The 144,179-nt window shown below is 47.1% G+C and overlaps 2 protein-coding genes across 2 annotated transcripts; both read left to right on the forward strand.

Annotated features, from left to right (window-relative positions):
* Window positions 1-40,714: 40,714 nt before the first annotated feature.
* Window positions 40,715-67,809, forward strand: LOC139391185 (FH2 domain containing 2). The gene is made up of 12 exons (XM_071138771.1): window positions 40,715-40,900; window positions 43,704-44,968; window positions 45,615-45,676; window positions 51,437-51,539; window positions 52,610-52,695; window positions 52,938-53,038; window positions 55,015-55,085; window positions 56,291-56,398; window positions 58,783-58,853; window positions 61,526-61,643; window positions 61,884-62,048; window positions 64,388-67,809. Exons 2-12 carry the CDS (start codon window positions 44,498-44,500, stop codon window positions 66,506-66,508), a joined length of 3,477 nt encoding a protein of 1,158 aa, XP_070994872.1. The 5' UTR covers window positions 40,715-40,900; window positions 43,704-44,497; the 3' UTR covers window positions 66,509-67,809.
* A 3,862-nt stretch (window positions 67,810-71,671) lies between these two features.
* On the forward strand, window positions 71,672-81,803 carry LOC139390678 (rho-related GTP-binding protein RhoG-like). The gene is made up of 4 exons (XM_071137966.1): window positions 71,672-71,745; window positions 78,118-78,279; window positions 78,443-81,613; window positions 81,687-81,803. The coding sequence occupies exons 2-3, from the start codon at window positions 78,151-78,153 to the stop codon at window positions 78,887-78,889; spliced, it is 576 nt and encodes a 191-aa protein (XP_070994067.1). The 5' UTR covers window positions 71,672-71,745; window positions 78,118-78,150; the 3' UTR covers window positions 78,890-81,613; window positions 81,687-81,803.
* The last annotated feature ends 62,376 nt before the right edge of the window (window positions 81,804-144,179 follow it).

Genomic DNA, 144,179 nt, shown 5'->3' on the forward strand with positions numbered 1-144,179 from the left:
TAATGTATAGCCTATAACAACACCATAGTACCCTCCAAGCTCGTCATCAAGCTCGAGACCCTGGGTCTCGACCCCGTCCTGTGCAACTGGGTACTGGACTTCCTGACGGGCCGCCCCCAGGTGGTGAGGGTAGGCAACAACATCTCCTCCCCGCTGATCCTCAACACTGGGGCCCCACAAGGGTGCGTTCTGAGCCCTCTCCTGTACTCCCTGTTCACCCACGACTGCGTGGCCACGCACGCCTCCAACTCAATCATCAAGTTTGCGGACGACACAACAGTGGTAGGCTTGATTACCAACAACGACGAGACGGCCTACAGGGAGGAGGTGAGGGCCCTCGGAGTGTGGTGTCAGGAAAATAACCTCACACTCAACGTCAACAAAACTAAGGAGATGATTGTGGACTTCAGGAAACAGCAGAGGGAACACCCCCCTATCCACATTGATGGAACAGTAGTGGAGAGGGTAGCAAGTTTTAAGTTCCTCGGCATACACATCACAGACAAACTGAATTGGTCCACTCACACAGACAGCATTGTGAAGAAGGCGCAGCAGCGCCTCTTCAACCTCAGGAGGCTGAAGAAATTTGGCTTGTCACCAAAAGCACTCACAAACTTCTACAGATGCACAATCGAGAGCATCCTGGCGGGCTGTATCACCGCCTGGTACGGCAACTGCTCCGCCCTCAACCGTAAGGCTCTCCAGAGGGTAGTGAGGTCTGCACAACGCATCACCGGGGGCACACTACCTGCCCTCCAGGACACCTACACCACCCGATGTCACAGGAAGGCCATAAAGATCATCAAGGACATCAACCACCCGAGCCACTGCCTGTTCACCCCGCTATCATCCAGAAGGCGAGGTCAGTACAGGTGCATCAAAGCTGGGACCGAGAGACTGAAAAACAGCTTCTATCTCAAGGCCATCAGACTGTTAAACAGCCACCACTGAGTGGCTGCTGCCAACACACTGACACTGACTCAACTCCAGCCACTTTAATAATGGGAATTGATGGGAAATGATGTAAATATATCACTAGCCACTTTAAACAATGCTACCTTATATAATGTTACTTACCCTACATTATTCATCTCATATGCATACGTATATACTGTACTCTATATCATCGACTGTATCCTTATGTAATACATGTATCACTAGCCACTTTAACTATGCCACTTTGTTTACATACTCATCTCATATGTATATACTGTACTCGATACCATCTATTGTATCTTGCCTATGCTGCTCTGTACCATCACTCATTCATATATCATTATGTACATATTCTTTATCCCCTTACACTGTGTACAAGACAGTAGTTTTGGAATTGTTAGTTAGATTACTTGTTGGTTATTACTGCATTGTCGGAACTAGAAGCACAAGCATTTCGCTACACTCGCATTAACATCTGCTAACCATGTGTATGTGACAAATAAAATTTGATTTGATTTGATTTTTTAACCCTCAAACTCAACTGTGGACCTGGAAGCTAGTTCCACTGCATGTTATAATTGTTCCCCTCAGTGACTGATTTAGACCTGGGACACCAGGTGTGTGCAATTAATTATCAGGAAGAACAGAAAAACAGCAGGCTCCGGACTTCTCTCGAGTCAGAGTTGAGTACTCCTCGGCACAATAATGCACATTCCTTGCTGTGTAACCTATGGGATCACTCTTGCAATTACCACCTTCCTCTCTCAACCAATGGGTGTACATCTTGGGATGTACAGTATTTAAATGTCAACTTACCCTCGTCTCGCTTGTTTGACAACCATCCACCTCCCCACCACCACCACCTGGGGGGGGGGGTTCGATGCCAGCAGCCCCGCAGAGGGCTACCTGCCATCACACCATCTGGCTCAGAGGATCTTCCCTCAGAGGATATTCCCTCGGAGACGTGGCCATTCCCCAAAATATTTAATATCATGTCATATTTCATTCAGTCAGTGTTGTTCATTCAGTTAAGCCTGTACTCGATTTACTTGGAATTACAGTGTGTTTCCTAAATTTACTGGAATTGAAATGGAATTAATCTCAACCCTGTATATGTTTGTGTTTCTAGCTCCAACAGTGCAGTAATACCTAACAACTGTAATGTAACACGCCGCGAGTCAGGAAGCCTGTTTTGCCTGTTTTGCCTGTTTTGCCTGTTTTGCCTGTTTTGCATGTTATTTTGGCATTAATACGTGTCACATATCAGTTTGCAAACAATGTAAAAAACAAACAAAAAATTACATTTGAGTTAATAAAGCTGCATACAAACATGGTCTCTTTAAGCTTTCTTGAGAAATCCAAAACACAGGTGTTTCAGCTCAGTGCCTTCTGTGGTGTAGGGGCAGCCAGCGGACAATACAGGTGTTTTAGCCTAGCTCAGTGCCTTCTGTGGTGTAGGGGCAGCCAGCGGACAATACAGGTGTTTCAGCCTAGCTCAGTGTCTTCTGTGGTGGTGGGGCAGCCAGCAGACAATACAGGTGTTTCAGCCTAGCTCAGTGCCTTCTGTGGTGTAGGGGCAGCCAGCGGACAATACAGGCGTTTCAGCCTAGCTCAGTGCCTTCTGTGGTGTAGGGGCAGCCAGCGGACAATACAGGTGTTTCAGCCTAGCTCAGTGCCTTCTGTGGTGGTGGGGCAGCCAGCGGACAAAACAGTACAGATCAGGCAGGCAGGCTCGGGGTCAAGGGCAGACAGAATGATCAGGCAGGCAGGCTCGGGGTCAAGGGCAGACAGAATGATCAGGCAGGCAGGCTCGGGGTCAAGGGCAGACAGAATGATCAGGCAGGCAGGCTCGGGGTCAGGACAGGCAAGGGTCAAAACCAGGGGGATGCAAAAAAATATATAAACTGGGAAACAGGAGCTAGAAGAAAACCGCTGGTTGACTTGACAAACAAGACGAACTGATACAGACAGTTGGAAAATACAGGTATAAATACAAGGGATAATGGGGAAGATGGGCGACACCTGGAGGGGGTGGAGACAAGCACAAGGACAGGATCACGGTGTGACAAATGGGGACATTATGTCACCGCCACATCTAAGGGTAGAGCTCTAAAATTCAAGCCCCCTTGGGTGCTGGTATAGAGTTACATTGGAAGTGCCCATCCAAGGTCATTGGCCACAGATAAAATTACGTCAACTCACGTTATATCATACTTTAAAGTTATTATCTAGCAAGCTAGCAGTCATCATCATAAACCAAGATGAAACTCTACTGGCAAATCCTTTTTACTCATTGTCATATGAAGAGAAATGATAAGGTATCAGTGCTCATCGGCCATTGGACATCAACATTACACAACAAGTCGGAAATCGCAAATTCAACAATGAGTGGTTTGAAAGGAATCAATGGCTAACTGCAAGCATTGCAAAGCAATCACTAGCCTGCTAATCAGTGGAGTGTGTGTGTGGTCCCAAGTCTGGGTTTAAGGGTTTCTTTTCCAAGCTTAAAAGGAGAAATATTCAACATTGGCCATGCTGTCAATCCATTATGACTTCTGCTACTCTCAAAACAACTGGAAACTCAGAACTGGGAAATTTGATTTCAGTGGGAATTAGGAAAATACGTTTTGAACAGTCATCCAACTCGGAACTGCAAGTCGTGAACTCAGGCCTCTTTCTAGATCTCCAACTTGAAGATCACTGATGTCATCATGATTCAAACTTTAAATTTTTTAAATATTTTTTTAATAGAGTTCCCAGTTGTCTTGAAAGCACCATAAATCCAGAGAATGCCAGACTTTGATGACAAAGTTTGATGACTTCCTGTTCAAGTGAGCACAGCAAAACAAGGTGAGCCCAAAATGTCTTGTATGCTGCTGCCTAAATTATGTAATATGCCAGGGAGATGTGTATACTGTAGCTGGGGGCTCCCGAGTGGCGCAGCGGTCTAAGGCACTGCGTCTCAGTGCTATAGGCATCACTACAGACTCTACAGGTTTGATTCTGGGCTGTATCACAACTGGCCGTGGTTGGGAGTCCCATAGGGCAGCGCACATTTGGCATAGCGTCATTAGGGTTTGGCCACGGTAGGCCGTCGTTGTAAATAATAATTTGTTCTTAACTGACTTGCCTAGATAAATAATATAAAAAATTAAGTAATGAGTGTATGTTGTGCAGTAAGATGTTAGCAGGCCGTATGCCGCACCCTAATAATTTGGTCCAGTTTCCACTCTTAATTTTGCCTACTTTTCTGACTTGGTGGTGCATGAGTAGCCTATAAGCCTATTCTAGAGAAATGTAATCATCAAATATTGTAAGAGTTTTCATTGCCTGCTTATACGCCCCCTTTATTTATACTACGATTCTGACTTGGTGGACAGGGAGAATACTGTACATTTTAAAACTACTGAAAAAAAGAGTTATATTGACTATGTCCGTCCTAGCTCGCTCATTGATGTCTTGATCGAAATTCCGGTTCGCCTCTTATCTGCTTGTCATCCCCTTATGCCATAGTTTGTACATCTCAGTCAGTAGAAACCACATTAGTTTATGTCAGCCATATCAGCTATGTTTTTTTTTTTTAAAGAGAGTAAACGAGGCTGAATGAACTGTTTCGCTGCCATACAAGGCACCACTGATGCCAGGTGTAGGGACTCTGCTGTAGGGAAAGCCTTTATGTATAACCTAACAGTTTGTGGGGACCATTTGTCACCATTATAGTGCAATACATGAATTGTTTAGTGTTCTGTTGTGCAGTGGGTTTGCTAGCCTCCATCAAAAAAAATGTTGTGGGGCTTTGACCCACCAAGATTAACATGCAAAAATCAGCACTGCTAATGTAAACTGAGGGCTAAATAAAGGGGGAGGAATCATGGAGAAAATGATGACCAGGTGTGCATAATGATGGGGAACAGGTGTGCGTAATCATAGTTGTCAGGGCTGGTGGTTAGTAGACAAGTGACATTGAGTGCCAGAGGGAGGGAGCAGGTGTGAAAGTACCCCCTCCTGGATGATGTTGGGGTCCAGGATGTCCACCACCGGGACCCTAGAGCACTCCTCAAGACTGTAGCTCTCCCAGTCCTCCAGGTACTGGAGCCAACCCCCACAATGTCGGGAGTCCAGGAGGGACCTAACAGCATAGGCGGAGGTACCCTTGATTTCCAGGGGAGTTGGACGGGTGTCGCCTGAGGAGGGTGGAGAGTTTTAGACGATAGGTTACCTCATTGACCCTTCAGAGTCCTGACAGTGACTCCTTAGGAACCTCCCCAGCTCCTGGTTGGTCCTTTCCACCTGCCCGTTGGACTGAGGCTGGTACTCGGATGTCAGGCTGACCGTGACCCCCTGATTCTCCATAAAGACTTTCTAGACCCGCTATGTGAACTAGAATCTATAAGGCCATACTGTCAGAAGACCTGCTGGAATAGTACTTCAGCGACCTGGAGAGTGGTTTTGAAGTTATGTTCAGGGAGGCGGCGAGGGCTTGGTCGATGAAGTTCCCAACGGCACCAGAGTCCACTAGAGCTGTAGGGACAACACCTGAGGGACAGCCTGCCAGTGAAATGGGAACAATAAAGGGTTTGGTGGAAAACGATTATGTAATACTCACGACTACCCTGGGAGACGGATGATCACGGGGCCGCCCCTCTGCTCTAGTGGACCCCGGGTTGGGACTCACTGGACACCTCTGAAATGGTGCCCCTACTGGCCGCAATAGGGACAAAGCCCCAGCTGTCTCTTGTGACGCTGCTCTGCCACGGAAAGGCCCCCACCTCCATGGGTTCAGGCTCTGCCTCAGGACAGCCAAAGGAGGCCGGCGAGTGGCGATGTGGGCACCGGCACTCCTGAAGAAGGTGATCAGACTATGAGTGTGTCCAATGATAGGTTGTAATCCCGACACGTCAACTACATCTGGACCTCTTCTTGCAGTCCTCTCCGGAATAGAGTTCAGAGTGCGGTCTGGGCACCCTGCTGGAGTTGGAAAAGTCACTCACATCCCTCTGTCCTCTAGAGGATGGTCGAAGACCACCCTGAACAGAACCATAAACCTCTCATAAGAACTCAGCTCCTCCTCTCCTCTCTCCCAGACAGTTGTAGCCCACTCCAACACCTACCCGGTCAGCACAGAAATTACTGTGGCAACCTTGGACATCTCGGTGGTGGGGGCTCCCGTCTGATAGATGAAATAAAGGGAGCACTGGAGTAGGAACCCACAGCATTTCGATGGAGTACCGTCATAATTCTTCAGAAGGGACAGTCAGACGTCGCTGACCTGGGCGTACGGCAGTGGCTCACTGTGACGACCCGTGGTAGGAGGCCCTCTGTTAGGTGTATGGAGAGCCTCGCGGATGGTGTTGAGGCGGTGGAGAACGAGGAGGACCTCCTCCATGGCCGTACCCAGTTGCGCCAGCTGGTCGTGGTGTTGGTGGAGTAGATGACCCTCCTCTGTGACCTGGAAGATGGTGGTATCCTCTGCTGCTTCCATTTTTCTGAGGTAGTAGTCTGTAACATAATACGCTGGGAGTCAGGAAGTAGGTCAGTTTAATAATTAAACAATACAGATGAACAAACATCGTACAGCACGCGAGAGAAAATAATACTACCTAATGACTGATGTCAACTGAGGGCTAAATAAAGGTGGAGGAATCACAAAGAAAATGATGACCAGGTGTGCATAATGATGGGGAACAGGTGTGCGTAATCATAGTTGCCAGGGCCTGTGGTAAGTAGACCGGTGACGTCGAGCACCAGACGGAGGGAGCAGGAGTAGGTGTGACAACATTGCAAAACAATACACACAAATCCCCAAATAAAGCCAGGACATTATGAACTGTGTCAGTGGTGTTTCAGGGCTGAGAGAGAAGCCAGGACATTATGAACTGTGTCAGTGGTGTTTCAGGGCTGAGAGAGAAGCCAGGACATTATGAACTGTGTCAGTGATGTTTCAGGGCTGAGAGAGAAGCCAGGACATTATGAACTGTGTCAGTGGTGTTTCAGGGCTGAGAGAGAAGCCAGGACATTATGAACTGTGTCAGTGGTGTTTCAGGGCTGAGAGAGAAGCCAGGACATTATGAACTGTGTCAGTGGTGTTTCAGGGTTGGGAAGCCAGGCCAGTGGATATAACAGTCAATTTACTGTGAGGAGGAGACAGCATGGAGAGGTCAACATTGACCCTAGAGTAAGTCTAGTCTTGCTGCTCCTAGAGAGCCAGGTGATATGAACAGGGCCCTGAGTTTCACCTAACCATGTGATCTGACCAGTTCCTGATTTTTCCTGAGATATACACCACCGGTCAAAAGTTTTGGAACACCTACTCATTCAAGGGCTTTTCTTTATTTGTACTATTTTCTAAATTGTAGAATAAAAGTGAAGACATGAAAACTATGAAATAACACACATGGAGTCATGTAGTAACCAAGAAAAGTGTTAAATACTTTGCCTTGATGACAGCTATGCATACTCTTGGCATTCTCTCAACCAGCTTCACCTGGAATGCTTTTCCAACAGTCTTGAAGGAATTCCCACATATGCTGAGCACTTGTTGGCTGCTTTTCCTTCAATCTGCAGTCCGACTCATCCCAAACCATCTCAATTTGGTTGAGGTTGGGGGATTTGGAGGCCAGGTCATCTGATGCAGCACTCCATTACTCTCCTTCTGGTCATATAGCCCTTACACAGCCTGGAGGTGTGTTTGGTCATTGTCCTGTTGAAAAACAAATGATAGCAACACTAAGCCCAAACAAGATTGGATGGCGTATCGCTGTAGAATGCTGTGGTAGCCATGCTGGTTAAGTGTGCCTTGAATTCTAAATAAATCACAGACAGTGTCACCAGCAAAGCACCCCCACACCATCACACCTCCTCCATGCTCCATTCCACGGTGGGAAATAGACATGCAGAGATCATCCGTTCACCCACACCGTGTCTCACAAAGGCACGGCAGTTGGAAACGAAACAAAAATATCAAATTTGGACTCCAGACCAAAGGTCAAATTTCCACAGGTCTAATGTCCATTGCTCGTGTTTCTTGACTCACGCAAGTCTCTTCTTCTTATTGATGTCCTTTAGTAGTGGTTTCTTTGCAGCAATTTGACCATGAAGGCCTGATTCACACAGTCTCCTCTGAACAGTTGATGTTGAGATGTGTCTGTTACTTGACCTCTGTGAAGCATCTATTTGGGCTGCAATTTCTGAGGCTGGTAACTCTAATGAACTTATCCTCTGCAGCAGAGGTAACTCTGGGACTTCCTTTCCTATGGCGGTCCAGAGTGCCAGTTTAATCATAGCACTTGATGGTTTTTGCGGCTGCACTTGAAGAAATGTACAAAGTTCTTGAAATTTTCCGGATTGACTGACCTTCATGTCTTAAAGTAATGATGGACTGTCATTTCTCTTTGCTTATTTGAGCTGTTCTTGCCATAATATGGACTTGGTATTTTGACAAACAGGGATATCTTCTGTATCCCACCCCTACCTTGTCACAAAACAACTGATTGGCTCAAACGTATTAAGAAGGAAAGAAGTTCCACAAATGTAATTTTAACAAGACACACCTGTTCATTGAAAAGCATTCCAGGAGACCTCCTCGTGAAGCTGGTTGAGAGAATGCCAAGAGTGTGTAACGCTGTCATCAAGGCAAAGGGTGACTACTTTGAAGAATCTAAAATCTCAAATATATTTTGATTTGTTTAACACTTTTTTGGTTACTACATGATTCCACATGTGTTATTTCATAATTGTGATGTCTTCACTATTATTCTACAATGTAGAAAATAGTAAAAATAGTGTATCCTATAGCTACTGTAAGGCCCAGAGTTGCCTATAGGACCCTGAGTTTTCCTGAGATATACAATGAGCTCCAATGGTATTTGGACAATGACACATTTTTGTTGTTGTTTTGGCTTTGTACTCCAGCACTTTGAATTTGAGATGATACAACAACAACAAACGTGTCACTCTCCCAATACTTTTGGAGCTCACTGTAGCCTGTGTCACCTATTGGGCCCGGAATATTCCTGAGATATAGCTTATAGCCACGGTAGGGCCCAGAGTTGCCTATTGGGACTCGAGTGTTCCTTTCTATTTTACTTAGTAATTTATTTTATTCAACCTTTATTTAGCTTGGCAAGTCAGCTAAGAACAAATTCTTATTTACAATGACTGCCTGCCCCGACCAAACCCAGACGACACTGGGCCAATTGTGTGCCACCCTATGGGACTCCCAATCACGGCCGGTTGTGATACAGCCTGGAATCAAACCAAGGTCTGTAGTGATGCCTCTAGCACTACGAAGTAGTGCCTTAGACCGCTGCACCACTCGGGAGCCACGAGTTATGGCCTTGGGCCTATGCAGGTTTTTTTTATGGTCAGGTGACATGGTCAGGTGACATGGTCAGGTGAGACTCAAGGCCCTAACTATGAGTAATGGTTTAGACTGCTCAGAGAGTGGGATGTTGTTGCAGTTTGTATCCAGAAGGATTATGACAGCTCTGTGGCACTATGCTGCATGACCACTCTGAGCTGGTGTCAAGTTCTGACTGTTACTGGGTTATCTCTCAAAAAACAATCACAGAAATCCTAGGGACTTTCATCTCTCTCTCTGTCTCTCTCTGTCTCTCTCACTCTCTCTCTCTCTCTCTCTCTCTCTCTCTCTCTCTCTGTCTCTGTCTCTCTATCTCTCTCTCTCTCTGTCTCTCTGTCTCTCTCTGTCTCTATGTGTGTCAGTGAGAAAGTGAAAAGAATGTTGCGTCATGCGTTGACAGAGCCAAGGTCAGGTTGATAAGGGTGGTCCTGCTATGGCCTTGATCCTGTACACTACTGGGGTTCCTTACAGAACTATGTAACTGCTGATTAAACCGTACTTACAGCTGACTCATGCTGTACGACATCCTAGAACACAAGACTTTTAGGGGAACAACATGACTGGACTAGATTGTAGTTAAACCGGTGAGTGAGGTTACACCTTTAGGGTAATTCTTATGGAAAGTTTGGTATATTCCAAGTGGTTGGTTGTACTCACTCACGAGGTAACTCGTTACCAAACAGCGGGGATCCAGAGGCAAACTGTAGTAAAATTGTGCTTCGTAACGTTTGTCCTCTTTCTCAAGTCAATGGGAAAAAAAACTATTCTTCACAAGAAAAGGAAAAACTCTCCCTTTGTGGTTGATTCCCTGTGTCTTTAGGATCTCTGCTCTCCTCTGTTTAGACAGCACGAGCCTGTAGAGACGTGTTCAGTGTTCATAATGTGTTGTTCACTGGACTGAGGAGGGACAGAGGATATGGCTTAAGATGTGAAGAGTTGAATTAGGTCTTTGGCTCTTCCTTCCAAGTGCCTGCATTAGTTGTAAGTGGACGTTTGAGTTCAGGTCATTTCGTTGTTTGAGGCCCAAATCGCACCCTGTTGCTTATATAGTGTAAAAAAGTAGTGCACTAAATAGGGAATAGAGTGCCATTTAGTTCTCAAGTCGTGGTCTTTTCATGCCCTCTTGTTAGTCTTGGCCTGATGGGCAGCTGGGAGAGGCTTTGAAGTTGCAGGGCTGATGGAAAGCTTAGAGAGCCTCAACAGCCAAGGGAAGGGGTGTGTGTGTGTGTATATACGTGTGTGTGTGTATATACATGTGTGTGTGTGTGTGTATATACTTGTGTGTGTGTATACACGTGTGTGTGTGTATATACTGGTGTGTGTCTATATGCGTGTGTGTGTGTATATACTGGTGTGTGTCTATATGCGTGTGTGTGCCCAGCTAAGGCGCAGAGTTGACTTCAACCTCTCTGAGAATGTTTTGTCCTGCCTGATCAGAGAGTATACTTAATGTATACATGGCACTGGAAATAAAACATGTCGCTAATCAACATTTGACAGGGATGTGTAACGATCGTCTGTGGTGGAAGATGGTGAGGACCAAAGCACAGGGTGGTAAGTGTTCATGTTTTTAATAAAATGACTGAACAAAACGACAAACGAATAGTCCCGTAAGGTGAATGAATAAACACTAAACAGGAAATAAACACCCACAACTCAAAAGTGAAACCAGGCTACCTAAGTATGAGTCTCAATCAGGGACAACGATTGACAGCTGCCTCTGATTGAGAACCAGGCTGAACACAGAAAATCCCAAATTATAGAAAAAAGAACATAGACAACCCACCCAACTCACGCCCTGACCATACTGAAACAAAGACATAATAAAATAACTAAGGTCAGAACGTGACTGAGAAACACAACGACAACAGCAGAGGGAAAATGATAGAATAACAGATTACACAACGGTGAGCTAAATGTGCGTGATTACTTTGAAGCTTGGAGTCTCTGAGTGATTAATTGATCATAACAGGAATACACGCAGTTAGTTAGTGGACAAAGCAGGAAGGAGGTGTGAGCAGTAGCCCAGGGGTCACGTTTTGGGTTGTGTTGTGTTTGGCTCAGCTGAAGGGAGGTTTGTGGAGTTCTACAGGGCTGGGATCTAATGCTCTGTTTGGCTTTAGGTGTGTTGGTAACATTGTAAAACTCTGCTGTGGATTTCTCATAGAGAGAGAGAGAGAGAGAGAGAGAAAGAGAGAGAGAGAGAGAGAGATAGAGAGAGAGAGAAGAATCCATAGACTCTAACCACTTCTGGGAAATTTGGAAAACACTAAACAAACAAAAACACAAAGAATTATCTATCCAAATTGGAGATGTATGGGTAAACCACTTCTCCAATCTTGTTGGCTCTATAACAAAGAATAAAGAGCAAAAACATGTACATGATCAAATACAAATCTTAGAATCAACTATTAAAGACTACCAGAACCCACTGGATTCTCCAATTACTTTGAATGAGTTACAGGACAAAATAAAAACCCTCCAACCCAAAAAGGCCTGTGGTGTTGATGGTATCCTTAATGAAATGATCAAATATACAGACAACAAATTCCAATTGGCTATACTAAAACTCTTTAACATCATCCTTAGCTCTGGCATCTTCCCCAATATTTAGAACCAAGGACTGATCACCCCAATCCACAAAAGTGGAGACAAATTTGCCCCAATAACTACTGTCGAATATGCGTCAACAGTAACCTTTGGAAAATCCTCTGCATTATCATTAACAGCAGACTCGTACATTTCCTCAATGAAAACAATGTTCTGAGCAAAAGTCAAATTGGCTTTATACCAAATTACAGTACAACAGACCATGTATTCACCCTGCACACCCTAATTGACAACCAAACAAACCAAAACAAAGGCAAAGTCTTCTCATGCTTTGTTGATTTCAAAAAAGCCTTTGACTCGATTTGGCATGAGGGTCTGCTATACAAACTGATGGAAAGTGGTGTTGGGGGGTAAAACATACGACATTATAAAATCCATGTACACAAACAACAAGTGTGTGGTTAAATTTGGCAAAAAACACACACATTTCTTCACTCAGGGTCGTGGGGTGAGACAGGGATGCAACTTAAGCCCCACCCTCTTCAACTTATATATCAACGAATTGGGACGGGCACTAGAAAAGTCTGCAGCACCCGGCCTCACCCTACTAGAATCCGAAGTCAAATGTCTACTGTTGATCTACTGATGATCTGGTGCTTCTGTCACCAACCAAGGAGGGCCTACAGCAGCACATAGATCTTCTGCACAGATTCTGTCAGACCTGGGCCCTGACAGTAAATCTTAGTAAGACCAAAATAATGGTGTTCCAAAAAAGGCCAAGTCGCCAGGACCACAAATACAAATTCCTTCTAGACACTGTTGCCCTTGAACACACAAAAAACTATACATACCTTGGCCTAAACATCAGCGCCACAGGTAACTTCCACAAAGATGTTAACAATCAGAGAGGGCCTTCTATGCCATCAAAAGGAACATAAAATTCAACATACCAATTAGGATCTGGCTAAAAATACTTGAATCAGTTATAAAACCCATTGCCCTTTACGGTTGTGAGGTCTGGGGTCCGCTCACCAATCAAGACTTCACAAAATGGGACAAACACCAAATTGAGACTCTGCATGCAGAATTCTGCAAAAATATCCTCTGTGTACAATGTAGAACACCAAATAATGCTTGCAGAGCAGAATTAGGCCAATACCCGCTAATGATCAAAATCCAGAAAAGAGCCGTTAAATTCTACAACCACCTAAAAGGAAGCGATTCCCAAACCTTCCATAACAAAGCCATCACCTACAGAGAGATGAACCTGGAGAAGAGTCCCCTAAGCAAGCTGGTCCTGGGGCTCTGTTCACAAACACAAACACACTCCACAGAGCCCAAGGACAGCAGCACAATTAAACCCAACCAAATCATGAGAAAACAAAAAGATAACTACTTGACACATTGGAAAGAATTAACAAAAAAACAGAGCAAACTAGAATGCTATTTGGCCCTAAACAGAGAGTACACAGTGGCAGAATACCTGACCACTGTGACTGACCCAAACTTAAGGAAAGCTTTGACTATGTACAGACTCCGTGAGCATAGCCTTGCTATTGAGAAAGGCCGCCGTAGGCAGACATGGCTCTCAAGAGAAGACAGGCTATGTGCTCACTGCCCACAAAATGAGGTGGAAACTGAGATGCACTTCCTAACCTCTTGCCCAATGTATGACCATATTAGAGAGACATTTTTCCCTCAGATAACACAGATCCACAAAGAATTCGAAAACAAATCCAATTTTGATAAACTCCCATATCTACTGGGTGAAATACCACAGTGTGACATCACAGCAGCAAGATTTGTGACCTGTTGCCACAAGAAAAGGTCAACCAGTGAAGAACAAACACCATTGTAAATACAACCCATATTTATGTTTATTTATTTTCCCTTGTGTACTTTAACCATTCGTACATTGTTACAACACTGTATATGTATATATATATATATATATAATATGACATTTGTAATGTCTTTATTGTTTTGAAACTTCTGCATGTGTAATGTTTACTGTAAATTTGTATTGTTTATTTCACTTTTGTATATTATCTACCTCACTTGCTTTGGCAATGTTAACATATGTTTCCCATGCCAATAAAGCCCCTTGAATTGAATTGAATTGAGAGAGAGAGAGACAGAGAGAGACAGAGAGAGAGAGAGAGAGAGAGAGAGAGGGAGAGAGAGAGAGAGAGAGGGAGAGAGAGAGAGAGACAGAGAGAGAGAGAGAGAGAGAGAGAGAGAGAGAGAGAGAGAGAGAGAGAGAGGGAGAGAGAGAGAGAGGGAGAGAGAGAGAGGAAAACCCCAGTCATAAAAAGAGAGGCAGAGGTCAGAGCGATCAGGGAGAGAGAGAGAGAGAGAGAGACAGAGAGAGAGAGAGAGAGAGAGAGAGAGGAAAACCCCAGTCATAAAAAGAGAGGCAGAGGTCAGAGCGATCAGGGAGAGAGAGAGAGCGAGAGAGACAGAGAGACAGAGAGAGAGAGAGAGAGAGAGAGAGAGGAAAACCCCAGTCATAAAAATAGAGGCAGAGGTCAGAGTGATCAGGGAGAGAGAGAGAGAAAGAGGACAAAAACTGCAGTACAAAGCTGGTTTGCTTGCAAGTCCTGGTTAGAGGAGGGGTTAACCAAGCCAAGTACAATAGGAACACTGTGTTTTTGACGCAGTCAGCCAGGCAGGCAGGCAGTGGGTCGTGGGCATGGGGCAGTGGGCATGGGGCAGTGGGTATGGGGCAGTGGGTATGGGGCAGTGGGCATGGGGCAGTGGGTATGGGGCAGTGGGTATGGGGCAGTGGGTATGGGGCAGTGGGCATGGGGCAGTGGGCACGGGGCAGTGGGCACGGGGCAGTGGGCACGGGGCAGTGGGCATGGGGCAGTGGGTATGGGGCAGGGGGCATGGGGCAGTGGGCATGGGGCAGTGGGTATGGGGCAGTGGGCATGGGGCAGTGGGCATGGGGCAGTGGGCATGGGGCAGTGGGCATGGGGCAGTGGGTATGGGGCAGGGGGCATGGGGCAGTGGGTATTGATCACTGGGCCGAGCTGTGCTACTTAAGGGCCTTGGAAAAGTTGCCATGCTGAAATGTGTGTGTGTGTGTGTGTGTGTGTGTGTGTGTGTGTGTGTGTGTGCGTGCGTGCGTGCGCGTGCGTGCGTGCGTGTGTGTGTGTGTGTAAGTGATGCATTCTGGGTGCCACGCCATGACGAACCAAGCCGCTGGGCTGGCAGATCATTAGCCATGCCTGGCAATGACGTAACCACTCCTGGAGTGTTGCTAATCCGTTGTGAGGGAGACATGACAAGATACATCGCTAAACAGCTGGTCACAGAAACATTTTTCACAAGACCACCCTCTTATTAAGGAAAGAGGAGGGAGGATGAGGAAGTAGGGAGAGAGGGAAGGAGAGAGGTTGGGGAGAGAAGAGAAGAGGGGGAGAAGGGAGAGGAGATGGGAGGGAAGAGGAAAGGGGGAGAGGGAGGGAAGTAGAGAGGAGAGGGAGAGAGGCAAGAGGAGAGGGAGGGAGGGAGCGAGGGAGGGAGGGAGGGAATAGGAGAGGAGAGGGAGAGAAGCGAAGAGATGTTGACGAGGGAAGAGAAGAGGGGGAGAGGGGAGGGAAGAGGAGAGAGAGAGACAGGGGGAGGGAAGAGGAGAGAGAGACAGGGGGACGGAAGAGGAGAGGAGAGGGAGAGAGGGAGGGAAGAGGAGAGAGAGAGACAGGGGGAGGGAAGAGGAGAGAGAGAGACAGGGGGAGGGAAGAGGAGAGGAGAGGGAGACAGGGATGCAAGAGGAGAGGAGAGGGGAGAGAAGAGAAGAGGAGAGGGAGAGAGGCAGGGAAGAGGAGAGGAGAGCGAGATGTATGTATAAAACAATATTGGAATATACAGTATAGTATCACAATAAAACAATGGAGGTCGGAAGATCAGAGAGCAGAGACTAGTTCATACCTGTACCACTGTACTAAAGGGTTTGTCGCTGCTGGCTGGCAGCTATAATCACAACCCTGCACATCTCTACTGCTGCTATTTTTATGTGTGAGCACTGTGTTATTGCTTGTTATTACTTCCTGTGTTATTACTACATGTTATTACTACCCGTGTTATTACTTCATGTGTTAATACTTCCTGTGTTATTACTTCCGGTGTTATTACTTCCTGTGTTATTACTACATGTTATTACTACCCGTGTTATTACTTCCTGTGTTATTACTTCCTGTGTTATTACTTCCTGTGTTATTACTTCCTGTGTTATTACTACATGTTATTACTACCCGTGTTATTACTTCCTGTGTTAATACTTCCTGTGTTATTACTTCCTGTGTTATTACTTCCAATGTTATTACTTCCTGTGTTATTACTTCCTGTGTTATTACTACATGTTATTACTTCCTGTGTTATTACTGACTTTATTATCCATTCCTGTGTTATTACTTCCTGTGTTATTGCTACCTGTGTTTTCACTTCCTGTATTATTACTTCCTGTGTTATTACTTCCTGTGTTATTACTATTTGTGTTTTCACTTCTTGTATTAATTCTTCCTTTGTTTTTACTTCCTGTGTTAGTACTACCTGTGTTGTTACTTCCTGTGTTATCACTTCCTGTGTTATTACTACCTGTGTTATCACTTCATGTGGAGCAGCAGGGTGGCTCTGGGCACACACACACACACACACACACACACACACACACACACACACACACACACACACACACACACACACACACACACACATGGCTCGGACCTCTCTTGTGTTTTGTTGTCCCTATCAGGCACTTGGTGGGGAGATCGATTTAACTATGGGTCCAATGTGTCATTATTTTCTCTTCCACATATCTCCCCCAATTTCTAGTGTACTCCCCCCACCACACTAACACCCCCTTCTCTCTACCCCCCCCCCCCCATTCTCTAACCTCTCCCTCTCCCTTAACCAGTAGAGATCACCTCTATAGAGTCTTAACCAGTAGAGATCACCTCTACAGAGTCTTAACTAGTAGAGATCACCTCTATAAAGTCTTAACCAGTAGAGATCACCACTACTGAGTCTTAACTAGTAGAGATCACCTCTATAGAGTCTTAACCAGTAGAGATCACCTCTACAGAGTCTTAACCAGTAGAGATCACCTCTATAGAGTCTTAACTAGTAGAGATCACCTTTATAGAGTCTTAACTAGTAGAGATCACCTCTATAGAGTCTTAACCAGTAGAGATCACCTCTACAGAGTCTTAACTAGTAGAGATCACCTCTACAGAGTCTAAACCAGTAGATATCACCTCTATAGAGTCTTAACTAGTAGAGATCACCTCTATAGAGTCTAAACCAGTAGAGATCACCACTACTGAGTCTTAACTAGTAGAGATCACCTCTACAGAGTCTTAACTAGTAGATATCACCTCTATAGAGTCTTAACCAGTAGAGATCACCTTTATAGAGTCTTAACCAGTAGAGATCACCTCTACAGAGTCTTAACTAGTAGATATAACCTCTATAGAGTCTTAACCAGTAGAGATCACCTTTATAGAGTCTTAACCAGTAGAGATCACCTCTACAGAGTCTTAACTAGTAGAGATCACCTCTATAGAGTCTTAACTAGTAGAGATCACCTCTACAGAGTCATAACTAGTTGATATCACCTCTATAGAGTCTTAACCAGTAGAGATCACCTTTATAGAGTCTTAACCAGTAGAGATCACCTCTACAGAGTCTTAACTAGTAGAGATCACCTCTATAGAGTCTTAACTAGTAGAGATCACCTCTACAGAGTCTTAACTAGTTGATATCACCTCTATAGAGTCTTAACCAGTAGAGATCACCTTTATAGAGTCTTAACCAGTAGAGATCACCTCTACAGAGTCTTAACTAGTAGAGATCACCTCTATAGAGTCTTAACTAGTAGAGATCACCTCTACAGAGTCTTAACCAGTAGAGATCACCTTTATAGAGTCTTAACCAGTAGAGATCACCTCTACATAGTCTTAACTAGTAGAGATCACCTCTATAGAGTCTTAACTAGTAGAGATCACCTCTACAGAGTCTTAACTAGTAGATATCACCTCTATAGAGTCTTAACCAGTAGAGATCACCTTTATAGAGTCTTAACCAGTAGAGATCACCTCTACAGAGTCTTAACCAGTAGAGATCACCTCTACAGAGTCTTAACTAGTAGAGATCACCTCTATAGAGTCTTAACTAGTAGAGATCCCCTCTACAGAGTCTTAACTAGTAGAGATCACCTCTATAGAGTCTTAACCAGTAGAGATCACCTTTATAGAGTCTTAACCAGTAGAGATCACCTCTACAGAGTCTTAACTAGTAGAGATCACCTCTATAGAGTCTTAACTAGTAGAGATCACCTCTATAGAGTCTTAACTAGTAGAGATCACCTCTACAGAGTCTTAACTAGTAGAGATCACCTCTATAGAGTCTTAACCAGTAGAGATCACCTTTATAGAGTCTTAACCAGTAGAGATCACCTTTATAGAGTCACACCACCTTCAATAAACAAATCACCTCCCTTAACCCGTTCAGTTACACTTGGACCCATGGACAACAGGCAGGTGTTTGTGAGTGTGTGTGCTTGCGTTAATGCGTGTGTGCATACGTGTGTGTGTGTGTGTGTGTGTGTGTGTCTGAAACAACATTCAGGTGTGGGATCATCAACAACAGGATGACGGAGATCAACACCTCGACTCCCCGCTGACTTCCTCTCCTCTACCACACCCAGAGCTGGGGGGCAGTGTGTGTGTGTGTGTGTGTGGGTATGTGTGTGTGTTTATATGTGTGTGTGTGGGTATGTGTGTGTGTGTATATGTGTGTGTGTGTATATGTGTATGTGTGTATGTGTGTGACAGGAGGCATGCACCTGATGTTTGCTCTTTACTGGTTAATTAATCTGTCTGACTGCTGAAAGTATCCCACAGTCTCTATCCATACCCACAGCCCCTATCCATACCCACAGCCTCTATCCATACCTACAGCCCCTATCCATACCCACAGCCCCTATCCATATCCACAGCCCCTATCCATACCCACAGCCCCTATCCATATCCACAGCCCCTATCCATACCCACAGTCCCGATCCATAACCACAGCCCCTATCCATAACCACAGCCCCTATCCATACCCACAGTCTCTATCCATACCCACAGCCCCTATCCATACCTACAGCCCCTATCCATACCCACAGCCCCTATCCATACCTACAGTCCCTATCCATACCCACAGCCCCTATCCATACCCACAGCCCCTATCCATACCCACAGTCTCTATCCATACCCACAGCCCATATCCATACCTACAGCCCCTATCCATACCCACAGTCTCCATCCATACCCACAGTCTCTATCCATACCCACAGTCTCTATCCATACCTACAGCCCCTATCCATACCCACAGCCTCTATCCATACCTACAGCCCCTATCCATACCCACAGCCTCTATCCATACCTACAGCCCCTATCCATACCCACAGCCTCTATCCATACCTACAGCCCCTATCCATACCCACAGCCCCTATCCATATCCACAGCCCCTTTCCATACCCACAGCCCCTATCCATATCCACAGCCCTATCCATACCTACAGCCCCTATCCATAACCAGAGTCTCTATCCATACCCACAGCCTCTATCCATACCCACAGCCCCTATCCATAACCACAGTCTCTATCAATACCCACAGTCTCTATCCATACCCACAGCCCATATCCATACCTACAGCCCCTATCCATAACCACAGTCTCTATCCATACCCACAGCCCCTATCCATACCTACAGCCCCTATCCATAACCACATTCTCTATCCATACCCACAGTCTCTATCCATACCCACAGCCCCTATCCATACCTACAGCCCCTATCCATACCCACAGCCCCTATCCATATCCACAGCCCCTATCCATACCCACAGCCCCTATCCATACCCACAGCCCCTATCCATATCCACAGCCCCTATCCATACCCACAGCCCCTATCCATAACCACATTCTCTATCCATACCCACAGTCTCTATCCATACCCACAGTCTCTATCCATACCCACAGCCCCTATCCATACCCACAGTCTCTATCCATACCCACAGCCCCTATCCATACCCACAGCCCCTATCCATACCCACAGCCTCTATCCATACCCACAGCCTCTATCCATACCCACAGCCCCTATCCATACCCACAGTCTCTATCCATAACCACAGTCTCTATCCATACCTACAGTCCCTATCCATACCCACAGTCTCTATCCATACCCACAGCCCCTATCCATACCCACAGCCCCTATCCATACCCACAGCCCCTATCCATACCCACAGCCCTTATCCATACCCACAGTCTCTATCCATACCCACAGTCTCTATCCATACCCACAGCCCCTATCCATACCCACAGTCTCTATCCATACCCACAGCCCCTATCCATACCCACAGCCCCTATCCATACCCACAGCCCCTATCCATACCCACAGTCCCTATCCATACCCACAGCCCCTATCCATACCCACAGTCTCTATCCATACCCACAGCCCCTATCCATACCCACAGCCCCTATCCATACCCACAGCCCCTATCCATACCCACAGCCCCTATCCATACCCACAGTCCCTATCCATACCCACAGCCCCTATCCATACCCACAGTCTCTATCCATACCCACAGCCCCTATCCATACCCACAGCCCCTATCCATACCCACAGTCCCTATCCATACCCACAGCCCCTATCCATACCCACAGCCCCTATCCATACCCACAGTCTCTATCCATACCCACAGCCCCTATCCATACCCACAGCCTCTATCCATACCCACAGCCCCTATCCTTACCCACAGCCCCTATCCATACCCACAGCCCCTATCCATACCCTCAGCCCCTATCCATATCCACAGCCCCTATCCATACCCACAGCCCCTATCCATACCCACAGCCCCTATCCATACCCACAGCCCCTATCCATACCCACAGTCCCTATCCATACCCACAGCCCCTATCCATACCCACAGTCTCTATCCATACCCACAGCCCCTATCCATACCCACAGCCCCTATCCATACCCACAGTCCCTATCCATACCCACAGCCCCTATCCATACCCACAGCCCCTATCCATACCCACAGTCTCTATCCATACCCACAGCCCCTATCCATACCCACAGCCTCTATCCATACCCACAGCCCCTATCCGTACCCACAGCCCCTATCCATACCCACAGGCCCTATCCATACCCACAGCCCCTATCCATATCCACAGCCCCTATCCATACCCACAGCCCCTATCCATACCCACAGCCCCTATCCATACCCACAGCCCCTATCCATACCCACAGCCCCTATCCATACCCACAGCCCCTATCCATACCCACAGTCTCTATCCATACCCACAGCCCCTATCCATACCCACAGCCCCTATCCATACCCACAGCCCCTATCCATACCCACAGCCCCTATCCATACCCACAGCCCCTATCCATACCCACAGCCCCTATCCATACCCACAGCCCCTATCCATACCCACAGTCTCTATCCATACCCACAGTCTCTATCCATACCCACAGCCCCTCTCCATATCCACAGCCCCTATCCATACCCACAGCCCCTATCCATACCCACAGCCCCTATCCATACCCACAGCCCCTATCCATACCTACAGCCCCTATCCATACCCACAGCCCCTATCCATACCCACAGCCCCTATCCATACCCACAGTCTCTATCCATACCCACAGCCCCTTTCCATACCCACAGCCCCTATCCATACCCACAGCCCCTATCCATATCCACAGTCTCTATCCATACCCACAGTCTCTATCCATACCCACAGCCCCTATCCACATCCACAGTCTCTATCCATACCCACAGTCTCTATCCATACCCACAGCCCCTATCCATACCCACAGCCCCTATCCATACCCACAGCCCCTATCCATATCCACAGCCCCTATCCATACCCACAGTCTCTATCCATACCCACAGCCCCTATCCATACCCACAGTCCCTATCCATACCCACAGCCCCTATCCATACCCACAGTCTCTATCCATACCCACAGCCCCTATCCATACCCACAGCCCCTATCCATATCCACAGCCCCTATCCATACCCACAGCCCCTATCCATACCCACAGCCCCTATCCATATCCACAGCCCCTATCCATACCTACAGCCCCTATCCATAACCACAGTCTCTATCCATACCCACAGCCCCTATCCATACCCACAGCTCCTATCCATACCCACAGCCCCTATCCATACCCACAGCCCCTATCCATACCCACAGCCCCTATCCATACCCACAGTCTCTATCCATACCCACAGCCCCTATCCATACCCACAGTCTCTATCCATACCCACAGTCTCTATCCATACCCACAGCCCCTATCCATAACCACAGCCCCTATCCATACCCACAGTCTCTATCCATACCCAAAGTCTCTATCCATACCCACAGCCCCTATCCATACCCACAGCCCCTATCCATACCCACAGTCTCTATCCATACCCACAGCCCCTATCCATACCCACAGCCCCTATCCATACCCACAGCCCCTATCCATACCCACAGTCTCTATCCATACCCACAGTCTCTATCCATACCCACAGTCTCTATCCATACCCACAGTCTCTATCCATACCCACAGCCCCTATCCATACCCACAGCCTCTATCCATACCCACAGTCTCTTTCCATACCCACAGCCCCTATCCATACCCACAGTCTCTATCCATACCCACAGCCCCTATCCATACCCACAGCCCCTATCCATACCCACAGTCTCTATCCATACCCACAGCCCCTATCCATACCCACCGTCTCTATCCATACCCACAGCCCCTATCCATACCCACAGCCTCTATCCATACCTACAGTCTCTATCCATACCCACAGCCCCTATCCATACCCACAGCCTCTATCCATACCCACAGCCTCTATCCATACCCACAGTCTCTATCCATACCCACAGCCCCTATCCATACCCACAGCCTCTATCCATACCCACAGCTCCTATCCATACCCACAGTCTCTATCCATACCCACAGCCCCTATCCATACCCACAGCCCCTATCCATACCCACAGTCTCTATCCATACCCACAGCCCCTATCCATACCCACAGTCTCTATCCATACCCACAGCCCCTATCCATACCCACAGTCCCTATCCATAACCACAGCCCCTATCCGTACCCACAGCCCCTATCCATACCCACATTTCCTATCCATACCCACAGTCCCTATCCATACCCACAGCCCCTATCCATACCCACACCTCCATACTACGAATCAGGTTTGAGGAGTTAGCAAGGTAAATTTAGTAAACTATGAGTTGAAATCGATATAACTGGTCGAAATTTTTAGCTTTTAGCCAGGTACACTTTTAGCCAGGTACATTTCTATGGCAACGAATCCTTCAGAACTAACCTGCTCTAGGTCAGACTGACTCAGGGCTAACTCCACTTACCCTGAATGAAATGACTGAGCCGCGAGTTGAGGACCAATGAAATGACTGAGCCGCGAGTTGAGGACCAATGAAATGACTGAGCCGCGAGTTGAGGACCAATGAAATGACTGAGCCGCGAGTTGAGGACCAATGAAATGACTGAGCCGCGAGTTGAGGACCAATGAAACGACTGAGCCGCGAGTTGAGGACCAATGAAATGACTGAGCTGCGAGTTGAGGACCAATGAAATGACTGAGCCGCGAGTTGAGGACCAATGAAATGACTGAGCCGCGAGTTGAGGACCAATGAAATGACTGAGCCGCGAGTTGAGGACCAATGAAATCAGATTCCTTCCCTGTGGCAAAGATTGCATCATCACCACCTTCCTTTGAGGAAGACAACTGAATGCTTTATTAATCAAATGTTGTTAAAAAAAAACATATTAAAATACCTATCACTTTACACATTTAGTAATGACAGGATGCATTTGAAAGTTAATGCGTATTAAAACTGTCTTAATACAGTTATTTATTGATAGGAGTGGGGGGGGGGATGTGTTTGTGCATCGATCAGCACACCAAAGAACATCCTGTTGCTTACAACTGCACTGGAATCACACAGGCTCCCTGTCTAGATCAAGACACCACGGTGTACTCTGAATTGTCATCACAACTGCTGTTTTCATCCTCATGCTACCTAGCAGTAGCCACGAGCAGCCACTTTGGAATGGCGTATCACATTGAACAACAAAGGAGCTGATTGGTTGACACTGCCATTCCAAAATGGCTGCTGTAGCTTCTGCTACCTAGCATGAGGACCAAAAGGGCAGGCGTTCAAATCTTTTTGGTGTAACAGATAATGGGACGATTCGGAGAACAATGCATTTCTCATCCCTGGTTTTTCAAGCCATATCTTGCACCGGTGCCATGGTGTCTTCATTTAAACAGAAAGCCTGTCCGATCCCAGTTCAGTTGTAATCAAGATTAGGGTTGTATCTATTCTGGGTAAATTTGCAAGATAATTTTTCTTTCATGTTGATTTCGCAAAAAATGAAAATGTGCCACTGACTTGCCCATGGATTGATGGTTCAGTGTTGTCTCAATTAATAATTGTAGTGTTCGACTAGCTCTGTGCAAAATGCACACGCAGTTACAAGCCTGCTTGAGTTAGCGGTAGCGGCATGATCAAATATCCACTGTAGTATGGACGAAGCCTGACCTGGAATGTGAAGCTAACTGAAGCTGGCTAAAAGCCTGAGTAGATGTAGCTTCCATTTTAGTATACCCCTTAGGTTAAACCCTTTAACCCTAAACAGAGATAACCCTTGACCTCTAACCTCAACCTCGGGGCTCTTTAAATGGGAATTTGGCCTCCTGGGAATCTCACCTCATATCTCATAGAGGATCTCTCTCTCTCTCTTTCTCTCTCTATTATCCTCTCCCTGGCTCACTCTCTCTCTCCCCCCCTCTCATCTCTCTCTCTGCTATCACTTCTTAATCCTTTAACTCTGTGTCTCTGCTTTCCTTCGAGCCCATCTTGAGTTTTCACAGAGAGCCGAGGGGGCTGCTAGTATATACACGCGATGGCTAAACTGAGACACATGGATGTGTTTACCAGCCTGGTCTGAGCCAGGTGATACTTGTGTGTTTGTTGACTTTATTACTTTGTTTCTTTTTTTGGTCTCAAGCAGAAGAGTAAAAAGGATACTGTTTTGCTTTGACCAAACTATGTTTCCTATGCCTTAATTCTGTCCTATTCCGGGCTCCTTGTGTCTTGTAAATATATGATTTATATTTCATTGAAATATAACAGATTAAACTACACTACACTACAAACACACCACACTACACTACACTACACTACACTACACTACAAATACAGTACACTACACTACACTACACTACAAATACAGTACACTACACTACACTACACTACAAGTACACTACACTACACTACACTACAAATACACTACACTACACTACACACCACACTACACCACACTACACTACAAATACAAATACACTACACTACACTACACTACACTACAAATAATCTACAAATACACTACAAATACAAATACACTACTAATACACTACAAATACACTACAAATACACTACACTACACTACACTACAAATACAAACACACCACACTACACTACACTACAAATACACTACACTACAAATACAAATACACTACACTAAACTACAAATACCCTACACTACAAATACACTACACTACAAATACACTACACTACACTACACTACACTACACTACAAATACACTACACTATACCACAGTCAAACACACTATACTACAAACACACTACAAACACACTACACTATACTACACTAAAACACATGACACTCCAAATACACTACACTACACTCCAAATACACTACGCTACACTACAAACACACTACACTACACTACAAACACACTACACACTACACTACATCACACAACAAAAACACTACACTACACTACACTACAAACACACTACACTACAAACACACTACACTACACCACACTACAAACATACTACACTACACTACAAACAGACTACACCACACTACGCTACACTACAAACACACTACACTAAACTATACTTCACCACAAACACTCTACACTACGAAGACACTACACTACACTACAAACACACTACACCACACTAAAATCACACTACACAACGCTACACTACACACACACTACACTACACTACACCACACTACACACCACACTACACTAGATTACACCATACTACACTACACACTAAACTACACTCCACTACAATACACTACAAACACACTACACTACAAACACACTACACTTCAAACACACTACACGACAAACACACTACACTACAAACACACTACAAATACACTACACTACAAACACACTACAAATACACTACACTACACTACAAACACACTACAAATACACTACACTACACACACAGTAGAGGAGGAACCCCCCTTACTGTGAGGTAGGGTAGAGATGGTGGACTGGATACCCCCTTACTATGAGGTAGGGTAGAGATGGTGGACTGGAGACTCCCTTACTGTGAGGTAGGGTAGAGATGGTGGACTGGAGACCCCCTTACTGTGAGGTAGGGTAGAGATGGTGGACTGGAGACCACCTTACTGTGAGGTAGGGTAGAGATGGTGAACTGGAGACCCCCTTACTGTGAGGTAGGGTAGAGATGGTGGACTGGAGACCCCCTTACTGTGAGGTAGGGTAGAGATGGTGAACTGGAGACCCCCTTACTGTGAGGTAGGGTAGAGATGGTGGACTGGAGACCCCCTTACTGTGAGGTAGGGTAGAGATGGTGGACTGGAGACCCCCTTACTGTGAGGTAGGGTAGAGATGGTGGACTGGAGACCCCCTTACTGTGAGGTAGGGTAGAGATGGTGGACTGGAGACTCCCTTACTGTGAGGTAGGGTAGAGATGGTGGACTGGAGACCCCCTTACTGTGAGGTAGGGTAGAGATGGTGGACTGGAGATCCCCTTACTGTGAGGTAGGGTAGAGATGGTGGACTGGAGACCCCCTTACTGTGAAGTAGGGTAGAGATGGTGGACTGGAGACCTCCTTACTGTGAGGTAGGGTAGAGATGGTGGACTGGAGACCCCCTTACTGTGAGGTAGGGTAGAGATGGTGGACTGGAGATCCCCTTACTGTGAGGTAGGGTAGAGATGGTGGACTGGAGACCCCCTTACTGTGAGGTAGGGTAGAGATGGTGGACTGGAGACCCCCTTACTGTGAGGTAGGGTAGAGATGGTGGACTGGAGACCGCCTTACTGTGAGGTAGGGTAGAGATGGTGGACTGGAGACTCCCTTACTGTGAGGTAGGGTAGAGATGGTGGACTGGAGACTCCCTTACTGTGAAGTAGGGTAGAGATGGTGGACTGGAGACCCCCTTACTGTGAGGTAGGGTAGAGATGGTGGACTGGAGACCCCCTTACTGTGAGGTAGGGTAGAGATATATAAATAACCATCAGAGATGTATACATAACAACCAGCAGAGATATACTGTATACATAACAACAGGCAGAGATATACTGTATACATAACAACCAGCAGAGATATACTGTATACATAACAACAGGCAGAGATATACTGTATACATAACAACAGGCAGAGATATACTGTATACATAACAACAGGCAGAGATATACTGTATACATAACAACTGGCAGAGATATACTGTATACATAACAACAGGCAGAGATATATTAATAACAACCAGCAGAGATATACTGTATACATAACAACCAGCAGAGATATACTGTATACATAACAACAGGCAGAGATATACTGTATACATAACAACAGGCAGAGATATATTAATAACAACCAGCAGAGATATACTGTATACATAACAACAGGCAGAGATATACTGTATACATAACAACAGGCAGAGATATACTGTATACATAACAACAGGCAGAGATATATTAATAACAACCAGCAGAGATATACTGTATACATAACAACAGGCAGAGATATATTAATAACAACCAGCAGAGATATACTGTATACATAACAACAGGCAGAGATATACTGTATACATAACAACAGGCAGAGATATATTAATAACAACCAGCAGAGATATACTGTATACATAACAACCAGCAGAGATATACTGTATACATAACAACCAGCAGAGATATACTGTATACATAACAACAGGCAGAGATATACTGTATACATAACAACAGGCAGAAATATACTGTATACATAACAACAGGCAGAGATATACTGTATACATAACAACAGGCAGAGATATACTGTATACATAACAACAGGCAGAGATATACTGTATACATAACAACAGGCAGAGATATACTGTATACATAACAACAGGCAGAGATATATTAATAACAACCAGCAGAGATATACTGTATACATAACAACCAGCAGAGATATACTGTATACATAACAACCAGCAGAGATATACTGTATACATAACAACCAGCAGAGATATACTGTATACATAACAACAGGCAGAGATATACTGTATACATAACAACAGGCAGAGATATACTGTATACATAACAACAGGCAGAGATATACTGTATACATAACAACCAGCAGAGATATACTGTATACATAACAACAGGCAGAGATATACTGTATACATAACAACAGGCAGAGATATACTGTATACATAACAACCAGCAGAGATATACTGTATACATAACAACAGGCAGAGATATACTGTATACATAACAACAGGCAGAGATATATTAATAACAACCAGCAGAGATATACTGTATACATAACAACCAGCAGAGATATACTGTATACATAACAACAGGCAGAGATATATTAATAACAACCAGCAGAGATATACTGTATACATAACAACAGGCAGAGATATACTGTATACATAACAACCAGCAGAGATATACTGTATACATAACAACCAGCAGAGATATACTGTATACATAACAACAGGCAGAGATATACTGTATACATAACAACAGGCAGAGATATACTGTATACATAACAACAGGCAGAGATATACTGTATACATAACAACAGGCAGAGATATATTAATAACAACCAGCAGAGATATACTGTATACATAACAACCAGCAGAGATATACTGTATACATAACAACAGGCAGAGATATATTAATAACAACCAGCAGAGATATACTGTATACATAACAACCAGCAGAGATATACTGTATACATAACAACAGGCAGAGATATACTGTATACATAACAACAGGCAGAGATATACTGTATACATAACAACAGGCAGAGATATACTGTATACATAACAACCAGCAGAGATATACTGTATACATAACAACAGGCAGAGATATACTGTATACATAACAACCAGCAGAGATATACTGTATACATAACAACAGGCAGAGATATATTGTATACATAACAACAGGCAGAGATATACTGTATACATAACAACCAGCAGAGATATACTGTATACATAACAACCAGCAGAGATATACTGTATACATAACAACAGGCAGAGATATACTGTATACATAACAACAGGCAGAGATGCTTCACGGTGGGAACCACACATGCGGAGATCATCCGTTTACCTACTCTGCGTTTCACAAAGACATGGCGGTTGGAACCAGAAGTCTCAAATTTGGACTCGTCGGATCAAAGGACAGATTTCTACTGGTCTCATGTGCTTTACTCGTGTTTCTTGGCCCAAGCAAGTCTCTTCTTCTTATTGATGTCCTTAAGTAGTGTTTTCTTTGCAGCAATTCGACCATGAAGGCCTGATTCACGCAGTCTCCTCTGAACAGTTGATGTTGAGATGTCTGCTAATTGAACTCTGTGAAGCATTAATTTGCGCTGCAATTTCTGAGGCTGGTAACTCTAATGAACTTATCCTCTGCAGTAGAGGTAACTCTAATGAACTTATCCTCTGCAGCAGAGGTAACTCTGGGTCTTCCTTTCCTGTGGTGGTCCTCATGAGAGACAGTTTCATCATAGTGCTTGATGATTTTTGCGACTGCACTTGAGGAAACTTTCAAAGTGGTTGAAATTTTCCACATTGACTGACCTTCATGCCTTAAAGTTAGACATGCTTATTTGAGCTGTTCTTGCCAGAGTAGGACTTGGTCTTTAACCAAATAGGGCTATCTTCTGTGTACCACCCCTACCTTGTCACAACACAACTGATTGGCTCAAATGCATTAATAAATAAATAAATTCCTCAAATGAACTTTTAACAAGACAGACCTGTTAATTGAAATGTATTCCAGGTGACTGACTACCTCATGAAGCTGGTTGAGAGAATGCCAAGAGTGTGCAAAGCTGTCATCAAGACAAAGGGTGGCTACTTTTGAAGAATCTAAAATATATTATACATTTTGATTTGTTTAAGACTTTTGTGGTTACTTCATGATTCCATATGTGCTATCTCATAGTGTTGATGTCTTCACTATTATTCTACAATGTAGAACATTTAAAAAAATTAAGAAAAACCCTTGAATGAGTACGTCGGTCCAAACTTTTGACTGGTACTGTATATAAATATCACTTACCTAAATACCATCATAGGCATATAAATACCATGTATTAACTTAGCAAATATGATACATTAGCCTCCAAGAGCTCTGATCTTTATGGCAAAGTAGATCTCTAGTGTACTTGACCTACAATCACAGGGTTGGGTTTGTGTGTTGTGTGTTGTGTGTGTGTGTGTGACAAGCCTAGCAACAGGCCTAGCAACAGGCCTAGCAACAGGCCTTCATACCCCTTCCATTTCCACAGGGGTTCTCCAAATAACTCAGCTGGCCATCGTGACCCTTCAGTGGCCACTCTTCCTTTTAATCCTCTCTTCTATCTTAGCCATGCATGCCAGCTCTCTCTCTGTGTCAGAAGAGAAAAAGGGAGGGAGTGTTTTCACTCAAAGAAAACAACCACACAAACTCATATCCTGTGCTTTTGTAGACTTTAATTGACTCAATCTACATTATGTCATCTCCTCTGTTACTTTCACTTTGTAAATATTTCAGAATATTGTTGTTGTCATCGACATCACTAAGACAAGTGATAGGGAATCCATCACAGGCCTCATACATTGACTGTCTTTGACCCATTGATAGCCTTCCTCTTTAAAACTTCTTATGGCTTGGGGGCAGTATTTTGACCTCTGGATGAGAAGCGTGCCCAAGGTAAACTGCCTGTTACTCAGGCCCAGAAGCTAGGATATGCATATAATTGGTAGATTTGTATAGACAACACTCTAAAGTTTCCAAAACTGTTAAATAAATATAAATAAATAATATATGTGAGTATAACAGAACTGATATGGCAGGCAAAAACCTGAGGAAAATCCATCCTGGAAGTGGGATTTTTTTGATGTGGGTATTTTCAATTGAATGCCTATAGAGTATCTAATTGGTTAGCACCCAGATTGCAGTTCATATGGCTTCCACTAGATGTCAACAGTCTTTACACATTGTTTCAGGCTTGTTTTCTGAAAAATGAAGAAGAATGAGACCTTTCTGTCAGTGGACTGAGGAAGAATGCAGAGCTGGTTTGCGCGTGTGACCGAGAGTGTGCCCGTCGTTGTTTTTCCTTTTTCCTCGATTATTTAGACAATTGACAACCTGAGGATGAATTATAAACATCGTTTGACTTGTTTCGACGAACTTTACCGGTACTATTAGGATGTATTCATCTGCATGTTTTGACCGCCTTTAAGTCAGTGGATTACTGGACAAAACGCACCAACAAACTGAGTTTTTGGGACATAAAGAGGGACTTTATCGAACAAAACAAACATTTACTGTGTAGCTGGGAGTCTTGTGAGTGCAACCATATGAAGATCATCAAAGGTAAGTGATTCCATTTATCGTTATTTCTGACTTTTGTAATTCTTTTACTTTGTTGTAAAATGTTTGTATGCTTTTGTATGCGAGGCGCTGTCCTCAGATAATCGCATAGTCTGCTTTCACTGTAAAGCCTTTTTGAAATCTGACAAAGCGGCTGGATTAACAAGAGGTGAATATTTAAGGATTTCCTGTCTCATCACCCAATTGCCCTGCAGCCTCTACAGAAACTGGATTATGGCTCATATAATCACAGAAAATCACAGGGGCCCGAGGGTAGAAACTGGACCGTGGCTGAGTCAGAGAATCCCAGCCCAAGGGCCGGAGGGTAGAAACTGGACCGTGGCTGAGTCAGAGAATCCCAGTCCAAGGGCCCGAGGGTATAAACCGGACTGTGACTGAGTCAGAGAATCCCAACCAAAGGGCCCGAGGGTAGAAACCGGACTGTGACTGAGTCAGAGAATCCTAACCCAAGGGCCCGAGGGTATAAACCGGACTGTGACTGAGTCAGAGAATCCCAACCCAAGGGCCCGAGGGTATAAACCGGACTGTGACTGAGTCAGAGAATCCCAGCCCAAGGGCCCGAGGGTAGAAACCGGACTGTGACTGAGTCAGAGAATCCCAGCTCAAGGGCCCGAGGGTATAAACCGGACTGTGACTGAGTCGGAGAGTGTCTTGTTTAACTAACATCTCAGATGCCTCAGCAAAAGGAAGGCTATGTTGTTATGTAACAGTTTAGGTCGTAATAAATGGACCTCAGCACAGGCCTGCTGAATGGAAGTGAATGGGAGTGGAAGCAGAGGGGACACCGGCCCGAGGTTAATCCCCTAGGAGAAGGTCCCGGTCCCCCAGGGCCCTTCAGGGCCCAGTCCCTCACATCTCCTTGCGTGTTCTCCTTTCAGTATTAACCGAGCTGGCTTTGTCAGAGCTGGAGAAGGGAGAGTTGGGAGAAAAAGTGGGATGTTGGTTGGGATGTGAGCTGGATTGGGACGAGAGAGACAGGAGAGAGAGGGGGAGTTTGGTTTTGCTGCTCCAGCACTCAGCTGAAACTCTAATCCATTTGGCCCCTACGAAACGGCCAGCCAGAATCTCTCGCCCCTCCCCTCCCCTCCCCTCCCCTCCCCTCCCCTCCCATCTCCCCATCTCCTTCCCTCCTTTCCCCCTCTCTTCCTCTCCTCCCCCTCTCCTCCTCCTTCTCCTCCCCTCCTCCTATCCCCTTCTTTTCCCCATCTCCTCCTCCTCTCCTCTCCCCCTCTTCTCTTCTCCTCCTCCTCTCCTCCTCCACCTCTCCTCTCCTCCTCTCCTCCTGCCAGTTTCCCATCGCTGGGCAGTGTGCCAACCCAACTGCCCCGCTGTCTGTCTATGGGTGACATCACTGCTTGGCACAGAGGGGAAGGGGGCGGGGAAGGGGGAATAATTAGGTTTAGCTGGTTGAAGTAACTGTGTGGATGCGTGCGTGCATGCGTGCGTGTGTGTGTGTGTGTGTGTGTGTGTGTGTGTGTGTGTGTGGCGCTGACGATGGAAGGAGAATCCAGTTAAGAAGTGGCTATAAACACTTTGTCAATAAGACACACTACTGATAGCATTTAACTCACATTTAATTCACTTAGAAATATATCTCAATAACTCACTACTGATACCATTTAACTCACGTTTCATAACTCAAATCAATTGAGCTTGAATTCGTCACAATATTACTTGAATTCTTCAAAATAATCAAACAATCAAAAATGTAAGAAAAAAAAGAAGTCCCTTTCTTCCACACTCCACCTGATGCAGGGTATAGTAAAATGTCATAGAATGTGTTAGAACACAGAAAACGGAACTGAAAGACAATCTGACCAAGGTTCTAGAATGTGTTAGAACACAGAAAATGGAACTGAAAGACAATCTGACCTAGGTTCTAGAATGTGTTAGAACACAGAAAATGAAACTGAAAGACAATCTGATCAAGGTTCTAGAATGTGTTAGAACACAGAAAATGGAACTGAAAGACAATCTGACCAAGGTTCTAGAATGTGTTAGAACACAGAAAATGGAACTGAAAGACAATCTGACCAAGGTTCTAGAATGTGAGCTGTGGGGTAAGTGTGTTTGCAGTGATGGGGGAGAGGGGAGGTTTAGTGTGAGACCTTACTTTAATGACCCACTATAGACTCTATACATGACCACCCTAGCACCACCCCCTCCCTCAGGCCTCTACCCTTCCACCCCTCTGTACACAGCCCCAGTACTCTTTCACCCCACCCTGCACCCCTCTGCGCTGCCTCACTATACACAGCCCCAGCCCCCCTGCACCCCTCTGCTCTGCCTCACTATACACAGCCCCAGTCCTCCACCTCCACCCCAACACCCCCTATACACACAGCCTATTTAAAGGCCAGGTCTTTGTGTATGCAACTCGCTTTGTCAGCCTCTATTTATGGCTTCCTTTACAAGGCCCCGGGTCCTTTGAATATGAACTATGTGAGCGGTCCTGCCACACAGACAGCCTCCTCCAGATACATGGACTACTGAATCCCAAATTGCACCCTATTACCTACATAGTGCACTACTTTTGACCAGGGGTGCACTATATAGGGAATAGGGTGCCATTTGGGATGCTACCCTTCCAGAGAGACCCCCTGTAAACTCAGCACTCAGATTGGGGTCTTTGTGCTCCAAACTACTGCCTCCGTGGATGTCTCATTACCGTTCATTAATCCAACAAGCACTTGAGTTTAGTCAACAGCCAACTGGTAGGGAGAAGAGATTTCATTTGATTCAATTTCCAGTACTTACATTACTTGTACGGTCTGGAAGCACACATTGCACCAGACATTAGATATGACTGAGGAGTCTGTTTCAGTTTCAACCATTACAGGCCCTGAGAAGGAAACAGCCAAGTAAAGACAAGAGGGAGTATGGAGAAACACAGGAATAGGAGAAGATAGGAGATGTGTCACCGTGTGTCACTGTGTGTCATCGTGTGTCATCGTGTGTCATCGTATGTCATCGTGTGTCATCGTGTGTCACTGTGTGTCATCGTGTGTCATCGCGTGTCACTGTGTGTCACCGTGTGTCACTGTGTGTCACCGTGTGTCATCGTGTGTCACTGTGTGTCATTGTGTGTCACCGTGTGTCATCGTGTGTCACTGTGTGTCACTGTGTGTCATTGTGTGTCACTGTGTGTCATTGTGTGTCATTGTGTGTCATTGTGTGTCATCGTGTGTCATCTTGTGTCATCATGTGTCACCAAGTGTCTTTGTGTGTTACCGTGTGTCAAATCAAATCAAATCAAATGTATTTGTCACATACACATGGTTAGCAGATGTTAATGCGAGTGTAGCGAAATGCTTGTGTTTCTATATAGTGTAGCATATATTTATATATATATATATATACGAGCAGTAGTCAGTCTGGGCTAGTGGTTTCTCTCAGCCAATAAGCCCTTTTAATGAGTCTCAGGAAATCCTAATTGGAGTCGGAAGTGGCTCCGACAGCCAGATGTACAAAGACAAACAGACAGAATAGAGAGGGAGGGAGGGGGAGGACAGGGAGGGAGGGGGTAGAATAGTGAGGAGGGAGGGAGAGGGGAGGGGAGGGAGGAATGGAGTAGGGACGGAGGGAGGAGGAAGGACAAGAGTGTACAAATCTGTCAAAGGAAAAGGGTCGCTACTTTGAAGAGTCTCAAATATAAAATGTATTTTGATTTGTTTAACACTTTTCTGGCTACTACATGATTCCATAGTTTTGATGTCTTTACTACTTTCTACAATGTAGAAAATAATAAAAAATAAAGAAAAACCCTGGAATGAGTAGGTTTGTCCAAACTACTGCAGGGCCCAGAGTTGCCTATAGGGCCCTGAGTTTTCCTGAGATATACATTTTTTTTACACATATTCAACAATTTTTTTGGGGTAGGAACAAAACTACCTCCATTCTTTCATTCATTTGTATGTGTTACCTTCAGACGAGTCCCGTGACACTTGTGGGGGTTGTAGAGCGAAACGGAGACCATCATTCATGTTTTTCATCTTCCCATAGCGTGGTTAGTTAGTAGGACAAACCGTTTGGACGCTACAGCCGTCTTCGTGAGAACAGTGGTTATTGGGGATATGTCATGGTCCGCTGTAGTTCGGCCACCTCCCACTGCAGATGAGGAAGGTCGCCATAGGAGGATGTGGTAGACTGAGGCGTATCCCTTGCAATAAAAAAATAAACAGATATCTTAACGGACTGTTATGGGGAATTTTTTTATTATTATGTAACTTGGATTGACGCAACGGTAGGTCAATAGACTCTAGGGGATATTAAGCTGACTAATAAAAGAACTGTGAGGGGAATGTGTATGTAATTCTCCACTCAGGACACATAGGCCCTGAAGGAAATACGCACCAGACCAGACAGCCCAGCAGAGGATTTTTCAAGCCTGGATCACTGGTAGGTGCTGTGGCCAAATGAACTGTAAAAAGCTCTGTGAAATTAGTGTCATTTGAAGACCAGGAGGTCCTCCTAACAATAACGTTACATTGAGATGTTGACTCGCCTGTTTATTGGTGTACTCTACTGCACTGACTAGCATGTCTGTTATGTTTAGGAGATTTCAACTAATGGGACATCATTGTACAGTTTCCCTTTCTGCGGGCATTATTTTGTGTGTGTGTGTGTGTGTGTGTGTGTGTGTGTGTGTGTGCGTGTGTGCGTGTGTGCGTGTGTGTGTGTGTATGTGTGTGTGTGTGTGTGTGTGTGTGTGTGTGTGTGTGTGTGTGTGTGTGTGTGTGTGTGTGTGTGTGTGTGTGTGACTCATGGGAGGTGCTCACCTTTACTGTATGTAACCCTGAAGGACATCAAAGAGAGATTAGAGGTTTCAAAGGGGAGAGGCTAAACTCTCACTGTACGGCTGTCACAGCCCCATCAACCTTTAATCTGAGTTTCTGGAGGGGGTCGGAGAGAGGGGTTGACAGTCCATCTGTAAGCATTAGGGGGTGGGGGGGGGGGGGGCAGTTCTCACGCTTATTGTCCCCCACTTACCAAACATTCACACAAATCACCCTCCTCAGTACTCCTTGATTTTAGCTTGATCAAACTGAGATCATTTTCTCACGCACCAAAACACATCCATAATATGTATGTATATATATATATATATATATATATATGTATATGTATGTATATATAGATGTATGTGTACATTTCAACGTGGAAATGTAGGTAATATTTGGTTGAGACATTGATCAATGAGATGTGAATCTTTATCCACCCACTCAAAAAGACAACCAGAAGTGTGTTGAATTCCCAACTTGTTATCACTTCGCTTTCATCTGAAATCTGTAAAAGCTCAACCAAAGTCCAATACAAAAACAGTATCAGGTCGTTGGCTTTAGTCGTCATCTAAATGTGCTATCACTTCGCTTTCATCCTTTTTAAAAAAAGCTCAACATCGTTCAAATGGCAATACGCCGTCAAATAAGTTGTATTTACACAACCGATTCATGTGAAACCACTGTGCTTCATCTTACATCACAACCAAATGACCTGGATTGTAGCTGAGATTACATCAACAGTACATGGTTCAGGTGATCAATGACGTTTAAGATTCTACTCAGATTATTACAGGCATTGTGAAGATGTCCACAGTCCTGCGATGACCTTTGCATTCTATCTTGAACAGGGAGGCTTTCTATGATTACATTAGAAAACGTTATAGTTACAGTAACCTCAATGTGGCCATGGATGTTTTACTCATTTGAAGTTTGAATAAATACTGTTACATTAGTTTGTAAGATAGCTTTTAACTCTAGGCTATTTAATGTATTGCGAAAGTGATGTTGAATTGTGTTTGTGTGTCAAACTAAATGTATATTTTGTGCCGCAGACTTAGTCTGTCTTTAATTCCAGTTTGTCTACAAATTAATAATTGATATGTTGGATTCATTGTCTCCATCTCAACCAACAATCAAAGTTAAAGAATAGGACTAAATTAAATCAAATCAAATGTTAAATGCTATTTAAATGAAGCCTGAACTGACTGGACATAAATAGACATTTCCTGAGAGTTAGTTTATTCTGGCACAGTCTCGCCGTAATCCTAACGCACCCCGATGGACGGACGGAGTCAGAGAGAACAATGAGAGGTCATAACCTCCTCATGAACTACTACTGCCTCTGATGTGTTGAGTTGTTTCTGTCACCGTGCTGTGTAAAGGAGGCTACCTACCTGAGAACACACAGGTGACATGGGTCCATGAGCACCCCGGACACCCAAGCACGTCCAATGAAAGGCCAGTGTTGTGGCTTCACACCCACGGGTCAACAGCCTGTCTAGACTTCTAGCTTCTTGGCTTTCAGGCTTCATCCCTTCATACACTCTCTTTCTCAAAATGTTCTCTCTATATAATTGTTTCTGTTCCCACTCTGCAGGCTCTTTCTCCCTCCTGCTCCATCTCTCCCTCCCTAGTCTCATCTGGATCAGAACATAATCTCCATGTCTGTCTAATCCATGTGGTTTCTCAGGGTCTTGTTCCTCTACTCTCTCCCCTGATCAAGGCTCTCTCCAGGCGGAGATCACAGAACCCACCCCCCCTGTGATGATAACCCTGGAACAAGGACTTATCACACCAAGATACTGTAACAAGAAATTATTCTTGTTGTCATCAATGATCTTGCTGCACCTTTTTACTGGCAATTTGGCCAAAATTTCAGCAGAAAACTGATCTAATTGTTCAATGTTTGAGGGGTGCCTTCCAGCAACTGCTGTTTTCAGATTTCGCCATAGGTTTTGGATGTGATTCAGATACAGCATCTCTGAACCATTGCAGAGACACAGTCCAAAAACTGTATCTGTTGAAGGTTGTGGGTCTTCCAGCAGGACAACAACCCCAAGCACACATCAAAAGCACACTGGAATGGTTCAAGAAGAAACATTGGACTGTTCTGGAGTGGAAGAGTCCAGATCTGAACCACACCCATAAACTATGGCGAGAGCTGAAAACAGCAGTTGGTGGAGGGCTTTGAAGAACTAGAGCAGTAGGCTGCTGAAGAATGGGCCAAATTGCCAGTAGAAATGTGCAACAAGCTCATTTGATGGCTACAATAAGAATTTGACAGCGTTACCTTGGGAAAGGCTGTGCAACCAAGTTCTAGCTCCAATAATTGTCTTAATGCCATTTTTATTTTATTTATTTAATTTTTTATTTCACCTTTATTTAACCAGGTAGGCTAGTTGAGAACAAGTTCTCATTTACAACTGCGACCTGGCCAAGATAAAGCATAGCAGTGTGAACAGACAACAACACAGACATCCACATGGAGTAAACAATAAACAATAAACAAGTCAATAACATAGTAGAAAAAAAAGAAAGTCTATAAACATTGTGTGCAAAAGGCATGAGGAGGTAGGCAATAAATAGGCCATAGGAGTGAATAATTACAATTTAGCAGATTAACACTGGAGTGATAAATGATCAGATGAACATGTGCAGGTAGAGAAATTTGTCTTTATTTTCTAATTAAATTGTAAACTTAAGTTTACAAAAATAAAATTGTTTTTCGGCAATGTTGAAAATACAAAAACCAGGTGTGAAGACCAAACATTTTTTTCAATTTCAATTTATTTTAGAAGAAATAGGGAATTATTTAACAAAAGTGCAAGGGTGCCAATATCAAATCAAATCAAATTGTATTTGTCACATACACATGGTTAGCAGATGTTAATGCGAGTGTAGCGAAATGCTTGTGCTTCTAGTTCCGACAATGCAGTAATAACCAACAAGTAATCTAGCTAACAATTCCAAAACTACTACTTTATAGACACAAGTGTAAGGGGATAAAGAATATGTACATAAAGATATATGAATGAGTGATGGTACAGAGTGGCATAGGCAAGATACAGTAGATGGTATTGAGTACAGTATATACATATGAGATGAGTATGTAAACAAAGTGGCATAGTTAAAGTGGCTAGTGATACATGTATTACATAAATATGCAGTAGATGATATAGAGTACAGTATATACATATACATATGAGATGAATAATGTAGGGTATGTAAACATTATATTAGGTAGCATTGTTTAAAGTGGCTAGTGATATATTTTACATCATTTCCCATCAATTCCCATATTTGGCCACAACTGTATCTATACAGTATATCCTAATAATGGCACTTTCTATATCATTTCATAAGTTACTCTTTTTATTTACCTTTATGTGTTGGGGAGGCAGGTAGCCTAGTGGTTAGAGGCAGGTAGCCTAGTGGTTAGAGGCAGGTAGCCTAATGGGTAGAGACAGGTAGCCTAGTGGTTAGAGGCAGGTAGCCTAGTGGTTAGAGGCAGGTAGCCTAATGGGTAGAGACAGGTAGCCTAGTGGTTAGAGGCAGGTAGCCTAGTGGTTAGAGGCAGGTAGCCTAATGGGTAGAGACAGGTAGCCTAGTGGTTAGAGGCAGGTAGCCTAGTGGTTAGAGGCAGGTAGCCTAATGGGTAGAGACAGGTAGCCTAGTGGTTAGAGGCAGGTAGCCTAGTGGTTAGAGGCAGGTAGCCTAATGGGTAGAGACAGGTAGCCTAGTGGTTAGAGGCAGGTAGCCTAATGGGTAGAGGCAGGTAGCCTAGTGGGTAGAGGCAGGTAGCCTAGTGGGTAGAGCATTTAGATAGTAACTGAAAGGTTGCTAGATCTGAATCCCTGAGCTGACAAGGTAAAAATCTGTTGTTATTATGCCCCTGAACAAGGCAGTTAACCCACTGTTCCTAGGCCGTCATTGTAAATAAGAATTTGTTCTTAACTGACTTGACTAGTTAAATAAAAGTGTGTGTTAGCGTGTAAGCCTGTTATAAATGTGTCCAGGCATTATAAATGTGCTCAGGTATGCAGGGGAAACCACTGGAGTGATTAGTGAAGTACCTGTTTGACCATCACATGGGAAAGTTGGGATGAAATAATGCAAGGTCAGGGCCACGTTCAGTTGCCAAACGTATCGAACGTTGCAGATATAAATGCATGAATAGAGCCGCCGTGATTCCGTATTCTACATGTCAGAGAGTGGCATGTTTGGTCTACATAACATATTTATATCTGAACGTTCCAAAACGTTGAGTCCGGAGAATCTAAACGTCGCGGCGGCGCGCCTGCGCGTTCCTTCAGCGCTAGGAAAGTTTTCAAGGCAAATTGAGCGGAGCAGAGTGGAACTCTTCAAACTGCTGAGCAGCACAATGCATTGGCTTGAGTACGGAGGCGTCAAGCAACAGAACGGATTAAAACAATACGGGTTTCATTGAAGTTTACAACAAGAAAGAAGGAATTGTAAAATAACTTTGGGAAGTTGGATATCGCATCATAACGCGCTGTAAGTAGCATGTATTTTTAGTGATTTTTTTTTGTTGTTGCAGGAAAAACTGGAAATAACCACGATAAACCGACTACGATAAACCAGGGGATTGCTTTGTAAATTTAAGGCATTATTGAAAATTCGCTCTAGCCAAAACAATTGTCTTTATAACGTAATTTAGCCTACATTTAATTGAGAAAAAACATGCAGAGATGATCAAATTATGAATATTCACGGTAGGTCCATGCTACCCAGGTGACAATGTTTTTTTAATTAAAGAAAGTCTATTTTAGGAACTGACACCGTTTTAGACTAAATCTGTCAATTGAATGTGTTTGTTTTGGGGTTGTCCACACAATCTCTTCGTTCCTCCTTGAATTAAAACCATCAGGCTATCTTCGCCTACTTCTCCCAAATTATGTATTTATTTAACATTTTATGTTTACTTTTGAAGAATGACTGTCTTGGCTGTATAGTAGGACAAAATAGCCTAATCAGAGCTGTAAGGTCTTTGGCTGTGTTTAGACAGGCAGCACAATTTCTGATATTTTTTCAAACTTATTGTTCTTTTGACCAATCCGATCAGCTCTAGAAAAAAATCTTATGTTGAAGATCTGATATGATTGGTCGAAAAAAGATCAGAATTGTGCAGCCTGTCTAAAAGCAGCCTCTGTAGCGGCTCATGCCGTGCAAATTGAAACAACTGACTTGGCATTGATTACTGGCCTCAGAGCGCCATTGTGCCCGAGTGTTGTCGTTTATGCAAAGAATATCACACGAGGAGTCCCCACATGTTGCCATTATGATTGAATAATTTATATTTTCAATCAGATTAATTAGAACATGCACTTGAAACCTTAGACGTATTTTTTTTAAATATAACTGCAGGAAAGGCCTATCCAAAACTCACCAGTGGGTGCATGATGTTTTCGTGACCTGACATGTCCTATCTGAATAGAATCTAGTCATATTAGACACAGACAATGTAGGGGCGTTTTCTGTAACACCTTTCTCTGTGTGAGAGAGAGTAGATCTCCTACTTCTCTACACCTCTCTCCCATTTGCAATAATTAGAAGGTAGAGCAGCAGGCAGGGCGTGTGTGTGGATGTGTGTGTGGATGTGTGTGTGGAGGTGTGGAGGTGTGTGTGTGGAGGTGTGTGTGTGGAGGTGTGTGTGTGTGTGTGTGTGGAGGTGTGTGTGTGTGTGTGTGTGTGTGTGTGTGTGTGTGTGTGTGTGTGTGTGTGTGTGTGTGTGTGTGTGTGTGTGTGTGTGTGTGTGTGTGTGTGTGTGTGTGAGGTGTGTGTGTGTGTGTGTGGAGGTGTGTGTGTGTGTGTGTGGAGGTGTGTGTGTGTGTGGAGGTGTGTGTGTGTGTGGAGGTGTGTGTGTGGAGGTGTGTGTGTGGAGGTGTGTGTGTGTGTGGAGGTGTGTGTGTGTGTGTGTGTGTGTGTGGAAGTGTGTGTGTGTGTGTGGAAGTGTGTGTGTGTGGAGGTGTGTGTGTGTGTGTGGAGGTGTGTGTGTGTGTGTGGAGGTGCGTGTGTGTGGAGGTGCGTGTCTGTGTGTGGAGGTGCGTGTGTGTGTGTGTGGAGGTGCGTGTGTGGAGGTGCGTGTGTGGAGGTGCGTGCGTGGAGGTGCGTGCGTGGAGGTGCGTGTGTGGAGGTGCGTGCGTGTGTGTGTGGAGGTGCGTGCGTGTGTGTGTGGAGGTGCGTGCGTGTGTGTGTGTGTGTGTGGAGGTGCGTGTGGAGGTGCGTGTGTGTGTGTGTGTGTGTGTGTATGTGTGTGTGGAGGTGCGTGCGTGCGTCTGTGTGTGTGTGTGTGGAGGTGCGTATCTGTGTTTTTGTGGAGGTGTGCGTGTGTGTGGAGGTGTGCGTGTGTGTGGAGGTGTGCGTGTGTGTGGAGGTGTGCGTGTGTGTGGAGGTGTGCGTGTGTGTGGAGGTGTGCGTGTGTGTGGAGGTGTGTGTGTGTGTGGAGGTGTGTGTGTGTGGAGGTGTGTGTGTGTATGGAGGTGTGTGTGTGTGTGTGTGTGGAGGTTTGTGTGTGTGTGGACTTGAGGCAGGCATCAGGGTGAAACAGTGTAGGATTACACATGCTGTCCTCTTGCTCCCTCTGCTCTCTCTGTGAGGGTGTAACCTGACTGAAGGTAACATGTTTCAGGCTGTGTAACAAACAGCCAGTTAGATCCGCTGTAGAGTGATGAACAGAGATATAACAGGCATAACCATGCTGCTAATTAAAGGACTAGCCAGGTGTCGGTGAGTTAGTAGCTCGCGGGCCAGCACACTGGAATACTCCAAATGCTTCTTGAAAAACCTTAAATACCGATGGTTAGTCTGGTACAGCGTTTTACTCAAAGAATACAGACGGATAAGAAATATTTGATTATTTGAAAATGTGGTTTGTCAATCACAATCAACAACATAAGTTACACTGATTCCAAATGACACAGGTTGATGTAGGCTACGGTTCAACCTTCCTACATCAGATTATCAGAATGAGTGACAATGGAACACTTGGCTTCTGAATCTCAGGGCATCTGATGTCATCTCAAATAATGTGTAGTAACTGAAATATATGAAGATGTTCATGTCAAGCCCAGGGCCAGACTGGACACGGCCTGTATTTATAATGTATATCTGTCTTTAAATAAGTAATGTGATCGTGGAGACTGGATGAAATGCTTCATTATATTGTCTGATACCCTGCTGATACTGCTGAATAGCCTATACTGCTATTAGCATAATAAAGATGGCATGAGCAGTATTCTGAGGTCTGTCTGTCCATTGAACCTTCCTGAGAGTTGATTTCATTGTGTTGTTTTCCTAGATTGGAGGGACTGACTGAGACTTGCACCACTGTGAGAAGAGAACAGAGAGTGGACACCTTGGTTGAGTAGAGACTGTACTCGCTCGTTGGGAAGCACCCTAACAAGCTTTAAAGCTACACCCTAACTAGCCCCTATATCCTACATTTCAATATCAAGCCTCCATGCTCTTCAACCAGTCCTAAACCCTAGTTGAGCCCGATCCTAACTCCCAACTAGCCTCCATGCTCTTCAACCAGTCCTAAACCCTAGTTGAGCCCTATCCTAACTCTCAACTAGCCTCCATGCTCCTTAACCAGTCCTAAACCCTAGTTGAGCCCTATCCTAACTCCCAACTAGCCTCCATGCTCCTCAACCAGTCCTAAACCCTAGTTGAGCCCTATCCTAACTCCCAACTAGCCTAAATGCTCCTCAACCAGTCCTAAACCCTAGTTGAGCCCTATCCTAACTCCCAACTAGCCTCCATGCTCCTCAACCAGTCCTAAACCCTAGTTGAGCCCTATCCTAACTCCCAACTAGCCTCCATGCTCCTCAACCAGTCCTAAACCCTAGTTGAGCCCTATCCTAACTCCCAATTAGCCTACATGCTCCTCAACCAGACTCCCAACTAGCCTCCATGCTCCTCAACCAGTCCTAAACCCTAGTTGAGCCCTATCCTAACTCCCAACTAGCCTCCATGCTCCTCAACCAGTCCTAAACCCTAGTTGAGCCCTATCCTAACTCCCAATTAGCCTCCATGCTCCTCAACCAGTCCTAAACCCTAGTTGAGCCCTATCCTAACTCCCAATTAGCCTCTATGCTTATTAACCTCACCGTGTCCGTCAAGGAGTCCCGTGCCTTTCATGGAACGCCACCCACCAGCCCCCGCGGTGTTGCGCCTCTCGTCTTGGAGGGTATTCATGGCTGTCACTTCCCTCTCCTTCCTGGTGCTAAACCTGTTCCCCTACCCCTCATCCCTGCTCCTCCTCCTCCTCCCCCGCCACCTCCTCCCCCGCCTCCCTCCTCTCCTCTGACCCGTATGGACTCGGCCCGTCGCAACCGGCTGAGGAAGCTGAACTGGGAGCAGATCCCTAAGGAGAAGGTGGAGGGGAGGAAGAGTGTCTGGAGTGGAGCGGCTACGGAGGAGGAAGAGTTCCTTATAGATCTCCCCTCTCTGGATGAGCTGTTTGGACAGAAGGACAGTAAACCTCAGGACAGAGCCGGGAGTTTGAGACGCAGGTCTGTGCTGATGCGATGCAGTTCACCCCAGGACAACACCACGGATAAGGTGAGATAGCTGGGAGAGGAGAGGGCTGGAGATGGGTGGGAGAGACTGGGAGAGACAACACCACAGATAAGGTGAGATAGCTGGGAAAGGAGATGGCTGGAGATGGGTGGGAGAGGCTGTGCCAAGAAAACAGCATGCTGGCTAGAGGCGGACACCGACTAGGTGTATTTTAGACTGGCACTGACTGGCACTGAGGCAAGGTGTAGTTTAGACTGGCACTGACTGGCACTGAGGCAAGGTGTAGTTTAGACTGGCACTGAGGCAAGGTGTAGTTTAGACTGGCACCGAAGCGAGGTGTAGTTTAGACTGGCACCGAAGCGAGGTGTAGTTTAGACTGGCACCGAAGCGAGGTGTAGTTTAGACTGGCACCGACGCGAGGTGTAGTTTAGACTGGCACCGAAGCGAGGTGTAGTTTAGGCTGCCAGGTAGCCTATATTGATTACATGTGTTGTCTGTAAAGACACAGGAGGTTGGTGGCACCTTAATTGGGGAATAAAGGATCGTGGTGATGACTGGAGCGGAATCAGTGGAATGATATCAAACACGCTGTTTCCATGGTTTCCATTCTCTCCGTTCCAGCCATTATGATGTCCTTCCCTCAGCAGCCTCATAGTGTCTGACGTGTTCTCCGTGTCTGTGTTTGCAGGTCTCACTACTGGACTCCAAACGCAGTATGAATGTGGGAATATTTCTACGGCAGTTTAAGACGTAAGGATCAACTTCCATTTCCTCAGGACAATCACACACTTTCATTTGTCTTAAGTATTTATCTGTAAGGTCCTAGAGAGCATGTGCTGCTCTGGTATCAGAGGTCAAGCACCATGAATGGGAGAAGCTCTTAGTCTACAGGAGGAAGTACAAGGGGCTGGGATAGTACCCAGGGGATCAACCCTTCACACTATCGAGGAGTGGGAAGTGAGTGGGTGTGTGTGTGGGGGGGGTCTTCTAAGTGTGATGGGACAGGGGGTGTCAAGAAGGTAACAGGTGCAGATGAAATGGCATCCTGCCTGAGCAACTGGACTGTCGGGGGGCACAAAGTGGTAGGGGGTAAGATGGTGACCCGAGGGGTCAAAGTTGACACCTGCTCAGACCGTTAAGGAGAGCTGCCCTTCAGTAAAGACGGTAGAACACAGGTTGTGTCCCAAATGGCACCCTATTCCCTTTACAGTGCACTACTTTTAACCAGGGCCCTGTAGCGAATAGGGCACCATTTGGGACCCACTAATAGACAGCTAGTCGTGCTCCTCTACGCTGCAGCGTTTGAGTCTGGAGAAACAAGGTGAAAAGTCTTCTTTTGTAAAACAAAGGGTTGCACTTTTCTATAGCTTGATGTTTTCACTTTTATTTTATGTAGAGTTTAGATTGTAGGTTTAAAATCGGTGTACTGTTTTGGAATGTCTTTGTTGATGCTGTCTCTGTGTGTTGGTCTCTGTGTGTTGGTCTCTGTGTGTTGGTCTCTGTGTGTTGGTCTCTGTGGGTCAGATATGGTTGGTGTCTGTGGGTCAGACATGGTTGGTGTCTGTGTGGGTCAGACATGGTTGGTGTCTGTGTGGGTCAGACATGGTTGGTGTCTGTGTGGGTCAGACATGGTTGGTGTCTGTGTGGGTCAGACATGGTTGGTGTCTGTGTGGGTCAGACATGGTTGGTGTCTGTGTGTATTAGTATTGCACGGTATACCGGAGCTTTGGTACTTCTTCCGATACCAGAACATGAAAAACGGTTCAGTAGTGAAATGTGTTACTTTTGGTACTTCTGTCAAATGTGTCTCACGTCGTCTACTGATTTTGAGAGGATCAAGTCTATCAGCGCAGCCGATTATTACCCTTATAGAGCGAGAGCATCATGCCTGCTCCACAGCCTCCACTTACTCATTGCTAGCTCCTGCCTATCCTGAAGAACCAATTAACTCACTGGGCTGCATCATGTTAGCTCCCCTCTTATACTGGCTCTAGTCTGTCCTGAGGAACTGGGAGTCTGGACAGTATAATGTTAGCTGCCCACTCATGCTACACAGAAGTTATGTAGAAATGTTTAAGCTGCTAATTACTGTTTCCAAAACAATGTCCAGTACAAGCTAGAACACCACAGAAGTTAGCCTACAAGCTGGAAGCTACCGCAAACTTTCTTTGCTACCGGGCTCTGTGGGTCCTTGCTAGTGGGCTAACTTTCCTTGCGGCTAGCGGGCTAGCGTTCCTGGCTAGCGTTCCTGGCTAGTGGGCTAGCGTTCCTTGCTAGCGGGCTAGCGTTCCTTGCTAGCTTACAGCTGAAGAACACATCAATTCACTATCCTAGTGTTTGTGGTATTTTTTAAAACTTTACAATGACTGCCTACCCCGGCCAAACCCTAACCCGGACGATGCTGGGCCAATTGTGCGCTCCCCTATGGGACTCCCAATCAAGTCCGGTTGTGATACAGCCCGGAATCGAACCAGGGTCTGTAGTGACGCCTCTAGCACTGAGCTGCAGTGCCTTAGACCGCTGCGCCACTTGGGAGCCCCCCCCAAAATATGCAAACCATAACGCTAAATTTAGCTGATTGTCACCAAAAACGTTATTAATTCACTTTGTTTCCCCCGTCTCACGTCTCTCAGTCAAGATCATCTTTGCTCGAGCCTTGAACGGACTCTGTGTGTGAATGATGTCATGGGTCTTAGAGACCGCTCACACATTTGTTGAAGAAGAGATGGCTTCTTCTATGCAATAAAATAAGCCCCACATGGAAGGATAAACAGAGTTTTTCATCTGTATCTTCTTGAAATCAGCCAAAACAAGCTCAAACTCCTATTGAATATGCCAGTTTTACCCAGTTTATCAATAGAAATTTACCATTCAAATAAATGATTACCATAATGTGGTTAGATTGATTGTATAATTGATTCATTAATGCATACATTCAAACATTTCAACAGTAATGATATTGAACTTTACAGATCTGTCTGGATCAAGTGTTTCTTTGGCTAAAATGACTTGTTGTTTTTGCTGTGGTATCGAGTATCAAAGTCAAAATTCTGGTTTTGTGAGAACACTAGTGGGTATGACTGTAGTTACCAGGCGATGCCCTCTTGCAGAGTAGGTATGTTGTCATGCCCACGCGTGTACTGCACACTGAGTTCACAGAGATTCAATTGTGCGCATCCTAGTTGAAGAGCGCTCTTCTCTCTCTAAACAGCATATGTCAGAACATGTAGTTGAAAGCCTTTATGAAGGGAGAAGAGCCTCTCCTGTGGACAAAAACGTGTCCGCTTACATGGAGCTTGTTTGTCTTGTGTGAGTCACAAAGTACTTTTTAGATTTGCGACATGGGTGGAAGTCGTTTGAACAGATTGGTCCCTTCGTGAGACAATATGGTATTAATATGTGTGCTACTTCCCTCTACCTTTTCATGATGCTCTATTTCAGCTGTGGCGACAATTATTGTATCCAGCATTCAGTGGTGTATAGAAATAATAGGCCGCAGGCTACAAAGGCAAAGCCCTTTTATTGAACTCTTTTGAATCACTATAATCCCAGTTGAGCCACGTGTATTTTCACTCCTCAACAGAGGTTACTGTTATCTCTGATTCAGACGGGCAGATCCATGGTATTAGGGAACACAGGGCAGACGGGCAGATCTGTGGTATTAGTGAACACAGGGCCGACGGGCAGATCCGTGGTATTAGTGAACACATATCCATGGTATTAGTGAACACAGGGCAGACGGTCAGAGCCGTGGTATTAGGGAACACAGGGCAGACGGGCAGATCTGTGGTATTAGTGAACACAGGGCCGACGGGCAGATCTGTGGTATTAGTGAACACAGGGCCGACGGGCAGATCCGTGGTATTAGTGAACACAGAGCCGTGGTATTAGTGAACACAGAGCCGTGGTATTAGTGAACACAGAGCCGTGGTATTAGTGAACACAGAGCCGTGGTATTAGTGAACACAGATCCGTGGTAGAGAGTGGAAAAGCCCGGGGGAGAGAGTGGAAAAGCCCGGGGGAGAGAGTGGAAAAGCCCGGGGGAGAGAGTGGAAAAGCCCGGGGGAGAGAGTGGAAAAGCCAGGGGAGAGAGAAGGAGAGAGTGGAAAAGCCCGGGGGAGAGAGTGGAAAAGCCCGGGGGAGAGAGTGGGGGAGAAGCAGGGGGAGAGAGTGGGGGAGAAGCAGGGAAAGAGAGAGGGGGAGAAGCAGGGAAAGAGAGAGGGGGAGAGGCAGGGAAAGAGAGAGGGGGAAAGGCAGGGAAAGAGAGAGGGGGAGAGGCAGGGAAAGAGAGAGGGGGAGAGGCAGGGAAAGAGAGAGGGGGAGAGGCAGGGAAAGAGAGAGGGGGAGAGGCAGGGAAAGAGAGAGGGGGAGAGGCAGGGAAAGAGAGAGGGGGAGAGGCAGGGAAAGAGAGAGGGGGAGAGGCAGGGAAAGAGAGAGGGGGAGAAGCAGGGAAAGAGAGAGGGGGAGAAGCAGGGAAAGAGAGAGGGGGAGAAGCAGGGATAGAGAGAGGGGGAGAGGCAGGGAAAGAGAGAGGGGGAGAGGCAGGGAAAGAGAGAGGGGGAGAGGCAGGGAAAGAGAGAGGGGGAGAGGCAGGGAAAGAGAGAGGGGGAGAGGCAGGGAAAGAGAGAGGGGGAGAGGCAGGGAAAGAGAGAGGGGGAGAGGCAGGGAAAGAGAGAGGGGGAGAGGCAGGGAAAGAGTGGAGAGAGTGGAAAAGCCAGGGAAAGAGAAGGAATGGTGAAAGCCGTTTGATGTAGGGAGTGATGAAAGGAGAGATGTATCTCTAATAGACTCCTGGCTCCTGGAGGGGTTGAGCTGCAGACTTGTGTCATTTGGAGGAAGTTTGAGTCGAGGAGAGGTCATACAGTCAGCGAATGGCCAGTTTCTGCTCTCTCTCTCTGTCTGGTGATACCTCAACCTCTAAGGACCGCTGTGTATGGGTGTCTACATATGTGTTTGCTGAAGTGTCTGTGTTGAGCGCCTGTGTGTGTGTTTTATCTGTGTATGTATTTGCTCAGGGCACATGTCATGCAGTGTGTCGCCAATGTGGCGGCAAAGACCTTTTCCCTCAACAGTCAGTCTGATAAGAGGAGATAAGCTTGACCATGTGTGTGTCTGATACCCCCTCCACCGTTCCACACTCCTGCATGATACCCCCTCCACCGTTCCACACTCCTGCATGATACCCCCTCCACCGTTCCACACTCCTGCATGATACCCCCTCCACCGTTCCACACCCCTGCATGATACCCCCTCCACCGTTCCACACTCCTGTCTGATACCCCCTCCACCGTTCCACACTCCTGCATGATACTCCCTCCACCGTTCCACACCCCTGCATGATACCCCCTCCACCGTTCCACACCCCTGCATGATACCCCCTCCACCGTTCCACACTCCTGTCTGATACCCCCTCCACCGTTCCACACTCCTGTCTGATACCCCCTCCACCGTTCCACACTCCTGTCTGATACCCCCTCCACCGTTCCACACCCATGTCTGAGACCCCCTCCACCGTTCCACACTCCTGTCTGATACCCCCTCCACCGTTCCACACCCATGTCTGATACCCCCTCCACCGTTCCACACTCCTGTCTGATACCCCCTCTACCGTTCCACACCCCTGCATGATACCCCCTCCACCCCTGCATGATACCCCCTCCACCGTTCCACACTCCTGTCTGATACCCCCTCCACCGTTCCACACTCCTGTCTGATACCCCCTCCACCGTTCCACACTCCTGTCTGATACCCCCTCCACCGTTCCACACTCCTGTCTGATACCCCCTCCACCGTTCCACACTCCTGTCTGATACTCCCTCCACCGTTCCACACCCATGTATGATACCCCCTCCACCCCTGCATGATACCCCCTCCACCCCTGCATGATACCCCCTCCACCCCTGCATGATACCCCCTCCACCGTTCCACACCCCTGCATGATACCCCCTCCACCCCTGCATGATACCCCCTCCACCCCTGCATGATACCCCCTCCACCCCTGCATGATACTCCCTCCACCGTTCCACACCCCTGCATGATACCCCCTCCACCCCTGCATGATACTCCCTCCACCGTTCCACACCCCTGCATGATACTCACTCCACCCCTGCATGATACCCTCTCCACGTTTCCACACCCCTGCATGATACCTCCTCCACCCCTGCATGATACCCTCTCCACCGTTCCACACCCCTGCATGATACCCCCTCCACCCCTGCATGATACCCCCTCCACCGTTCCACACTCCTGCATGATACCCCCTCCACCCCTGAATGATACCCCCTCCACTGTTCCACACCCCTGCATGATTTCTTAAATAATTAGTGTTCTCTTGAATCACCTCAGTATATCAGTAACTTCTGTCCTCTGTGGCTGAAACTCCATTTCCCTAAACCCTTGTGTGTGTGTGTGTGTGTGTGTGTGTGTGTGTGTGTGTGTGTGTGTGTGTGTGTGTGTGTGTGTGTGTGTACGTACACCATGGAGCTGATGTGTGTTGTCATGTTTCTCCAGGGCTGTCCAGGAGATAGTGGAGGATATCCGGCAGGGGGTCGGGACCCGCTACGGGGCCGAGAAACTGTCTGAGCTCTGCAAACTGCTGCCTGACGCAGACGAGGTAAAGTCTCTGCGCTGTGTCCTCTCCGACACACCGTAGCTCCTACTGCAACAACACTGACTAGCCTGTAGCCCCCCCCCCCCCCCTACCCCTCTATTCATCTAGATCTCATTATCCAGATCAACAGTTTGCCATTTCACCATCGTCTCAGACTTGTGAAAGGCTTACTGACAATGTGGTAAAATGTGTTCCCAATGGCTCCACGTGTTGTTGTATATGGACACGGTTATAAGAATGTAAAAGTAATAAGAATGAGTCACCCTGGGTGATGGGGGTTCTACCACTGGACTCACCCTGGGTGATGGGGGTTCTACCACTGGACTCACCCTGGGTGATGGGGGTTCTACCACTGGACTCACCCTGGGTGATGGGGGGTTCTACCACTGGACTCACCCTGGGTGATGGGGGTTCTACCACTGGACTCGCCCTGGGTGATGGGGGTTCTACCACTGGACTCGCCCTGGGTGATGGGGGTTCTACCACTGGACTCGCCCTGGGTGATGGGGGTTCTACCACTGGACTCGCCCTGGGTGAAGTGGGTTCTACCTCTGCACTCGCCCTGGTGTCATGGGGGTTCTACCACTGCACTCACCCTGGGTGATGGGGGTTCTACCACTGGACTCACCCTGGGTGATGGGGGTTCTACCACTGGACTCACCCTGGGTGATGGGGGTTCTACCACTGGACTCGCCCTGGGTGATGTGGGTTCTACCTCTGCACTCGCCCTGGTGTCATGGGGGTTCTACCACTGCACTCACCCTGGGTTATGGGGGTTCTGCCACCGGACTCGACCTGGGTGATGGGGGTTCTACCACTGGACTCGCCCTGGTGTCATGGGGGTTCTACCACTGCACTCACCCTGGGTGATGGGGGTTCTGCCACCGGACTCGACCTGGGTGATGGGGGTTCTACCACTGGAAAGCAAAGCTTTGAATTATAAATCTTATTTTGGGAGATTCTAGTAAATGAAGCCCAGGTGGAATTCCCAGTAAAAGGAATGAGGTTTGTAGACTGTAACAGGAAAGCTGACTGATAATATCTCTAAGCTGTCTGTCTGGGTGTTTATACAGGAGGCTCGCCTGAAGAGGTTCAAGGCAGAACGCAGTGGGCTTGGGGAGTCTGACCTCTTCATGATTCTGCTAGTGGACGTCCCCAGGTATACCACACACCCCCTATCACTTCACTGTTTTACAACGATTACAAACCCTAACCTTGAAGTTCAAACGATGTTGTAAAATATGCCAATTTCTCTGCTGTTGTCGTTTTTGCAGTGACTCCCACCCTCAACACACTATAATGGCTGATTCACTGACTTTCCAGTCTGTGCTGATGTGTGTCTGATGATCGATAAGGCTCTGACCTCTTCCATCCTCTCCTCCCCCTTTTCTTCCCCATTAGCTTTCGTCTGCGTCTGGACACCATGATCCTGCAGGAGGAGTTTGACCCTGCCGTGACCTCTCTCTGTGTGGCAGCCAGATGTCTGAGGGAGGCGGCCAGAGGTAAACCATCAACGGGGGATTTTAGTAAATTGATATGTCCCAAATGGTACCCTATCCCCTTTGTAGTGTACTACTTTTGACCAGGTCCCATAGGGATTAGGGTGCCATTTGGGATGAACCCTAGGTGTACTCTACTCCCTATCACCGCCCCTTCAAACTCTTTTGTGGTCGTTCCCTTCCGCACCGTTCCCTTCCGCACCGTTCCTTTCCGCACCGTTCCCTTCCGCACCGTTCCCTTCCGCACCGTTCCTTTCCGCACCGTTCCTTTCCGCACCGTTCCTTTCCGCACCGTTCCCTTCCGCACCGTTCCCTTCCGCACCGTTCCCTTCCGCACCGTTCCCTTCCGCACCGTTCCCTTCCGCACCGTTCCCTTCCGCACCGTTCCCTTCCGCACCGTTCCCTTCCGCACCGTTCCCTTCCGCACCGTTCCCTTCCGCACCGTTCCCTTCCGCACCGTTCCTTTCCGCACCGTTCCCTTCCGCACCGTTCCCTTCCGCACCGTTCCCTTCCGCACCGTTCCCTTCCGCACCGTTCCCTTCCGCACCGTTCCCTTCCGCACCGTTCCCTTCCGCACCGTTCCCTTCCGCACCGTTCCCTTCCCCTTTTAGTGCTCTTGTCTTGTTGGAGTTCAGTATGAAATGGTGAAAGTTATTTAGTTTTCCTCTACACTACTACTCACCCTATTCCCTACAGTTTCTCTACACTACTACTCACCCTATTCCCTACAGTTTCTCTACACTACTACTCACCCTATTCCCTACAGTTTCTCTACACTACTACTCACCCTATTCCCTACAGTTTCTCTACACTACTACTCACCCTATTCCCTACAGTTTCTCTACACTACTACTCACCCTATTCCCTACAGTTTCTCTACACTACTACTCACCCTATTCCCTACAGTTTCTCTACACTACTACTCACCCTATTCCCTACAGTTTCTCTACACTACTACTCACCCTATTCCCTACAGTTTTCCTCTACACTACTACTCACCCTATTCCCTACAGTTTCTCTACACTACTACTCACCCTATTCCCTACAGTTTTCCTCTACACTACTACTCACCCTATTCCCTACAGTTTCTCTACACTACTACTCACCCTATTCCCTACAGTTTCTCTACACTACTACTCACCCTATTCCCTACAGTTTCTCTACACTACTACTCACCCTATTCCCTACAGTTTTCCTCTACACTACTACTCACCCTATTCCCTACAGTTTCTCTACACTACTACTCACCCTATTCCCTACAGTTCCTCTACACTACTACTCACCCTATTCCCTACAGTTTCTCTACACTACTACTCACCCTATTCCCTACAGTTTCTCTACACTACTACTCACCCTATTCCCTACAGTTTCTCTACACTACTACTCACCCTATTCCCTACAGTTTCTCTACACTACTACTCACCCTATTCCCTACAGTTTCTCTACACTACTACTCACCCTATTCCCTACATAGGGCACTACTTTTGTCCAGATCCATATAGGACCTGGTAAAAAGTAGTGCATTATAAAACGTATAGGGAGCCATTTGGGACACAAACATGACCTACTGCTCTTCATCAGCGCCCCCACCCCTTTAATCAGTGTCCCCTTTAATCAGCGGGGGGGGGGGGGGGGGGGGGGGGGGGGGGTTGGTTTAGTTTCCCCTTTAATCACCTGTCTGTGTCTCTCTGTGTTTGTCTCTCTGTCTCTGTCTCTCTGTCTGTCTCTCTGTCTCTGTCTCTCTGTGTGTCTGTCTGCCTGTGTGTCTGTCTCTCTCTGTGTCTGTCTCTCTCTGTGTCTGTCTCTCTCTGTGTCTGTCTCTCTCTGTGTCTGTCTCTCTCTGTGTCTGTCTCTCTCTGTGTCTGTCTCTCTCTGTGTCTGTCTCTCTCTGTGTCTGTCTCTCTCTGTGTCTGTCTCTCTCTGTGTCTGTCTCTCTCTGTGTCTGTCTCTCTCTGTGTCTGTCTCTCTCTGTGTCTCAGAGCTGTTGAGCTGTCCTGAGCTGCACTCCATCCTCCGTCTGGTTCTGAAGGCAGGAAACTACATGAATGCTGTGAGTATTATTCTTTTTCTTCTCCTTTCTTTTTACCTTTCAGTTGAAAGAGAGAGACGTCCTTTATCTGCCTGCACAAAGCTCCCGGTGTCAGACTGGGGTCTGTTCCAGAGTGTCACTCTGGTTTATCTGCCTGCACAAAGCTCCCGGTGTCAGACTGGGGTCTGTTCCAGAGCGTCAGTCTGGTTTATCTGCCTGCACAAAGCTCCCGGTGTCAGACTGGGGTCTGTTCCAGAGCGTCAGTCTGGTTTATCTGCCTGCACAAAGCTCCCGGTGTCAGACTGGGGTCTGTTCCAGAGCGTCAGTCTGGTTTATCTGCCTGCACAAAGCTCCCGGTGTCGGACTGGGGTCTGTTCCAGAGCGTCAGTCTGGTTTATCTGCCTGCACAAAGCTCCCGGTGTCAGACTGGGGTCTGTTCCAGAGCGTCACTCTGGTTTATCTGCCTGCACAAAGCTCCCGGTGTCAGACTGGGGTCTGTTCCAGAGTGTCACTCTGGTTTATCTGCCTGCACAAAGCTCCCGGTGTCAGACTGGGGTCTGTTCCAGAGTGTCACTCTGGTTTATCTGCCTGCACAAAGCTCCCGGTGTCTGACTGGGGTCTGTTCCAGAGCGTCACTCTGGTTTATCTGCCTGCACAAAGCTCCCGGTGTCAGACTGGGGTCTGTTCCAGAGCGTCAGTCTGGTTTATCTGCCTGCACAAAGCTCCCGGTGTCAGACTGGGGTCTGTTCCAGAGCGTCAGTCTGGTTTATCTACCTGCACAAAGCTCCCGGTGTCAGACTGGGGTCTGTTCCAGAGTGTCACTCTGGTTTATCTGTCTGCACAAAGCTCCCGGTGTCAGACTGGGGTCTGTTCCAGAGCGTCACTCTGGTTTATCTGTCTGCACAAAGCTCCCGGTGTCTGACTGGGGTCTGTTCCAGAGTGTCACTCTGGTTTATCTGCCTGCACAAAGCTCCCGGTGTCTGACTGGGGTCTGTTCCAGAGCGTCACTCTGGTTTATCTGCTTGCACAAAGCTCCCGGTGTCTGACTGGGGTCTGTTCCAGAGTGTCACTCTGGTTTATCTGCCTGCACAAAGCTCCCGGTGTCAGACTGGGGTCTGCTCCAGAGCGTCACTCTGGCTGCACCTGGGTTTTGTAATGTTGTGTTTGTTTAAGATGTCAGGTGTGTGTGTGACCTATTTTCACTGACCTACTGTATTTGACCTCAGGGTGGGTACGCAGGAAACGCAGCAGGGTTCCGAATCCCTTCCCTGCTCAAACTGGCCGACACTAAAGCCAACAAGCCAGGCATGAACCTCCTGCACTTCGTGGCCATGGTAAGACCTGATCTAGGATCAGGTACTTTTTGTGCATAATAGCTGTATTCCTTGTCATCTAAAATGCAAAACTGATCTTACTGTAGTTCAGCACTCCTACCCGGATGTAGTCCAATATACACCTTCTTAATATTGAGTTGTACCCGCTCTTGCCCTCAGAACAGCGTCAATTCATCAGGGCATAGACTCTATATAAGGTGTCTAAAGTGTTCCACAGGGATGCTGACCCATGTTGACTCCAATGCTTCCCACAGTTGTGTCAAGTGGCTGGATGTCCTTTGGGTGGTGGACTCTTCTTGATACACACAGGAAACTGTTGAGTGGAAAAAAACAACAAAAAAAACAGCAACGTTGTAGTTTGACACACTTAAAGCGGTGCACCAGCACCTACTACCATACCCTGTTCTACCATACCCTGTTCTACCATACCCTGTTCTACCATACCCTGTTCTACCATACCCTGTTCTACCATACCCTGTTCTACCATACCCTGTACTACCATACCCTGTTCTACCATACCCTGTTCTACCATACCCTGTTCTACCATACCCTGTTCTACCATACCCTGTACCACCATACCCTGTACTACCATACCCTGTTCTACCATACCCTGTTCTACCATACCCTGTACCACCATACCCTGTTCTACCATACCCTGTTCTACCATACCCTGTTCTACCATACCCTGTTCTACCATACCCTGTACCACCATACCCTGTTCTACCATACCCTGTTCTACCATACCCTGTACTACCATACCCTGTTCTACCATACCCTGTTCTACCATACCCTGTTCCACCATACCCTGTTCCACCATACCCTGTTCTACCATACCCTGTTCTACCATACCCTGTTCTACCATACCCTGTTCTACCATACCCTGTACTACCATACCCTGTTCTACCATACCCTGTACTACCATACCCTGTACTACCATACCCTGTTCTACCATACCCTGTACTACCATACCCTGTACTACCATACCCTGTTCTACCATACCCTGTTCTACCATACCCTGTTCAACCATACCCTGTTCAACCATACCCTGTTCAACCATACCCTGTTCTACCATACCCTGTTCAACCATACCCTGTTCTACCATACCCTGTTCTACCATACCCTGTTCTACCATACCCTGTTCTACCATACCCTGTTCTACCATACCCTGTACTACCATACCCTGTTCTACCATACCCTGTACTACCATACCCTGTACTACCATACCCTGTACTACCATACCCTGTTCTACCATACCCTGTTCTACCATACCCTGTTCAACCATACCCTGTTCAACCATACCCTGTTCTACCATACCCTGTAGTACCATACCCTGTAGTACCATACCCTGTTCTTCCATACCCTGTTCTTCCATACCCTGTTCTTCCATACCCTGTTCTTCCATACCCTGTTCTACCATACCCTGTTCTACCATACCCTGTTCTACAATACCCTGTTCTACCATACCCTGTTCTACCATATACCCTGTTCTACCATATACCCTGTTCCACCATACCCTGTTCCACCATACCCTGTTCCACCATACCCTGTTCCACCATACCCTGTTCCACCATACCCTGTTCTACCATACCCTGTTCTACCATACCCTGTACTACCATACCCTGTACCCTGTTCTACCATACCCCGTACCCTGTACAACCATACCCTGTACAACCATACCCTGTACAACCATACCCTGTTTCTACCATACCCTGTTTCTACCATACCCTGTTCTACCATACCCTGTTCAAAAGCACTTCTATCTTTTGTCTTGTCCATTCACCCTCTGAATGGCTCACATACACAATCTGTCTCAATTGTCTCAAGGCTTAAAAATTATTCTTTAACCCGTCTCCTCCCCTTCATCTACACTGATTTGAAGTGGATTTAACTGGTGACATCAATAGGGGGTCATATCTTTTACCTGGTCAGTCTGTCATAATGTTTTGTACACTCCGTGTAAGTCACCCTGCAGTGAAGAGGAGACCCTTGAAGTGCTTGACTTGAATTTATCTTTCAGTGAAGACTTAAGCTCAAGCATTAATATGTCACATCTTAAGAACCTCTCTAGATGCAGTTCAAAGACGATAGAATGAATCCCAGACCACTATTTACTGAAGACTAACAGCCGTTTGGCAGACTGCACATTTTAGTTTCCTTTTAAAAACTTGACACTTGTTATATTGCAGAAGTGTTCAATTGGCACAGATGAAAAGGGTCTTCAGAATCTCTTTCAAACTGTGTTGGGTATTTGTTGTATTCGACCAACCATTCACAATAACCACATCAACACACTGAATCGTGACACAATGCAATGATTCATCCAGAATTATGACGGCTCACTGTGTGAAACAATAGCTGGATCAGCTCTGTCTCCGTCTCCACAGGAAGCAGTGAAAAAGGACCAGAGTTTACTGTCGTTTCCTGGCCAACTAGGACACGTCGGCCCCGCCTCCAGGTTAGTAAGAGCCAATAATACAGACCCCCCCCCAAGTTTAGAAATTACCCTCCTCCCTCAAAAAGACTAAGCCACGTTCAGTTGCCAAACCATTGTTGTTGCAGATAGAATTTCTGTGAATAGAGCCAACATGATTCCTTGGTCTACACGTCAGAGAGGCATATTTTTTTCTATGTTACCTATTTCTATCCGAACGTTCCAAAACGTTGTCCTGCTGAACGCGTCCTTGTTCTAATAGTTAGTGTACCTTGGGACAAACACAGATCTTTACGTGATCTGCTTGTAAAGCAAGGTTTCCATTTCCTTACTTTTAACCAGTCCAGCAGATCTGTAATTAATTAAAGAGAGGAAAGAAAGAAGGAAGGAAGGAAGGAATCTGAAGTGTATGAACGTGGCCCGTGGTGTTTTGGATGCTTCTGGGGAGCATATGAGCTCCGTCCTATAACATCAATACGCCCCAGCAGGCTGCTATCTCACACAGACACACACACACACACACACACACACACTACGCCCAAAAAGACCCGTTTCAACAGGACTGTATTGTGTTACTGTACTGGAGCTCTGTCCAGCTGTTAGTGATATAGCTATATCCCCTTGTTTTAATATGGCTCTTCACAACATTTCTGTTTCAATCCAGTATTACGGCTCTGTTGGGGTTTTGGGTTTGGTTAGCTATGTAGGACACTTAGATTGAGTCCCAAATGGCACCCAGGACCTTTTTGTCAAGGCACTATATTGGGAATAGGGTGCAATTTGGGATGCACACTTACTGTCAGTTACTCTGTGGGTATCGGTGTTACTGTAAGTCAGTCAGCACCTAGCAATGAGCGACGGCCTACTCCTGCTGGGGCGGAGCCAAAGGGGACATTTTGGATGTATTAAGATGTCTGTCAGAGGAAAATAACAGCTTTATGTAGGTCACAGCTTAGGGACCACTGCTTTGAATTAGAATAACAGCTTTATGTAGGTCACAGCTTAGGAACCACTGCTTTGAATTAGAATAACAGCTTTATGTAGGTCACAGCTTAGGAACCACTGCTTTGAATTAGAGTAGGATTAGAGTAGGAACCACTGCTTTGAATTAGAGTAGGATTAGAGTAGGAACCACTGCTTTGAATTAGAATAACAGCTTTATGTAGGTCACAGCTTAGGGACCACTGCTTTGAATTAGAATAACAGCTTTATGTAGGTCACAGCTTAGGAACCACTGCTTTGAATTAGAGTAGGATTAGAGTAGGAACCACTGCTTTGAATTAGAGTAGGATTAGAGTAGGAACCACTGCTTTGAATTAGAGTAGGATTAGAGTAGGAACCACTGCTTTGAATTAGAGTAGGATTAGAGTAGGAACCACTGCTTTGAATTAGAATAACAGCTTTATGTAGGTCAGATTTTAGGAACCACTGCTTTAAATTAGAATAACAGCTTTATGTAGGTCACAGCTTAGGGATCACTGCTTTGAATTAGAGTAGGATTAGAGTAGGAACCACTGCTTTAAATTAGAATAACAGCTTTATGTAGGTAACAGCTTAGGAACCACTGCTTTGAATTAGAGTAGGATTAGAGTAGGAACCACTGCTTTGAATTAGAGTAGGATTAGAGTAGGAACCACTGCTTTGAATTAGAGTAGGATTAGAGTAGGAACCACTGCTTTGAATTAGAGTAGGATTAGAGTAGGAACCACTGCTTTGAATTAGAGTAGGATTAGAGTAGGAACCACTGCTTTGAATTAGAGTCCCAGCTTTATGTAGGTCACAGTTTAGGGACCACTGCTTTGAATTAGAATCTAAGTAACAGCATCTTCTGAAACAAAGATTACCATATGGTTTACTTTGCCTCGTCGTCTCTCATGGATCGCAGCAACGGGTTGGGTTGTGTCGCAGCAACAGGTTGGGTTGTGTCGCAGCAACAGGTTGGGTTGTGTCGCAGCAACGGGTTGGGTTGTGTCGCAGCAACGGGTTGGGTTGTGTCGCAGCAACGGGTTGGGTTGTGTCGCAGCAACGGGTTGGGTTGTGTCGCAGCAACGGGTTGGGTTGTGTCGCAGCAACGGGTTGGGTTGTGTCGCAGCAACGGGTTGGGTGGTGTCGCAGCAAAGGGCTGGGTGGTGTCGCAGCAACGGGTTGGGTGGTGTCGCAGCAAAGGGCTGGGTGGTGTCGCAGCAACGGGCTGGGTGGTGTCGCAGCAACGGGTTGGGTGGTGTCGCAGCAACGGGTTGGGTGGTGTCGCAGCAACGGGTTGGGTGGTGTCGCAGCAACGGGTTGGGTTGTGGGTAAAAACACAAGGTTTTATCCAGAGCCGTACATTGGCAGTTTGGCCAACTTTTGGAATAGACAGCATATATTTTTGGGGGGGTCACAGAATTTCGTATCAATCACTTTACTATCATCTATAAAGGTAAACCCTGCAAAATGACGTTGCCACAAGCAGCACCGGAGATATTGAGATAAGCGAGATGCAACACAGTCACAAACAGTATCTGCGCATGTGCACACATTTGCTTCAGCCTGTTCAGTGTGATAGCCAGGGAGTAGTTGAGCCTCGCGCTTCAACGTTCTTCGTTACGGAAATTGACCCACTTATGCTGTTAACTTTCTGCGTTTATCTCATATTGCTGAATCTACCTTTTCATGTCATGTCAAGTAATGCGTCTCTTGTCTCTGTCTTCCTATAGGTTGTGTGAGGAGTCGGTAGTAGAGGATCTCTCCAGGCTCCACAGCCGTGTGGCATCCCTCAGGATCAGTGTCCAGACGGAGGCAGAGATCCAGCAGCTCACACGGTCTTTCCTGGAGGTACTGAACTAGATTCTAGAACATGGATTTAGAACACACACTGATCTAGAACTTGCATAATTATAAAACACTGATCTATGGTGTCTAGTGAAGTGAGAATTTATGAACTCGCAAAGAACAACATTGAAACTCGCATGGCTTTGGTTAACTTTGAGTCTCTTTTCACTATATTCTTGCTCCTTGGTCAAAACAGTGAGTCTAATCTCCCTTTCTCGCTCTCTCGATCTCCTCTCTCTCTAGGTGGCAGAGGACCGTCTGAAGGAAGCAGAGGATGACGTGGAGGGGATGAGGATGTCCAGTCAGGCTCTGGTTGAATTCTTCTGTGAGGATGACAGCATCTTTAAACTGGAGGAGGCCTGCAGGGTCTTTCACTCCTTCTGCCTTCGCTTCCAAAGAGCCGTACAGGTGAGACCGACTGCTTTACATCAAACTGTCTGTATGGGTTCCCACTACATGGCCAAAGTCCACATTTTGTCCATATTGTAAATATTTATGAAAACTAAAATGAGCCTTTTGGTCTTAATTCAAGGTTAGGCTTAGGGTTAGGTTTAGGCTTAGGGTTGGGCTTAGGGTTAGGCTTAGGGTTAGGCTTAGGGTTGGGGTTGGGCTTGGGGTTGGGCTTGGGGTTGGGCTTGGGGTTGGGCTTGGGGTTGGGCTTGGGCTTGGGGTTGGGCTTGGGCTTGGGCTTGGGGTTAGGGTTGGGGTTAGGCTTAGGGTTGGGGTTAGGCTTAGGGTTGGGGTTAGGCTTAGGGTTGGGGTTAGGCTTAGGGTTGGGGTTAGGCTTAGGGTTGGGGTTAGGCTTAGGGTTGGGGTTAGGCTTAGGGTTGGCGGTTAGGGTTAGGGTTGGGGTTAGGGTTGGGGTTAGGGTTAGGGTTGGGTTTAGGGTTAGGGTTGGGGTTAGGGTTGGGTTTGCGTTTAGGGTTAGGGTTGGGTTTAGTGTTAGGGTTGGGCTTAGGGTTAGGGTTAGGGTTAGGGTTGGGCTTAGGGTTAGGGTTGGGTTTAGGGTTAGGGTTGGGTTTAGGGTTAGGGTTGGGTTTAGGGTTAGGGTTGGGCTTAGGGTTAGGGTTGGGCTTAGGGTTAGGGTTGGGTTTAGGGTTAGGGTTGGGTTTAGGGTTAGGGTTGGGTTTAGGGTTAGGGTTGGGTTTAGGGTTGGGGTTGGGGTTAGGGTTGGGGTTGGGTTTAGGGTTAGGGTTAGGGTTGGGTTTAGGGTTGGGTTTAAAATCTGATTTTAAGAAGAGGACTACTTTGGGCTTCTGACTTTGTCTTGGGCAGATAGTTATGAAGACATCAAAACTATGGAATCATGTAGTGACCAAAAAAGTCTTAAACAAATCAAAATATATTTGAGATTCTTCAAAGTAGCCACCCTTTGCTTTGATGACAGCTTTGCACACTCTTGGCAATCTCTCAACCAGCTTCGTGAGGAAGTCACCTGGAATGCATTTCAATTAACAGGTGTGACTTGTTAAGTTAATTTGTGGAAGAGAGAAACGACAGTCCATTACTTTAAGACATGAAGGTCAGTCAATCCGGAAAATTTGCAGTTGCAAAAACCATCAAGTGCTATGATGAAACTGTCTCTCATGAGGACTGCCACAGGAAAGGAAGACCCAGAGTTACCTCTGCTACAGAGGATAAGTTCATTAGAGTTAACTGTCTCTCATGAGGACCACCACAGGAAAGGAAGACCCAGAGTTACCTCTGCTGCAGAGGATAAGTTCATTAGAGTTACCAGCCTCAAAAATTGCAGCCCAAATAAGTGCTTCACAGAGTTCAAGTAACAGACACATCTCAACATCAACTGTTCAGAGGAGACTGCGTGAATCAGGTCTTCACGGTCGAACTTCTGCAAAGAAAACCACTACTAAAGGACACCAACAATAAGAAGAGACTTGCTTGGGCCAGGAAACACGAGCAATGAACATTAGACCGACGGAAATCTGTCCTTTGGTCTGATGAGTCCAAATTTGAGATTTTTGCTTCCAACTGCCCGTGTCTTTGTGAGACGCAGAATAGCTGAACGGATGATCTCTGCATGTGGTTCCCACCGGAAGCATGGAGGAGGAGGTATGGGGATGCTTTGCTGATGATACTGTCAGTGATTTATTTAGAATTCAAGACACACTTAACCAGTGTGGCTACCACAGCATTCTGTAGCGATACACCATCCCATCTGGTTTGTGCTTTGTGGGACTATCATTTGTTTTTCAACAGGACAATGACCCTTGACACACCTCCAGGCTGTGTAAGGGCTATTTGACTAAGGAAAGTGATGGAGTGCTGCATCAGATGACCTGGCCTCCACAATCACCCGACTTCAACCCAATTGAGGTGGTTTGGGATAAGTTGGACCGCAGAGTGAAGGAAAAGCCGCCAACAAGTGCTCAGCATATGTGGGAACTCCTTCAAGACTGTTGGAAAAGCATTCCAGGTGAAGCTGGTTGAGAGAATGCCAAGAGTGTGCAAAGCAGATGGTGGCTACTTTGAATAATCTAAAATATATTTTGATTTGTTTAACACGTTTTTTGGTTACTACATGATTTCATGTGTTATTTCATAGTTTTGATGTCTTCCATATTCTACAATGTATAAAATTGTAAAATAAAGTGTGTGTACAGACACAGACAGGAGTTATAGACTGAGGACAAAAAGACAGAGAAGATGGAGGCGTAGATGCTGTGCTGATTAATGTATACTTGATGTTTATTCTTCTACCATAAAGTAATCATCCTGTTCCCTCTCAGGAAAATGCCGAGCGGGAACAGAAGGAGCAGAAGCGGATGGAGCGAGAGCGTGAGATGGTGGAGAAGCGTCGCTCCGTGGCCGTGTGTACAGGCCTGGACCTGGGTGTGGTTCTGGGTCGGGTGTCCCCACTGGGAACCCAGAAGAACCAGGATGACCTGGAGAGAACCCTTGAGAACCTGAGCCACACCTGGAGCCAGCGTAGCCTTAGAACCCAGGAGAACCGCAGACACTCCCACTACCTCCAGCACACCACCTCCGCTCCTCTTCAGACATATCCCCACCTCAACAACTCCTCCATCCTCCGTAATACCTCCATCCACCCACAGACCTCCCCAGGGCTTCCCTGCCCCACCTACCCAAGCCAGGAGATGCCATCCCTTGGGACAGAGACCAGGACAGAGCCCCTGGTCCGTCAGCACCAGCCAGTCCTGGAGACTAAGAGACCAAATCATGAGGGGACAACTCAGACTCAAGTCTCACAAACTCAACATGAACTGACTTCTAACGTCACTCAAACCCAGTGTGGACGTAGATTCAATGTCCCGCAAAACAGGCAGGACATTATTGCCTATGTCACTCAAACCCAACATGGAATTGCCACTAACATTATTGAAAGCCGACTCGCACCAACGGCTCGAGTGACTGAAACTCACCATGAACGGACAGTTGATGCCGTCCCTGACCAGCGTGTACTGACCACTAAGTCTATGGCCAGTCCTTATAGACCCTCTTCCACTACCTCTACTGCCATCCCCAGTGTGAGAAGAAATACCATTGGTCTTAGACACAGGCATGACCTAGAGGGGACTGCCCCTACCCCTGTTTCTCAGGCGAAACGCACAGACACCTCGGTCAGAGACGCAGCGCATCAGGACCCTGACTTCGCTCCTCTCACAGGGTCAACGGTCACTGAGGTGACTGAGCAGCCCTTTGAGAGCCAATCAAAGTCATCCATGGCCACTGACACCTCAGACGGTGTCCAATCGCAGGAGTCTAAGGGAGCCAAGGAGACCACACAAGGAAGTGGTGGTTCCTTGGAGCTGAGGCTTTCACCTGAGGGGGAAACAACCCAGCAGAGGGAAACAGAATCTCGCTCTACACCAGTGGAACAGAAATGGTTGCCTCCCAGCCTACCAGAGCTGAGCCCGCAGCGGGCACATCAATGCCCAGAGGTCTGCAGCCCTGACAGGGAAAGGGACCGGTCATACCCATGTGTGGGCGAAACCCTGGAGTGCCACACCCTGGTCCGAGGCCTGCGTTCCTATGACAACCTATCCCCTCCTCCCACCCCAGCCACACCCCTCCCCAAAGACCCACCCAGCCTCTGCTCCAAGTGGAGGAAAGAGAGGCAGGCGGAGACTCCAGGGTCTGGACCTCCAATGGGGAAAGAGGACTTTCGGAGCGGGGGGAACATTCCTGTTGTCCGAGGAGGGACTAAGAGGGGCTTGGTACCCCGTACACGTCTGCCTAACGATACAGGCGTCCATAGAGCCCTTGTACTTTCCAAACCAGAGACACAGACACCCACTGGCCCTGTCCCAAATCCTAATTTACAGTCTACACCACGTTCCACTCGTCTGGCGTCCCCGTCCGTACGCAGCTCCTCCATGCGCTGCTCCCCCATCACACGCCCTACTACTACCCAGACAGAGGTGAAGCGGAGCAGTAGCACCAGGAGTGAGAGGAGCCAGGCTGGGGGTGAGAACCAGCAGCAGATCCCAGGGAAACCCACCATGACCCGCCGGGCATCAGAGAGAGCTGGGCTGGGGCTTGGACCAGAGAGGGAGAGGACTTCTAGCACCAGCACCACTAGTAGTACAGCTACTACCCAGCCAGCCTTTGTCAGAGGCTCCCCTCTCAGGGTGACCAAACGTCTCGCCCCCACCTCCAACTCTGAGACCCAACACTCCTCTCAGCCCCGCTCCACACACAGCCCCTCGTCTGCTACAGCTAAAACCATCCGTACAGCTGTTATAGCTGCGGCCAGGGCTAAAACGGCCAAGACGAGCCCCAGCACAGAGCCCTCTAGAGCTGCTGTCTCTGCCTGTAAAACCCCCACAGCAACACGGATACCTGGGCCTAAAATGGACCGTCCTGCTTCCTCGCCCATGTGGAAGTGATCATGGAAGATCATACCACTTTTTCAACTTTATACAGTAGTCTTACTTACACACATACACATACCTATGTGTGTTTGGGTCCATTGTACATGTATGTGGGAATCCCAATTCACCAAGTAATTTATCAGACCTCTCTGTTCTGGAGGAGTAGGTAGTTGCTGGTCCATTCAGACTCTATTCAGCTTGTCCAGAATCGATGGGGTGTTTTCACTTCGGTCTCTCCCTACACTTTCTTGTCTGCAGGGAAGATGAAAAAGGACTGCAACTCCAAACAAAATGGCTGCCACTACACCAGTCTACAGCTGTTCTGTTTTGCACATGGGCTGTACTGTCACCGTAGATAGAAATGTCTTCGGTTCTACACACCACCTCCATCCACTAGTGTCCTGTGCAGTCAAAAGGGGACTTCAGGGAGAGACTACTACCCCCCCCCCCACACACACACACACCCAACCTGGACTTTGTCAAGCTCCTGAAATGTGTGCCTCTGACCTTGTTAATCTGTAGAAAATCCTTAATTTAGGATTGTGGCACTGCAGCCTCCTCTGTGCCTTGGTCATCCAACAGAATCATTCTCATCAACTTGTTTTTTTTAGGGTGTATGTTGAAAATGGCATTTTTTTTCTTTCAAGGGGTTAATTTATTTAACTTTATGTGTGTCCTAAATGGCACCCTATTCCCTATACATTGAGTATACCAAATATCCTAATATTAAGTTGCACCCCCCTCCCTTTTACCCTCAGAACAGCCTCAATTTGTCAGGGCATAGTGCACTGCTTTTGACAGGAGTCAATAGGGCTCTGGTCGAAGGTAGTGTACCATGTAGGGAATAGGAAGCCATTGGGGACTCCACCACCATACTTGATCAGTCCAGCTCCTATGTGCCATTTCTGAATCCTCAATGATTTGAGTGTGTAGTCTTAGAAGTGTATTTCTAAATGATTAGATGCATGGACCAGACTCCTCAGACTGAATATAGTGTGACCTTTCACTTTCGTTGCTTTCTCACCTCGGGCTATTTGTTTGCTCAATCAGCAATCAATCAGTATGATATATCTAATTGATTATTGGTAATCGATCGATTTTTGTTGGTTATCCTCATCTTGAATGTGCTCTTCATTCTGATGCACTTTAACAAGTGAAGAGGAGACCTGTTGCTAGGATACTCACTGTAATATTCTACTGCTGATGTTTATATCAAAAAAGAGATGTTAACTTAAATTGAACGACATGAATTGTGATCCATGGCGACAATGTGTGCATTTGTAAAATAAAATATAAAATAAAGATGCTAATCACTCCGGGTGGGTTTTGTTAGTTTTACTTCATTAAAGGACTGTTTTTGTTTAAACACAATAAGGAACTGTAAGGCAGCTGTTCTTTTATGAGTGTGTGCACAGCTGTTCTTTTGTCTCTTCTTGCGGTTACTGGCCGTCTCCACAATCAGTTTCCCCAGACATCGGGATGGTCACAGTATGGTTGCTTGCATCCCATATGACACTCTATTCCCTATATAGTGCACTACTTTTGATCAGATACCTATGTGCCCTGGTCATAAGTAGTGCACTATATAGTGAATAGTCACTGGTCACAGTATCTCTCTCTCCCTCTCTCCACTGCTCCTCAGGTTCACTCCTCTCTCCCTCCCTCTCTCCACTGCTCCTCAGGTTCACTCCTTCTCTCCCTCCCTCTCTCCACTGCTCCTCAGGTTCACTCCTCTCTCCCTCTCTCCACTGCTCCTCAGGTTCACTCCTCTCTCTCTCCCTCTCTCCACTGCTCCTCAGGTTCACTCCTCTCTCCCTCCCTCTCTCCACTGCTCCTCAGGTTCACTCCTTCTCTCCCTCCCTCTCTCCACTGCTCCTCAGGTTCACTCCTCTCTCCCTCTCTCCACTGCTCCTCAGGTTTACTCCTCTCTCCCTCTCTCCACTGCTCCTCAGGTTCACTCCTCTCTCTCCACTGCTCCTCAGGTTCACTCCTCTCTCTCCCTCTCTCCACTGCTCCTCAGGTTCACTCCTCTCTCCCTCTCTCCACTGCTCCTCAGGTTCACTCCTCTCTCCCTCCCTCTCTCCACTGCTCCTCAGGTTCACTCCTCTCTCCCTCCCTCTCTCCACTGCTCCTCAGGTTCACTCCTCTCTCCCTCCCTCTCTCCACTGCTCCTCAGGTTCACTCCTCTCTCCCTCCCTCTCTCCACTGCTCCTCAGGTTCACTCCTCTCTCCCTCCCTCTCTCCACTGCTCCTCAGGTTCACTCCTCCCTCTCTCCCTCCCTCTCTCCACTGCTCCTCAGGTTCACTCCTCTCTCTCTCCCTCTCTCCACTGCTCCTCAGGTTCACTCCTCTCTCCCTCCCTCTCTCCACTGCTCCTCAGGTTCACTCCTCTCTCTCTCCCTCTCTCCACTGCTCCTCAGGTTCACTCCTCTCTCTCTCCCTCTCTCCACTGCTCCTCAGGTTCACTCCTCTCTCTCTCCCTCTCTCCACTGCTCCTCAGGTTCACTCCTCTCTCTCTCCCTCTCTCCACTGCTCCTCAGGTTCACTCCTCTCTCCCTCTCTCCACTGCTCCTCAGGTTCACTCCTCTCTCCCTCTCTCCACTGCTCCTCAGGTTCACTCCTTCTCTCCCTCCCTCTCTCTACTGCTCCTCAGGTTCACTCCTCTCTCCCTCTCTCCACTGCTCCTCAGGTTCACTCCTTCTCTCCCTCCCTCTCTCCACTGCTCCTCAGGTTCACTCCTCCCTCTCTCCCTCCCTCTCTCCACTGCTCCTCAGGTTCACTCCTCCCTCTCTCCCTCCCTCTCTCCACTGCTCCTCAGGTTCACTCCTCCCTCTCTCCCTCCCTCTCTCCACTGCTCCTCAGGTTCACTCCTCCCTCTCTCCCTCCCTCTCTCCACTGCTCCTCAGGTTCACTCCTCCCTCTCTCCCTCCCTCTCTCCACTGCTCCTCAGGTTCACTCCTCCCTCTCTCCCTCCCTCTCTCCACTGCTCCTCAGGTTCACTCCTTCTCCATGTCTTGACATAATCAGCCTCCCCCTCAGGCCTGTAACCATTGCCATGGTGACACTGCAGGCATTCTAGGGGATCTCCTTGGAGAATAGGGGTGAGAATGGTGTGTGTGTGGGTGTAGGAGTTCAGTGGGAGAGCTCTGTGTACAGGCCACAGTGACGTGGCTGATGCCAGAACCCCTTGGAGGGCAGAGCAATAAACTGGTGCCTCTTTGCGTTCCAGTGTTGTCCGGTGGTTGGTCAGCACTGACCTTTTAACCCCTCTCTGCATACCAAATTACACCCTAATCCCTTTATAGTGTACTGCTATTGACCAGGCTACTGTGCTACAAAGTGAAAAGGGTGCCATTTGGGACACACCCATTGCTTTACCTGGATCAGTGTATCGATGGGAGATGTGATGACATCAATGAGTCTGCCAGCAGGGGCAGACTGGCCGTCTGGCATTTTGAGGAAATGCTGGATGGGATGGGCCTGTCTAACATGAGCTGGCGTGGGGGGCACAAGGACAGAAATGGACTGGTGTGTTAAATGTCGGGGGTCATTTCTGTCCCCAGTCCGCCCCTTTCCTATTCCTCTTCTGCTTGCGATGAAGAGTTACAACCGCTCTGTTACTATCTACAAACATTCATGGATCACACATTTTATGAACTGAACTGGACAGTGTACCCTAAACGTAACCAGTGAAGGCATGTTAGTATCTGTTCTCCTCAAGAAAGCAGACAGGGCGGCTGAGACATGGTCATCATTAGCACTGTGGATGGTATCAGAAGAAAACAGATCGTTTTCGCGCTTGGTCAAGGGATCACATTTAAAAAATGGTTAGGCCTGTCCTTCACCTAACCAAATTTATTATTGTATTAAGCCTTTATTTAAACGGTCACATTGAGATTTACCTCTTATCTCTTTTTCAAGGTTGCAGAAAACACACTAAAATAAAAACACAGCATGCAACAATTTCAAAGATTTTATGAAGTTACAGTTCAAATAGGGAAATCAGTCAGTTTAAATAAATTAATTAGGTCCTAATCTATGGATTTCACATGAGACTGGGAAGACAGATATGCATCTGTTGGTCACAGATACCTTTTAAAAAAAGGTAAGGGTGTGGATCAGAAAACCAGCCAGTATCTGGTGTGACCATTTGCTTCATGCAGCTAGTCACATCTCTTTCGCATAGAGTTGATCAGGTTGTTGACTGTGGCCTGTGGAATGTTGTCCCACTCATCTTCAATGGCTGTTTGAAGTTGCTGGATATTGGCAGGAACTGAAACAAGCTGCTGTACACGTCCATCCAGAGCATCCCAAACATGCTCAATGGGCGACATGTCTGGTGAGTGTGCAGGCCATGGAATAACCTGGAAATGTTCAGCTTCCAGGAATTGTGTACATGGGCCAGTGCATTATCATGCTGAAACATGAGGTGGTGGCTGCGGATGAATGGCACAACAATGGGCCTCAGGATCACCTCACGGTATCTCTGTGCATTCAAATTGCCATCAATAAAATGCGATTGCCCCACCATGGGGCCTTACACGCTGCCATCTGCCTGGTACAGTTGAAACCGGGATTCATCTGTGCCAGTGGCCATCGAAGGTGAGCATTTGCCTGCAGTCAGGTGTGTACGGAACATTTCTGGAAACTTTTATTTCAGCTCATGAAACGTGGGACCAACACTTTACATGTTGCATTCCAATTTTTGTTTTCTGTGTAGTTACACAATACACATGAATGGAAGTTAAAACAGTGCAAAGTGCATAAGAGAGAAAGAGATTAAAAGAGCAGGTTTATAAACACGTGCAGTCAGTGAGCAGCAGCCCTCCAATCCTGAATTTAAACTGATCAATCAGAATAAAATGATCTAATTCTGTGATTATAACCTAATGACTTGACTTGTGTTTACATTTAAGCATGGTCTGAATACTGTTGCTTTAGTCATTGTTCATTTGAGAACTATGCATACCGGTATTATAAAACAATCAAATATATGTTTAATTTAACGCATGTTTAAGGTAATGAGGTAGGTCCTTTTCTGGGGGAACATATTATTTTTAGAGCGTTATGGTTTATAATGCCATCTAGCGTCCGAATGACCTCTTAACAACTTGAAGTAAGACAAGAAGAAAAACTACAACTACCATGATCCCATAACCAACGTCGTACGTTTTGGGCGTTTCCGAAAGTTCCCCGGATGAAGTTGTGATTGACTGTACACGGCTAAAAAGTTGAGCTCTAGTCGAGAGGTGGTAAGATAAACAACACTTTTTTTTAAAATATAGATCATTCTTGCAAACTATTGTTTTACCTATATGTATACTAACAATGTGCTTATTGTGGCTAATAACTGCTTTAATTGTTTTTAGGAAGTCTAAACTTTGAGAAACTCCACATGTTTGCTTGCTAGCACGCTAGCTAGCTAACGTTAGGTCCTTAGCGTTCCATCTAGCTGGCTGGTATGGGTGCGCCCAAAAGTTGACGACCTAGGATACCAAATTATTGTTGTCTAACTTCCTTAGGCTTTCCATTTTATCATAGTTAAATCATTGTACTTAACTAGTACCTTGTTAATTATAAGAAAATATTTGATTTGATAATTTAAATAATAATAATAATAATAATCAAAACAAACAACAGTCAATGCGCTGCTACTGCTTTATTCTCTCTCCCCCCTCCGTCCCTCTCTCCTTCCCTCTCTCTCTCCCCTCCTTCCCTCTCTCTCTCCCCTCCTTCCCTCTCTCTCTCCCCTCCTTCCCTCTCTCTCCCCTCCTTCCCTCTCTCTCTCCCCTACTTCCCTCTCTCTCTCCCCTCCTTCCCTCTCTCTCTCCCCTCCTTCCCTCTCTCTCTCCCCTCCTTCCCTCTCTCTCTCCCCTACTTCCCTCTCTCTCTCCCCTCCTTCCCTCTCTCTCTCTCCCCTCCTTCCCTCTCTCTCTCCCCTCCTTCCCTCTCTCTCCCCTCCTTCCCTCTCTCTCTCCCCTACTTCCCTCTCTCTCTCCCCTCCTTCCCTCTCTCTCTCTCCCCTCCTTCCCTCTCTCTCTCCCCTCCTTCACTCTCTTTCTCTCCCCTCCTTCCGTCTCTTTCTCCCCCCTCCGTCCCTCTCTTTCTCCCCCCTCCGTCCCTCTCTTTCTCCCCCCTCCGTCCCTCTCTTTCTCCCCCCTCCGTCCCTCTCTTTCTCCCCCCTCCGTCCCTCTCTTTCTCCCCCCTCCGTCCCTCTCTTTCTCCCCCCTCCGTCCCTCTCTTTCTCCCCCCTCCGTCCCTCTCTTTCTCCCCCCTCCGTCCCTCTCTTTCTCCCCCTCTCCCCCTCTCTTTCTCCCCCCTCCTTTCCTCTCTCCCCCCTCCTTCTCTCTCTCCCCCCTCCTTCTCTCTCTCCTTCCTTCTCTCTCTCCCCCCTCCTTCCCTTTCTCTCTCCCCCCTCCTTCCCTTTCTCTCTCACCCCTCCTTCCCTTTCTCTCTCCCCCCTCCTTCCCTTTCTCTCTCCCCCCTCCTTCCCTTTCTCTCTCCCCCCTCCTTCCCTTTCTCTCTCCCCCCTCCTTCCCTTTCTCTCTCCCCCATCCTTCCCTTTCTCTCTCCCCCATCCTTCCCTTTCTCTCTCCCCCTCCTTCCCTTTCTCTCTCCCCCTCCTTCCCTTTCTCTCTCCCCCTCCTTCCCTTTCTCTCTCCCACCGCCTTCCCTCTCTTTCTCCCCCCTCCTTCCCTCTCTTTCTCCCCCCTCCGTCCCTCTCTTTCTCCCCCCTCCGTCACTCTCTTTCTCCCCCTCTGTCCCTCTCTTTCTCCCCCCTCCTTTCCTCTCCCCCTCCTTCTCTCTCCCCCCTCCTTCTCTCTCTCCTTCCTTCTCTCTCTCCCCCCTCCTTCCCTTTCTCTCTCCCCCATCCTTCCCTTTCTCTCTCCCCCTCCTTCCCTTTCTCTCTCCGCCTCCTTCCCTTTCTCTCTCCCCATCCTTCCCTTTCTCTCTCCCCATCCTTCCCTTTCTCTCTCCCCCTCCTTTCCGCTCTCTCCCCCTCCTTTCCGCTCTCTCCCCCTCCTTTCCGCTCTCTCCCCCTCCTTTCCGCTCTCTCCCCCTCCTTTTTACCTCTCCCACCCTCCTTTCCGCTCTCTCCCCCTCCTTCCCTATTTCTCTCCCCTCCTTCTCTCTCTCTCACCCCCTCCTCTCTTTTACCCTCTTTCCCTCTCTCTCCCCCCTCCTTTCCCCCTCGCCCTCCTTCCCTCTCTCCCCCCTTTCTCTCTCCCCCTCCCCTCTCTTTCTCCCCCCTCCTTCCCTCTCTTTCTCCTCCCTCCTTCCCTCTCTTTCTCCCCCCTCCTTCCCTCTCTTTCTCCCCCCTCCTTCCCTCTCTTTCTCCCCCCTCCTTTCCTCTCTCTTCCCTTTCTCTCTCAACCCTCCTTCCCTCTCTTTCTCTCCCCCCTTCCCTATTTCTCTCCCCTCCTTCTCTCTCTCTCCCCCTCTTTCCCTCTATCTCTCCTTCCCTATTTCCCTCTCCTCCTTCTCTCTCTCCGCCTCTTTCCCTCTCTCTCTCCTTCCCTCCCTCTCTCCTCTCTTTCCTGCTCTCCTTCCCTCTCTCTCTCCTGCTCTCCTTCCCTCTCTACTGCTCTCCTTCCCTCTCTCTCTCCCCCCTCCTTCCCTCTCTCTCTCCTTTCCTTTCTCTCCTTCCCTCTCCTCCCCCCTCCTTTCCTCTCTCTCCTTCTCTCTCCCCCCCTCCTTCCGTCTCTCTCCCTCTTTTATCCTCTCTCTCCAACATATGTTAACGTTGCCAAAGCAAGTGAAATTGATAAACGAAAGGGAAATGAACAATAAAAGGTGAACGGTAACTCCCACAAGATCTGAAAGAATAGAGACATTTCAAATGTCATAGTATATATGCAGTGTTGTAACGATGTGCAAATAGCTTAAGTACAAAAGGGAAAATAAATTAACATAAATATGGATTTACGATGGTGTTTGTTCTTCACTGGTTGCCCTTTTCTTGTGGCAACAGGTCACAAATCTTGCTGCTGTGATGGCACACTGTGGTCTGTGTAATCTGAGGGAAATATGTGTCTCTATTATGGTCATACATTTGGCAGGAGGTTAGGAAGTGATTTCAGTTTCCACTTCATTTTGTGGGCAGTGTTCACATAGCCTGTCTTCTCTAGAGAACCAGTTCAGCCGACGGATACCTTGTTCAATAGCAAGGCTGTGCTGTCAATAGCAAGGCTGTGCTGTCAATAGCAAGGCTGTGCTGTCAATAGCAAGGTTGTGCTGTCAATAGCAAGGCTGTGCTGTCAATAGCAAGGCTGTGCTGTCAATTGCAAGGCTGTGCTGTCAATAGCAAGGCTGTGCTCACTGAGTCTGTACATAGTCAAGGCCTTTCTTAATTTTTTGGGGTCACTTACAGTGGTCAGGTATTCTGCCACTGTGTACTCTCTCTTTAGGACCAAATAGCATTATAATTTGCTCAGTTTGTTTGTTGATTGTTTCCAATGTGTCAAGTATTTATCTTTTTGTTTTCTCATGATTTGGTTGGGTCTAATTGTGCTGCTGTCCTGGGGCTCTGTGGGGTGTGTTTGTGTTCGTGAACAGAGCCCCAGGACCAGCTTGCTTAGGGGACTTTTCTCCAGGTTCATCTTTCTGAAGGGGTTAGTTTTGTTATGGAAGGTTTGGGAATCTCTCTCTCTCCCCCCTCCTCTCTCTCTCTCTCTCCCCTCCTCCTCTCTCTCTCCCCCCTCCTCTCTCTCTCCCCCCTCCTCTCTCTCTCCCCCCTCCTCTCTCTCTCCCTCCTTCTCTCTCTCTCCCCCCTCCTTCTCTCTCTCTCCCCCCTCCTTCCCTCTCTCTCTCTCTCCCCCCTCCTTCCCTCTCTCTCTCTCTCCCCCCTCCTTCCCTCTCTCTCTCCCCCCCTCCTTCCCTCTCTCTCTCCCCCCCTCCTTCCCTCTCTCTCTCCCCCCTCCTTCCCTCTCTCTCTCCCCCCTCCTTCTCTCTCTCTCTCTCTCTCTCCCCCTCCTTCTCTCTCTCTCTCTCTCCCCCCTTCTCTCTCTCTCTCTCTCCCCCTCCTTCACGCTCTCTCTCCCCCCCATCTTCACTCTCTCTCTCCCCCCCATCCTTCACTCTCTCTCTCCCCTCCTCCTTCACTCTCTCTCTCTCTCCCCCCTCCTTCACTCTCTCTCTCTCTCCCCCCTCCTTCACTCTCTCTCTCTCTCCCCCCTCCTTCACTCTCTCTCTCTCTCTCCCCCCCTCCTTCACTCTCTCTCTCTCTCTCTCCCCCCCTCCTTCACTCTCTCTCTCTCTCCCCCCCTCCACTCTCTCTCTCCCCCCTCCTTCTCTCTCTCTCCCCCCCTCCTTCTCTCTCTCTCTCTCTCCCCCCTCCTTCTCTCTCTCTCTCTCCCCCCTCCTTCACTCTCTCTCTCTCTCCCCCCTCCTTCACTCTCTCTCTCTCTCTCCCCCCTCCTTCACTCTCTCTCTCTCTCTCTCCCCCCTCCTTCACTCTCTCTCTCTCTCTCTCCCCCCTCCTCCTCTCTCTCTCTCTCCCCCCCATCCTTCACTCTCTCTCTCCCCCATCCTTCTCTCTCTCTCTCTCCCCCCTCCTTCACTCTCTCTCTCTCTCCCCCCCTCCTTCCCTCTCTCTCTCCCCCCTCCTTCCCTCTCTCTCTCCCCCCTCCTTCTCTCTCTCTCTCTCTCTCTCCCCCTCCTTCTCTCTCTCTCTCTCTCCCCCCTTCTCTCTCTCTCCCCCCTCCTTCACTCTCTCTCTCCCCCCCATCTTCACTCTCTCTCTCCCCCCCATCCTTCACTCTCTCTCTCCCCTCCTCCTTCACTCTCTCTCTCCCCTCCTCCTTCACTCTCTCTCTCTCTCCCCCCTCCTTCACTCTCTCTCTCTCTCCCCCCTCCTTCACTCTCTCTCTCTCTCCCCCCCTCCTTCACTCTCTCTCTCTCTCTCCCCCCTCCTTCACTCTCTCTCTCTCTCCCCCCCTCCACTCTCTCTCTCTCCCCCCTCCTTCTCTCTCTCTCCCCCCCTCCTTCTCTCTCTCTCTCTCTCCCCCCTCCTTCTCTCTCTCTCTCTCCCCCCCCTCCTTCACTCTCTCTCTCTCTCCCCCCTCCTTCACTCTCTCTCTCTCTCTCTCCCCCCTCCTCCTCTCTCTCTCTCTCCCCCCCATCCTTCACTCTCTCTCTCCCCCATCCTTCACTCTCTCTCTCTCTCCCCCCTCCTTCATTCTCTCTCTCTCTCTCCCCCCCTCCTTCACTCTCTCTCTCTCTCTCCCCCCTCCTTGCTGTGACTCTTATGTAGATGATGTTAAAAAATAGTTGTTGGTCTGATGTGATTAATGAGGAGCATCCAGACACTGCACTTGATGAATTTATGTAATTGCTTCTTCCAACTATTAAAAAAACATGCACCTGTTAATGAATAATTGGAAGAAGAACTGTTCAGGCTGTTAATGAATAACTTTTCAGGCACCACTGATTGACGAGGAATTGAAATGGTTGACAGGGATGGGGTAATATGGGGTCCCACAGTTGACAGTTGACAGTGCATTTCAGAGTAAAAACCAAGCCCCGAGGTCAAAGGACTTGTCCGTAGCGCTCCGAGACAGGATTGTGTCGAGGCACAGATCTGGGGAAGGGTACCAAAACATTTCTCCAGCATTGAAGGTCCCTGAGGACACAGTGGCCTCCATCATTCTTAAATGGAAGAAGATTGGAACCACCAAGACTCTTCCTAGAGCTGGCCACCCGGCCAATCTGAGCAGTCTGTCTACGGCTGCCTCTCTCAATAGCGAGGCTATGCTCACTGACTCTGTACATAATCAAATCTTTCCTTAATTGTGGGTCAGTCACAGTGGGCAGGTATTCTGCCACTATGTACTCTCTGTTTAGGGCCAGTCACAGTGGGCAGGTATTCTGCCACTATGTACTCTCTGTTTAGGGCCAAATAGCATTCTAGTTTGCTCAGTTTTCTTGGGTTTTCTTTCTCCAATTTGTCAAGTAATTATATTTTTATTTTCTCATTATTTGGTTGGTTCTAATTGTGTTCTCTCTCTCTCTCTCTCTCTCTCCTCACTTCTCTCTCTCTCCTCACTTCTCTCTCTCTCCTCACTTCTCTCTCTCTCCTCACTTCTCTCTCTCTCCTCACTTCTCTCTCTCTCCTCACTTCTCTCTCTCTCCTCACTTCTCTCTCTCTCTCTCTCTCCTCACTTCTCTCTCTCTCTCTCTCCTCACTTCTCTCTCTCTCTCTCTCTCTCTCTCTCTCTCTCTCTCTCTCTCTCTCTCTCCTCACTTCTCTCTCTCTCTCCTCACTTCTCTCTCTCTCTCCTCACTTCTCTCTCTCTCTCTCCTCACTTCTCTCTCTCTCTCTCTCTCTCCTCACTTCTCTCTCTCTCTCTCTCTCTCCTCACTTCTCTCTCTCTCTCTCTCTCTCCTCACTTCTCTCTCTCTCTCTCTCTCTCTCTCTCTCCTCACTTCTCTCTCTCTCTCTCTCTCCTCACTTCTCTCTCTCTCTCTCTCTCTCCTCACTTCTCTCTCTCTCTCTCTCTCCTCACTTCTCTCTCTCTCTCTCTCTTTCTCCTCACTTCTCTCTCTCTCTCTCTCTCTTTCTCCTCACTTCTCTCTCTCTCTCCGCACTTCTCTCTCTCTCTCTCCGCACTTCTCTCTCTCCCCAGGTTCTGCAGCCCGTGTGTTCTTAGGAAGGCAGAATGCAGACCATGAAGTGTGTAGTGGTGGGGGATGGTGCTGTGGGTAAAACATGCCTCCTCATCTCCTACACCACCAATGCTTTCCCAGAGGAGTACATCCCCACCGTGTTTGACAACTACAGCGCCCAGGTTCACCTGTGTTTTCCTCTGTCTGTGTGTTCGTCTGTCTGTGTGTTCGTCTGTCTGTGTGTTCGTCTGTCTGTGTGTTCCGCTGTGTGTGTGTTCGTCTGCCTGTATGTGTTTTTTACAGCTGGGTTTTACATCTCTGTGTGTGTGTGTGTGTGTGTCGCAGATGACGGTAGATGGTCGCAGCATCAGCCTCAACCTGTGGGACACAGCCGGACAAGAGGAGTACGACCGCCTCCGTACTCTGTCCTACCCCCAATCCAACGTCTTCGTCATCTGTTTCTCCATCGGGAGTCCTTCCTCCCACGCCAACGTCCGCCACAAGTGGCACCCGGAGGTGTCTCACCACTGCCCCAGCGTGCCCATCCTCCTAGTGGGGACCAAGAGGGACCTGAGGAGTGATGGGGAGACGGTGAAGAAGCTGAAGGAGCAGGGTTTAGCTCCCACCACACAGCAGCAGGGGAACAGCATGGCTAAGCAGATAGGAGCGGTGAAGTACATGGAGTGCTCTGCTCTGACGCAGGAAGGGGTCAGGGAAGTGTTCAGCGAGGCAGTACGGGCCGTGTTGTATCCCCTTACCAAAAAGAATGCCAAGAAGTGTGTACTGTTGTAGTGAAATGGGTTGGTGACTGGGACTTCGGAAGGAGGGGACTAAGGGAGGGACACGGATGGAGAGAGTGAGGAGAAAAGACTGGAGAGAGACTATGACGGGGAGCAAGTTTGAGTTTGTTGGAGGAGATGGACTCAGGCCCCTCTGCCTCTCAGGCCCCTCTGCCTCTCAGGCCCCCCTGCCTGTAAAGACTCTTGATTCAGCTCACTTTTCTCCTTCCTCCAGTACCCTCAAAATCAAATCAGGACCTCAAAGCCAGTTCCACTGCATTTATTTAGTTCCTTCTTACTCTCTAATCAGGGAAAGCTTTAGACCTGGGACACCAGGTGGGAGCAATTCATAATCAGGCAGAACTGAAAACCAGTTGTAGTCTGGACCTCGTAGGGTCAGAGTTGAATACCCTGGCTCTATTATTTTCCTCTCTTGCAGAGTTTAATCCACTTCTCATTGTATCACCAAAGTGACTATGCCAACAGAGCTGCAGGGGAGAATATAGTCTTTGTCTCCCCAGTCTGCTCAAACTCCTATTAATGTTATCAAAAGATATCACTTGATTTGTAGCAATGTTTCTAAAAGATGCTTCTGCCTTAGCTAATACAAGCGGTCTATTTTGTTCTGTGCGATCCCTTCTTGTTAAGATGTTTCTCAATGTTCCATAATGACAGATCCCCAACCTGATAGAGCTGGAGAGACGAGCTTTAGTATAAAGCTATCCACTCCCTCCATCACAGCCTATCCAGTCAGCTATTCAGGATACCCATCGAGTACTGTTGAAACCACACCTGGAAATAGCCTATAGGTTTTGGGCATCTTGTTTTGTGCAGCTCTCTGCTTTAGCTAGGTGTCCAGTTTGCCTTCTTAATTTACCTCCAAATGACCCTAAACCTTCTTAATTTACCTCCAAATGACCCTAAACCTTCTTAATTTACCTCAAAATGACCCTTAATTTACCTCCAAATGACCCTAAACCTTCTTAATTTACCTCCAAATGACCCTCAACCTTCTTAATTTACCTCCAAATGACCCTAAACCTTCTTAATTTACCTCCAAATGACCCTCAACCTTCTTAATTTACCTCCAAATGACCCTCAACCTTCTTAATTTACCTCCAAATGACCCTAAACCTTCTTAATTTACCTCCAAATGACCCTCAACCTTCTTAATTTACCTCCAAATGACCCTCAACCTTCTTAATTTACCTCCAAATGACCCTCAACCTTCTTAATTTACCTCCAAATGACCCTTAATTTACTTCCAAATGACCCTTAATTTACCTTCAAATGGACATTAGCCTTCTTAATTTACCTCCAAATGACCCTTAATTTACCTTCAAATGGACATTAGCCTTCTTAATTTACCTCCAAATGACCCTTAATTTACCTTCAAATGACCCTCGACCTTCTTAATTTACCTCCAAATGGACATTAGCCTAATCCAATTATGATGCAAGGGCCAAATCAACGGGGTTATGGGCAGACATTTTAAAATCAATGAATCGATTGGTTGGATGAATGTTGTGAGTTTTTATGATTAATGCTGACAAGAATGATGGAACGACAGAAATATCAGATTGTTGGTTCCGGTTATTTATGCAAATGACATTTTATGTGCCTTATTGTATGATATTTGATTTTTACATTTTATCAACTTTGTTTTTATATCTAGATGTACATGCATTAGATCCCAAAATGATTGTATTAGAAATATGTTTGTGTGTGTGTCTGGGAGTAACTCAACATTACATCCTCTCAGAAGAACCAAAGCTTCTTTCAGAAGGTGCCATGAAACAAACCTTTTGATTAGACACAATGTTTCCTCCCTTTGGGGCCGCCGCGGAACCGACGCGGAACCGGATGTAGCTCTAGAGCTCACATCAGAGAGGTGGTGTGGGTGTTGTGGTGTGAACTTGTGTTCACAGCCTTCAGCGTTTGCTACTAGAATGTGATTTATGCTACAGCCTATATGATGCTGGTAAAAGAGCGGTGGGGTTTACAGGCTATGTGATAACTGACAACGGCAGCAGGAAGTAGGGCTCAGATTCCAGTAACTGTACGTTATTTAGGCTTTATTAAATGAATGAACCCATGGGTGGTTTTTATAGTCTGGAAAGGGTATCGTACTGAAAATGTACAGGGCCAAACCTTCTGAAGATCTATTTAAGTGTGCATCACAAATGGCACACTACTCCCTTTTTCTAGTGCATTACATAAGTAATCAGGGTGTCATTTGGGACTTACAGTGTATGAAAGCCTAAACCAAGTGAGCAATAAAACCTCATTCCTTTTTTTTATTCCCCAAAAATATTTTTAAATCAATTTATTCAGGTGATCAGCTGTTCGTGTGAATGTACAGCTAACCAAAACCAATGTAAACCTAACCAAAACCAGTCATGGGTCTGCTCTTCTAGGTAAGGAGAGAGATGCAAATGGTTATTTATCTCTCAAGTGGCAGAGGGAGTTTGCTTCATTCTGTCAAGAGAAGTGAGGTGGAGGTCCTTCAGGGCTTCGTGGAAACAGATGTGTTAGTTTGACAGATCACTGTGCTGTGTAGAGGATTGAATGAAAGTGTGTGTCTGTCAGTGGAAATCCTGTTACCGTGTCCTGATTTCACTCTCTGAACATGCTGTTAAACATCACACACCTGGGGCCTTTCCATCCTACAGCTGTGTGGGGGTGTGTGTGTTTCCCAAATTCCAGGGAACCCCAAGGCGTGTGTATTTTGGTTGTTGCCATGGCACTACACAGTTGATTCAAATAATCAAAGCTTGATGATTAGTTGGTTATTTGAATCAACTGTGTAGTGCCATGGCAACACCCCCGGGGGGGGGGGGGGGGTACTCCATTTATTATACACTGGGAACTTGTTTTATCTGTAGAATTTTTGTAATTAAATATAAAAGTGTATTTGTATAAATGAACTAACAATGAGATTATTTTTTTAACTATGCTAAATACAATTCTTATAGTGAAATAGTGATGTGCTATTCCCTGTGTGGCATTCTCTGCTTCTGCAGATGGGGAGTTTGTGGGTGACAAAATGCATCACGGCAAGAGAGACGACAACATCGAGACCTAAGAAGACAACATAGCAAGGCTACACAGCATGGGGCGGCAGGTAGCCTAGTGGTTAGAGCGTTGGACTAGTATGACATAGTAGACCTAGAACACAGTAGACCTAGAACACAACTCTAAGCATCAGGCCATGACACAGTAGACCTAGAACACAACCCTAAGCACCAGGTCATGACACAGTAGACCTAGAACACAGTAGACCTAGAACACAACTCTAAGCATTAGGTCCCAAGTGGCTACATGTACTGTATGTATTCATCCCCTTTTAAAATATACATTGAAGGCTACTGTGGCATATTTATCAGCACAGACTTTGATGGAAATTACAATTTGTAGTACTAAAATACATATATCTATACGTTATAGTTGGTGAGTACATGACCATCCTTCAACACAAGATGGCGACAAAGACCCTCTGTTTTGTTCCACATTCCCAGATCGACTCTCTTCCCTGGTTTACACACTGATGTTACACAACCTTCTACATTCAGAGGCAACGTCCCAAATGACGTTCTATTCTCGTTATAGTCCACTACCTTTGACCAGGGCCCGCATAGGGTTCTGTTCAAAAGTAGTGCACTACAGGCAATAGGGTTCTGGTCAAAAGTAGTGCACTACAGGCAATAGGGTTCTGTTCAAAAGTAGTGCACTACAGGCAATAGGGCTCTGTTCAAAAGTAGTGCACTATATAGGGAATAGTGCCATTTGGCACACTGACTCAGAGTTCAAGTTCCACCCTCGTCTTCTCTCTGAGTCATCCTTCAACTCAGCAGACACCTACAAGTTCCATCCATTCTTCCTGCTCTAGAATATCGAAGTGTTGCTAACGCTGAAAAATGGCTGTGACCTTTGTGGGCGTTGGCTCTAACCACATGATAGATGTGTTGAACTTCACCAACAAACTCCCACAACAGTATGCATATTCTCTGTCCTGAAATGTTTTATTCCGTTCAGGTTTGAGTTCTATTCAAGAGGTTGACATTGTTGGCACAGAATAGTAAGAAGGCCTATTTCACATTTAGTAGATACAACGACATGCCAGACATTAGAGCTGTGACCATGAACCGAAAATGATCAACAATGACCATACCAATCACTTATCGCAGGATTTTTGCTCATATGGTTTGTTTGGATAAGTAGCCTATACCAGACAAATGTGATGTTTGAAATTCATGTTTGCTAATAATGTTAATGGGACAATTGATGGCTTCAACCATCAGAATAGTAGTAGTGGTTTAAAGAATCATTTTCAAATGTGGTGCACATTTATTTGATTAACTTGTGGTTCTATTGATCATTATTGCATCAATTTAGACAATTTATCGCAATATGTATTTTGGTTGATATCGCGCAGCTCTACAAGACGTGCGTTGAAGCTACTAGACGAAACTGATGAAGACCAATGTCTTGATCGATCACCAACCCAGCTGAAATCAGGGAGGTTTGAAGGCAGGACCACCTTCGTCTATAGGACTACAAACATGCTTGTTACTCTGGTGCAGAGCGGAGGACAGCTAAGTTACTCTAGTGCAGAGCGGAGGACAGCTAAGTTACTCTAGTGCAGAGCTGAGGACAGCTAAGTTACTCTGGTGCAGAGCGGAGGACAGCTAAGTTACTCTGGTGCAGAGCGGAGGACAGCTAAGTTACTCTGGTGCAGAGCGGAGGACATCTAAGTTACTCTGGTGCAGAGCGGAGGACAGCTAAGTTACTCTGGTGCAGAGCGGAGGACAGCTAAGTTACTCTGGTGCAGAGCGGAGGACAGCTAAGTTACTCTGGTGCAGAGCGGAGGACAGCTAAGTTACTCTGGTGCAGAGCGGAGGACAGCTAAGTTACTCTGGTGCAGAGCGGAGGACAGCTAAGTTACTCTGGTGCAGAGCGGAGGACAGCTAAGTTACTCTGGTGCAGAGCGGAGGAGAAGATGTACCAAGGTCTTTACACAATACACACATAATATTTCCATGACAGATTTCTCTTCTTTACCCGCTCACTCTGTCTTTCTCCCTCTAATGTTAATTTCAGTTTCACTAAAGACCTACGTAACTGGTGCCACTGTGCTGCAAACAGTATCGCTTCCTCCACTCCCTGTCGGTACATGACTTAAACGAGTGGCCCACTGCTGGCCAACACACGTGACCATCGGCTTGACAACAGACTGAGCAGTGGACCAGTGGAAAGATCTGATTCTAGGGGCCAACTGGCTGAGTTTGTCCAGTACGATCTCAATCTTGTTACACCTACACATATTAACCATGGTCTGTCTTAAGGGTTCAGATACATCTCCCCATCTCTGTCTCCGCTCTGTGGCAGGTTAACTGTGCCTCTCAGCTCTGTGGGAGGTTAACTGTCTCTCAGCACTGTGGGAGGTTAACTGTGCCTCTCAGCTCTGTGGGAGGTTAACTGTGCCTCTCAGCTCTGTGGGAGGTTAACTGTGTCTCAGCTCTGTGGGAGGTTAGCTGTATCCCAGCTCTGTGGGATGTTAGCTGTGTCTCTCAGCTCTGCGGGAGGTTAGCTGTGTCTCAGCTCTGTGGGAGGTTAGGTATATCTCTCAGCTCTGTGGGAGGTTAGCTGTATCTCTCGGCTCTGTGGGAGGTTAGGTGTATCTCAGCTCTGTGGGGGGTTAGGTATATCTCTCAGCTCTGTGGGAGGTTAGGTGTATCTCTCAGCTCTGTGGGAGGTTAGCTGTATCCCAGCTCTGTGGGATTTTAGCTGTGTCTCTCAGCTCTGCGGGAGGTTAGCTGTGTCTCAGCTCTGTGGGAGGTTAGGTATATCTCTCAGCTCTGTGGGAGGTTAGCTGTATCTCTCGGCTCTGTGGGGGGTTAGGTATATCTCTCAGCTCTGTGGGAGGTTAGGTGTATCTCTCAGCTCTGTGGGAGGTTAGGTGTATCTCTCAGCTCTGTGGGAGGTTAGCTGTATCCCAGCTCTGGGAGGTTAGGTGTATCTCTCAGCTCTGTGGGAGGTTAGGTGTATCTCTCAGCTCTGTGGGAGGTTAGCTGTATCCCAGCTCTGTGGGAGGTTAGGTGTATCTCTCAGCTCTGTGGGAGGTTAGGTGTATCTCTCAGCTCTGTGGGAGGTTAGCTGTATCCCAGCTCTGTGGGAGGTTAGGTGTATCTCTCAGCTCTGTGGGAGGTTAGGTGTGCCTCTCAGCTCTGTGGGAGGTTAGGTGTATCTCTCAGCTCTGTGGGAGGTTAACTGTGCCTCTCAGCTCTGTGGGAGGTTAGGTATATCTCTCAGCTCTGTGAGAGGTTAGGTGTATCTCAGCTCTGTGGGAGGTTAGTTATGTCTCTCTGTTTATCTGTTTAGCTTCCTCCTGCGATACATGTGATTATCAGTGTAACCTAGCAGCAGATGCCCATGTTTTGTGTGTGTGTATGTGAGTCATCAGTGTGGGAGGAGAGGCCCCTGCTCAGACCTTGATGCGGGCTCTGCCCTCCCTCTCTCTGTACATTCGTTTGATACTGTACTGGTTAGGGGTGGAGGTTGGACAGCTGTGGGCTCCAGTCAGGAACAAGGAGATTTCTTATTTTCTTCAGAGAGAAATAAAGAAGAAGAGGCCTTGAACTTAGACACCCTGCAGCAGAGAATGTGAGACTGAGGCCCAAATGGCATCCGTTTCCCTACATAGTACACTACTTTTGACCACAGGGCCACTAGGGTAAGGTATAGGTTTCCATTTGGGATACAAAGAAAGTCATGGCTCTGCATTCAAATCAAGAAGTGAAGAAAGAGGTAGATGGAATTAAAGCCACAGAGGAAGGCTTTATGGCTGTGTGTCCACGAAAGACAGGCTTTTAATATAAACAGTGAAGTAGAGAGTATTGATATAGAGACAGGAGTTATTGTATAGAGGAAAGGGGTTGATAGAGAGATAGGAGTTACTGTATAGAGGAAAGGGGTTGATAGAGAGGAGTTACTGTATAGAGGAAATGGATTGATAGAGAGATAGGAGTTACTGTATAGAGGAAATGGATTGATAGAGAGATAGGAGTTACTGTATAGAGGAAAGGGGTTGATAGGAGTTACTGTATAGAGGAAATGGATTGATAGGAGTTACTGTATAGAGGAAATTGATTGATAGAGAGATTGGAGTTATTGTATAGAGGAAAGGGGTTGATAGGAGTTACTGTATAGAGGAAATGGATTGATATGAGTTACTGTATAGAGGAAAGGGGTTGATATAGAGATAGGAGTTACTGTACAGAGGAAAGGGGTTGATAGGAGTTACTGTACAGAGGAAATGGGTTGATAGGAGTTACTGTATAGAGAAAAGGGGTTGATAGGAGTTACTGTATAGAGGAAAGGGGTTGATAGGAGTTACTGTATAGAGGAAAGGGGTTGATAGGAGTTACTTTACAGAGGAAAGGGGTTGATAGGAGTTACTGTATAGAGGAAAGGGGTTGATAGGAGTTACTGTATAGAGGAAAGGGGTTGATAGGAGTTACTGTATAGAGGAAAGGGGTTGATAGGAGTTACTGTACAGAGGAAAGGGGTTGATAGGAGTTACTGTATAGAGGAAAGGGGTTGATAGAGAGAGAGGAGTTACTGTATAGAGGAAAGGGGCTGGGTGTGCATACATATGCATTTGTGCGTCTTTGTGTCCGTGTCTGTGTGTGAGTGTGTGCGTCTTTGTGTCCGTGTCTGTGTGTGTGTGTCGGTGTCTGTGTGTGAGTGTGAGTGTGTGTGTCTGTGTCTGTCTGTGTGTGTGTGTGTGTGTGTGTACAGGGTAGGTGGTTTTAAATGACATGTTTATTGTCACATTATGGTTGCATTAGCATTCTAGACAGCACTGTGAGCGGAGAAGGACCCAGATGGAAATCCCTCAGGGAACACGGAGTTAGTGGGCAGCTTGGAGAGGAGAGGAGAGGAGGAGTGGGGAAGGGAGAGGAGTGGGGAAGGGAGAGGAGAGGAGAGGGGAAGGGAGAGGAGAAGGGAAGGGAGAGGAGGGGAGAGGAGAGGAGTGGGGAAGGGAGAGGAGAGGAGTGGGGAAGGGAGATGAGATGAGAAGGGAGGGGAGAGGAGAGGAGGGGAGAGGAGAGGAGTGGGGAAGGGAGAGGAGAGGAGAGGAGAGGAGTGGAGAGGAGAGGAGAAGGGATAGGAGAAGGGAGAGGAGAGGAGAGGAGTGGGGAAGGGATAGGAGAGGAGAGGAGAGGAGTGGAGAGGAGAGGAGAAGGGAGAGGAGAGGAGAGGAGTGGGGAAGGGATAGGAGAAGGGAGAGGAGAGGAGAGGAGTGGGGAAGGGATAGGAGAAGGGAGAGGAGAGGAGAGGGGATCGGAGAAGGGAGAGGAGAGGAGAGGAGTGGGGAAGGGAGAGGAGAGGAGAGGAGAGGAGAGGAGTGGAGAGGAGAGGAGAAGGGATAGGAGAAGGGAGAGGAGAGGAGAGGAGTGGGGAAGGGATAGGAGAAGGGAGAGGAGAGGAGAGGAGTGGGGAAGGGATAGGAGAAGGGAGAGGAGAGGAGAGGGGATCGGGGAAGGGATAGGAGAGGAGTGGGGAAGGGATAGGAGAAGGGAGAGGAGAGGAGAAGGGATAGGAAAAGGGAGAGGAGAGGAGAGGAGTGGGGAAGGGATAGGAGAAGGGAGAGGAGTGGGGAAGGGATAGGAGAAGGGAGAGGAGAGGAGTGGGGAAGGGATAGGAGAAGGGAGAGGAGAGGAGTGGGGAAGGGATAGGAGAAGGGAGAGGAGAAGGGAGGAGAGAAGAGGAGTGGGGAAGGGATAGGAGAAGGGAGGAGAGGAGAGGAGTCAAGAACAGAACTGTGAAGAAAAGGTAAGAGGACAGAGAAACGTCAGAGAACATCTCAGGTCTTCATTGTGGACGAAGAGAGAGTAGAGTAGGAACTGCCCACGTAACCTGGACACAAACACACACACACACTGCCCACGTAAAACACTTTAATGAAAAAGGAACATAGTCCTCACACTCTTCCTTTCTTCGTTGCACTCTCTCTATCTCTTTCTTTCTCTCTCTCTCTCTCTCTCTCTTTCTCTTTCTCTCTCTCTGTATCTCTCTCGCTCTCTTTCTGTATCTCTTTCTCTCTTTCTCTCTGTCTATATCTTTGTCTCTCTCTATATCTTTGTCTCTCTCTCTCTCTCTTTGTCTCTCTGTCTCTCTCTTTGTGTCTCTGTCTCTCTCTCTCTCTCTCTCTTTGTCTCTCTCTCTCTTTGTCTCTCTCTCTCTCTCTCTCTCTCTTTGTCTCTCTCTCTCTCTCTTTGTCTCTCTCTCTCTCTCTTTGTCTCTCTCTCTCTCTTTGTCTCTCTCTCTCTCTCTCTCTCTTTGTCTCTCTCTCTCTCTCTTCACACTCATCCTGTCATCCTCTCTGTTTCCTGGGAGAATACACATAGAGTATTAAACAAGGTTGATGTGAAGCACAGTGCGTGGTCGTGGGTCTGTTTTTGATGTACAATCTCTTCAATCCACATCCTGTCAAACCCTGACATCCATATCTGTGTCCCAAATGGCACCCTATTCCCAATTTAGTGCACTACTTTTGACCATTTCCCATAGTGCAGTATGTAGGGAATAGCATAGGGTGCCATTTGGGACACATATTTATTTCATCTGTATCGAGAGGATGGTGTAGAAGTCTGATGTTGGAGAGGATGGTGTAGAAGTCTGGTGTTGGAGAGGATGGTGTAGAAGTCTGGTGTTGGAGAGGATGGTGTAGAAGTCTGGTGTTGGAGAGGATGGGGTAGAAGTCTGATGTTGGAGAGGATGGTGTAGAAGTCTGGTGTTGGAGAGGATGGTGTAGAAGTCTGGTGTTGGAGAGGATGGTGTAGAAGTCTGGTGTTGGAGAGGATGGAGACAGATGAGGTAGAAGTCTGATGTTGGAGAGGATGGTGTAGAAGTCTGGTGTTGGAGAGGATGGTGTAGAAGTCTGGTGTTGGAGAGGATGAAGAGGATGGTGTAGAAGTCTGGTGTTGGAGAGGATGGTGTAGAAGTCTGGTGTTGGAGAGGATGGTGTAGAAGTCTGGTGTTGGAGAGGATGGTGTAGAAGTCTGGTGTTGGAGAGGATGGTGTAGAAGTCTGGTGTTGGAGAGGATGGTGTAGAAGTCTGGTGTTGGAGAGGATGGTGTAGAAGTCTGGTGTTGGAGAGGATGGTGTAGAAGTCTGGTGTTGGAGAGGATGGTGTAGAAGTCTGATGTTGGAGAGGATGGTGTAGAAGTCTGGTGTTGGAGAGGATGGTGTAGAAGTCTGGTGTTGGAGAGGATGGTGTAGAAGTCTGGTGTTGGAGAGGATGGAGACAGATGAGGTAGAAGTCTGGTGTTGGAGAGGATGGTGTAGAAGTCTGGTGTTGGAGAGGATGAAGAGGATGGTGTAGAAGTCTGGTGTTGGAGAGGATGGTGTAGAAGTCTGGTGTTGGAGAGGATGGTGTAGAAGTCTGGTGTTGGAGAGGATGGTGTAGAAGTCTGGTGTTGGAGAGGATGGTGTAGAAGTCTGGTGTTGGAGAGGATGAAGAGGATGGTGTAGAAGTCTGGTGTTGGAGAGGATGGTGTTGGAGAGGATGGTGTAGAAGTCTGGTGTTGGAGAGGATGGTGTAGAAGTCTGGTGTTGGAGAGGATGGTGTAGAAGTCTGGTGTTGGAGAGGATGAAGACAGATGAGGTAGAAGTCTGATGTTGGAGAGGATGGTGTAGAAGTCTGATGTTGGAGAGGATGGTGTAGAAGTCTGGTGTTGGAGACGGATGGTGTAGAAGTCTGGTGTTGGAGAGGATGGTGTAGAAGTCTGGTGTTGGAGAGGATGGTGTAGAAGTCTGGTGTTGGAGAGGATGGTGTAGAAGTCTGGTGTTGGAGAGGATGGTGTAGAAGTCTGGTGTTGGAGAGGATGGTGTAGAAGTCTGGTGTTGGAGAGGATGGTGTAGAAGTCTGGTGTTGGAGAGGATGGTGTTGGAGAGGATGGTGTAGAAGTCTGGTGTTGGAGAGGATGGTGTAGAAGTCTGGTGTTGGAGAGGATGGTGTAGAAGTCTGGTGTTGGAGAGGATGAAGACAGATGAGGTAGAAGTCTGATGTTGGAGAGGATGGTGTAGAAGTCTGGTGTTGGAGACGGATGGTGTAGAAGTCTGGTGTTGGAGAGGATGGTGTAGAAGTCTGGTGTTGGAGAGGATGGTGTAGAAGTCTGGTGTTGGAGACGGATGGTGTAGAAGTCTGGTGTTGGAGACGGATGGTGTAGAAGTCTGGTGTTGGAGAGGATGGTGTAGAAGTCTGGTGTTGGAGAGGGTGGTGTAGAAGTCTGATGTTGGAGAGGATGGTGTAGAAGTCTGGTGTTGGAGACGGATGGTGTAGAAGTCTGGTGTTGGAGAGGATGGTGTAGAAGTCTGGTGTTGGAGAGGGTGGTGTAGAAGTCTGATGTTGGAGAGGATGAAGAGGATGGTGTAGAAGTCTGGTGTTGGAGAGGATGGTGTAGAAGTCTGGTGTTGGAGAGGATGGAGACAGATGAGGTAGAAGTCTGATGTTGGAGAGGATGGTGTAGAAGTCTGATGTTGGAGAGGATGAAGAGGATGGTGTAGAAGTCTGGTGTTGGAGAGGATGGTGTAGAAGTCTGGTGTTGGAGAGGATGGTGTAGAAGTCTGGTGTTGGAGAGGATGGAGACAGATGAGGTAGAAGTCTGGTGTTGGAGAGGATGGTGTAGAAGTCTGATGTTGGAGAGGATGGAGACAGATGAGGTAGAAGTCTGATGTTGGAGAGGATGGTGTAGAAGTCTGATGTTGGAGACGGATGGTGTAGAAGTCTGGTGTTGGAGAGGATGGTGTAGAAGTCTGGTGTTGGAGAGGATGGTGTAGAAGTCTGGTGTTGGAGAGGATGGAGACAGATGAGGTAGAAGTCTGGTGTTGGAGAGGATGGTGTAGAAGTCTGATGTTGGAGAGGATGGTGTAGAAGTCTGATGTTGGAGAGGATGGTGTAGAAGTCTGATGTTGGAGAGGATGAAGACAGATGAGGTAGAAGTCTGGTGTTGGAGAGGATGGAGACGGATGGTGTAGAAGTCTGGTGTTGGAGAGGATGGTGTAGAAGTCTGATGTTGGAGAGGATGGTGTAGAAGTCTGATGTTGGAGAGGATGGAGACAGATGAGGTAGAAGTCTGATGTTGGAGAGGATGGTATAGAAGTCTGATGTTGGAGAGGATGGAGACAGATGAGGTAGAAGTCTGATGTTGGAGAGGATGGAGACAGATGAGGTAGAAGTCTGATGTTGGAGAGGATTGTGTAGAAGTCTGGTGTTGGAGAGGATGGTGTAGAAGTCTGGTGTTGGAGAGGATGGTGTAGAAGTCTGGTGTTGGAGAGGATGGTGTAGAAGTCTGGTGTTGGAGAGGATGGAGACAGATGAGGTAGAAGTCTGATGTTGGAGAGGATGGTGTAGAAGTCTGATGTTGGAGAGGATGGTGTAGAAGTCTGATGTTGGAGAGGATGGTGTAGAAGTCTGGTGTTGGAGAGGATGGTGTAGAAGTCTGGTGTTGGAGACGGATGGTGTAGAAGTCTGGTGTTGGAGACGGATGGTGTAGAAGTCTGGTGTTGGAGAGGATGGTGTAGAAGTCTGGTGTTGGAGAGGATGGTGTAGAAGTCTGGTGTTGGAGAGGATGGTGTAGAAGTCTGGTGTTGGAGAGGATGGTGTAGAAGTCTGGTGTTGGAGAGGATGGTGTAGAAGTCTGGTGTTGGAGACGGATGGTGTAGAAGTCTGGTGTTGGAGAGGATGGTGTAGAAGTCTGGTGTTGGAGAGGATGGTGTAGAAGTCTGATGTTGGAGAGGATGAAGAGGATGGTGTAGAAGTCTGGTGTTGGAGAGGATGGTGTAGAAGTCTGGTGTTGGAGAGGATGGAGACAGATGAGGTAGAAGTCTGATGTTGGAGAGGATGGTGTAGAAGTCTGATGTTGGAGAGGATGAAGAGGATGGTGTAGAAGTCTGGTGTTGGAGAGGATGGTGTAGAAGTCTGGTGTTGGAGAGGATGGTGTAGAAGTCTGGTGTTGGAGAGGATGGAGACAGATGAGGTAGAAGTCTGGTGTTGGAGAGGATGGTGTAGAAGTCTGATGTTGGAGAGGATGGAGACAGATGAGGTAGAAGTCTGATGTTGAAGAGGATGGTGTAGAAGTCTGATGTTGGAGAGGATGGAGACGGATGGTGTAGAAGTCTGGTGTTGGAGAGGATGGTGTAGAAGTCTGGTGTTGGAGAGGATGGTGTAGAAGTCTGGTGTTGGAGAGGATGGAGACAGATGAGGTAGAAGTCTGGTGTTGGAGAGGATGGTGTAGAAGTCTGATGTTGGAGAGGATGGAGACAGATGAGGTAGAAGTCTGATGTTGGAGAGGATGGTGTAGAAGTCTGATGTTGGAGAGGATGAAGACAGATGAGGTAGAAGTCTGGTGTTGGAGAGGATGGAGACGGATGGTGTAGAAGTCTGGTGTTGGAGAGGATGGTGTAGAAGTCTGATGTTGGAGAGGATGGTGTAGAAGTCTGATGTTGGAGAGGATGGAGACAGATGAGGTAGAAGTCTGATGTTGGAGAGGATGGAGACAGATGAGGTAGAAGTCTGATGTTGGAGAGGATGGTGTAGAAGTCTGGTGTTGGAGAGGATGGTGTAGAAGTCTGATGTTGGAGAGGATGGAGACGGATGGTGTAGAAGTCTGGTGTTGGAGAGGATGGTATAGAAGTCTGGTGTTGGAGAGGATGGAGACAGATGAGGTAGAAGTCTGTTGTTGGAGAGGATGGTGTAGAAGTCTGGTGTTGGAGAGGATGAAGAGGATGGTGTAGAAGTCTGGTGTTGGAGAGGATGGAGACAGATGAGGTAGAAGTCTGGTGTTGGAGAGGATGGAGACAGATGAGGTAGAAGTCTGGTGTTGGAGAGGATGGTGTAGAAGTCTGGTGTTGGAGAGGATGTTGTAGAAGTCTGATGTTGGAGAGGATGGTGTAGAAGTCTGATGTTGGAGAGGATGGTGTAGAAGTCTGATGTTGGAGAGGATGAAGACAGATGAGGTAGAAGTCTGGTGTTGGAGAGGATGGAGACGGATGGTGTAGAAGTCTGGTGTTGGAGAGGATGGTGTAGAAGTCTGATGTTGGAGAGGATGGTGTAGAAGTCTGATGTTGGAGAGGATGGAGACAGATGAGGTAGAAGTCTGATGTTGGAGAGGATGGTATAGAAGTCTGATGTTGGAGAGGATGGAGACAGAAGAGGTAGAAGTCTGATGTTGGAGAGGATGGAGACAGATGAGGTAGAAGTCTGATGTTGGAGAGGATGGTGTAGAAGTCTGGTGTTGGAGAGGATGGTGTAGAAGTCTGATGTTGGAGAGGATGGAGACGGATGGTGTAGAAGTCTGGTGTTGGAGAGGATGGTGTAGAAGTCTGGTGTTGGAGAGGATGGAGACAGATGAGGTAGAAGTCTGGTGTTGGAGAGGATGGTGTAGAAGTCTGGTGTTGGAGAGGATGAAGAGGATGGTGTAGAAGTCTGGTGTTGGAGAGGATGGAGACAGATGAGGTAGAAGTCTGGTGTTGGAGAGGATGGAGACAGATGAGGTAGAAGTCTGATGTTGGAGAGGATGGTGTAGAAGTCTGGTGTTGGAGAGGATGGTGTAGAAGTCTGGTGTTGGAGAGGATGGTGTAGAAGTCTGGTGTTGGAGAGGATGGAGACAGATGAGGTAGAAGTCTGGTGTTGGAGAGGATGGTGTAGAAGTCTGGTGTTGGAGAGGATGGAGACAGATGAGGTAGAAGTCTGATGTTGGAGAGGATGGTGTAGAAGTCTGATGTTGGAGAGGATGGTGTAGAAGTCTGATGTTGGAGAGGATGGTGTAGAAGTCTGATGTTGGAGAGGATGGTGTAGAAGTCTGGTGTTGGAGACGGATGGTGTAGAAGTCTGGTGTTGGAGAGGATGGTGTAGAAGTCTGGTGTTGGAGAGGATGGTGTAGAAGTCTGGTGTTGGAGAGGATGGTGTAGAAGTCTGGTGTTGGAGAGGATGGTGTAGAAGTCTGGTGTTGGAGAGGATGGTGTAGAAGTCTGGTGTTGGAGACGGATGGTGTAGAAGTCTGGTGTTGGAGACGGATGGTGTAGAAGTCTGGTGTTGGAGAGGATGGTGTAGAAGTCTGGTGTTGGAGAGGATGGTGTAGAAGTCTGGTGTTGGAGAGGATGGTGTAGAAGTCTGGTGTTGGAGAGGATGGTGTAGAAGTCTGGTGTTGGAGAGGATGGTGTAGAAGTCTGGTGTTGGAGAGGATGGTGTAGAAGTCTGGTGTTGGAGAGGATGGAGACAGATGAGGTAGAAGTCTGATGTTGGAGAGGATGGTGTAGAAGTCTGATGTTGGAGAGGATGAAGAGGATGTGTAGAAGTCTGGTGTTGGAGAGGATGGTGTAGAAGTCTGGTGTTGGAGAGGATGGTGTAGAAGTCTGGTGTTGGAGAGGATGGAGACAGATGAGGTAGAAGTCTGGTGTTGGAGAGGATGGTGTAGAAGTCTGGTGTTGGAGAGGATGGTGTAGAAGTCTGGTGTTGGAGAGGATGGAGACAGATGAGGTAGAAGTCTGGTGTTGGAGAGGATGGTGTAGAAGTCTGATGTTGGAGAGGATGGAGACAGATGAGGTAGAAGTCTGATGTTGAAGAGGATGGTGTAGAAGTCTGATGTTGGAGAGGATGGAGACGGATGGTGTAGAAGTCTGGTGTTGGAGAGGATGGTGTAGAAGTCTGGTGTTGGAGAGGATGGAGACAGATGAGGTAGAAGTCTGATGTTGGAGAGGATGGTGTAGAAGTCTGATGTTGGAGAGGATGAAGACAGATGAGGTAGAAGTCTGGTGTTGGAGAGGATGGAGACGGATGGTGTAGAAGTCTGGTGTTGGAGAGGATGGTGTAGAAGTCTGATGTTGGAGAGGATGGTGTAGAAGTCTGATGTTGGAGAGGATGGAGACAGATGAGGTAGAAGTCTGATGTTGGAGAGGATGGTGTAGAAGTCTGATGTTGGAGAGGATGGAGACAGATGAGGTAGAAGTCTGATGTTGGAGAGGATGGAGACAGATGAGGTAGAAGTCTGGTGTTGGAGAGGATGGTGTAGAAGTCTGGTGTTGGAGAGGATGGAGACGGATGGTGTAGAAGTCTGGTGTTGGAGAGGATGGTGTAGAAGTCTGGTGTTGGAGAGGATGGAGACAGATGAGGTAGAAGTCTGTTGTTGGAGAGGATGGTGTAGAAGTCTGGTATTGGAGAGGATGAAGAGGATGGTGTAGAAGTCTGGTGTTGGAGAGGATGGAGACAGATGAGGTAGAAGTCTGGTGTTGGAGAGGATGGAGACAGATGAGGTAGAAGTCTGGTGTTGGAGAGGATGGTGTAGAAGTCTGGTGTTGGAGAGGATGGTGTAGAAGTCTGGTGTTGGAGAGGATGGTGTAGAAGTCTGGTGTTGGAGAGGATGGTGTAGAAGTCTGGTGTTGGAGAGGATGGTGTAGAAGTCTGGTGTTGGAGAGGATGGAGACAGATGAGGTAGAAGTCTGGTGTTGGAGAGGATGGTGTAGAAGTCTGATGTTGGAGAGGATGGAGACAGATGAGGTAGAAGTCTGATGTTGGAGAGGATGGTGTAGAAGTCTGATGTTGGAGAGGATGGAGACGGATGTTGTAGAAGTCTGGTGTTGGAGAGGATGGTGTAGAAGTCTGGTGTTGGAGAGGATGGAGACAGATGAGGTAGAAGTCTGGTGTTGGAGAGGATGGTGTAGAAGTCTGATGTTGGAGAGGATGGAGACAGATGAGGTAGAAGTCTGATGTTGGAGAGGATGGTGTAGAAGTCTGATGTTGGAGAGGATGGAGACAGATGAGGTAGAAGTCTGATGTTGGAGTCTGATGGTGTAGAAGTCTGATGTTGGAGAGGATGAAGAGGATGTGTAGAAGTCTGGTGTTGGAGAGGATGGTGTAGAAGTCTGGTGTTGGAGAGGATGGTGTAGAAGTCTGGTGTTGGAGAGGATGGTGTAGAAGTCTGATGTTGGAGAGGATGGAGACAGATGAGGTAGAAGTCTGATGTTGAAGAGGATGGTGTAGAAGTCTGATGTTGGAGAGGATGGAGACGGATGGTGTAGAAGTCTGGTGTTGGAGAGGATGGTGTAGAAGTCTGGTGTTGGAGAGGATGGAGACAGATGAGGTAGAAGTCTGATGTTGGAGAGGATGGTGTAGAAGTCTGATGTTGGAGAGGATGAAGACAGATGAGGTAGAAGTCTGGTGTTGGAGAGGATGGAGACGGATGGTGTAGAAGTCTGGTGTTGGAGAGGATGGTGTAGAAGTCTGATGTTGGAGAGGATGGTGTAGAAGTCTGATGTTGGAGAGGATGGAGACAGATGAGGTAGAAGTCTGATGTTGGAGAGGATGGTGTAGAAGTCTGATGTTGGAGAGGATGGAGACAGATGAGGTAGAAGTCTGATGTTGGAGAGGATGGAGACAGATGAGGTAGAAGTCTGGTGTTGGAGAGGATGGTGTAGAAGTCTGGTGTTGGAGAGGATGGTGTAGAAGTCTGATGTTGGAGAGGATGGAGACGGATGGTGTAGAAGTCTGGTGTTGGAGAGGATGGTGTAGAAGTCTGGTGTTGGAGAGGATGGAGACAGATGAGGTAGAAGTCTGTTGTTGGAGAGGATGGTGTAGAAGTCTGGTGTTGGAGAGGATGAAGAGGATGGTGTAGAAGTCTGGTGTTGGAGAGGATGGAGACAGATGAGGTAGAAGTCTGGTGTTGGAGAGGATGGAGACAGATGAGGTAGAAGTCTGGTGTTGGAGAGGATGGTGTAGAAGTCTGGTGTTGGAGAGGATGGTGTAGAAGTCTGGTGTTGGAGAGGATGGTGTAGAAGTCTGGTGTTGGAGAGGATGGTGTAGAAGTCTGGTGTTGGAGAGGATGGTGTAGAAGTCTGGTGTTGGAGAGGATGGTGTAGAAGTCTGGTGTTGGAGAGGATGGAGACAGATGAGGTAGAAGTCTGGTGTTGGAGAGGATGGTGTAGAAGTCTGATGTTGGAGAGGATGGAGACAGATGAGGTAGAAGTCTGGTGTAGAAGTCTGGTGTTGGAGAGGATGGTGTAGAAGTCTGGTGTTGGAGAGGATGGAGACAGATGAGGTAGAAGTTTGGTGTTGGAGAGGATGGAGACAGATGAGGTAGAAGTTTGGTGTTGGAGAGGATGGAGACAGATGAGGTAGAAGTCTGGTGTTGGAGAGGATGGTGTAGAAGTCTGATGTTGGAGAGGATGGAGACGGATGAGGTGAGGTTAGGGATACACACTGGGGGAGAGGTGTGGACCTCTCTCTCACCCCCTCTCTCTCTCTCTCTCTCTCTCACCCCCCTCTCTCTCTCACCCCTTCTCACTGTCTGTCTTTTTCTGTCTCATTTTCTCTCTCTTTCTATCTGTAGAAGGGTTCCCGGTCTCTCTGTTGTTCTTCACCTCACTGTGTTGATGTCAGCTATCTGCCAGCATTGCACCAAGCCATTTCACAACACTGTCAGCTCTCACGCTGCTAGAAAGGTTACAAGGCAATTTAACCCCGACTGTTACTCACTGAACCAACCATCGCTCTGCTCAAATACATCTGTGTGTGTGTGTGTGTGTGTGTGTCACTGCTATCACCACAACAGTCACAGCAGCTGATTTGAACCACATTTCCATCTCCCCAGTACGGACTGTACCGTTCTCTAAAAAGACTGTTAATATTAAAGCAGGTGGAAAATGCACGTTGACTGTGAATCAGACAGTTTCTTTGGCTCCTCCGGTCCTGGGATTAGCATCAACTTCCACTGAAAGCAACCTCTCAGTGTGTGTTTCTGTCTCAGCATGATTGCATGACGGTATGATGACATGATGATACGATGGCTCCACATGTTAAATGGCTCCACAGAAAAACACCAAGACCTCTGAAACCTAAAGTCTCCCAGGGCCAAGTCTTTGCAGATGGAGTGAAGTACGCGCACACACACACACACACACACACACACACACACACACACACACACACACACACACACACACACACACACACACACACACACACACACACACACACACACACACACACACACACACTGAGAGTCCAGGCAGTTCATCCAATTGTCTCAAGTCCCGTGCAAAGAGAGGGGATTGGGCCCTCTGTGTGTTTGTGTGTGGGTTGGGGGGTTGTGTGTGTGTCTGACATGTTTATGGATTTATGGTTTATGGATTGTTGCAGGATGGCCAGCCAGTGTGTTGAGCCTCTTCTGGATAAAGGACTTGTGATGTCATTATCACTACAGGAGACTGTTGTTGCTGGCCTAAGGCACGTACATTGCAGCTGTCTGTTAGCTCTAGTTGCTGTCTGTTAGCTCTAGTTGCTGTCTGTTAGCTCTAGTTGCTGTCTGTTAGCTCTAGTTGCTGTCTGTTAGCTCTAGTTGCAGCTGTCTGTTAGCTCTAGTTGCAGCTGTCTGTTAGCTCTAGTTGCTGTCTGTTAGCTCTAGTTGCTGTCTGTTAGCTCTAGTTGCTGTCTGTTAGCTCTAGTTGCAGCTGTCTGTTAGCTCTAGTTGCAGCTGTCTGTTAGCTCTAGTTGCAGCTGTCTGTTAGCTCTAGTTGCAGCTGTCTGTTAGCTCTAGTTGCTGTCTGTTAGCTCTAGTTGCTGTCTGTTAGCTCTAGTTGCTGTCTGTTAGCTCTAGTTGCTGTCTGTTAGCTCTAGTTGCTGTCTGTTAGCTCTAGTTGCTGTCTGTTAGTTCTAGTTGCTGTCTGTTAGCTCTAGTTGCTGTCTGTTAGCTCTAGCCACTGTCTGTTAGCTCTAGCCGCTGTCTGTTAGCTCTAGTTGCTGTCTGTTAGCTCTAGTTGCTGTCTGTTAGCTCTAGTTGCTGTCTGTTAGCTCTAGTTGCAGCTGTCTGTTAGCTCTAGTTGCAGCTGTCTGTTAGCTCTAGTTGCAGCTGTCTGTTAGCTCTAGTTGCAGCTGTCTGTTAGCTCTAGTTGCAGCTGTCTGTTAGCTCTAGTTGCAGCTGTCTGTTAGCTCTAGTTGCAGCTGTCTGTTAGCTCTAGCTGCTGCTGTCTGTTAGCTCTAGTTGCTCTCAGTTAGCTCTAGTTGCTGTCTGTCAGCTCTAGTTGCTGTCTGTCAGCTCTAGCTGCTGCTGTCTGTTAGCTCTAGTTGCTGTCTGTCAGCTCTAGCTGCTGCTGTCTGTCAGCTCTAGTTGCTGTCTGTCAGCTCTAGCTGCTGCTGTCTGTTAGCTCTAGCAGCTGTCGGTTAGCTCTAGCAGCTGTCGGTTAGCTCTTGTTGCTCTCGGTTAGCTCTAGTTGCTGTCTGTTAGCTCTAGCTGCTGTCTGTCAGCTCTAGTTGCTGTCTGTCAGCTCTAGCTGCTGCTGTCTGTCAGCTCTAGCTGCTGCTGTCTGTCAGCTCTAGCAGCTGTCGGTTAGCTCTAGTTGCTCTCAGTTAGCTCTAGTTGCCCTCAGTTAGCTCTAGTTGCTGTCTGTCAGCTCTAGTTGCTGTCTGTCAGCTCTAGCTGCTGCTGTCTGTCAGCTCTAGTTGCTGTCTGTCAGCTCGAGCTGCTGCTGTCTGTTAGCTCTAGCAGCTGTCTGTTAGCTCTAGCAGCTGTCGGTTAGCTCTAGTTGCTCTCAGTTAGCTCTAGTTGCTGTCTGTTAGCTCTAGCTGCTGTCTGTCAGCTCTAGTTGCTGCTGTCTGTTAGCTCTAGCTGCTGTCTGTTAGCTCTAGCTGCTGTCTGTTAACTCTAGCAGCTGTCGGTTAGCTCTAGCTGCTGTCTGTTAGCTCTAGTTGCTGTCTGTTAGCTCTAGCTGCTGTCTGTTAGTTCTAGCTGCTGCTGTCTGTTAGCTCTAGCAGCTGTCTGTTAGCTCTAGCTGCTGTCTGTTAGCTCTAGCTGCTGTCTGTTAGTTCTAGCTGCTGCTGTCTGTTAGCTCTAGCAGCTGTCTGTTAGCTCTAGCTGCAGCTGTCAGCTCTAACAGCTGTCGGTTAGCTCTAGGTGCTGTCTGTTAGATCTAGCAGCTGTCTGTTAGCTCTAGTTGCTGTCTGTTAGCTCTAGCTGCTGTCTGTTAGTTCTAGCTGCTGCTGTCTGTTAGCTCTAGCAGCTGTCTGTTAGCTCTAGCTGCAGCTGTCAGCTCTAACAGCTGTCTGTTAGCTCTAGGTGCTGTCTGTTAGATCTAGCAGCTGTCTGTTAGATCTAGCAGCTGTCTGTTAGCTCTAGTTGCTGTCTGTTAGGTCTAGCTGCAGCTGTCTGTTAGCTCTAGTTCCTGTCAGTTAGGTCTAGCTGCAGCTGTCTGTTAGCTCTAGTTGCTGTCTGTTAGCTCTAGTTGCTGTCTGTTAGGTCTAGCTGCAGCTGTCTGTTAGGTCTAGCTGCAGCTGTCTGTTAGCTCTAGTTGCTGTCAGTTAGGTGTAGCTGCAGCTGTCTGTTAGCTCTAGTTGCTGTCAGTTAGGTCTAGCTGCAGCTGTCTGTCAGCTCTAGTTGCTGTCTGTTAGGTCTAGCTGCAGCTGTCTGTTAGTTCTAGCTGAAGCTGTCTGTTAGCTCTAGTTGCTGTCTGTTAGGTCTAGCTGCAGCTTTCTGTTAGCTCTAGTTGCTGTCAGTTAGGTCTAGCTGCAGCTTTCTGTTAGCTCTAGTTGCTGTCTGTTAGGTCTAGCTGGAGCTGTCTGTTAGTTCTAGCTGAAGCTGTCTGTTAGGTCTAGCTGCAGCTGTCAGCTCTAACAGCTGTCGGTTAGCTCGAACAGCTGTCGGTTAGCTCTAGGTGCTGTCTGTTAGATCTAGCAGCTGTCAGTTATCTCTAGCTGCTATCCTGTCAATGCTATGGACACTGTCCTTTCTGAGGATGTTAGTACTGTATGTCAGCTAACTGTTTCACAGAGGCAGTTGTTCATCCTGAAGAAAGAATGGGGACTCTGTGAATCTGTGTTGTTCCTCCTCTCTCTCTCTCTCACTCTCTCACTCTCTCACTCTGTCTCTCTCTCTCTCTCAATTAAATTAAATTCAAGGGGCTTTATTGGCATGGGAAACGTGTTAACATTGCCAAAGCAAGTGAGGTAGATAATATACAAAAGTGAAATAAACAATAAAAAATAACAGTAATAATTACACATACAGAAGTTTCAAAATAATAAAAACATTACAAATGTCATTATGTATCTCTCTGTCACTCTCTGTCACTCTCTGTCACTCTCTCTCTCCCTGTCACTCTCTGTCACTCCCTCTCTCTTTCTCTTTCTCTCTCACTCTCTCTTTGTCTGTTTACATTGCTTGAATGAATTTCTTCACGCTACATTCCAATCACCATACGGTATACCGCTCAGTAATGCTAGTGTCTGTTTATATTCAGAGGTTTACTGTATATGTGTGTTTAGAGGTAGTGGTGTAACCATAGAAACAGCAAACCAGGTTGTACACGGTATATAAAGGAGCATGCTGCATTTTCATACGGTGGTGCTGGAAACCATGGGGACACAGAGTGGTGCTGGAAACCATGGGGACACAGAGTGGTGCTGGAAACCATGGGGACACAGAGTGGTGCTGGAAACCATGGGGACACAGAGTGGTGCTGGAAACCATGGGGACACAGAGTGGTGCTGGAAACCATGGGGACACAGAGTGGTGCTGGAAACCATGGGGACACAGAGTGGTGCTGGAAACCATGGGGACACAGAGTGGGGCTGGAAACCATGGGGACACAGAGTGGTGCTGGAAAACCATGGGGACACAGAGTGGTGCTGGAAACCATGGGGACACAGAGTGGTGCTGGAAACCATGGGGACACAGAGTGGTGCTGGAAACCATGGGGACACAGAGTGGTGCTGGAAACCATGGGGACACAGAGTGGTGCTGGAAACCATGGGGACACAGAGTGGTGCTGGAAACCATGGGGACACAGAGTGGTGCTGGATCCATGGGGACACAAAGTGGTGCTGGATCCATGGGGACACAGAGTGGTGCTGGATCCATGGGGACACAGAGTGGTGCTGGATCCATGGGGACACAGAGTGGTTCTGTATCCATGGGGACACAGAGTAGTGCTGGAACACACACACACACACACACACATCTCCATCACTCATTTACATGTTATACACCATGTCCTCCCTCTCTCTGTAGTCTAGGACTAAAGCCGCATGGCCGTCAGACGCTCTCGGAGTCCCAAATGCCACCTTAATCCAATGATAGTGCACTACCTTTGACCAAAGGGCTCTGGTCAAAAGTAGTTCACTATGTAGGGAATAGGGTGCCATTTGGGACAGAGACGCTGTCACCTCCAAATGTGTATGTGTGTTATCTCTGGTTCTACTAAGCATGCAGCTAGCCTATGCCCTCCACTGGCGCTACCAGTGGCGTGTGTGTGTGAATAGCATGCTAGGTTCAGTAATTGAAGAGCTAATCGCTAATAAAGTCGTCCCCCCCCCCCCCCCCCAGAGCCGAGAGCCTGTGTGTGTATGACCCCTGACTGACCTCTACAACCCCAACTACAACTCTGTAATCCTGCCTGCCAACCCAGATACACACACACACACACACATAAAACTGACCTCACACCTCACGGTTTCCCTCCCACTTTACTGCACATCTCTGCTCTAACAAAGCATTGTGATATTTCCTGGTTAGGAGATAGAAGACACAACATTCACCTGACACCTGCAAATGATTAAACATAAAAACAGAAATATGTTATTTACATACAGCACCAGTCAAAAGTTTGTACACACCTACTTAATTTTTTTGTTTTTTATACATTGTAGAGACCTTTTCTTTATTTTCACTATTTTCTACATTGTATAATAATAGTGAAGACATCAAAACTATGAAATAACACATATGGAATCATGTAGTAACAAAAAAAGTGTTAAAGAAATCAAAATATGTTTTATATTTCAGATTCTTCAAATAGCCACCATTTGCCTTGATGACAACTTTGCACACTCTTGCCATTCTCTCAACCAGCTTCACCTGGAATGCTTTTCCAACAGTCTTGAAGGAGTTCCAACATATGCTGAGCACTTGTTGGCTGCTTTTCCTTCACCCTGCGGTCCGACTCATCCCAAACCATCTCAATTGGGTTGAGGTCGGGGGATTGTGGAGGCTAGGTCCTTCTTGGTCAAATCGCCCTTACACAGCATGGAGGTGTGTTGGGTCATTGTCCTGTTGAATTAATCAAACAAAAGGACCAATTGTGATGTTTATGGGACATATTGGAGTGCCAACAAAAGAAGCTCGTCAAATTAAATCTACACTCGTTGTGAATCCAGCCAACATGTCAGATTTCAAAAAGGCTTTTCGGCGAAAGCATAAGATGCTATAATCTGATGATAGCACAACAGTAAACCATGAGAGAGTAGCATATTTCAATCCTGCAGGCGCGACACAAAACGCAGAAATAAAATATAAATCATGCTTTACCTTTGACGAGCTTCTTTTGTTGGCACTCCAATATGTCCCATAAACATCACAAATGGTCCTTTTGTTCGATTAATTCCGTCCATATATATCCAAAATGTCCATTTATTTGCCGCGTTTGACCAACGTCACTACAAAATATCTCATAAGTTACCTGTAAACTTTGCCAAAACATTTCAAACTACTTTTGTAATACAACTTTAGGTATTTTTAAACGTAAATAATCAATAAAATTGAAGACGGGATGATCTGTGTTCAATATAGAAAGACAACAAACTCAAGCATGCTTTACTGGTCTTGCGCAACTATCAAACAGTACACATGACGTGACACTTGTTCAAGATGGCCGTAATTCTTCATTACACAAAGGAATAACCTCAACCAATTTCTAAAGACTGGTGACATCCAGTGGAAGTGGTAGGAACTGCAAACAAGTTGGTTTCCCAATGAAATCTCATAGAAAACAGGGTGACCCCCCCCAAAAAAAATATGAATAGTTTGTCCTCTGGGTTTTGCCTGATACATAAGTTCTGTTATACTCACAGACATGATTCAAACCGTTTTAGAAACGTCAGAGTGTTTTCTATCCAAATCTACTTATAATATGCATGTCTAATATTCTGTAGATGAGTAGCAGGCAGTTGAATTTGGGCACGCCATTTATCCAAAAGTGAAAATGCTGCCCCCTATCCCGAAGAAGTTTTAAAGTGACTAGGCAGTCAGGATAGGTAATAAACACAGTAGCAGAAACGTGTGAAGAGTATCAAAGTGTGTGTTATGTTTTTGTGAGCATATGGTGTGTGTCAGTGTCAGTGTCAGCGTAGTATGTTTGGCTAGAGTCCATTGAGTGTGCGTAGAGCCAGTGCAAGAGAGTGGGGGTCAATGTAAATAGTCTGGATTGCCATTTGATTAATTGTTCAGCAGTCTTATTGCTTCGGGGTAGAAGCTGTTAAGGAGCCTTTTGGTCCGAGACTTGGCGCTCCGGTACCGCTTGCCGTGCGGTAGCAGAGAGAGCAGTCTATGACTTTGGTGGCTGGAGTTTTTGACAATTTTTAAGGCCTTCCTCTGACACCGCCTGGTATAGAGGTCCTGGATGGCAGGGGGCTCGGCCCCAGTGAGGGACTGGGCCATACACACTACCCTCTGTAACGCATTGTGTTTGCCATACCAAGCTGTGATGCAGACAGTCAAGATATTCTCAATGGTGCAGCTGTTGAACTTTTCGAGGATCTGAGGGCTAATGCCAAATCTTTTCAGCCTCCTGAGTGGAAAGAGGCGTTGTCGGGCCCTCTTCATGACTGTGTTGGTGTGTTTGGACCATGATAGTCCTTAGTGATGTGGACACAGATTTGTTTTTGGAAGTGCTACTGAAGGGTCATGGATAGAAGAGATCCAGCTTGTGTCAAATCAGTCTGTTAATACAGGACTAGTAAAGGCCCAGTGCACTACTTTTGTGAATTTTTTATTTTTTATTTTATTTAACCTGTGCTACAGACGGTTAAATCAATCTGCTTATACAGGACTAGTAAAGGCCCAGTGCACTTTTTATTAATATATATGTTTTTTTTATTCAGATTTTTCAGGGGATGCTGCAGCATGCCAACGTAGTCTCATTAGGTATCCACACTGGTCTCTATAACGCTGTCTTTACCGCTTCCAAGTCTTGGGGATTTCGGGCCTGGTCCAGAATGAGAAGCATGTCCTTTGCTTCCGGTTGGTAAATGTAAAAATCCTCATCTAAACCCAGGTTAGTAATCACTGTTCGTAGCTCTTTTTGGTCATAGGAAATGATGGAGGAAACGATGGAGGAAACGTTAGGCACAATAAAAAGATCAACGCCAAAAAATAAAATTGCACAATTGGTCGAGATCCTGGCTGCATCCCTCCAGCAGCATTCTTTCCTTTAGCGGGTGTGTGTATGTATGTGTGTGTCGGTGTGTGTGTGTCGGTGTGTGTGTGTGTCGGTGTGTGTGTGTCAGTGTGTGTCGGTGTGTGTGTGTCAGTGTGTGCCTGTGTGTGTGTCGGTGTGTGTCGGCGTGTGCGTGTGTCGGTCGACCTGCAGTGCAGATTCCCTGTTTTCAGCAGGAGTCCCCGCCACAGTGAGAGATGACAGTAATTATACAACACTAAAATAGATTATATGATTCACCAGCCCACACAGTGTCCTACACACACACACACACACACACACCTCAAAACCAATCAACTGTGATGGAAAGTAATTAATATCCTGGCTTCAACCGTGGATTTAAAGAAGTGAGGGAGGGGGGGGGGGGGGGATCAACCAATATTTTCACTGAGGCTAGTCTGGAGGTCTTGGTCCCATTCAAATAATTCAGAGATGAACCCTTCTCTTTGTCTCCTCTCCTTGGCCGTGTTCTAATACTTCAGAGATGAACCCTTCTCTTTGCCTCCTCTCCTTGGCCGTGTTCTAATACTTCAGAGATGCACCCTTCTCTTTGCCTCCTCTCCTTGGCCGTGTTCTAATACTTCAGAGATGCACCCTTCTCTTTGCCTCCTCTCCTTGGCCGTGTTCTAATACTTCAGAGATGAACCCTTCTCTTTGCCTCCTCTCCTTGGCCGTGTTCTAATACTTCAGAGATGAACCCTTCTCTTTGCCTCCTCTCCTTGGCCGTGTTCTAATACTTCAGAGATGAACCCTTCTCTTTGTCTCCTCTCCTTGGCCGTGTTCTAATACTTCAGAGATGAACCCTTCTCTTTGCCTCCTCTCCTTGGCCGTGTTCTAATACTTCAGAGATGAACCCTTCTCTTTGCCTCCTCTCCTTGGCCGTGTTCTAATACTTCAGAGATGAACCCTTCTCTTTGCCTCCTCTCCTTGGCCGTGTTCTAATACTTCAGAGATGAACCCTTCTTAACCAATCATGCTATTTTGTTTGTTTTTCGCGTTGTTTATAACTCATTTGTTACATAATGTTGCTGCTACCTTCTCTTATGACCAAAAAGAGCTTCTGGACATCAGAACAGGACATCAGAACAGGACATCAGAACAGAACATCAGAACTGGGATAACTCACCTCAAATTGGACGAGGAGTTGTTCTTCAATGAGTTGGACTCGAGGGATATACTACAGACACTCGACCAGGCCCAGATCCCTGGATGCGAGGGATATACTACAGACACCCGACCAGGCCCACATCCCTGGATGCGAGGGATATACTACAGACACCCGACCAGGCCCAGATCCCTGGATGCGGGGGATATACTACAGACACCCGACCAGGCCCACATCCCTGGATGCGGGGGATATACTACAGACACCCGACCAGGCCCAGATCCCTGGATGCGGGGGATATACTACAGACACCCGACCAGGCCCAGATCCCTGGATGCGGGGGATATACTACAGACACCCGACCAGGCCCACATCCCTGGATGCGAGGGATATACTACAGACACCCGACCAGGCCCAGATCCCTGGATGCGGGGGATATACTACAGACACCCGACCAGGCCCAGATCCCTGGATGCGGGGGATATACTACAGACACCCGACCAGGCCCAGATCCCTGGATGCGGGGGATATACTACAGACACCCGACCAGGCCCACATCCCTGGATGCGAGGGATATACTACAGACACCCGACCAGGCCCACATCCCTGGATGCTAGGGATATACTACAGACACCCGACCAGGCCCACATCCCTGGATGCGAGGGATATACTACAGACACCCGACCAGGCCCAGATCCCTGGATGCGAGGGATATACTACAGACACCCGACCAGGCCCAGATCCCTGGATGCGAGGGATATACTACAGACACCCGACCAGGCCCAGATCCCTGGATGCGAGGGATATACTACAGACACTCGACCAGGCCCACATCCCTGGATGCGAGGGATATACTACAGACACCCGACCAGGCCCAGATCCCTGGATGCGAGGGATATACTACAGACACCTGACCAGGCCCAGATCCCTGGATGCGAGGGATATACTACAGACACCCGACCAGGCCCAGATCCCTGGATGCGAGGGATATACTACAGACACCCGACCAGGCCCAGGTCCCTGGATGCGAGGGATATACTACAGACACCCGACCAGGCCCAGATCCCTGGATGCGAGGGATATACTACAGACACCCGACCAGGCCCAGATCCCTGGATGCGGGGGATATACTACAGACGCCCGACCAGGCCCAGATCCCTGGATGCGAGGGATATACTACAGACACCCGACCAGGCCCAGATCCCTGGATGCGGGGGATATACTACAGACACCCGACCAGGCCCAGATCCCTGGATGCGAGGGATATACTACAGACACCCGACCAGGCCCAGATCCCTGGATGCGAGGGATATACTACAGACACCCGACCAGGCCCAGATCCCTGGATGCGGGGGATATACTACAGACGCCCGACCAGGCCCAGATCCCCGTGATTCGCTGGAAAAGGAAACGTAGGTTTCACAGAAAGAGATCAGGGTGCCTTGTGAGGATCAGGCGCCAAGTAGCTAATCTGCCCTTCCCTTCCGCTCTGCTAGCTAACGTTCAATCGCTGGAAAATAAATGGGACGAACTGAAAGCACGTATATCCTACCAACGGGACATTAAAAACTGTAATATCTTGTGTTTCACAGAGTCTGGGCTGTCGGGTTATTGTCACACCCTGATCAGTTTCACCTGTCCTGTTATTGTCTCCACCCCATCCAGGTGTCGCTTGTTTACCCCAGTGTATTTATCCCTGTGTTTCCTGTCTCTCTGTACCAGTGTATTTATCCCTGTGTTTCCTGTCTCTCTGTACCAGTGTATTTATCCCTGTGTTTCCCTGGTGTATATATCCCTGTGTTTCCTGTCTCTCTGTGACAGTTCGTCTTGTATGTTTCCAAGTCAACCAGCGGTTTTCCCTGTTCTCCTGCTTTTTGCGTTCTCATTTTTCTAGTCCTCCTGGTTTTGACCCTTGCCTGTTTCTGGACATGTATTCAATCAATACACCCAGTAGGAGAGGGGAGGACGGGATGGAGGAGGGGAGGATGGAAGGGGAGGGGAGGACGGGATGAAGGGGGGAGGAGAGGAGGAGGGGATGAAGGGGTCGGAGAGGAGGAGGGGAGAAGGGGATGAATGGGGAAGAGAGGAGGAGGGGAGGACAGGAGGAAGGGAAGAGGAGATTTGGAGGGGAGTTGGGGATGAAGTGGGGAGGAGAAGGGAGCACGGGATGAAGGAGGGGAGGACAGGGGAGGAGGGGAGGACTCTGTTTCCTCTTAAATCAGAGTTGATATACTAGCTGATGAGATCAGCCCTTCATTCGTTATCCTCCCTTGGAAAGACAAGGCTATTGTGTGCCTCAAGGCAAACTGTGTGCACTGCAACTTACTCTCTGGCAGGTGCAGAGATATACAGTTTGTATCGAACTCAACTGGAGTTATGTGTTATGCTATATACAGTTTGTATCTAACTCAACGGGAGTTATGTGTTATGCTATATACAGTTTGTATCTAACTCAACTGGAGTTATGTGTTATGCTATATACAGTTTGTATCTAACTCAACGGGAGTTATGTGTTATGCTATATACAGTTTGTATCTAACTCAACGGGAGTTATGTGTTATGCTATATACAGTTTGTATCTAACTCAACGGGAGTTATGTGTTATGCTATATACAGTGATTCTGGTTACATGCATACAAGAAAGTCATTATTGTGCATAGTTTGATAAAACCTTTACGTGCTTTTGCAAGTAGAACATTTTCCTAATAATGTAGAATCAGGCTTCCCAATGACTCTGATGAATGTAGACAATCTCCAATCAAAATAAACCGTCAACTGTAACCGGGTTATACTTGGGAACGGTATTTGATTCTGAGTTCAGAGATATGAAGTTTGTATGTGAAAACTACTTCTAAGACACATGTATTAGGTGGTTCCCGAACTCACTTCCCTCACGCCAGAGAGGAAGGCTCTCGGCTGGTGCTAACACCATATCACATAGTCCGCCGGAACGCTGATTAAGATGTTTACATGTCCTAATAATTCAACAGATTGCTCAGAACACCAGGTGTTTTAATCGGCGTGTGCCTACTTTGATTTTGACCGTACGCCGATTAAGATGAGCAGAGTAAAATGGAGATGGAGTGGTAGGCATGCGGGTGGAGATCAGCAGTGAGTTGTCAGGTTCTGGATCCATTGGATGGTTGTTGATGTTATTGTTATCTTAGTATGCCAGAGGAAGAGAACCCCCTACAGCGAGGAGAAGGGTAATGAGGTTACCCCCAGTAGGCAGAGCTGTGAGAGGGGGGGATACTGGGAAGTATTTAATTAATACCAGTCAGGAGCCCCAGTGAGGCCTGCCCTTCTGTTCAAAGCCTCCAGCTAACCTGCCTGCCTTTGGGCTAAATAATTGAACAGGCTAGGGGGCGGAAAGAGGTGGTGGAGTGGGTGAGGGGTATGTGTGTTAGATTGGCCTTGTTAGCTGTAAGACAGACAGACAGACAGACAGACAGACAGACAGACAGACAGACAACAAAAAAAAGCCCTTAAATTGAGAGGGGGGAGGGGGAGGAAGATAAATGTAAAGAGGGAGGGAAGAGAAAGAAGAGATGAGAGACTAGACACTGGTATATTTGTCCTCTTGCTCAGTTATGCACCGAGGCCTCCCACTCCTCTTTCTGTTCTGGTTGGAGACAGTTTGTGCTGTTCTGTGAGGGGAGTAGTGCACAGCGTTGTGTGGAATCTTCAGTTTCTTTGCAGTTTCTCGCATGGAGTGGCCTTCATTTCTCAAAGCAAGAGTGGACTGACGGGTTTCAGAGGAGGGTTATTTGTTTCTGGCCATTTTGGACCTGTGATCGAACCCACGGGTGCTCCCAGTCTGTCTTCTAGAACTCTCTAGTTCTGGTACCAGTCTGTCTTCTAGAACTCTTTAGTTCTGGTACCAGTGTCTTCTAGAACTCTCTAGTTCTGGTACCAGTCTGTCTTCTAGAGCGTTTTTACACCACTGAGATGACCTCCGCCGGTGTCCGTACACTAGGTGGTGTGGGTGACAAAAACAAGAAAACACACAGTAGTGAGACCATGACTTTCACTTAAACATTCTACTTAATCATTGGTTGTCTCCACACAGACTTCTAGAGCTCTTTAGTTCTGCTACCAGTCTGTCTTCTAGAACTCTCTAGTTCTGGTACCAGTCTGTCCTCTAGTACTCTAGTTCTGGTACCAGTCTGTCTTATAGATTTTTTTAGTTCTGGTACCAGTCTGTCTTCTAGAACTCTAGTTCTGGTACCAGTCTGTCTTCTAGTACTCTTTATATCTGGTACCAGTCTGTCTTCTAGTACTCTTTATATCTGGTACCAGTCTGTCTTCTAGAACTCTCTAGTTCTGGTACCAGTCTGTCTTCTAGAACTCTAGTTCTGGTACCAGTCTGTCTTCTAGTACTCTTTATATCTGGTACCAATCTGTCTCTGCTGACATTATGTCTACGTCCCAAATGGCACCCTATTCCCTTTATAGTGCACTGTGGAATAGGGTGGGTGCCATTTGAGACGAAGCCTAAATAGGGCTCTAGTCTGAGTGTAAGTGAGTCTCTGCTTTAGCCAATGTCTTGTTTGGCTGGCGAGGCAATTACCATGATTTGTAGAGCAGTCCAATAGCCAGGCTAACAGCTTTCTGTCTGCATCCAAAGTTGTTTTTCAAACAGCTGTCTCTGTGTGACTCCCTGCCACCCGTTGAGTCAATCCCACTGAGGGTTCCTGCCCTGAGGAGACTGTGACGCATGTTTATGATCATGTCTAATCTGTTGAGTCATCAGCTTAGCTGGTAGTTATGGGAGGGAGGGAGAGAGACAGAGAGCGAGAAGGAGGGAGAGGGAGAGAGAGAGTGATATGTCTGAGGGGGAGAGAGAGGGAGGCAGAGAGAGGGGGAGAGAGATATGTCTGAGAGGGAGAGAGAGGGAGGCAGAGAGAGGGGAGAGAGATATGTCTGATGAGGGGGAGAGAGTGGGAGGCAGAGAGAGGGGGAGAGATATGTCTGAGGGGGAGAGAGTGGGAGGCAGAGAGAGGGGGAGAGATATGTCTGAGGGGGACCGAGGGATGCAGAGAGAGAGGGGGAGAGAGATATGTCTGAGGGGGACCGAGGGATGCAGAGAGAGGGGGAGAGAGATATGTCTGAGGGGGACCGAGGGATGCAGAGAGAGGGGGAGAGAGATATGTCTGAGAGGGGGGCAGAGAGAGGGGGAGAGAGATATGTCTGATGAGGGGGAGAGAGTGGGAGGGGGAGAGAGATATGTCTGAGGGGGACCGAGGGATGCAGAGAGAGAGGGAGACCTAGTCAGGGTTAGTCAGGTCTAGTCTGGTCTACTCTGTTAGTCAGGTCTAGTCTGGTCTACTCTGTTAGTCAGGTCTAGTCTGGTCTACTCTGTTAGTCAGGTCTAGTCTGGTCTACTCTGTTAGTCAGGTCTGGTCTGCTCTGTTAGTCAGGTCTAGTCTGGTCTACTCTGTTACTCAGGTCTAGTTTGGTCTACTCTGTTAATCAGGTCTAGTCTGGTCTACTCTGTTAGTCAGGTCTAGTCTGGTCTATTCTGTTAGTCAGGTCTAGTCTGGTCTAGTCTGTTAGTCAGGTCTAATCTGGTCTACTCTGTTAGTCAGGTCTAGTTTGGTCTACTCTGTTAATCAGGTCTAGTCTGGTCTACTCTGTTAGTCAGGTCTAGTCTGGTCTAGTCTGTTAGTCAGGTCTAGTCTGGTCTACTCTGTTAGTCAGGTCTAGTCTGGTCTACTCTGTTAGTCAGGTCTAGTCTGGTCTACTCTGTTAGTCAGGTCTAGTCTGGTCTACTCTGTTAGTCAGGTCTAGTCTGGTCTACTCTGTTAGTCAGGTCTAGTCTGGTCTACTCTGTTAGTCAGGTCTAGTCTGGTCTAGTCTGTTAGTCAGGTCTAGTCTGGTCTGCTCTGTTAGTCAGCCTGCTAGCTTAGTGGAGTCTGCCACTAGCACAGTTAGTGTAGTCAGCTCAGCTATCCCCATTGAGACCAAGTCTGTGCCTTGATCTAGGTTGGGTCAAAACTAAACATGCGGTGTTCGCTTTAGGAATTAAATTCAATTCAAGGGGCTTTATTTGCATGGGAAACATATGTTAACATTGCCAAAGCAAGTTAAGTAGATAATATACAAAATAGCAATCTCACTGAAATGAAGACCTCCTCCATTCCTGTCATTATTTAAAGAGATTGTGATAATATCTCACATCTCAAAATATACCTACTTAATGTTAGATCCCTCATTGCCAAGGTAGTCATAATTAATTAACTAATAATTAATTAATCACTGATAATCACTGATGGCCTGACTGAAACATGGCTCAAGTCTGATGAATTTACTATGTTAAATGAGGCCTCTCCTCCTGGTTACACCAGTGACCATATCCCCACGCACATCCCGCAAATGTGGAGGTGTTGCTAACATTCACGACAGCAAAAATGACAGGGTTTTCGTCTTTTGAGCTTCTGGTCATGACATCTATGCAGCCTACTCAATCACTTTTTATAGCGACCGTTTACAGGCCTCCTGGGCCATATACAGCATTCCTCACTGAGTTCCCTGAATTCCTATCGGCCCTCGTAGTCATGGTAGATAATATTCACATTTTTGGTGACTGCAATATTCGCATGGACAATTCCACAGACGCACTCCAAAAGGCTTTTTTGGAGCCACCATCGACTCAGTGGGTTTTGTCCAACATGTCTCCGGACCTACACATTGCCACAGTCATACCCTGGATCTAGTTTGATCCCGTGAAATAAATATAGTGCATTTAAATGTTTTTGCTCATTATCCTGGACTATCGGACCACCATCTTATTACATTTGCAATTGCAACAAATAATCTGCTCAGACCCCAACCAAGAATGATCAAAAGCCATGCTATAAATGATTGGGCAATCCTCAAGATTCCCTTCCAGACTACCTCCACCTACCCAAGGATGTTGGAGTACAAAAATCTATTAACCACCTGACCGAGGATCTAAACTTAACCTTGCGGAATACCCTAGATTCAGTTGCACCTCAACATTGTTTTTCATTTGTATATTTTAAATGTAACCTTTATTTAACTAGGCAAATCAGTGAAGAACAAATTCTAAAAACAAAAAACATTTGCCACAAGAAATGAGTTCCCTGGTATACAGAAAATACACGAGCTCTGGAAGCTTCCAGAAAATTGGAACGGAAATGGCGCTGCAACAAACTGGAAGTCTTCCGATTAGCTTAGAAAGACAGTACCGTGCCGTATCGAAGAGCCCTCACTGCTGCTCGATCAGGATACTTTTCCAACTTAATTGAGAAAAATAAGAACAATTCCAAATTTGTGATGAATTCATAAACTTCTTCGATGAAAAGATCATGATCATTAGAAAGCAAATTACAGACTCCTCTTTGAATATGCGTATTTCTCAAAAACTCACTTGTCCTGAGTCTGCACAGAACTGCCAGGACCAAGGATCAATGGAGACACTCAAGTTTTTGAATCCTGTATCTCTCAACACGTTCACAAAAATAGTAATGGCCTCTAAACCTTTCAGCAGCCTACTGGATACTATTCCAACTAAACTCACTTGAAAGAGCTACTTCCTAAACTTGGTCCTCTTATGTTGAACATAATAAACGGCTCTCTATCCACCGGATGTGAACCAAACTCACTAAAAGTGGTGGTAATAAAGCCTCTCATGAAAAAGCCAAAAAATGTTCAAAAATCTATCGGCCTATATCGAATCTCCCATTAACTCTCAGAAATTGTAGAAAAGGCTGTTGCACAGAAACTCACTGCCTTCCTGAAGACAAAGAATGTATATGAAATGCTTCAGCCTGGTTTTAGACCCCATCATAGCACTGAGACTGCACTCCTGAAGGTGGTAAATGACCTTTAATTGCGTCTGTCCTCGTGCTCCTAGACCTTAGTGCTGCAGTTGACACCATCAATCACCACGTTCTTTGGAGAGATAGGAAACCCTAATTGGTCTACACTGACAGGTGGAAAAAAGTACTCAATTGTCATACTTGAGTAAAAGTAAAAATTACTCAAGTAATGACTCAAGTAGAATATATAGTGGAGTCACTCAAGAAAATGACTCCACTATATATTCTACCTCTTGGTGATGTCATTCGGAAACACAATGTCAACTTTCACTGCTATGCGGAGGACACACAGCTGTACATTTCAATAAAACATGGCGAAGCCCCAAAATTGGCAACCCCGAAAGCATGTGTTTCAGACATAAGGAAGTGGATGGTGGCAAATGTTTAAGTTTTAAACTCAGATGAAACAAAGATGCTAGTTCTAGGTCCCAAGAAACAAAGAGATCTGCTGTTTGATCTGACAATTAATCTTGATGGTTGTCCACTCATCTCAAATAAAACTGTGAAGGACATCTTTTGACAAACATATCAACAACATTTTAAGGGCAGCTTTTTTTTCATCTTTGTAACATTGCAAAAATCTGAAGCTTTTTGTCAAATGATGATGCAGAAAAGCTAATCTATGCTTTTGTCACTTTTCGATTAGACTACTGCAATGGTCTACTCTCCGGCTACCCGGATAAAACATTCATTTAGTGCTAAATACAACTGCTAGAACCTTGACTAGAACCAAACCATTCGGATGATCGCTCAAAACAATTTTAGTACGTCGGAGCTCGTTTTTTTCCGCAGTTGTCTTGAACAACCTGAAGTCAGAAGTCTGAGATTTCAGTTCCCAGTTGTTTTGAACAACCTGAAGTCAGAAGTCTGAGATTTCAGAGTTCCCAGCTGTTTTGAACAACCTGAAGTCAGAAGTCTGAGATTTCAGAGTTCCCAGCTGTTTTGAACAACCTGAAGTCAGAAGTCTGAGATTTCAGAGTTCCCAGCTGTTTTGAAAGAGGCATCAAACGGCAACGGAAGGCAAGCTTTTCCGACGCACCACTTTGCAATGAGCTGGAGGCCATATGCATTTGGAAAACATATTCTTAATTGTTTGAAACCGGAACATTTTAATACATATTATGAGGCATGTTTTACCTTGCTTCAAATTACCCTGTTAGATCTCCTCTCTTTCAAAATTTCTAACAGATATTTTCATCTCTGTTACATGAAACCGCTCACATGTAGAGAGACTTTTTGACAACAGTGTTTTCTTGCTAATTGCATTATGGAATGCACATTCACGTGTAGCCTACTGCCTTGTGTGCATTACTGTGCTAATAAGGTGAAGAAATAATAGTTGATCAACATTTTAATAACATAAACGTTCTGATCTGTTGCATTAGATTCATTGCTTTTTAACATTTTATTTATGTAGTCTAGGCCTACTGGTTGTATGAATGTGGGATCTATCATCCCACAACTGTCCAGGAGTCTGTTTTGGAATAGGCTATTTCTTTCTTGACAAGCTGACCAATAGAATAGGCAGCCTAAACTTTTCTACTATAGTAGATTGACATAGGTTAGTGTTGCTGAGGAAAAGTAAATGTGGACAGTTATTCTCACATGTTCAATGTGCACATTAGAATTTGGTAAGAAGGAACTGTGGTGGTTCATTTCTGTATTACCAATTGAGGAGAGTTACAAACTTCACACACCAGTCAGTTATACTTAAACTACATCTTTAATAATGAGAGCTTTGCAATAGCAATGACTTTCAACGATTCGCCATTTCTAATGAACCGTTGAGAGTGACAACACAATGGCTACTGAGATCTTTAATAGCAAAGATCCACCCCCCTAGTCAACATGACAAACCACAGATATTAGGAACAGTTCACAAAGGAAGACTTTATAAATGAGAGAGGAGTATCCCATAGCCAGATAGCATTCGCTATAAATTATCGCTCAGTTTGGTCCCTAAGACGAGGTTCTAATCTCGTTCCTGGTACTTCATAGTACAAAAACACAAACTCATCCAATGGCATAACTCAATTGTCAACTCTAGATACTCCCATCTCAAGTAAACCCCTTCTTGACCCCACTCATGGACAAGCTCACTGAGGGGAGTGAGCCTCTAGGTCATACACTATCCCAGGATAAGTGCAACATCAGAGAGGACGTACAATGGTTCCAGACACTGCCATACACCCTCCCCAATGCCAAAGGAGGGAGTGACTTGCGCACAGACATTGTGGAGACAGCTAATTGGTTCCCCATTAATCACGCCATCCCTTCACATGGTTTAGAATAGGTAAAGACACATTCACATATGAAGACAATGTTGTATCCTGTCCTCTTCCCTTTCTGATATTCTGCATAGCACCAGGGACATGTGAAAGACAAGCCTGACCTCTCCCCTCTCTGGGCCCCAAGTGACTGAGCCCCAGCTGAAGGAAGAAGTGCAACTGCCAACACCAGAGTCCAAAGGGATACATTCTAATAACAAGTATATCACATAAGCATATTATGCAGATAAGACATCTTAATTATCTATGTTACCCAACTAATTCTGATTCATCCGCCACAGAACACACATCATTGCGTCCTTGACTTGCATGTTCTGTTAATATGAATTACCATATTATAAATGTGGTTTGTCATTCTGAAAACTGTGGGTGGACACCCTAATCAGGTTACACACCCAATGGATATGTCAAAGACTCCAGCCACAAATTACCTTGAACCTTCTTGGATGGTCACTTCTAATGTAACTCTATGGCAGCCCCCAAGGAGCTAGAACTTTCTTGATCTACCCTTAGACTTGGCGGTGACGTAGTGTCCCCATGAGTGACAGAACACTGAGCCAATAACAGCGCAACGCTCTGTATTTTCTGCTGGCTTGCCCCACCACCACAGAGCTTGTAACGCTCGTCAATGTAAGGGAGAGTGGACCAAAGCGCAGCGTGGTAAGTGTTCATGATTTTATTGAAAGAAACACTCGGACAAAGTCACAAAACGAAAGCGAACAGTTCTGTCAGATAAACAGAGACTAAACAGAAAATAACTACCCACAAACACAGGTGGGAAAAAGGCTGCCTAAGTATGATACCCAATCAGAGACAACGATAGACAGCTGCCTCTGATTGGGAACCACACTCGGCCAAAAACAAAGAAATAGAAAACATAGAATGCCCACTCCAAATCACACCCTGACCTAACCAAGTAGAGAAATTAAATGTCTCTCTAAGGTCAGGACGTGACAGAGCTAGGCTGAAACCTCTGCATTTTGGAACTGCCTTACTCAAGAAAACAAAAAAGAGACCATGTTTTTATGCAGCTTTATTAACTCAATGATATATATTTTTGTTTTACATTGTTTGCAAACAGACATGTGACACGTATTAATGCCAAAATAATATGCAAAGCAAATATTTGCAATTATTTTGGGGTGAAAAAAATGTGGGGTTAAAAAAAAACATGCCCTGAATGATGGGTCGCCACTGATGGCAGTCAAATTCCATGTGGCCGTTTAATCAGGGTAGTTAGGCTTCTCCAGGCTGATGGTTATTAGTAGCCTATCAAACTGCCTAACTGTCTGGTACTCAAGCACTCTATTGTCACTCTAATTACTCTGACATCAATGCAAATGTCAGAGAAAATCTAATCCTGAAAAACACTTCATGAGACCCCATGAGCTCATGTTGCGCAAAATGTATATTGGCGATGCAATTGTATGATGAACAGAGTTTTGATGGCCTCTATTAAAAAGAGGAGCCCATCAGCTTTCTATAGGCTAGGCCACATGTATTTATTTCTCAACTTTCCTAATATTAAGCGCATTGCTTATTTTTTTACAACAGGACCTATTATTTAGCGTCTGTAATTAAATTAAATCAAGAATAGTCTGACGGGTGACAAGATTAGCCTATCAAATGATATATTATCGCTTGTGAATGATATATTACCACTTGTGAATGATATATTATCACTTGTGAATGATATATTATCACTTGTGAATGATATATTATCACTTGTGAATGATATATTATCACTTGTGAATGATACCCAGTTTGTGTGCGACTTTTTAAATCACGTAGCCAATCACAGAGGCCTATATGTTTTGATAAGGTTTGTATCACAACTAAAGTAGCCTAATAACTTCTTTAAATGAAGCACATTAATCTGCTTTACAAGGGGTGTAAGAGCCTAACTGTTATACATAAGCAGCACGTGAGTTTCGTGTTTGGGGGAAGATCATTTTCACCATAAAAATGCACCTTTATAATGATAGCATTATGTGCATATTTGCATTTGCGGTCACTTTTAAGAATGGTGTTTTCAGCTAACTGATTGCATTTTGGAACATTCGCTCTTATACAGCCTAAGTTGTGTGCGTGTTGCTGCGCTTATAATGTGAAGAAATAGCCTAATAATTTATCTACATTTTAAGCTAAATTTTCTGATCTGATAAGTCAGCCTCATTGCTTTTAAACACTTTTTAATGCTAGGGGTTGTATTAATTTGAGATCTATCGCATCCCACAACTGTCCCAGACTATGTTTGCACAGAATAGAATAGGTTGACTTTTGTACTATAGGGGATAGTAGATTGACATAGGCTAGTGCTTTTGCCGTTCGTTAGGCCTACTCGTCTTGTTGGCTGACGAAAAGCAAAATGTAGAACGTTCTTCAAACATCTTCAATATGTGCCTCAATTCGTCAAGGAACCGCGCGCAGTTGCATCCCCAATGGGTCCCGTGTAGCTCAGTTGGTAGAGCATGGAGCTGCCAACACCAGGGTTGTGGGTTTGATGGGGGGGACCAGTACAAATGTGTGTGTGCTCATTACTGTAAGTCGCTCTGGATAAGTGTGTCTGTAAACGTAAAAATATCTATCTTCACTTGTGAGAAGGACCTGATCATGTGACAGGCATTGGCCATGTGAGTGAGAGGTGGTTTGGAGATTGAGGTACTCAGGGAGAAGGGAATTATAAATATTATATTCAGCCTAAGGGCTCAACGACCTCTGGCTGCAAAAGGCATTTCTTTAGGGGGCATTATGACCACACAAAGGGGATACTGCCAGGAAATGTGAGGCATTATCAAGTGCTTGTCAAATTGTGAATGAGAGACTGAGGAAGTGTGTACAGCCTGTGCAACAAAAAAAAACAAAGCAGAGCTTGTGCCTTTCATGCAACTTTTTTCAAATCATCAATAGTCTCATCATGCATCCTTAGAACTCCACCATCCCAGACACCCTAGACCCACTCCAATTTGCATACCGCCCCAACAGATCCATAGATGACGCATTCTCAATTGCTCTCCACACTGCCCTCACCTACCTAGATAAGAGGAACACCTAAGTGAGAATGCTGTTCATTGATTACAGCTCAGCGTTCAACACCATTGTCCAAACCAAGCTCGTCACCACGCTTAGGACTCTCAACACGGGGGCGCCATCAGGGGTGCGCTCTTAGTCCCCTCCTGTACTCCATGTCCACCCATGACTGCGTGGTCACGCACAACTCCAACATTATCATCAAGTTTGCTGGCGACACGACGGTGGTAGGCCTGATCACCAGCGATAATGAGTCAGCCTACAGGGAGGAGTTCCATGACCTGGCAGTGTGGTGCCAGAATAACAACCTCTCAACGTCAACGTCTGTAAGACTAAGTCGCTGATCGTGGACTACATCAACGGGGCCACAGTGGAGCAGGTCAAGAGCTTCAAGTTCCTCGGTGTCCAAATCACTAAAGTTTTAAAAGTGGTCCAAACACAAGTGCACTGTCGTGAAGAAGGCAAGACAGCGCCTCTTCCCCCTCAGGAGGTTGAACAAGTTTGTTATGGACCCTCAAATCCTCAAACAGTTATACAGCTGTACCATTGAGAGCATTTTGACTGGCTGCATCACTGCCTGGTATGGCAATAGCACGACAGTTGACACCCACTCTCACATTCTCACAGGGCCCCACACTCACAGGGCCCTACACACGCTCACATTCTCACAGGGCCCCACACTCACAGGGCCCTACACACGCTCACATTCTCACAGGGCCCCACACTCACAGGGCCCCACACTCACAGGGCCCTACACTCTCACAGGGCCCCACACTCTCACAGGGCCCTACACACTCACAGGGCACTACACTCTCACAGGGTCCTACACACTCACAGGGCCCCACACTCACAGGGCCCTACACACTCTCACATTCTCACAGGGCCCTACATACTCACAGGGCCCTACACACTCACAGGGCCCTACACACTCTCACATTCTCACAGGGCCCCACACTCACAGGGCCCTACACACTCTCACAGGGCCCTACACACACTCTCACATTCTCACAGGGCCCCACACTCACAGGGCCCCACACTCACAGAGACCTACACACTCATAGGGCTCTACACACTCACAGGGCCCCACACTCTCACAGGGCCCCACATTCTCACAGAGCCCTACACACTCACAGGTCCCTACACACTCACAGGCCCCCACACTCTCACAGAGCCCTACACACTCACAGGTCCCTACACACTCACAGGGCCCTACACACACGCTCACATTCTCACAGGGCCCCAAACTCACAGGGCCCTACACACTCTCACAGGGCCCTACACTCACAGGGCCCTACACTCACAGGGCCCTACACTCACAGGGCCCTACTCTCACAGGGCCCTACACTCTCACAGGGCTCTACACACTCACAGGGCCCCACACTCACAGAGACCTATACACTCACAGGGCCCTACACACACTCTCACATTCTCACAGGGCTCTACACACTCACATGGCCCTACACTCTCACAGGGCCCCACAGTCTCACAGGGCCCCACACTCTCACAGGGCCCCACACTCTCACAGAGCCCTACACACACTCTCACATTCTCACAGGGCTCTACACACTCACATGGCCCTACACTCTCACAGGGCCCCACACTCTCACAGGGCCCCACACTCTCACAGGGCCCCACACTCTCACAGAGCCCTACACACTCACAGGGCCCTACACTCACAGGGCCCTACTCTCACAGGGCCCTACACTCTCACAGGGCCCCACACTCTCACAGGTCCCCACACTCTCACAGGGCCCTACACACACGCTCACATTCTCACAGGGCCCCACACTCACAGGGCCCTACACACTCTCACAGGGCCCTACACTCACAGGGCCCTACACTCACAGGGCCCTACACTCACAGGGCCCTACTCTCACAGGGCCCTACACTCTCACAGGGCTCTACACACTCACACGGCCCCACACTCTCACAGGTCCCCACACTCTCACAGGGCCCTACACACACGCTCACATTCTCACAGGGCCCCACACTCACAGGGCCCTACACACTCTCACAGGGCCCTACACTCACAGGGCCCTACACTCACAGGGCCCTACTCTCACAGGGCCCTACACTCTCACAGGGCTCTACACACTCACAGGGCCCCACACTCACAGAGACCTACACACTCACAGGGCCCTACACACTCTCACATTCTCACAGGGCCCTACACTCTCACAGGGCTCTACACACTCACAGGGCCCCACACTCACAGAGACCTACACACTCACAGGGCCCTACACACACTCTCACATTCTCACAGGGCTCTACACACTCACATGGCCCTACACTCTCACAGGGCCCCACAGTCTCACAGGCCCCACACTCTCACAGGGCCCCACACTCTCACAGAGCCCTACACACACTCTCACATTCTCACAGGGCTCTACACACTCACATGGCCCTACACTCTCACAGGGCCCCACACTCTCACAGGGCCCCACACTCTCACAGGGCCCCACACTCTCACAGAGCCCTACACACTCTCAGGGCCCTACACTCACAGGGCCCTACTCTCACAGGGCCCCACACTCTCACAGGGCCCCACACTCTCACAGGGCCCTACACTCTCACAGGGCTCTACACACTCACAGGGCCCCACACTCACAGAGACCTACACACTCACAGGGCCCTACACACACTCTCACACTCTCACAGGGCCCCACACTCTCACAGGGCCCCACACTCTCACAGGGCCCCACACTCACAGGGCCCTACACACTCTCACAGGGCCCTACACTCACAGGGCCCTACACTCACAGGGCCCTACACTCACAGGGCCCTACTCTCACAGGGCCCTACACTCTCACAGGGCTCTACACACTCACAGGGCCCTACACACTCTCACATTCTCACAGGGCCCTACACTCTCACAGGGCTCTACACACTCACAGGGCCCCACACTCACAGAGACCTACACACTCACAGGGCCCTACACACACTCTCACATTCTCACAGGGCTCTACACACTCACATGGCCCTACACTCTCACAGGGCCCCACAGTCTCACAGGCCCCACACTCTCACAGGGCCCCACACTCTCACAGAGCCCTACACACACTCTCACATTCTCACAGGGCTCTACACACTCGCATGGCCCTACACTCTCACAGGGCCCCACACTCTCACAGGGCCCTACACACGCTCACATTCTCACAGGGCCCCACACTCACAGGGCCCCACACTCACAGGGCCCTACACTCTCACAGGGCCCCACACTCTCACAGGGTCCTACACACTCACAGGGCCCCACACTCACAGGGCCCTACACACTCTCACATTCTCACAGGGCCCTACATACTCACAGGGCCCTACACACTCACAGGGCCCTACACACTCTCACATTCTCACAGGGCTCTACACACTCACAGGGCCCCACACTCACAGAGACCTACACACTCACAGGGCCCCCTACACACTCACAGGGCCTTACACACTCTCACATTCTCACAGGGATCTACACACTGACATGGCACTACACTCTCACAGGGCCCCACACTCTCACAGGCCCCACACGCTTACTTTGCCCCACACTATCATACACTCACAGGGCCCCACACTCTCACACACTCACAGGGCCCTACACATTAACACAGGGCCTTACTTACACACACGGTCACAGCGCCCTATACTCTCACAAGGCCCTACACTCTCACAGGGCCCTACACTCTCACATAGCCCCACACTCTCACAGGGCCCTACACACACGCTCACATTCTCACAGGGCCCCACACTCACAGGGCCCTACACACTCTCACAGGGCCCTACACTCACAGGGCCCTACACTCACAGGGCCCTACACTCACAGGGCCCTACTCTCACAGGGCCCTACACTCTCACAAGGCTCTACACACTCACAGGGCCCCACACTCACAGAGACCTACACACTCACAGGGCCCTACACACTCTCACATTCTCACAGGGCCCTACACTCTCACAGGGCTCTACACACTCACAGGGCCCCACACTCACAGAGACCTACACACTCACAGGGCCCTACACACACTCTCACATTCTCACAGGGCTCTACACACTCACATGGCCCTACACTCTCACAGGGCCCCACAGTCTCACAGGGCCCCACACTCTCACAGGGCCCCACACTCTCACAGAGCCCTACACACACTCTCACATTCTCACAGGGCTCTACACACTCACATGGCCCTACACTCTCACAGGGCCCCACACTCTCACAGGGCCCCACACTCTCACAGGGCCCCACACTCTCACAGAGCCCTACACACTCACAGGGCCCTACACTCACAGGGCCCTACTCTCACAGGGCCCTACACTCGCACAGGGCCCCACACTCTCACAGGTCCCCACACTCTCACAGGGCCCTACACTCTCACAGGGCCCTACACTCTCACAGGGCCCTACACACTCACAGGGCCCCACACTCACAGGGCCCTACACACTCACATTCTCACAGGGCCCTACACTCTCACAGGACCCTACACAATCAGAGGGCACCACAATCACAGGGCCCCACACTCACAGGGCCCTACCCACTCTCACATTCTCACAGGGCCCCACACTCACAGGGCCCTACACACGCTCACATTCTCACAGGGCCCCACACTCACAGGGCCCTACACACGCTCACATTCTCACAGGGCCCCACACTCACAGGGCCCCACACTCACAGGGCCCTACACTCTCACAGGGCCCCACACTCTCACAGGGTCCTACACACTCACAGGGCCCCACACTCACAGGGCCCTACACACTCTCACATTCTCACAGGGCCCTACATACTCACAGGGCCCTACACACTCACAGGGCCCTACACACTCTCACATTCTCACAGGGCCCTACATACTCACAGGGTCCTACACACTCACAGGGCCCCACACTCACAGGGCCTTACACACTCTCACATTCTCACAGGGCCCTACATACTCACAGGGCCCTACACACTCACAGGGCCCTACACACTCTCACAGGACCCTACACACTCACAGGGCCCTACACACACTCTCACATTCTCACAGGGCTCTACACACTCACAGGGCTCTACACACTCACAGGGCCCCACACTCACAGAGACCTACACACTCACAGGGCCCTACACACACTCTCACATTCTCACAGGGCTCTACACACTCACATGGCCCTACACTCTCACAGGGCCCCACAGTCTCACAGGGCCCCACACTCTCACAGGGCCCAACACTCTCACAGAGCCCTACACACACTCTCACATTCTCACAGGGCTCTACACACTCACATGGCCCTACACTCTCACAGGGCCCCACACTCTCACAGGGCCCCACACTCTCACAGGGCCCCACACTCTCACAGAGCCCTACACACTCACAGGGCCCTACACTCACAGGGCCCTACTCTCACATGGCCCTACACTCTCACAGGGCCCCACACTCTCACAGGTCCCCACACTCTCACAGGGCCCTACACTCTCACAGGGCCCTACACTCTCACAGGGCCCTACACACTCACAGGGCCCCACACTCACAGGGCCCTACACACTCACATTCTCACAGGGCCCTACACTCTCACAGGACCCTACACAATCAGAGGGCACCACACTCACAGGGCCCCACACTCACAGGGCCCTACCCACTCTCACATTCTCACAGGGCCCCACACTCACAGGGCCCTACACACGCTCACATTCTCACAGGGCCCCACACTCACAGGGCCCTACACACGCTCACATTCTCACAGGGCCCCACACTCACAGGGCCCCACACTCACAGGGCCCTACACTCTCACAGGGCCCCACACTCTCACAGGGTCCTACACACTCACAGGGCCCCACACTCACAGGGCCCTACACACTCTCACATTCTCACAGGGCCCTACATACTCACAGGGCCCTACACACTCACAGGGCCCTACACACTCTCACATTCTCACAGGGCCCTACATACTCACAGGGTCCTACACACTCACAGGGCCCCACACTCACAGGGCCTTACACACTCTCACATTCTCACAGGGCCCTACATACTCACAGGGCCCTACACACTCACAGGGCCCTACACACTCTCACAGGACCCTACACACTCACAGGACCCTACACACACTCTCACATTCTCACAGGGCTCTACACACTCACAGGGCCCCACACTCACAGAGACCTACACACTCATAGGGCTCTACACACTCACAGGGCCCCACACTCTCACAGGGCCCCACACTCTCACAGAGCCCTACACACTCACAGGGCTCTACACACACGCTCACATTCTCACAGGGCCCTACACTCACAGGGCCCTACACACTCTCACAGGGCCCTACACTCACAGGGCCCTACACTCACAGGGCCCTACACTCACAGGGCCCTACTCTCACAGGGCCCTACACTCTCACAGGGCTCTACACACTCACAGGGCCCCACACTCACAGAGACCTACACACTCACAGGGCCCTACACACTCTCACATTCTCACAGGGCCCTACACTCTCACAGGGCTCTACACACTCACAGGGCCCTACACACACTCTCACATTCTCACAGGGCTCTACACACTCACATGGCCCTACACTCTCACAAGGCCCCACAGTCTCACAGGGCCCCACACTCTCACAGAGCCCTACACACACTCTCACATTCTCACAGGGCTCTACACACTCACATGGCCCTACACTCTCACAGGGCCCCACACTCTCACAGGGCCCCACACTCTCACAGGGCCCCACACTCTCACAGGGCCCCACACTCTCACAGGGCCCTACACTCACAGGGCCCTACACTCTCACAGGGCCCTACACACTCACAGGGCCCCACACTCACAGGGCCCTACACACTCACATTCTCACAGGGCCCTACACTCTCACAGGACCCTACACAATCAGAGGGCAACACACTCACAGGGCCCCACACTCACAGGGCCCTACACACTCTCACATTCTCACAGGGCTCTACACACTCACATGGCCCTACACTCTCACAGGGCCCCACACTCTCACAGGGCCCCACACTCTCACAGAGCCCTACACACTCACAGGTCCCTCCCTACACACTCACAGGGCCCCACACTCACAGGGCCCTACAGACTCTCACAGGACCCTACACACTCACAGGGCCCTACACACACTCTCACATTCTCACAGGGCTCTACACACTCACAGGGCCCCACACTCACAGAGACCTACACACTCACAGGGCCCCCTACACACTCACAGGGCCTTACACACTCTCACATTCTCACAGGGATCTACACACTGACATGGCACTACACTCTCACAGGGCCCCACACTCTCACAGGCCCCACACGCTTACTTTGCCCCACACTATCATACACTCACAGGGCCCCACACTCTCACACACTCACAGGGCCCTACACATTAACACAGGGCCTTACTTACACACACGGTCACAGCTCCCTATACTCTCACAAGGCCCTACACTCTCACAGGGCCCTACACTCTCACATAGCCCCACACTCTCACAGGGCCCCACATTCTCACAGGGCCCCACATTCTCACAGGGCCCTACACTCTCACAGCGCCCTACACTCTCACAGAGCCAATATATCCAGTATCCCTGTCCCCTTACCCCTATACATATCTACCTCCCTGTTCCCTTACCCCTATACATATCTACCTCCATCACTCCAGTATCCCTGTCCCCTTACCCTATACATATCTACCTCCCTGTCCCCTTACCCCTATACATATCTACCTCCATCACTCCAGTATCCCTGTCCCCTTACCCCTATACATATCTACCTCCCTGTTCCCTTACCCCTATACATATCTACCTCCCTGTCCCCTTATCCCTATACATACAGTGCCTTGCGAAAGTATTCGGCCCCCTTGAACTTTGCGACCTTTTGCCACATTTCAGGCTTCAAACATAAAGATAGAAAACTGTATAAAGCTCAGTGAGGTTGGATGGAGAGCATTTGTGAACAGCAGTTTTCACTTCTTTCCACAGATTCTCGATTGGATTCGGGTCTGGACTTTGACTTGGCCATTCTAACACCTGGATACGTTTATTTTTGAACCATTCCATTGTAGATTTTGCTTTATGTTTTGGATCATTGTCTTGTTGGAAGACAAATCTCCGTCCCAGTCTCAGGTCTTTTGCAGACTCCATCGGGTTTTCTTCCAGATTGGTCCTGTATTTGGCTCCATCCATCTTCCCATCAAGTTTAACCATCTTCCATGTCCCTGCTGAAGAAAAGCAGGCCCAAACCATGATGCTGCCACCACCATGTTTGACAGTGGGGATGGTGTGTTCAGCTGTGTTGCTTTTACGCCAAACATAACGTTTTCCATTGTTGCCAAAAATTTCAATTTTGGTTTCATCTGACCAGAGCACCTTCTTCCACATGTTTGGTGTGTCTCCCAGGTGGCTTGTGGCAAACTTTAAACGACACTTTTTATGGATCTTTAAGAAATGGCTTTCTTGCCACTCTTCCATAAAGGCCAGATTTGTGCAATATACGACTGATTGTTGACCTATGGACAGAGTCTCCCACCTCAGCTGTAGATCTCTGCAGTTCATCCAGAGTGATCATGGGCCTCTTGGCTGCATCTCTGATCAGTCTTCTCCTTGTATGAGCTGAAAGTTTAGAGGGACGGCCAGGTCTTGGTAGATTTGCAGTGGTCTGATACTCCTTCCATTTCAATATTATCGCTTGCACAGTGCTCCTTGGGATGTTTAAAGCTTGGGAAATCTTTTTGTATCCAAATCCGGCTCTAAACTTCTTCACAACAGTATCTCGGACCTGCCTGGTGTGTTCCTTGTTCTTCTTGATGCTCTCTTCGCTTTTAACGGACCTCTGAGACTATCACAGTGCAGGTGCATTTATACGGAGACTTGATTACACACAGGTGGATTGTATTTATCATCATTAGTCATTTAGGTCAACATTGGATCATTCAGAGATCCTCACTGAACTTCTGGAGAGAGTTTGCTGCACTGAAAGTAAAGGGGCTGAATAATTTTGCACGCCCAATTTTTCAGTTTTTGATTTGTTAAAAAAGTTTGAAATATCCAATAAATGTCGTTCCACTTCATGATTGTGTCCCACTTGTTGTTGATTCTTCACAAAAGAATACAGTTTTATATCTTTATGTTTGAAGCCTGAAATGTGGCAAAAGGTCGCAAAGTTCAAGGGGGCCGAATACTTTCGCAAGGCACTTTATCTACCTCCCTGTCCCCTTACCCCTATACATATCTAGCTCCCTGTTCCCTTACCCTTATACATATCTACCTCCATCACTCCTGTATCCCTGTTCCCTTACCCCTATACATATCTACCTCCATCACTCCAGTATCCCTGTTCCCTTACCCCTATACATATCTAGCTCCCTGTTCCCTTACCCCTATACATATCTACCTCCATCACTCCAGTATCCCTGTTCCCGTACCCCTATACATATCTACCTCCATCATTCCTGTATCTCTGTTCCCTAACCCCTATACATATCTACCTCCCTGTTCCCTAACCCCTATACATATCTACCTCCCTGTTCCCTTACCCCTATACATATCTACCTCCCTGTTCCCTAACCCCTATACATATCTACCTCCCTGTTCCCTAACCCCTATACATATCTACCTCCCTGTTCCCTTACCCCTACACATGTCTACCTCCATCACTCCAGTATCCCTGTCCCCGTACCCCTATACATATCTACCTCCATCACTCCAGTATCCCTGTTCCCTTACCCCTATACATATCTACCTCCCTGTCCCCTTACCCCTATACATATCTACCTCCATCACTCCAGTATCCCTGTTCCTTTACCCCTATACATATCTACCTCCCTGTTCCCTTACCCCTACACATGTCTACCTCCATCACTCCAGTATCCCTGTCCCCGTACCCCTATAAATATCTACCTCCATCACTCCAGTATCCCTGTTCCCTTACCCCTATACATATCTACCTCCCTGTTCCCTTACCCCTACACATGTCTACCTCCATCACTCCAGTATCCCTGTCCCCGTACCCCTATACATATCTACCTCCATCACTCCAGTATCCCTGTCCCCTTACCCCTATACATATCTACCTCCCTGTCCCCTAACCCCTATACATATCTACCTCCATCACTCCAGTATCCCTGTTCCTTTACTCCTATACATATCTACCTCCCTGTTCCCTTACCCCTACACATGTCTACCTCCATCACTCCAGTATCCCTGTCCCCGTACCCCTATACATATCTACCTCCATCACTCCAGTATCCCTGTTCCCTTACCCCTATACATATCTACCTCCCTGTCCCCTTACCCCTATACATATCTACCTCCCTGTCCCCTAACCCCTATACATATCTACCTCCCTGTCCCCTAACCCCTATACATATCTACCTCCATCACTCCAGTATCCCTGTCCCCTTACCCCTATACATATCTACCTCCCTGTCCCCTTACCCCTATACATATCTACCTCCATCCCTCCAGTATCCCTGTCCCCTTACCCCTATACATATCTACCTCCATCACTCCTGTATCCCTGTTCCCTAACCCCTATACATATCTACCTCCATCACTCCAGTATCCCTGTCCCCTTACCCCTATACATATCTACCTCCATCACTCCTGTATCCCTGTCCCCTTACCCTATACATATCTACCTCCCTGTCCCCTAACCCCTATACATATCTACCTCCATCACTCCAGTATCCCTGTCCCCTTACCCCTATACATATCTACCTCCCTGTCCCCTAACCCCTATACATATCTACCTCCATCACTCCAGTATCCCTGTCTCCTTCCCCCTATACATATCTACCTCCATCACTCCAGTATCCCTGTTCCTTTAGCCCTATACATATCTACCTCCATCATTCCAGTATCCCTGTTCCCTTACCCCTATACATATCTACCTCCCTGTTCCCTTACCCCTACACATGTCTACCTCCATCACTCCAGTATCCCTGTCCCCGTACCCCTATACATATCTACCTCCATCACTCCAGTATCCCTGTTCCTTTACCCCTACACATGTCTACCTCCATCACTCCAGTATCCCTGTCCCCGTACCCCTATACATATCTACCTCCATCATTCCAGTATCCCTGTTCTCTTACCCCTATACATATCTACCTCCATCATTCCAGTATCCCTGTCCCCTTACCCCTATACATATCTACCTCCCTGTCCCCTAACCCCTATACATATCTACCTCCATTACTCCAGTATCCCTGTTCCCTAACCCCTATACATATCTACCTCCCTGTCCCCTTACCCCTATACATATCTACCTCCCTGTTCCCTTACCCCTATACATATCTACCTCCATCACTCCAGTATCCCTGTCCCCTTACCCCTATACATATCTACCTCCCTGTTCCCTTACCCCTATACATATCTACCTCCCTGTTCCCTAACCCCTATACATATCTACCTCCCTGTTCCTTTACCCCTATACATATCTACCTCCCTCACTCCTGTATCCCTGTTCCCTTACCCCTATACATATCTACCTCCATCACTCCAGTATCCCTGTCCCCTTACCCCTATACATATCTACCTCCATCACTCCTGTATCCCTGTTCCCTTACCCCTATACATATCTACCTCCATCATGCTTGTATCCTTGCACATTGTAAATATGGTATTGAACTGACCCTGTATATAGTATGTTATTGAACTGACCCTGTATATAGTATGGTATTGAACTGACTCTGTTTATAGTAATGCTTACCCCTATACACATCTACCCCTATCACTCCATTATCCCTGCACATTGTAAATATGGTATTGAACTGATCCTGTATATATTATGGTATTGAACTGACCCTGTTAATATCATGGTATTGAACTGGCCCTGTATATAGTATGGCATTGAACAGACCCTGTACATAGTATTGTATTGAACTGACCCTGTATATAGTATGGTATTGAACTGACCCTGTATATAGTATGGTATTGAACTGACCCTGTATATTGTATGGTATATAGTATGGTATTGAACTGACCCTGTATATAGTATGGTATTGAACTGACCCTGTATATAGTATGGTATTGAACTGACCCTGTATATAGTATGGTATTGAACTGACCCTGTATATAGTATGGTATTGAACTGACCCTGTATATAGTATGGTATATAGTATGGTATTGAACTGACCCTGTATATAGTATGGTATTAACTGACCCTGTATATAGTATGGTATTAATTGACCCTGTATATAGTATGGTATTAATTGACCCTGTATATAGTATGGTATTGAACTGACCCTGTATACAGTATGGTATTAATTTGACCCTGTATATAGTATGGTATTGAACTGACCCTGTATACAGTATGGTATTAATTTGACCCTGTATATAGTATGGTATTGAACTGACCCTGTACATAATATGGTATTGAACTGACCCTGTATATAGTATGGTATTAATTGACCCTATATATAGTATGGTATTGAACAGACCCTGTATATAGTATGGTATTGAACAGACCCTGTATATAATATGGTATTGAACTGACCCTGTAGATAGTATGGTATTGACCTGACCCTGTATATAGTATGGTATTGAACAGACCCTGTATATATTATACTTACTTACTTATTGTGTTCTTCATATTTCTTCTTATTTCTCTGATGTGTTTTTTCTAGTATTATATTGTTGGGTTCTGAGTTGGCAAGAAAGGCGTTTCACTGTACTTGTGCATGTGACATTAAAACCTCAAACTTGTTTCAAGCTTATCTTTCTTTAAAATAAAAAGTTATTTCTGTATATTTAGCTAAGTTATTATTTTTAAAGGAGGAAACGTTTGATCTCCCCTGGTGATGTGTATACTGTAACAGGAAGTGTTTAATCTCTGCTGGGGATGTGTATACTGTAACAGGAAATGTTTAATCTCTGCTGGGGATGTGTATACTGTAACAGGAAGTGTTTAATCTCTGCTGGGGATGTGTATACTGTAACAGGAAGTGTTTAATCTCTGCTGGGGATGTATATACTGTAACAGGAAATGTTTGATCTCCCTTGGTGATGTGTATACTGTAACAGGAAGTGTTTAATCTCTGCTGGGGATGTGTATACTGTAACAGGAAGTGTTTAATCTCTGCTGGGGATGTGTATACTGTAACAGGAAGTGTTTAATCTCTGCTGGGGATGTGTATACTGTAACAGGAAGTGTTTAATCTCTGCTGGGGATGTGTATACTGTAACAGGAAGTGTTTAATCTCTGCTGGGGATGTGTATACTGTAACAGGAAGTGTTTAATATCTGCTGGGGATGTGTATACTGTAACAGGAAGTGTTTAGAGAGAAGGTCATCAGATCCTTAATTACTTTTTGAATTAATTTTCTTTTTATTATTGATTTGCTGATTTACTTTTGACCAGAACACATAATTGGTGTTGACTTTTTGATTTGGTTGTTTTTTTCCCCTATCCCTCACAACTTGAGGAAGCCAATACTTTACTGTGATATACCCTGGACCATAATGTTGAAATTAACAGATGGAATTGTCATAGGACTCTGGTCAACAGTAGTGCACTATGTGGGAACTAGTTTGCCATTTGAAACACACAGTCTACAGTGTCTACAGTGCATTCAGAAAGTATTCAGACCCCTTGACTTTTTCCACATTGTGTTACTTTACAGCCTAATTATAAAATTCATAAATCTACACACAATACCCAATAATGACAAAGCAAAAACAGGTTTTTAGAAATGTTTGCAAATTGATAAAAAATACAAAACTGAAATAATACATTTACATAAGTATTCAGAGCCTTGACTTTTTGTTGAAACACCTTTGGCAGCAATTGCAGCCTCAAGTCTTCTTGGGTATGAAGCCACAAGCTTGGCACAACTGTATTTGGAGAGTTTCTCCCATTCTTCTTTGCAGATCCTCTCAAGCTCTGTCAGGTTGGATGGGGAGTGTCGCTGTACAGCTATTTTCAGGTCAAGTCCGGGCTCTGGCTGGGCCACTCAAGGACATTCAGAGATTCTTGTCCCAAAGTCACTCCTGCGTTTTCTTGGCTGTGTGCTTAGGGTCGTTGTCCTGTTGGAAGGTGAACCTTCGCCCCAGTCTGAGGTCCTGAGCACTCTGGAGCAGGTTTTCATCAAGGATCTCTCTTTTCCCTCAATCCTGACTAGTATCCCAGTAACTGCCGCTGAAAAACATCCCCACAGCATGATGCTGCCACCACCAAGCTTCACCGTAGGGATGGTGCCAGGATTCCTCCAGACGTGACACTTGGCATTCAGGCCAAATAGTTCAATCTTGGTTTCATCAGACCAGAGAAGTGTGTTTCTCAGGGTCAGAGTCCTTTAGGTGCCTTTTAGCAAACTCAAAGTGGGCTGTCATGTGGTGAGGAGTGGCTTCCGTCTGGCCACTCTACCGTAAAGGCCTGATTGGTGGAGTGCTGCAGAGATGGTTGTTCTTCTGGAAGGTTCTCCCATATCCACAGAGGAACTTTGGAGCTCTGTCAGTGACCATCGGGTTCTTGGTCACCTTCCTGATCAAGGCCCTTCTCCCCCGATTGCTCAGTTTGGCCAGGCGGCCAGCTCTAGGAAGAGCTTGGTGGTTCCAATCTTCTGCCACTGTGTTCTTGAGGATCTTCCATGCTGCAGACACTTTTTGTCACCCTTCCCCAGAAGGCGCTCTGACGTGCCTTGTCAACTGTGGGACCTTATAGAGACGTGTGTGCCTTTCCAAATCATGTCCAATCAATTGAATTTACCACAGGTGGACTCCAATCAAGTTGTAGAAACATCTCAAGGATGATCAATGGAAACAGGATGCACCTGAGCTCAATTTCAAGTCTCATAGCAAAGGGTTTGAATACTTATTTAAATAAGGTATTTCTGTAAAAAAAAAAAAGAAGTTATAATTAAGGGGTATCGTGTGTAGATAGATGAGATAAAACAATTATTGAATACATTTTAGAATAAGGCTGTAACGAAACAAAATGTGGAAAAAGGGAAGGGGTCTGAATACTTTCCGAATCTACTGTACATACAAAGGTATGTGGAAATCCCTTCAAATTAGTGGATTTGGCCACACCCATTTTTGATAGTGGATTTAAGCCACACCCATTGCTGACAGTTGTATAAAATCGAGCACACAGCCATGCAATCTCCATAGACAAACATTGGCAGTAGAATGACCTTACTGAAGAGCTCAGTGACCTTTAACATGGCACTGTCATAAGATGCCACCTTTCCAACTAGTCAGTTCGTCAAATTTCTGCACTGCTAGAGCTGCCCCTGTCAACTCTAAGTGCTGTTATTGTGAAGTAGAAATGTCCAGGAGCACCAACAGCTCATCCGAGAAGTGGTAGGCCACACAAGCTTACAGAACTGGACCGGTCTGTCCTCGGTCACAACACTCACTACCGAGTTCCAAACTGCCTCTGATAGCAACATCAGCAAAATAACTGTTTGTCGGAAGCTTCATGAAATGGGTTTCCATGGCCGAGCAGCCACACACAAGCCTAAGAACACCATGAGCAATGCCAAGCGTCTGCTGGAATGGTGTAAAGTTCACCACCATTGGACTCTGGAGCAGTAGAAACACGATCCCTGGAGTGATGAATCACGCTTCACCGTCTGGCAGTCCGACGGACGAATCTGGGTTTGGCTGATGCCAAGAGAACGCTACCTGCCCGAATGCATAGTGCCAGCTGTAAAGTTTGGTGGAGGAGGAATAATGGTCTGGGGCTGTTTTTCATGGTTCGGGCTAGGCCCCTTAATTCCACTGAAGATAAATTTTAACACTACATTATACAATGACATTCTAGATGATTCTGTGCTTCCAACTTTGTGGCAACAGTTTGTGACTGCACATACTGCATAAATGCTTTTAAAGCAAGTGACATTGACCCTATGTGTGTGTGTGTGCTTGCCATGGGAGTAAGTCTGGTAAAGTAGGGATTCTGAAGTTACAATGATGGAACTGTCTGATTAAATAGTCATGAGAGAGAAAGAGAGATAGAGATTGAGGAAGCTAGAGACAGAAGGGGGGAGAGAGAGAGAGAAGGCAAGCGCATGTACAAAGGGAGGGGGTGCAGAATTAGGAGATTAACGTAGCTGCAGGATTAGAGAGCAGGTTTTAATGATGGGAATGGAAAAGCAGAGAAAAGAGCTACATTCTCTGCTAACCTCCCTACATCCTTTTCACTCACTACCCCTTCTCTCTCTCCTCCTTCTCTCTCTCTTTCTCCATATTTTTATTGCTTTCCTCTCCCTCCCTCTCCCTCCATTCGCCCTCTTTCTCCCCGTCTCTCTCCTCCGCTCTTTGTCTCTCTTCCCATCCCCCCCACTCTCTCTACATCCCTCTCTCTCCTCTTCCTGTTCACTGATTCTCTCCCCGGTTGATTGTAGCTAGGTCCTCTGGCTACAGCTTGCTCTGCCAAATCAGCGTTACAGCTAAATGACTATATATATTTGTTTAGGGAACATCCGTGTGGCGTGCATCTAGAGCGTGTTTGCAGAAAGCACCGGCTGCCCTGGTTTCTGGTTTCTCTTCAAATGTGGATTAAGGCAGTATCCTCTGTGTTTGTATCTGTGTGCCGGTTCCATTTCACAGATACATGCACGTAAACACATGCACGTAAACACATGCACGTAAACACATGCGCGTAAACACATGCACGTATACACATGCACGTAAACACATGCACGCACACACAAACACTCACTAGCACACACACACACGCACCCTCAAAACACTAACACACACTCACAAAGATGCAGACACACACACACACACACCCTCAAAACACTAACACACACACTCACAAAGATGCAGACACACACACACACACACGCACCCTCAAAACACTAACACACACACTCACAAAGATGCAGACACACACACACACGCACCCTCAAAACACTAACACACACACTCACAAAGATGCAGACACACACACACACACACGCAAGTATATATGCAAGGAAGCATGTGTGTGCACACACGCATAGTTGGAAGTCAACAGGCCCTTGATGAGTACTGGTAATAATGAGGAACATCATAAAGTAGCACCAGAGAGAGTGTGATTAGTGAAACTGGGTTTAGGTCAGAACAGGACGGTTAAATAGACCGGGGAGGAAGAACCAGCCTCATTACGGACTACTGGTGTGATGATCACTCAGTCCTTGTTATGAAACGATGAGTTTGGCAGGAAGAACCACCCTCATTACGGACTACTGGTGTGATGATCACTCAGTCCTTGTTATGAAACGATGAGTTTGGCAGGAAGAACCAGCCTCATTACGGACTACTGGTGTGATGATCACTCAGTCCTTGTTATGAAACGATGAGTTTGGCAGAAAGATTGAACATAAACGGCTTCAAGAAAAAAGCCTGGTCCAACCTGGGCCCGTATTCATAACGCAGAACAGAGTAGGAGTGTTGATCTAGGATCACTTTTGGCAAACAGTGAGGAGAAACAATAATAAAACAATGTACTGTAAAATGGCAACTGTTTTTACTTGCCTAAGGATGCTGATAGACATGGCTGTAGGACGTAGGTACAGTCTGACTACCCAGGCTCATTTGCAACTGTGCAAAAAATCTAGGGTTATGCCATATTTCTTTCTATTAGGCTAGATATTGTTGTAAATGTGATCTTTGTGCCAGAGCACATGTTCAGCTTCTACCATAATGTTGATGTAATGCTGGCATGGTTCAACTGTTGTTTAAACTGTACAATAGAGCATAATTTATTTGTTTTTTTACCAAAAAAATACCTTGTGGTGCCTCTGCTTCTTCCTGGAGTGGATTCTAGACACAGAAACAGCATTCCTTTGCCTACGTGTGTCATTGGACCAGAACTGTATCCCGGTAGAGGGATTAGACATTATGTTGGATTTCAAGCAGATGACTCATGAGGGGCTGAATGGCCGTTTGTTCATGACAACACTCCTCCCACAGCTTTACAAGAAAATGCTGTTATTGAAATTAACAAAAAATGTTTTGTTCCATAATGTAATCCAACAATATGTGCGCCGCCATCGTGTCTATTTCAAGTCTTCTCACTCATTGATCGAGACAGGTCTCTGTTATCATGACATGCAGCACTTTGGGGTGGACATCTGTCTCTATTATCATGACCTGCAGCACTTTGGGTTGGACACCTGTCTCTATTATCATGACATGCAGCACTTTGGGTTGGACACCTGTCTCTGTTATCATGACATGTAGCACTTTGGGTTGGACACCTGTCTCTGTTATCATGACATGCAGCACTTTGGTGTGGACACCCACCTGTCTCTATTATCATGACATACAGCACCTTGGGATGGACACCCACCTGTCTCTGTTATCATGACATGTAGCACTTTGGGTTGGACACCCGTCTCTGTTATCATGACATGCAGCACTTTGGGGTGGACACCTGTCTCTATTATCATGACATGCAGCACTTTGGGGTGGACACCTGTCTCTATTATCATGACATGTAGCACTTTGGGGTGGACACCTGTCTCTATTATCATGACATGTAGCACTTTGGGGTGGACACCTGTCTCTATTATCATGACATGCAGCACTTTGGGTTGGACACCTGTCTCTATTATCATGACATGCAGCACTTTGGGGTGGACACCTGTCTCTATTATCATGACATGCAGCACTTTGGGGTGGACACCTGTCTCTATTATCATGACATGCAGCACTTTGGGGTGGACACCCACCTGTCTCTATTATCATGACATGCAGCACTTTGGGTTGGACACCTGTCTCTATTATCATGACATGCAGCACTTTGGGGTGGACACCTGTCTCTATTATCATGACATGCAGCACTTTGGGGTGGACACCTGTCTCTATTATCATGACATGCAGCACTTTGGGGTGGACACCCACCTGTCTCTATTATCATGACATGCAGGACTTTGGGGTGGACACCTGTCTCTATTATCATGACATGCAGCACTTTGGGGTGGACACCTGTCTCTGTTATCATGACATGCAGCACTTTGGGGTGGACACCTGTCTCTATTATCATGACATGCAGCACTTTGGGGTGGACACCCACCTGTCTCTGTTATCATGACATGTAGCACTTTGGGGTGGACACCTGTCTCTACTATCATGACATGCAGCACTTTGGGGTGGACACCTGTCTCTATTATCATGACATGTAGCACTTTGGGGTGGACACCCACCTGTCTCTGTTATCATGACATGCAGCACTTTGGGGTGGACACCTGTCTCTGTTATCATGACATGCAGCACTTTGGGTGGACACCCACCTGTTCCGATCAATGACAGAAGACATGAAATAGACAAGATGCAAAAATCTTTGGGTAAATCACATGACCTGTTTTAACAATCTGTAGCTACAGTTCTCTGCACTTGTGTGTCTCTACACCTGAGACACACTCAGACAAACTGAACTGTACTACACTGTTCATACACGTTTTTGTGTATGTTACTTCTACCATATAACACTTTTGGTTGAATAACCAGTTCTCTTGATTTAGCATTAAAGTGTACACACTCCCCTGTATTTTAGAATTTGACAAATAAACAAACGCTCTCTTGATATCTGAATTGTTTGCATCTGTTTGATGCTACAGAGCTCTGAACAGCGTATTTAAATATCTTCCGTGAATCCATAAGGGTGGAAATGTTTCTCAGATTGCTAGAAAACATATTTATTTTATGGTGGTTTGAAATCAGGGCTCTCCAACCCTGTTCCTGGAGAGATACCCTCCTGTAGGAACAGGGTTGGAGTGAGAACCTACAGGAGGGTATCTCTCCAGGAACAGGGTTGGAGTGAAAACCTACAGGAGGGTATCTCTCCAGGAACAGGGTTGGAGTGAGAACCTACAGGAGGGTATCTCTCCAGGAACAGGGTTGGAGTGAAAACCTACAGGAGGGTCTCTCTCCAGGAACAGGGTTGGAGTGAGAACCTACAGGAGGGTATCTCTCCAGGAACAGGTTTGGAGTGAAAACCTACAGGAGGGTCTCTCTCCAGGAACAGGGTTGGAGTGAGAACCTACAGGAGGGTACCTCTCCAGGAACAGGGTTGGAGTGAAAACCTACAGGAGGGTCTCTCTCCAGGAACAGGGTTGGAGTGAGAACCTACAGGAGGGTATCTCTCCAGGAACAGGGTTGGAGTGAGAACCTACAGGAGGGTCTCTCTCCAGGAACAGGGTTGGAGTGAGAACCAACAGGAGGGTATCTCTCCAGGAACAGGGTTGGAGTGAAAACCTACAGGAGGGTCTCTCTCCAGGAACAGGGTTGGAGTGAGAACCTACAGGAGGGTATCTCTCCAGGAACAGGGTTGGAGTGAGAACCTACAGGAGGGTCTCTCTCCAGGAACAGGGTTGGAGTGAAAACCTACAGGAGGGTATCTCTCCAGGAACAGGGTTGGAGTGAAAATCTACAGGAGGGTCTCTCTCCAGGAACAGGGTTGGAGTGAGAACCTACAGGAGGGTATCTCTCCAGGAACAGGGTTGGAGTGAAAACCTACAGGAGGGTCTCTCTCCAGGAACAGGGTTGGAGTGAGAACCTACAGGAGGGTATCTCTCCAGGAACAGGTTTGGAGTGAAAACCTACAGGAGGGTCTCTCTCCAGGAACAGGGTTGGAGTGAGAACCTACAGGAGGGTCTCTCTCCAGGAACAGGGTTGGAGTGAGAACCTACAGGAGGGTATCTCTCCAGGAACAGGGTTGGAGTGAAAACCTACAGGAGGGTCTCTCTCCAGGAACAGGGTTGGAGTGAGAGCCTACAGGAGGGTATCTCTCCAGGAACAGGGTTGGAGACCTCTGTTCTACATGTTATTATGCTGAGCCACACTGGCTGTTTACACAGGCAGCCCAATTCTGATATTTTTCCCACTAATCGATCTTAGTCAGAACTTTTTCAGAACTAATCTCAAAAAAAATCAGCTTTGGGCTGCCTGTATAAACGCAGCCATAGTAATTTATCCTGCATTGGTACACTGGTAATTGAGTTCGGCATGGGAAAGCTGAGACTCTGTGCTTATGGCGATGGGCTTGTCCTGTCTGTGGTGAATGGGCTTGTCCTGTCTGCAGTGAACGGCCAGCTGGATAAGACTCTGCTGAAAGTGGTGTAGGGCTTCTTAACCACCAACTGTTTGGTCCTCTTGCAGAAGATTTGCTGGTACTGCACGCCTCCTGGAAAGACATGGTTGTGGTGTTAGCATGTGTTACGCACGCCTCTGTGAAGAGGGAACGCAACACCCTGCTACAACAACTCCCCGTGAAGCGAAAGAGGTATGGGACTGTAGGTAATCCCAGTAAGGATGACAAAGGCAGAGAGAGTGGTACCGTTTACAAGGACTTCATTCCGCCACACGGTAATATGGGGAAAAGGGGCTGGACGGAACCAAAGCAAAGAGAGTAAATCTCAATCATCAAAACACTGCGTCCTATTGACACACAACAGACAACCAATCAGCTCTCTCACTCAACCAATACAGGACACACGAATCATCTCCCTCTGAGAACAACCAACACAGTATATCGCCATCAGCCTCCTCTCTCAGCAATCATCTCTCAGTTATGATCTTTTTTTTTGTTGCAATGAATCTCCCTTCTGAACAGAACACTGGCTTTTATATAGATTCAGAAGGTATTGGTAATTGGAGACAGCTGCGTCTTGACGAGGGGGGTGGGGTCAGCTCCAATCATCAACGGGGCTGACCAATCAGCTGCTTGGGGAGAATTCAGGAAGCCATCTCCTGAAATACATACATGCAAATACACAATCTACAACACAGGAACTGGGGTATGTAACAGCATTTTATACTTTTAGTGGAAGGGATAGAAAGGCAACACGCTTTTGGTGGTAAAGGCATCAACCGAATGGGACCGGATAGCGTATTGTTTAGGGACAATGAGGGGACATTGCTAAACTGCTTTTGAGAGGAAAGATCAGTCAACAAAGTGAATGGGCTGGGGGAGCTAAAGAAGGTGTGAAAAGTCTTAAGAGGGCAGTTCTTACAGAATATGAGTTGTTGTGTATGGGAGATTGAGGAGAAATGACACCTCGATCGATCTCAAACACAACAATACAATTACTGTCTAAGCACAAACCAAATACCCATTCCTCATCTTAAAGTGCTGTCTGTAACCTCCCCCAGTCCATTGACTTTGACAGATCATTATTTTCAATAGTAGCCCTTTGCAGCGGAATATGGTAGACATGTCTTTGTATTGTGAATCTGTAGAGAGAAGAATGAGGTAGTTGTGTCATTACTGTTGTAGTCTTGATTTTATACCTTTCCGTGTCCCTGGCTGGTTTCTTTCCCACTATCTTGTTGTGCTCCATAACCGCAAGGTGTGTCCGCTCCCTCAAGCTTGTGTACCCAACATGACCCCGCTTTGGGGTATTTTACAGCGGGTCACTGTGGAATGACTCTACGCCATTGGTCTAGCAGTGACTACCATGGCATAAACAAAATTGATTGACAGTGTGAATACCAAAAGATAGCTAATATTTGATTTAGCTGATGGCTTTCTGAGTTCCTTACAGGACTGTAACGTTAGCTAGCTAACGTTAGGTTACCTATAATTGAGAATCTAACATTTTGTTGTGAAGGAAAGAAAATCGATGGTATCCCATCACTTCTCAGCGGTCTTCGAAATGGATTCCCCATCAGTTCAGCCTGACAATCCCTGTGATAATCTTTGGTCACTGCATTCTTGATAGCCGCAAGCCACTGGCAGGATCGGGAGAATCTCTGGTAGTTAGAATGGTGAAAGGTAATAAAATACTTTTGCACTACTACACTACACTACACCACGACACGACACCAGACCACACGACACCACACGACACTACTCTACACAACAATACACTACACTACACCACACAACACGAATACGACACAACACTACACCACACCACACCACACCACACCACACCACAAGACACTACTCTACACTACAATACACCACACCACACCACACCACACCACGCTACACTACACTACACTAAACCACACCACACGACACTACACTACACCACACCACACCACACCACACCACACGAAACGACACTACACCACACTACATTACACCACACCACACCACACCACACTACACTAAACCACACCACACCACACTAAACCACACCACACCACACTACACCACGCTACACTACACTACACTAAACCACACTACACCACACCACACGACACTACACTACACCACACCACACCACACCACACGAAACGACACTACACCACACTACATTACACCACACCACACTACACTACACCACACCACACGACACCACACCACACTACACTACACTACACTACACTACACTACACTACACTACACCACATGACACTACAATGCACTACACTACACTACACCACATGACACTACAATGCACTACACCACACCACACGACACCACACCACACCACACTACACTACACTACACTACACCACATGACACTACACTACACTACACCACACTAGACTACACCACACCACATGACACTACACTACACTACACCACACTAGACTACACCACACCACATGACACTACACTACACTACACTACACTACACTACACTACACACACTACACTACACTAGACTACACCACACCACATGACACTACACTACACCACACTAGACTACACCACACCACATGACACTACACTACACTACACTACACCACACTACACTACACTAGACTACACCACACCACATGACACTACACTACACTACACTACACTACACTACACCACACCAGATGACACTACACTACACTACACGACACGACACTACACCACACTACACGACACTACACGACACTACACTACACTACACTACACCACACCACACCACACCACACCAGACGACACGACTCCACACCACACCACACGACACTACACTACACTACACTACACTACACTACACCACACCACACCAGACGACACGACTCCACACCACACCACGCGACACTACACTACACTACACTACACAGCACTACACTACACCACACTACACAGCACTACACTACACGACACGACACGACACTACACGACACTACACAGCACTACACTACACTACACTACACTACACGACACGGGCATGATGACAAGCAGTAGTGAAAACAAACGTTTTCAAAATGATCTTGCCTTGAGAAGTTCTGAGATTACTGTGTGTCAGTCGTTCGAAGTTAACAACACCACTATTACATTTTGTGGGTACTGCCGTATCAGTTTTCGCTATGAATGTAATGATGTTAATATAGTAATGGCTATATGCCGTGGCAGAGCCAGGATTAAATTCCCCTTCAACCAAAGCCAAAATGGGGTCTTGTTAAATGAAGTGCACCATATAGGGAATTGGGTGCAATATGGGACCTAGTAATTGTCTAGGGATAGATTGCACAGCCACTCAGCCAGGGTGGGGTGCTAAAGGTGAAATAATTACTCACGTCCCTCCTAGAGAAATGAGATGCTAATATATGTCAGACTGGTCTAACTCAATGTTCCAGTTGCTTGCTTATGGTAATGTTCTGCTAGCCACCGTTTCAGCAGGATAACCCTGTTTAAAGATTTTTTGACGAGACAGGATCCTGGATGAGGTCGTTATTATCAAATGAAAAGCTAGGTGAAAGATACTATCCAGATGAAAGCTAGATGGTTGAAATGCCTTGGTTTTTGACAATTCCCATTGTCACTCAAGTGGTTGAATTATATTTACATACCTATCTGATATTTTTTTCTCCTTAATAATGTATGCACATTTGTTGGACTTCAAGCTTTGTGACAAACTCTTATTTTTCATTTGTATGTTTTGCTCCCTGGTAAAATGTTACCATGACCTCATTTGAAAAGCACCAATGTGTTGTAGTAAATATTGAAGTTTATACCCTGC

This window comes from Oncorhynchus clarkii, chromosome 31 (assembly GCF_045791955.1).
Source record: "Oncorhynchus clarkii lewisi isolate Uvic-CL-2024 chromosome 31, UVic_Ocla_1.0, whole genome shotgun sequence".
Taxonomy (NCBI): Eukaryota; Metazoa; Chordata; class Actinopteri; order Salmoniformes; family Salmonidae; genus Oncorhynchus; species Oncorhynchus clarkii.

What these genes read in the sequence shown, in the direction of transcription:
- LOC139391185 (XM_071138771.1), top strand. Translation starts at nt 44,498, where the DNA reads ATGCTTATTAACCTCACCGTGTCCGTCAAGGAGTCCCGTGCCTTTCAT. An exon ending in TTTCTACGGCAGTTTAAGAC is followed by an intron (nt 45,677 to 51,436) that starts GTAAGGATCAAC and finishes ATGTTTCTCCAG; the next exon opens with GGCTGTCCAGGAGATAGTGG. An exon ending in GCTTCCAAAGAGCCGTACAG is followed by an intron (nt 62,049 to 64,387) that starts GTGAGACCGACT and finishes GTTCCCTCTCAG; the next exon opens with GAAAATGCCGAGCGGGAACA.
- LOC139390678 (XM_071137966.1), top strand. Translation starts at nt 78,151, where the DNA reads ATGCAGACCATGAAGTGTGTAGTGGTGGGGGATGGTGCTGTGGGTAAA. An exon ending in TTGACAACTACAGCGCCCAG is followed by an intron (nt 78,280 to 78,442) that starts GTTCACCTGTGT and finishes TGTGTGTCGCAG; the next exon opens with ATGACGGTAGATGGTCGCAG.